Source organism: Oncorhynchus kisutch, linkage group LG2 (assembly GCF_002021735.2).
Source record: "Oncorhynchus kisutch isolate 150728-3 linkage group LG2, Okis_V2, whole genome shotgun sequence".
NCBI classification, from domain to species: Eukaryota; Metazoa; Chordata; class Actinopteri; order Salmoniformes; family Salmonidae; genus Oncorhynchus; species Oncorhynchus kisutch.
In genome coordinates this window covers 19,240,550-19,356,216 of record NC_034175.2, presented here as the reverse complement: position 1 = coordinate 19,356,216, position 115,667 = coordinate 19,240,550, and the positions used below count along the sequence as shown (strand labels likewise).

The 115,667-nt window shown below is 42.6% G+C and overlaps 4 protein-coding genes across 7 annotated transcripts; 3 read left to right on the top strand and 1 right to left on the bottom strand.

Annotated features, from left to right (window-relative positions):
* Window positions 1–22,587: 22,587 nt before the first annotated feature.
* LOC109908806 (type-4 ice-structuring protein LS-12-like) lies at window positions 22,588–26,358 on the bottom strand. 2 transcript variants are annotated; one of them, XM_020507518.2, is made up of 4 exons: window positions 26,241–26,358; window positions 23,741–23,809; window positions 23,322–23,439; window positions 22,588–23,000 (listed from the first exon to the last, which is right to left on the bottom strand). In XM_020507518.2, exons 1-4 carry the CDS (start codon window positions 26,251–26,253, stop codon window positions 22,727–22,729), a joined length of 474 nt encoding a protein of 157 aa, XP_020363107.1. In that variant the 5' UTR covers window positions 26,254–26,358; the 3' UTR covers window positions 22,588–22,726. The 2 variants fall into 2 exon arrangements, with proteins under 2 accessions (XP_020363107.1, XP_020363114.1); XM_020507525.2 differs by lacking the exon at window positions 26,241–26,358 and adding an exon at window positions 24,163–24,291.
* LOC109908795 (RNA-binding protein 8A-like) lies at window positions 26,337–29,945 on the top strand. 2 transcript variants are annotated; one of them, XM_020507506.2, is made up of 6 exons: window positions 26,337–26,465; window positions 27,229–27,288; window positions 27,424–27,501; window positions 27,731–27,867; window positions 29,041–29,177; window positions 29,436–29,945. In XM_020507506.2, exons 1-6 carry the CDS (start codon window positions 26,345–26,347, stop codon window positions 29,482–29,484), a joined length of 582 nt encoding a protein of 193 aa, XP_020363095.2. In that variant the 5' UTR covers window positions 26,337–26,344; the 3' UTR covers window positions 29,485–29,945. The 2 variants fall into 2 exon arrangements, with proteins under 2 accessions (XP_020363095.2, XP_020363086.2); XM_020507497.2 differs by having other exon boundaries at window positions 26,341–26,471.
* A 6,998-nt stretch (window positions 29,946–36,943) lies between these two features.
* Window positions 36,944–72,569, top strand: LOC109903705 (OTU domain-containing protein 7B-like). 2 transcript variants are annotated; one of them, XM_031789888.1, is made up of 12 exons: window positions 36,944–37,326; window positions 58,334–58,548; window positions 58,971–59,141; window positions 59,409–59,636; window positions 59,828–59,929; window positions 60,348–60,475; window positions 60,592–60,698; window positions 60,916–61,043; window positions 61,180–61,329; window positions 62,087–62,201; window positions 64,956–65,034; window positions 65,927–72,569. In XM_031789888.1, exons 2-12 carry the CDS (start codon window positions 58,464–58,466, stop codon window positions 67,373–67,375), a joined length of 2,742 nt encoding a protein of 913 aa, XP_031645748.1. In that variant the 5' UTR covers window positions 36,944–37,326; window positions 58,334–58,463; the 3' UTR covers window positions 67,376–72,569. The 2 variants fall into 2 exon arrangements, with proteins under 2 accessions (XP_031645748.1, XP_020356165.2); XM_020500576.2 differs by having other exon boundaries at window positions 36,949–37,326; window positions 58,971–59,153.
* Window positions 72,570–72,887: 318 nt separating this feature from the next.
* On the top strand, window positions 72,888–107,153 carry LOC109908787 (myotubularin-related protein 11-like). Its single transcript, XM_020507486.2, has 17 exons — window positions 72,888–73,366; window positions 80,711–80,780; window positions 88,022–88,158; window positions 88,396–88,465; window positions 88,705–88,844; window positions 95,867–95,951; window positions 97,016–97,163; window positions 97,391–97,478; window positions 98,253–98,341; window positions 98,687–98,811; window positions 100,449–100,527; window positions 101,005–101,075; window positions 102,751–102,923; window positions 103,092–103,262; window positions 103,565–103,783; window positions 104,116–104,442; window positions 104,784–107,153. The coding sequence occupies exons 1-17, from the start codon at window positions 73,310–73,312 to the stop codon at window positions 105,204–105,206; spliced, it is 2,472 nt and encodes an 823-aa protein (XP_020363075.1). The 5' UTR covers window positions 72,888–73,309; the 3' UTR covers window positions 105,207–107,153.
* The last annotated feature ends 8,514 nt before the right edge of the window (window positions 107,154–115,667 follow it).

The window sequence follows — 115,667 nt, the reverse complement described above, 5'->3', positions numbered from 1 at the left end:
GACACAGCTAGAACATCCGGGTTGGCAGAGTGTGCTAATGCAGTGAATAGAACAAACTTAGGGAGGAGGCTTCTAATGTTAACATGCATGAAACCAAGGCTATTACGGTTACAGAAGTCGTAAAAAGAGAGCGCCTGGGGAATAGGAGTGGAGCTAGGCACTGCAGGGCCTGGATTCACCTCTACATCGCCAGAGGAACATAGGAGGAGTAGAATAAGGGTACGGCTAAAAGCTATGAGAATTGGTCGTCTAGAACGTCTGGAACATAGAGTAAAAGGAGGTTTCTGGGGGCGATAAAATAGCATCAAGGTATAATGTACAGACAAATGTATGGTAGGATGTGAATACAGTGGAGGTAAACCTAGGTATTGAGTGATGAAGAGAGAGATATTGTCTCTAGAAACATCGTTGAAACCAGGAGATGTCATTGCATGTGTGGGTGGTGGAACTAATAGGTTGGATAAGGTATAGTGAGCAGGACTAGAGGCTCTACAGTGAAATAAGCCAATAAACACTAACCAGAACAGAAATGGACAAGACATATTGACATTTGTATTGACATTTGTAGCGAACTAGCTAACCTTAGGGTCTCTCTGTCGATCGGAAGCAAGGATGGTTCTGTGCTATGTACCGGATTGTAACCACTACTCCGATAAGCACATGTGCATTTTACCATTTTCCATCCTCTGTAAGCGAGAGGTGTCGCTGGAGCCGTGTGATAAGGTAAGCCTTGTTTGCTAGCTGCTAACAATCAATTTTGGTTAGGACAAAGATCTGTAGTTAGCTAGGTTCTTATGAAAATTAGCTAGATATACCCACCAGCTGTAGTTGTTCAATGCCCATTACCTTCCTTACAAGTAAAAAGAAAACTAGCATAGGCTAGGATAATGACTGTTTAAAAATGCACACAGACCAGCCTTATTTATTAAACTTACGTTAACTACATTACTTTAGTTGGCTGCTTTGAGCAAAACCTGTATGTAATATAACTTATTCTGGGAGCCTAGTGTGTGTGTGTATGAACTATGTGGAATATTCCCGTGAAAACTAGGTACTGACAGGAGGATCATTACGAGTCTGTCAGAGGTCGTCACACTGGATGGGGATAGTGATGGAGGCTTGGTGGTCCACGCAACGAAAGAAGCAGGTGTCCCTTCCAGTGATGTGGAGTTGACCTTGGACCTGTTGCAAGTAAGGATGGTCTTCACGGAGGATGTAAGACCCTCCATACTTGACTTCACTGTCTCTTCAATGGTAAGGTCCCTTGCACCTTGCACCATGCACTTGACCTCCACTACTGCTGTGATGCCCAGGAGACCATTCACTGAGGCACCCAGGATCCCAGAACCTGTGACCTAAAGACCTGACTCCTGCACATCCATCCCTGTAGCCATTTTGAATTCCTTGATGTCCTCCTCTTCGTTATCTGAGCCCCACTTTACAGACAACACCCCATCCAATGACTATGAACACCTTGAAATGCATTAGATGTAAGAAATGTGCTATATAAATCAAGTTTGATTTGATTGATGACATTACAGCTGTAGAAATTTTAATAAACTGTAATTTTGTGCATTTTTTCCATAAACTTTTAATTGATAACTTGGGATTTTATCACTTGACATGTCAATCATATAGTGGGATCCTATAAATCAAGACTGTGTGATGCATGTACCCCTCGAATTAATACAGTTGAAGTCAAATACATTTCAACTCAGTTTTTCACCATTTCTGACATTTAATCCCAGTAAAAATGCCCTGTCTTATGTCAGTTAGGATCACTGCTTTATTTTAAGAATGTGAAATGTCAGAATAATAGTAAAGAGCATGATTTAATTCAGCTTTTATCTCTTTCATCACATTCCCAGTGGGCCAGAAGTTTACATACACTCCATTTGTATTTGGTAGCATTGCCTTTAAATTGTTTAACCTGGGTCAAACGTTTCGGGTAGACTTCCACAACCTTCCCACAATATGTTGGGTGAATTTTGGCCCATTCCTCCTGACAGAGCTGGTGTAACTGAGTCAGGTTTGTAGGCCTCCTTGCTCGCACACGCCTTTTCAGTTCTGCCCACAGATTTTCAATAGGCTTGAGGTCAGGGCTTTGTGATGGCCACTCCAATACCTTGACTTTGTTGTCCTTAAGCCATTTTGACACAACTTTGGAAGTATGCTTGGTGTCATTGTCCATTTGGAAGACCCATTTGCGACCAAGCTTTAACTTCCTGACTGATGTAATGAGATGATGCTTCAATATATCCACATGATTTTCCTACCTCATGATGCCATCTATTTTGTGAAGTGCACCAGTCCCTCCTGCAGCAAAGCACCCCCACAACATGATGCTGCCACCCCCGTGCTTCACGGTTGGGATGGTGTTCTTCTGCTTGCAAGCCTCTCCCTTTTTCCTCCAAACATAATGATGGTCATTATGGCCAAACAGTTCTATTTTTGATTCATCAGACCAGAGGACATTTCTCCAAAAAGTACGATCTTTGTCCCCATGTGCAGTTGCAAACCGTAGTCTGGCTTTTTTTATGGCGGTTTTGGAGGAGTGGCTTCTTCCTTGCTGAGCAGCCTTTCAGGTTATGTCGATATAGGACTTTTAAAATTTATTTTGGATATAGATACTTTTGTACTTGTTTCCTCCAGCATCTTCACAAGATCCTTTGCTGTTGTTCTGGGATTGATTTGCACTTTTGGCACCATGGAACGTTCATCTCTAGGAGACAGAACATGTCTCCTTCCTGAGCGGTAATGACAGCTGCGTGGTCCCATGGTGTTAATACTTGCGTGCTGTTGGTTGTGCAGATGAACGTGGTACCTTCAAGCGTTTGGAAATTTCTCCAAAGAGTTTGAAGGTAGGCCTTGTAATACATCCACAGGTACACCTCCAATTGACTCAAATTATGTCAATTAGCCTATCAGAAGCTTCTAAAGCCATGACATCATTTTCTTGAATTTTCCAAGCTGTTTAAAGGCACAGTCAACTTAATGTATGTAAACTTCTGACCCACTGTAATTGTGATACAGTGAATTTTAAGGGATATAATCTGTATGTCAACAACTGTTGGAAAAGGACATGTGTCATGCACAAAGTAGATGTCCTAACCGACTTGCCAAAACTATAGTTTGTTAACAAGAAATTTGTGGAGTGGTTGAAAAACTAGTTTTAATGACTCCAACCTAAGTGTATGTAAACTTCCGACTTCAACTGTAAATACTGTGCCTTTGAAGATTTGTCTCTGGTTGTGAAACTATAATACAGGCTAGATGTCTAGACAAAGTCAATTTTGAATATCAATAGCTTTTTTTCCATCAATGACAACATTCTAGAACTGAGTTATCACTCATCGAAGTCTGGTACCGGGGTAACCTGGTTAATGATTTCATCACTGATTAGGTGGCTCTTTCGTTGTAGAATGTTGACAGGTGTATAGAACACATTGGATTGCTAAGATGCTCAAACTTAACTTCATAGCTAAACTCACAGACACAGGATAAACTTGAGCCCTCATGCTGGCCCTGACCAAACCGGTAAGTTGTCTCTCACAATAGCTGCACTTCTCCACATGGCCAGACTTATAGTGGTCTTCTCCCCTTTTAATGCTCTTATGCTCATCCTTGAAAAATGCCCTAAGGTCTGAAATAGACACATAAGTCGACATACTGTACAAACAATAATCTAGGCAAAGTAGAATTTATTTGATCTACTGCTCTGCTAACTAGCTAGCGAAAGTGTAGTCAGTGGCTAGCTAAGACAGAGAAAATGGGACTTCAGTTCATGGATTGGGCACATAAGGTCTTTGGGCAAAAAGGGCTCTGATTTTGCTGTTGAACGGTAGCTGACAGTGTCGGCTAGAGATGACGTGCAGGAGCTTTGGAGCTTCCTTCAGGAATCTGTAGTCTTGCTGAGGTCTTCTCTGTTTCTAATTAGCATTTCGAATTTTTTAGAGTAAATTGAGGGTAATATATTGAGAAAACTCACCTTGTCCGAGAGAGAATTTACATGGCTATCAAAATGTCACACCAGGGTAAGCCTACACGACACACAGACCTTATATGAAGTAGTTCCAAAATTCCCAGATGTAAAAATGAATGGGGAAAAAACGATTGGAACCATTACCGGGTTTTACCTCTAGGTTTTATGGGTATTATAATGAGTCCACTGTGCCGGACTATAGCCCATCCGTGACAAGGGCGGACGAGTTGTGCATTCCAAGATGCCGTTCTGCACACCACTGTTGTAGTGCGCATTGTTGTAGTGAGCCGTTATTTGCATGTTTGTGAGCCGAATTTTAGCTTGAAAGGTTTCTTGCCATTCTCTCTCATCAACTAGCTGTTTTTGCCCACAGGACTGCTGATGACTGGATGTGTTTTGTTTGTTGAGCCTGAAAAGCCCAGGAGCCCGGCCGTTTCTGAGATACTAGAACCGGCACGCCTGGCACCGACGATCATGCCACACTCAAAGTCTCTTAGGTCACTTGTTTTACCCATTCCAACGTTCAATTGAATAGTAACTGAATGCCTCGATGCCTGTCTGCCTGCTTTATATAGCAATTATTGTGAATGGGGTGCTGTACCTAATAAACTGGCCACTGAGTGTATATAAAACATGACGTTTACCTCAGGACCATAAGGGGACTTTTAATACAGGTCCCGGCTTGGTCACAAGAAAAGATTGACCTTGTCCCCATTTGGTCACTTCATAATGACATCTTCATAACCGTGCTCTCTGATTGGTCCCTTCATACTGTAGTAAACGAAGGAAAGACTTCCAGGGGACCATGATACAAGGTCCTGCGAACGTCCTAAAAACATCCCGGGGACGTCCACGAGACACGCCTGGAACGAGGGAAATACAGTGGTCCATGACACAACATCCTGACAACTTTTGGCGACCATTTCAGAACGTTCTGGGGACGTCCTAACAACAAATTTTTGTTCCTGGGTCTGTCATTGACCTGTTTGAACTTGTTTTATTCATCTCAGTAGTGTATATTAATTTCCATTTATAAAAAGTGGAAGAGGTTTCTTCCTCATTTTCTTATCAATTAGAAATAGGTGGTCACTTTTAGGTAAGAAAAGGTTATTAATAACCTACGTGTATTTTTTATAATAACCTACATATTTTTTTAATAATATACTATTAGATTAAATTACTATGTTCATGCATCATGAAGATCGATGGTCAAATATGTATTAATGGCTGCCTTCACTCCCATGAATCCATCTTCCTCCTGTCATGTCAAACATAACCACAGTGGTTTGGACATCACTCATTCAAAATGGACTTGGTCACTGTGGTGCATATTGTAGGTTTGGACCCAGGTCTAGACCAACCATCACCTTATCCATGAAACCATGTGTAGTTAGACCATCCCTGAACAGCCCCACTCTGTCTCTCTCACACACTCTTTCTCCCTCTAGCTTTTTACCATTATTCTACAAATTACTGTTCCATTAGATTCAATTACATTATGAAATGCTTGCTCCTTGAAAGCCTCACAGGCTCACACCTGCTAATTAAGTGCTCTCATGTAAATGAGAGTTTTACCAAAGCTTTTGCATATTCTTCGGGAAGCATTAGCTAATTGAGTGGAATGACACGTTCGTTGTCTTGAAACTCAAATGAATAGCCACGATCCAAGACATAACCATAAGCAACAATAATTAAAAGCAATGGAAGGTATGGCAATATACAGTATATTAACTATTAATATGCATCTGTAATCCATTATTATATCTTGATCTCTCCTGGGTTATTAAAGCAATCCCATACATCCTCTGAAACTTTACCGAAGCACAGATGAATTCACGGCTGTTGAAATGGAGGGCAGAGAGATAGAGAAAGGGAGAGCGAGAGAGAAAGAAAGAAAGAGAGAGAGAAAGGGAGAAACAGAGAAAGAGAGGGAGAAAGATCGAGAGCGGAGAGAGTAGGCTAAGAGAGGCTATACCTGTCAAACATTAAAACAACAGCCAATCCACTTCATTTTAATGTCCTATAGCCGGAGCGCGTGAGGAAGGGAGCTAGAGAGTGAGCGCAGAGTAAAGAGAGAGAGTGAGTAAAAGCTATTTTGGACCAGGTACAAGGAAAGGCTTTTACACAGAGAGTGGTTAATGCACACAGTGCCCATGTCCAGCCTGCATTGCTACACTACAGTTGCTGTACATTGACCCACTCACATACAGTCCACCAACAAAATGGCCAATAACAGTGTAGCATCGCACAGATGTCAGGCAAAGAAACCTGAGAGGCATAGCTTAGGCCTTTCCAGCCAAGACATTGACAGTAAATTGTCCATATGTTCCTTTTTTCCTCCTCAATTAGGGTTGCAAAACTTTAGAAATATACCAGTAAAGTACAGAATTTTGGGAAACTTTTAAGAAGTTTAGGTAATTACATGTAAACAACATGTGAATAACATGTAAAAGGTATAAAACAATAAAATAAGATAAATAAATATGCTGTAAAATAGTATCCTAAATCCAACCCATCAACTTAATGAATACGGTTTGTGTTCAATATGAGGGTTTCAGCGTTGGATATCCTTTATATTTTAACACACTTTCATTTATTTATGTCTATATGTCTTCGTTGTAAATCTTTTGGGGCCAAACTGTTGTCATTGTTGATTGGATGCTTTTTTCATTAATTACGCTATATTCTCTTGAAACATATAGACTAGAAACTCATGGACAATATGGACGCAAGATTTAGAACATTTTTATTTTTATATGATTTTTAAAAAGTTATTCAAGTTTAAATTACCAACATTTTCATAGGTTGCCAAAAAGTATGTTCATTACCAAAATGACAGACAATTCTGATAACTTTGGTAAATTACTGGTAGTTTTCCAACCCTATCTTTGATACGAGGAGCTTGAAATGCAGGATTCTGAAAAGGAAAATGGAGCATATGGATTTTTGATTGGCACTAATGAGTAATTACACTGAAGAAGCATATAGGGTAGGATTTTAAATAGCTTAATGCTACTGGTTGAGTGGAACAGAGAAAACTCAGAGAAAGGCAGCATAACTGCACTTAGGTCGTGAAAGTGCCCTTCATTACCTTCAGTACTAGACCACCCACTCTCAATTCCACTTGTATTCTCCTCTCCCTCCTCTGACTAGGTTTTATAGAATGCCCACAATCTGTCTCCCCTGTGTAGCTTGAGAAATGCGTCCTTGGTTTGATCAACAGGGGAAGGGATTGTTCTATTCTAAAACTTCCTTCAGGGACATCCTACCCAGATACTGTATGTCCTGTCCTTGCTCCTCCAAGAATCCAATTTAAATTTTCATTTAATTCCTCTTAAGAAATTATTGTTATTGATTTGTTTTTCCCCAGGTCAACCGGTTGTTATGTGAAGCCCCATTGCCAGTATCTTACTGTTAGATCAGAATGCACAGCCTGAGACATGGACTCTGAAAACATGGTTATATCTTTATCTCCAGATCTGAGGGTAGCGGGAACAACACCATCGACATCACTGCTCTGGTTGGACAAAGTCTCTCCTCCGATCGATGGGTGTAGCCGTCTCAAATTCATCACTCCTCTCCTCTTTTTTTCTTCCTCTCTCTATCCTAGCCGTATTATCTTATTTTCCATTTGCATCTCTCCATGGTAGCGGCCCAACATCAACACCCACCCAGCCAGACAGTAGTGCCCTGCACTCGCCAGTATGTGTATGAGTGAAACTCACATGGGTAAACCCAGGATCGATACCCAGGCTGGAGCAGGGCAATGTAAGGGTGGGGTGTAACCCAAATCCCCCTCTCCCTCTCATTAAGACCAGGGCTCTGGCCGACCAGGGACAGCAGAGGCCCTGGCTGTCTCATGCAGATGAGCTGAAACTCAAGGAGCTATATGAGAGAGGAGCAGTTAGCTCCAGGACTAATGAACACACGTCTCGCTATTCTCTCTTTCTTCCCTCTATTTGTCGCTCCCCCCTCTCTTTCCCTTTCGCTTTCTCTCTCTCTCTCTCCCTCTCTCCCTCTCTCACTCTATCTCTCTCTCGTTCTAGTTTTCTCTCTCATTCCATTGTCTCTCTCTCTCTCTCTCTCTGCTTCACACATTTGTTGCTCTGTATCATTCATTATTTGTCTCTGGCACCTCTTGGACATACAGCACAGGCCCAGGTTAATGTTTGGACTAAGGTACAATAGATGGAATATACAATTTATCAAAACTTTGAACAAAAATCCCTTACTGTTTCCTTTCTCACTTTCACTCTCTCCAGCCCCTTCTCCACCTCCTCTTTCTCTCTCTCTCTCTCTTACCTATGACATTATTCACAGCTAATATTCAAATGTTTACAGGGATAAACAAAAAGTTATAACTCCATTAGCAGATTGAAAAATTATAATAAATGGCCATTGTCTGTACAAGTCGTTGCTTTGACCCCTCTTATTCATTTTATATACATCAGTACAAGGATCAAGCGAGATAAGGGATCTGAGAATGCTATTCATTGACTACAGCTCAGCGTTCAACACCATAGTACCCTCAAAGCTCATCACTAAGCTAAGGATCCTGGGACTAAAAACCTCCCTCTGCAACTGGATCCTGAACTTCCTGACGGGCCGCCCCCAGGTGGTGAGGGTAGGTAGCAACACATCTACCACGCTGATCCTTCACACTGGAGCCCCCGAGGGGTGCGTGCTCAGTCCCCTCCTGTACTCTCTGTTCACCCACGAATGCATGGCCAGGCACTACTCCAACACTATCATTAAGTTTGTAGATGACACAACAGGGCTAGGCCTGATAACCGACAATGACGAGACAGCCAATAGGGAGGAGGTCAGAGACCTGGCCGAGTGGTGCCAGAATAACAACCTATCCCTCAACATAACCAAGACTAAGGAGATGATTGTAGACTACAGGAAAAGGAGGACCGAGCACGCCCCCATTCTCATCAACGGGGCTGTAGTAGAGCAGGTTGGGGGCTTCAAGTTCCTTGGTTGCCACATCACCAACAAACTAGAATGGTCCAAACACACCAAGACAGTCAGGAAGAGGGCACGACAAAGCCTATTCCCCCCCAAGGAAACTAAAAAGATTTAGTTTCGAGAGATCCTCAAAAGGTTCTACAGCTGTAACATCGAGAACATCCTGACCGGTTGCATCACTGCCTGGGATGGCAATTGCTCGGCCTCCGACCGCAAGGCACTACAGAGGGCAGTGTGTACAGCCCAGTACATCACTGGGGCTAAGCTGCCTGCCATCCAGGACCTCTACACCAGGCGGTGTCAGAGGAAGGCCCTAAAAATTGTCAAAGATCCCAGCCACCCCAGTCATAGGCTGTTCTCTCCGCTACCGCATGGCAAACGGTACCGGAGTGCCAAGTCTAGGACCAAAAGGCTTCTCAACAGTTTTTACCCTAATTTTTTATCAACAGTAAAGTGACTTTGCAGTGAAAAAAATGTATTGTGTACTGACACAAAGTTGGTAGCTGACACCAAATTAAATAAATGGAAGATAACATATTTGGGTGGGCTTTGAGTGTAGGTAGATGATCAGGTAATAATCCTAGTTATATGTACATATCTACCTCAATTACCTCTTACCCCTACATATCGACTCTGGTACTGGTACTGGTGTCATTACTCATTGTGTATTTATTATAACATTTATTATTACATGTTTTACTTTCCTATTATTTCTCTGTTTTCATTCTCTCTGGATTGTTGGTAAAGTAAGCATTTCACTGTTAGTCTACACCTGTTTTTTACAAAGCATGTGACAAATACAATTATATTTTATTTTATATAAACTCACATTTTTAGGCCCAAGGCCAATTGCTTCCCATCGACAGACAACATGTTCCTCTCACTGATGAACCTCGGTGCTGCTTTCAAATCAACACAGATGTTTTCAACCCATTCTAATCTATTCTGAAAATACATTTTTGCTAAGAACCAAATCATTTATCATTTATTCATACAGATGTTCCATTTCACATTGAAAATCTATTTTACAAGAGAGACCTGTTATGTCCCAAGAAAGAAGTAATCAAACACTGATAATCTTACCATCTAAAGTATTTCCATCTCAATCCAATATTGTGTTTTTGTCCTGCTATATATACTTTTAACCTATTCCCTAATATTTTTTAACCTAGCAAAATCACAACCCACCAGACCCCTCTGATAGTTACTGTATATATTCAATTAGACATAAGTGCTCTCCTTACAGTTTGTTATGCATTTTCCCCTCATTCTATTGATTCCTCGGCCCAGATCTCCAGCTCGATCTTTGGGAGCATCATTACTAATGTATTTTAGCTGGATAGTTGTGCCCTGGGGTGAGCAGCAGCACACTCTATAACTGAATTAGACACAAGGTGAGACCTACAGCACTCATGAATGCACATGCAGCTCATTCCAAGTTACGCACCAAGCATCCTTATGGAACTGGCAGGAACAGACTGGAGTCACCTGGGATGGCCGCCCACTGAGGCTTCACATTGCTTTCTCCTGGTCTTGACAAAAACACACATCCCATGCACTCGTGTAGTTCCATTAACCCTATCACGATACAATGAGGCTTCTGATCAACATAAGAACGGAGAATATTGATGAATCATTCAGCATGATGTATATTGTAAAGCACCTGTTCAAACTCTCTTTTGCCTTATCATTGATTCATTATGAATGGTTCTATCTATGGGATCACTCATACACTCTGATGGTGATGACACTATAATAGAGGAAGAAGCAGACAGCAGATAATCCACAGTAGACAAAATGAGTGGCAGACTGTGAATACTGTAAATTGGCTCTGGCAGTGAGGCGTTGAATGGAGTGCCAAACCCTGGGGCTCAATGCCTCAATCACATGTCAAATGTGTTTCATTGTTAGAGTCCCACTTTCACACAGGCCCCAGCCTATAAAGCTGCCAACTGGCCAGGATGGATAGACCGGGTCCATATGGGTGTGAGGGTTGGCCTACCGGAAGCCTGACAGTAATTACCGTTGATTGATGCTCTGATTCAGGAGCTAAGTCAACTCCAAACATCAGATAGAGATCTGCCACAGTGAAAAACAAAGACAATCATAGAAAGAAAGCAATACAGAAAAAAGGCACCTGGACTCGGCAATGGGAACAGCAAGTGTATGACTGTTGAGTGTGCTACTAACTGATCCTGAGACAGGAGATGTCAGAGATAAAGGCCCAATACCAAACCAATCTCCAGCCCCATACCCTTAGGGCCCCATGTTGATTTCCTGTCATGGATCTGACAGGAGGGAATTACCAAGGGTCTGGAATAGGGGCTAGGGTGTGGTTTGGAATTGGGCCAAAAAAGGGAAGCGCTACCCCTCATCTATGAGTACTTAGGACACTGCTACTGTGTAAAGCTGAGGACTGACTGCTCCACATAAATGAAATCAGATAAAGTCATATTTTGCACAATTTCTTATAAAATATAAAATGTGACGTATTATCACACAGTCTTGATGTTTTCTCAAAGCTCTTCAGTTTGTAGGTCAATGTAAAAGAAAATGATATCTCACCATCCGCTGAAGAAATCATGAAGAAACATATTGAATGAACATTGACATGACCCTTCCCTATTGTGTGTTGTTGTTCTGCCATGGTTATTAACCTCTCCTAGGATCTGTCCAAACAGTGGTCGCCACCCATGTGACCCACTTGGCCTGTGTGGGTCAGAACTAGAAAAGCTCTATCCCTCCATGCAGACAGATCGATAGAGGCTGAGCCCAGCATTGATCAGGGACAGAGATAGTATCATCGCTCATCAATGATCAGCTTCAACCTGTTTGTTGAGATAAGGGATATGACTATAAGAGAATAGTGTATGATGAGGGACAGAGCACAACCCCGACCCCTTCTTTCTACCTGCATGTGTACTACACAATACTACATTTCTTATGGTTGTCTTTGGTCCATTGTGTTATTCTCAGGCATGTAAGCAGCTGTGTAAGAGTGGAGAGGATAAAGAGAGAGTGAAGAAAGAGGAGGAGAATAAGATAGTAGAAGGGGCATGGGCTAGGAATGGGGTGAAGATTAATACAAACAAGAACTGAATAGAAACAAAAAAGGGATGAAAGAGGAGAGCGAGAGAAATGGAAAGTGAGAAAGCAAGAGACAGAGGGTAGAGTGAGAGAAAGACGAGAGAGAAGTAGAGAGAGAGAGAGATGATTTGTGGGCCTCTCTAGTGTGCAAGCGTTACAGGAATGGCCCTCCTGGGCAGCATGAAAAGGCTCTTGACTGTTAGTAGTGGTAACACGAGCCTCCAGCTCCTTGCCCTGATAGATTTATTTACATTTCAGCCCAACTCTGGAAAAAAAGAAGAAGAAGAAGCTGGACGGGCATCAATATTTGTAGTAGTAATTATGATTATGCTTTTTTAACCCACCCCTCCTCTTTGTTTGTGATGGCTTAATGCTATTCTTGGCTTTTGGGTACCGTTTTATTTCACAGTGTGTATTGTTGCACTGATCAGTCATTGGCTGTACTCAGAGGCCCGAGCAAAGTAATGTAGGCCTACTTCTATTTGTCAATGTCGTCAGAATAGGTACATTATCTGGATCTAAAAATTTGCTACCGATTATTTCCTGCTGTCTTCTTGTATTTGTCTTCAGCAAGTGGCACAGCGGTCTAAGATACTGCATCTCAGTGCTAGAGGCATCACTACATACCCTGGTTTGATTCCAGGCTGTATCACAACTGACCGTGATTGAGAGCACCATAGGGCGGAGCAGAATTGGCCCGCGGTAAGCTGTCATTGTAAATAGGAATTTGTTCTTAACTGACTTAAAAACTATTTTGGGGAGATGTTTTTCTGTCCACAGACTGTCTGCACATTGAGTTATTTGTGTATATTTTCTATGATGTTATGAAGTACACTTTTACATTGTCTGAGGATGGTCACGTTTATTCAACTGTCCTATCAGTAGTATAGAAGCAGTTACAACGGTCATTTTTCAGTTACAACGGTCATTTTTCAGTTACAACGGTCATTTTTCAGTTACAATGGTCATTTTTCAGTTACAACGGTCATTTTTCAGTTACAACGGTCATTTTTCAGTTACAACGGTCATTTTTCAGTTACAACGGTCATTTTTCAGTTACAACGGTCATTTTTCAGTTACAATGGTCATTTTTGCCATCCTCACTTCTCAGGCTGATCTACTCAGATGGCTGTTTTTAACAACCTAAGTAAGGGAACATGCTACAGAAAAAAAGGTTATATCTTGAACCTTAAAGGGTTTTTCAGCTGTCCCCACAGGAGAACCCTATGAAGAACCCTTTTTGGTTCCAGGTAGAACCATTTTTGTTCTACATGGAACACAAAAGAGTTCTACCTGGAACCGGAAAGGGTTTTACTTGGAACCAAAACGGGTTCTCCTATGGGGACAGCCGAAGAACCCTTTTGTAATCGTTTTTTCTGAGTGTACTACTCTGTTTCAACTAGAGAACAAGGATGGAAGAGAGAGCGCCACAAGGAGCAGCAAAGCAGACAACTATCAGTCCTAAGTGGAGGGGAGTGGCAGAGCAGCTCCCATTTAGGATAGTGGGCCCGCTATTTAGCCTGACAGCCATTAAATATGAATTAAAAACCACACAGGCCTCTTTGCCTCCGAAATGTCATTACATATATTTATGCGATTTTTGAATAAGCAGTTTGCAGGGCTTCCCAGGGGTGGGATGGAGGGATGGGGGGGGGGATGGGGCAGAATGTATATCCAATAGGCAGGTCTGGTAGATAGGGAGGATGCCTAATAGCTACTGAAATGGAATCTGCATTAGGAGCTCTAACTGAGTAGAACACTTCAGGGGTCGGCCCCAGGAGGAGCAAATAATAGTGTTGTTTTGGAGTGGGTGCTTCAGTTTCTCCACAACAGACTGCACAGAGCTGGGAGAGAGATGACATTTCATTTGAGAGGAGGAGGAGCATTTTCAGAGAAATAGGACATCATGGCTCTTAGAATCTTTGAGTTGAGTTTATGGTTTGGTCTTAGAAGGTCAGTGGGTTCCTTCATTTTAGTGTGTTTACCTTGCCTACAGACGTCTACAATTTATCACGTTAGGTGTCAAATGTGCAGTGCATATAATGCAGTCTGGTTGTGGACTAAAACACAATTTAGTCATCGGAACTTGAAATCTAATTTGAATTGTTTGACTTTTTTCACACTGGACAGGGATTTGTCTGCATAGAAAATGATTGGGTGAGCCACCTAGGTGTTTTTTTTCCGAGCCGTCTAGGTCCAAACACTGCTTTTAGAAGAAAAACATCTAGATGGAAAAACGCTTTCAGTGTAAACTTAAGCGACTAAAATCAGATATAATGTATGTAGAAACGATAACGGACCTATATATATTGCATTATATAGTCTTTGAGAGCTAACTCATCGAAATGAAAGCTAGACAGTCAGGGAGAATCCAAAATTCCCAAAACTATGAATTCAGGAGTATAGATTTTGTTATTATGTTTGAGCATAAGAACACAGCATTAGCCATGGCAAAATGCATAGAAATGCAGGAAATTTGATTTAAAACAGAAAAATACTTTCAGCTCCAAGGCAGAATATGTTAAAGCGCAGGAAATTTGCTTTAAAATTGCAACCACACCCATTGCCACGCCTCCTGCCTAGCTCACCACCTTTTGATCAAAGAAGAAACCCTGTCGGCTTTGTTGTGTGATAATAATTAATGTTTGATTGCAATTGAGGCATCTCGATACATTCATGACAATGGACATATAATGCGGTTATTCTGCAGTTGCATAAACCTTCATTAAATGAGAGAACTCCCCATATTTTCATTAGTCGGACTAGCTCCTCCTAGCTCTTAAAAATACATGCTAGGAATTCTCTTGTCAACCACTTGCAAAGTGCACCTGTTTCATCTAGCCACACAAAAGAACAATATTGTACAGCAGAAGCACTATTGTCAAGCCCAAGTGGACTGCTGCTGTTTTTAAGGCCGCTCTCTAATTTGCTTCCATTTTGTAGCCAAACCCAACATCTATATGTGTAAAGCCTGCTACAGTCTAGCCTCAGCCCCTTCGCATGTACACTTCATCAATGCCTGTCTAAAATACACAAGGATCATTAAATGTGTTGTATGTGGATCAATTGGTTCATCCAGTCCTCATCTTACACAGAATGTCCTGATCGTGTAAAGGTCTGATGTGATCTGATAGAGGAAGTAACCGATTACACAACAGCGACAACAAACTCCATATTTTGTGTTAACTTACACTGGTAGCCCCTATTTGTACTGTGATTGTTGTTATTACAGTAACCACATCTAGACTAAGAAATGTTAGTCAAACAAGAGACATCTTACATGAATCACAGACAAACAGAACACAAGAACAAGCCAGACATTTAATGATTATTAGATTGATTAGTATGTTTGATTGATTGATTGATTGATAAGTCTAGCCAACATGGAACCAAAGCCATAAGGCTCTGCGTGGAACTAGAATTCAAGTCCAACGTACGTTTCAGGGGTACCTACTATTTCCTGTCTCCCCATGTGCTACAACACAGCAATATGTTGTTCTATGTCTTCTCTAAGGTGCACAGCATCACTGTTTTCCTCATCAATATATTTTTTTGTGTGATTTCATTCCTTTTAGTCCACTTAAGGGCCTTTGGTTTCCAAGGAGGCCATTGTATTTCCTCCATTGCCTAGCAACCATCACCAAGGCCAGCACTCCATTGTTGCTGAGGCTATGCACATGAATTGCCAACCATAGAAATAGAATGAACAGAACGCACATCCCTATTCAAGTCAATTATGGAATAACCGGTGGACTGGCAGCACTTTTGAGTATACCCATGCCTAGGTTGAATATAACAGGTTAGGAGGACAAGTTATGACTTTATTTTATTATATATATTTTTTTTTTGTTGCCAAAGTAGTATGGCACACCTGTACCAAACTTGGGTTAAATACCTTGCTCAAGGGCACATTAACAGATTTTTCACCATGTCGGCTAAGAAAAGCAAACCAGCGACCATTCTGTTACTGGCCCAAAAGCTCTAACCGCTAGGCTACCAGACCGTTGTTTACTAGCATACAGTAGCTGGCCCCATTGTTGCAAATAGATATTAGAACCATCTTGTCTTAACCTTTGTCATCTTCAACCTAGACCCATGCCAGGAAGTAAAAACAGGAAGTGTACCTTTCAATCTATGCTGTCATTTGTTGAGTCAACTCAACTGACATTACAACAAATACATTCCATTGCATTAGCCTCATCAGTCAGCATAATTTAAATGAACATTCTAGATTACTATGGCAATCCAGCATCAGTTCATAGAACATTACAAATGACCATGGGAATTATTGCATCACAATACCAGGCAGCCATTGCGAGTCTACCCTTGAGTTGACCAGGTTTAGAGCTACCAACCTTGTTCTATTCATTCTATTTCTACCTTGCTGGCTGCCTGCTTCTACTTTTCAAAATGGTACTGTAATTTCACAAAGTGGTATTTCAGCATTGAAGAGACAGAAAATAACAGGAGGATCAGACAATTGGGAAAAATATGTTTCATTTGGTCATTTGTTTCTGAAGAAATTCACAGAAAATGGCAACTACTGTGAAAACAAATATTCTGCATTTTTGCATGGTGACTATATATGTGACTATATATGTGTGAAAATATATAATGCTGCTACATATGTACTGTATAGTATTGCATTACATTATTAAAGAAAGAAAGAAAGAAAGAAAGAAAGAAAGAAAGAAAGAAAGAAAGAAAGAAAGAAAGAAAGAAAGAAAGAAAGAAAGAAAGAAAGAAAGAAAGAAAGAAAGAAAGAAAGAAAGAAAATAATATACTGTAGAGCAACTCAAAGTGGAAGGAAGGACTTTTATGTTGAAAGGCTTTCAGAGCAGATTTTCAGTGATGTCATTTTTACACAATTCCCTTGAATAGGCTAGCACCTGTGTGCATGGGGGTTGTCTGTCTGTCAGCTTTGAGTAAAAAACATAACCCATGCCAGCAAAAACATATCCATCAGTATTCCCCACTGCCCATTGAGACAGCCTGTGTCCTTACTCCTTAGAGACCAAAGCATACAGCACTCTTCTTAAAGACAAGGCGTTTGGAACTGTAGATATTGGATTGGCCCCCACTTTTTACAGCCCCAAACCATCTTGAAGTGTGGCTTCCATGTAGTGATTTCTTATTTTCCTCTCTTTTCTAACATTTTTGTCCAATTCTTAAGTGCTTTTCAGGCTCCCATAATAGCCCACCGTTTCTTTTCTGTCAGGGTTCGCTGTTTTTCACATGCAGATCAAGCCCGTCTGGATGACCCTTCTAGGTGCCTAAATTGAAACATGGTGAGTACCTTCCATTTTGCTAATGGGCAGAATGTAGTCCTGTCATTATGTGGGTGCATACAGATATATGTATGATTTATGATCTTGACATGTCATGATTTTAAATTGTACATTTGATCATGTTAATCTGCTCTCTACCTGCATAATCAAAGTCAATTTTGGTTTGTCTCTGAGCCAGTGCATTATATCTCTATGCACTATATGCTTCTGGGTTATCTAGTATCCTTTAGCATAAACTCATTGGATTTGTTAGATAAAAATCTGCATGTCTAACTAGCTCTCCTTTGATTATTAAGGAAGAGTGCATGGACATCATGTGCATAACATTTTCCTAAAGACTATAGACACACAGAGCATGTTATCAAAGGCACACACACACACTCACACGCACACGCACACACACACATACACACACTCCTTGTGTAGTGAAATTATACCAATCTATCACACACACACACACACAACACTCCTTGTGTAGTGAAATTATACCAATCTATTTATTTGTTATACAGGCTCAAAGTGGACACAACATTGACTGTAATTGTGTTTCCTGTCATGTCCGTGACAATCGAGTTACTCAACTAACCATGCAGGACCTGTACATATGATGGAAACCCCTATAAATATAATGCACATGCAGTATAGCCTTTAATATGCAGAGGAGAATATGCATTAGATTAGAGCCTATGCCAGTATAGAATAGGCAATAACTTTGAAATATCTAAAATAGTTTTTAGGCATGAACTACATGTGTTTAATGTGTAAATATCAATACATGTGTTATTGGAGTCCAAACAGTAACATAACGGCCACATACCAGCTACAAATGTCACACAATATTTCATACCTCACAAACAGACTTCAGATGCCAAAAACATTTATCTTGGTTAACCCAGAACGTAAATATTGTGTAATTTGGTCAGCTGCGTGATTACAAATACCCTCGACATTCTGGAAATTAATTTTTCCAAATCACTCACCAGCCTACAGTAACAGAGATTTTTGGGGGGGAATAATACGATATGTACATACTACACAATACTTTGATGTTCCAAATATTCAGTGGGCAACAACAAGAGTTAAGGGAAGAAAATACATGTTGTTGTGATTCTAATAGTTATTAATAATTGACAGAACATAGTCAAATAAATGGATTAATCATCACATCATTGCACAAACATGACCATTTGCTTTTGTTATGCTATTCATGTCTATATTTCCAGTACAAAAAACTGAATTGGGGCTCAAAAATACAATTCAAATTCAACTTTGTGCACACGTTATTGAAACAGATCAGTTCAAAGGGAACCTCAAAGACACAGCTTATCTTTAGGGTTTCCCTCTATGCCTAACTACAGGGCAGTAACTGCATGTGCCAACCTTTGTGGCACACAGTGTGCCCTGATACCCAGTTATCGCTGGGGCTTATCACTGGCTCTCCATCCAGCTGGTGTGCCCATCTACATCACCCTGGCCTTGTCCTTCCACTACCACCCCAGGGTCTTAGAGGCTGTAGAGCAAGGTGGCACCACCACCAACTGTCTCTTTAACACTACGGAAATAACATCTGTTAAGCATCATGTCCCTCATACGCCTTCATAACCCTCTGATATGAAGCCTGTGTTACCAAATGTATTAAGCAGTTCTAAAATGTTCGGTGAGTTTATGAATAATTATGTGATGCACCACGATGAGACATGCAGTCATTAGTTAATGGTCTGATAAACATCTGTACTGCTGCTGCTGCTTCGTAACAGTGGTCGCTAGAACATTTGATATCTGATGTTGACTGATACGTTTATGTTATGAGTACAGAAGTCAGACAGACATATGGTGGACATATGTTATACAAACAGCTCAGAGGCAATCCCTGGTTACCCCATAGTCGAGATTTGAATTAGGTTTAATGTGGTTCATATATGTTATTTTATGTTCACTACAAGGAGGCAACGTTGCAGAACTGACAAGACATCTGGCCATATCAAAATGAGCAGAGGTATACAACTTAGAATGTCATTTTTATTTTTTACTTTCTGTCATGCGCTTCTTTGATTGCAAGTAAGGGCACTTGATAAGTTGTCTTCATTAAATCTTCTATTACAAGGAGAAGGTCACCTAGAACTGGCATTACCTCGTTCAAATGCCTTTAGCCTTCAGCCTGAAGGTTGTTGTGATGTATAGAGATTAGTTCAGCTGGAAGGAGGCTGAGGTTCCCTGAAAATATGCTTCAGTCCTTTAAACATTAGCTAAAGGAGGCCACCTTGAGTACATCTTGTAGCCTGGCAACTGAATAGGCAAGGGTACAGTAAAGTGAAGCTAGATGAGATCATGCTATCAAATTACTGAGCATAGTGTATTCAAGGGGGGCATAGGCCTACTTATTGTTTACACTTAGATGCACTGCCATCATGCTAATAATGAGACTATAAGGAGATAAAGTACACATATTATTCTTTCCAAAATCAGGCTCAACGTTGACTTGATGAATGTTTATTTGATTCTTTGGGTTGCTACAGCACACCCAATGTGTCTCTATGTGAGTTTTGTCTTCTAAAACCAATAAAGCATTCAGCCTTTCATCTTAAGGGTCCATAGCTGTGTGGAAGACTAGTGATTTTGTTGTTATGTGTCAAAATTGACAACAAGTCATGGTCTACCTCATTGCTTTGAGACAAAAAAACCTAATATACAGGTCCCATATCAACACTTATTTAATAGTTATTTTTAAAGGATGTACAACTTTCTCCAGATTGCAACCATCTCTCCATTATGATGTACTGTCGTTTTTTTTGTTGGCTATTTAAAATGGAGATATCTGTATGTAGGCAGGCCTAAATTCAAGTTACAATATCTGGGAAGCTGTAGCCTGGGCTGAACAAACACCACTGCCTCATTCCTTAACTCTTTGTCTCGTTCATTTTCAGACCCGTTCACCCTTTTCCATTGACTTTCCAAAGCAATGAGGGTATGGAAGGGACTGCAGAGATTTTTGAGAGTGATGTTTTCCATCTTCCCGCGCTGCCAGTTGAGAGGACAAAATTCGAAAGACAGGTAGGCCTACACCAAATTTAAATTAGGTAAACTTCAATAAACTTTCCGTCTAAAACTGCAACCGTTTTTATTTAGGCTATTGTATCAATGATGATGAATATGAAACCATAAACTTACATTACGGATGCACGGACAACACTCTAGTGTAGTCTACATGAAGTGGGAGGGATCAGGGTCCCAAATGTCCATTCCGGCACGCTGATTGGTTGAAAGGAGAGCATTTGTGTACGACGATGATGATGACGAAGAAGAAGGTGGTGGTGGTGATATAGAAAGCAACAGCGATGACGTCTTTTTGTAGGCATTAACTCTGCCATGGTTCGTTGAACAAAGCCTAAGGGAAAATGAATGGAGTTTTTGTAGGGTTTTTGGATAAACACCGAAAATAAGATCTGTGGTAAACACAGGCTGAGGAGATCTTATACAGTTTTGCTCTAGTCATCTTAATCAGCTTACATCACTTTTTGTGAATTTTTAAACATTTATGTAACTTCAAAAAACATAACGCACATAAAGGATTTGTAATTCATAAAGTTCATGATAACTGACTGATACCGCATAGAACAAAACGTATAAAATATCATAAACCTGTTTTAACCACATACCTTATTTTCGGTATGTATTCCAAAACCCTATACTTTCCCCATTAATTTTGCCCATAGTAATGGCTGAACGAACCAGATGTAAATAATTTCTGTTTTTTAGGACTACAAACTGTCGAGCTCTGTGGGATTAGAGTTTAAGAATGTAATGGTGATGTCGTGATGATGATTATTTTGACCCCCTTCAGTTACGTGGTAGGCTATTCCTCGGAAGTCACTCATGTCAGGCTTCTCGGATACACAACTATGCTGCGCGGCTGTCAGCGTTGCGGTCTCATTCAACACTGGAGACTTTGGCGCCATCCCTGCGGACACCACTTCTGCCGTGAGTGCATGGATCAGATCATAGATGATGGTTTCCGCGACATCGAGGGGCTTGGCTCAAGTCCCTGTCCACAGTGTAAATCAGTTATAGCCTATTAAATGTGTAATCGTGACTGTATGTTAGTGCCTTTTTCTGACTTTGTGTAACCTTTTCTTTTTCTATGCACTTTGTAGTCCCTGCATGTCTCTATTGCCCAGGCAATTCAACAGAACTATGACATCATCAAGACAAAGGACAAGCAATACTACTTCACCAGTTATCTAGTCAGTCAGATCAGATTTTCATTGTCATCTTTAAGACATCCTATTCTATGCATTAATGAGTGTGTGTAGTATGACAAGGTTACAATCAATGACATGAATATATCTTAATATAACAATCTAAATTTAGCTGACTCCATCCAATACAAATGACTATTTAAGAATATTAACAACTCGGGCTCCTAGGCAAGGTTGGGGAGAAACTGATTGCATGTAATCATGTACATTTAATCTGATTACAACAAAAAGTAGTTCCAGCTAAAATTGTGTAATCAGGTTACAGATACTTTGAAAAACTAGACGATTACTCCTTGGATTACTTGCTTGCGACAAAATACATTAACACTTTTCCTTTCCTCAATGACATTCAATTCAGCCTTGAAAAAAATTGCAAATTTAGTTTGTTCCACCTGAGCGAGTCTGAGCACAAATTAGAGACCACTATGATGACACACCAAATGCGTTTGATGGATCCTTTTTGGCTTCTAATGCCTCTTAAGGGGAAAGTAATCTAAAAGTAACTGAAATTAGTAAGATTACATTACTGAGTATGGGTAATCCAAAATTACTGATTACAATTTTGGACAGGTAACTAGTAACTGTAACGGATTATATTTAGTAAGTAAACTACCCAACTCTGCTTATAGGCTATATGATAGAGTGGCCCAAAGGTCAGTATATCAAAACAAATATTAATTTGCACTTCAATAAGCACTTCCCATCAAATTCCGCCCAGAAATGTATCTAATTTCAACCCCATAATTTGACCTTTAACCTTCATTAAATTACACAGCAGTACACAGTGTATTAATTTAATCTGCAATGTGCCCATGTTTTTTATATATTTTTTACCTTTATTTAACTAGGCAAATCAATTAAGAACAAATTCTTATCTTCAATGACGGCCTAGGAACGGTGGGTTAACTGTTCAGGGGCAGAACGACAGATTTGTACCTTGTCAGCTCGGGGGTTTGAACCCTAGTGGTAGCCTAGTGGGGAAAATAATCACAGACAAAATGGCCACCTTTCAAGCCCTTTATTGGTGAAATTTCAGCATCATTTCAAGATGATGTCAAGAGAAGGAGTGAGCTGGACTTGAACCAGGTGAAACAGACAGAGTGGAGATGGTTTTTCCTTTCTATGGGGATGTAACGTTAGCTTTACTGGGGGGGGAGGAGAGCCTTGGTTTGGTCAACCACGGTCTGGAAGAGCTGCTCCATCTGGGCCTGCAGGTCATCAGCCAGAGGCTTGAACTGGGCCTGCATCTTGTCGACCAGAGGCATGAACTGGGCCTGCAGGTTATCAGCCATGGGACGCACCTGCTTCTCGATGTCACTGACGAAGGGCTTCATCTGCTCCTGGATCTTCTCAGCATGCTCCTGGATCTTGTCGGTCAGAGGTGTGATCTGAGTCTTACCCTCCTCCAGGTAACCCCTATGGGTAGAGAGACACACTTAGAGAGACGTTTTCCAACAGCTGTAGGCTCAGGGAGCAAGCTAGCTTTAAAGCCGACTGTATGGTACTGATGTGAAAACAGACATGTTTAAGATGTAATATCCCTGTCAAGTACAATGTTACGAATAAATCAAATGAATAGTAACAATTTGAATGACTTCATATCTTAAACGTGAAGAGATTCAACTCCATACAGAGTTGATGGTACTTATTTTGTTGATCTGCAATAGAATCTCCCCTCAAGAGAATTATTCTATTATTTTATATTATATTGGAAGAGTGTGGTGGTCAGTGACGTACTGAGCCTGGCTGATCAGCTCATGAGACTTCACTGTCTCAATGGCGTCCTGGAAGTACTTTGTGAGAGTCTCGATCTCAGCAGGGATGTCACGCTTCACCAGGGAACCGGACTCACAGCCTGTCATACGCACACACAGAAAACACACTTAGTTACACACACAGTATTGTGTTTATAACGCACAGTATTAATTCAATCTGAAAACAAGGATGGATGTAGTTATGATTAAAGAGGTTATAGATTAGCAGAGGAGTAAAGGGCTTGATTTTCAAATAAATATTTATCCTCTGAATTACCTTGTTTATCAGTTATGTGTTACTCAATTACTATTCATGAGTAGTAATAAGTATATATGCAGATAAGATAGAAAGTCATAAAGATTTTTCTTTGTTGCGGAACAATTTATGTAATGGATTCTTACCAATGGCCAGCACAACAACAAGGGCAGCGATGAGAGAGAATTTCATGATTGCTGATGGGCAAGGTGGATCTACAGAAGAGGAGACGAGGATTAGGACGACAACAGGGAGTTTCAGATGCAACATCGTACACTACATGACGATTGACACTCAAAAGATATTCTGTTCACCTTCAGAAGTTGCACTTATCCTTGGTGAAACCAGGTAAATGTGATGAAACTCTGACCACATTAAGATCGCAGTAGAAATTGGCATCATATTTAACCATGTAGTCATAATGAAAACTTTACAGTACTTTGATGTATCTCTCTTGAGGTTACTACACTAACAAAAAGACACACAATACATATGAGGCTAATCTTTAAGTGTTAAACCAATATACTGAGGCATTGGGATCAGACAGAGAAAACCACGGAAGACTTACCTTTACTTCTGGGGGTTCTTGGACCTAACGGTACCTTGTGTCTGGGGCCAAGGGTTATTTATAGCTCCTGCTGGACAAAAGGGGCCTGGCCCAAATCTTACTGGCTACAACATGTGGAATGTGAGGTGGAATGTGCAAATGTGTAGCGTTGGCTGATGAACCTTGATGTGGTGCCTGTCCCAATAAAGACACAAAGTCCAAGTGTGGGTACTGATTGGGTTCGAGATAAGGTGCTTAAGTTGCATCATTTCATTTTCCCTCATTTGTTTCCAATGTTTTGGGGTTTTATTAACTTATTTTCTTAAGGATTGGCAGAGCTAGCATTTTTATAGAAATAATAATAATGTTGATTTGGGGGAAGTAACTCTCAGCAACACAAATTAGAAAAGCTTGGTAGTGTGCGTGTTAACCAGGGTTGGGGTCCATTCGAATTGAAGGCTATAAGTTCTAGTCTGGCTAATACCAGTAAACTGAAATTCCAATTCACAACAATTGAAAAAGGGCCTCTGTTGTCAATGAGTTCTCAATCAACTGAAAAGGGAATGCTGTTTATGTCAAAAGGTTTGGAGATTTTAAATTCAAATCACTTCCTGAATTGACTGACTTCAATTTGAATTGACCTCTTCTGAAGAGCTAGTCTTTATTACACAGCCATTAAACGCACATTAGAAAAAGACTGATGGTAACACGACTGACAACACCTTTTCTACTTTCCAGGTTGGATGTTCCATCAGCCATTGCCTCACTGCACATTACTAGTGTTACAGTATCAGCCAAAAACATAGAGGGCCTCAGATAAACCCATCACATCAGGGGAATGGTAGATACATTGCTTGTATATGAACCTGTTATTGCTGAGGACATCTATTTCAGTAATAATGTGAAACTAATGGTAATTGCATTGTTTTATGGTTTGGTTACAATCAGTTAGAGTCAGCAAAAGAGCTGACATTTCCTATTCAGTTTGTAGATTGAGAACATAGATACTGGCATGTGCTCCTATAGTCACATGCTTAATAGTTTAATGTGGTCAATGTCCAGTTTTTTCTGTACTGTTGGATTTGTTTTCTCTACTGGGTAATCTAAAGTAATGATGATACATATTATCATTCATACATACAGCAAGAATGATCCTCTGATATACTGTAAATAAATTGCACATTGCATGAATGAATATAGAAAGACCCTTCATTAAGAGAGAAAATATGTAATATGACTTCATTCATTATTTTGAATCTCTCCTAGGAATGTAATTATCTCAGCAAATTAGATTGGCTGGACCAGAGATCCCAATGTGACATGTGACATGTACCCTAGATGTTGATTGAGCAATTTCTCATAAATATCACCCTCTGGATAAAGTACTTTTTGTATTTCCAAGTTCTTTCATTATTTTTCCATCTCTGCATCTTTCTTTGTATGGAGTCTATGATTCACAACAGGGAATGGGAAAAGATTGTGCTGAGGTACTTTCAGCAACTTTTTTTTACAGAAAGGCATAGCCTATTTTGTTGAGGAAGATCTCTCTCTCTCTAGGCATCTGGCAGCTTGGTGGATCATGGACGCAGTCAGCATAACTCACCTCTAGCCAAGTAACCTAACATCACAAGGTTATGTGATGTATGAATTTTTATGATGACCTTTTCCCAAGGTGCTGTGCCTGCTCAAATCATTTACATTTAAGTCATTCAGCAGATGCTCTTACACAGTGCGACTTACAGGAGCAATTGGGGTTAAGTGCCTTGCTCAAGAGCACAACGAAATTTGTTCAGCCAGTCAGCTCATTTACTGGCCCAATACTCTTAAACGCTAGGCTAACTGCCATTTAAATCTTCAACTAATAAATTGAAACTAACTGACACAAATAATTCGATGTGAACAATACACGCCCATACCCATGTATTAATTTATTTCACATTTCTAGTTATAATATATTGGATTATATTTATACGCTTTCTATAGCGTCTCTGATAACAGGGGTCTGTCTATTCATTAGTCGGATTCCGTTAACAGAAACCGTTTACTGTTTACTCCAGAAACCAAAGGGAAACAAACATAACAAACAGAAAGGGACCAACCTGCATTTGTCATGTAGAAATTCTAATTTCCATTGCAAAACGTTTAGCAAAAGACGAAACGTTTTGAAATCGTAATCCAACTAATGAATACACACCAGGCAGGGATGCTTCCCGGATATCATCAACGTTCACGCGCATCAGCGCAAAAAACAGGAGCTAACAACATGGCGGACGTACTAGATCTTCATGAAGCGGGAGGCGAGGACTTTGCTATGGATGAGGATGGTGATGGTAAAATTTATGAAACAGTAGTTCTGTGTTTTTTGTGTGCTTGCTATGGACTCGCTAATATAGCGTATTTGGGGAGTTTTCGACTAACTGAGTGAATATTATCCGTAAATCGTGGATGCGTGTTGACTGTTGGGCCTAGTTGCAACCATTCAAACATGCTGGTTGGCTTATGTAGTGTAATACCTTTTTGAATTGTGCTTATGTCGTTTGAAAAATAGGTGTTAGCTAGTGAATGTGTACAGTTGCCACTCTTCCAGTTACTGAATGTTTGTTTGGCATTGTTAAAAGATGGCGAGTAGGTTGCGCTAACGCATTAGCAAGCTATCTGGCTAACACAAGTGGTAGCTAGGTAGGCAGTTCATTTGTTTGGAAACTGCGAGATCAGTGTTAATAACTCACTAACTACATAATCAGCATTTCTTCTGTCGACTATTGTAACCCGATGGCGATGAGCGTGTGAGCTACTGAACGTTAGCTAAACTAGCTTAGCTAATTTACTAGCTAACGTTACACCATTCTAAAATGAACGTATGATGGCTAACATTAACGTTAGCTAACACCCTTTCAACTTGTATGTGACCAAGCTAGCTAATTAATTTGTTTGTCAACTGTGAGGTCACGGTAATAACTTGTCAACTAACGTAGTTATTAGATATTTATTTCTGTCGAGTTAGCTACTGTAGCTAGCTGTCTTAAAAACGCGTGTGTCTGTACTTTCAGTTCACTAATGTGTGTCTGTAATGTCTTCATTCCCCAGACAGCATCCACAAGTTAAAAGAGAAGGCAAAGAGGAGAAAGGGACGAGGTTTTGGTTCAGGTGAGTTACCACACTGCATTTCTGACTCCTAACATGGCTGTATTCTGCTTCTCCGATTTTTCAATAGTGTATGACAGTGTACAATTGTATGTTTGGGGTGGGATGCATGATTCCCTTTGTTCTCTGCTGTGCTAGAGGAGGGAGCGAGGTCCAGAGTGAGAGAGGACTATGATACAGTGGAGCAGGATGGAGACGAGCCAGGTCCTCAGAGATGTAAGTGCCATAATGAATTTAGGGTGGACATTTTTTTTGTCAGTCACTTCTGAATGGGGGGGGGGGGGGGGGTTGATTTGAAACTGTGTTTTTGTACATCGTTCCAAGTTTTAAAATGCTCATAACAATTCGAGTTTAATTTAAGTATTGTGTTATAGCAGGTGGTAGCCAAAGTTAACCATAGAGGCAGTTATTTAATTAACACAGACATGTTTTTTGATTTTCTCAGCTGTGGAGGGTTGGATCCTTTTCGTGACTGGGGTACATGAAGAGGCAACTGAGGAGGACATCCACGACAAGTTTGCAGAGTTTGGAGAGATCAAGAACCTACATCTGAACCTGGACCGAAGAACAGGTTACCTCAAGGTTAGGCCGAATCCCCATGTCTACACAGCACATTTTAATTTGGGGTTTGTTGCTTGGCCAGTTTTGCCAGGGTTAATTTGCCTGGCTAATATTGAGTTTCATAATTGTGTAATTTGTTGTGCACTTCTCTTAAGCCTCAAGGTGGCAGCATTACACTGAACATGGACAAATGACAATGTGTGTTTTTGTTGAAATTGTTACTTTCTTTACTGCAAAGCAGACAAAATTATAGGGTGGTGTAAAGTACGTTTTTTGGGCAGTATCTTTATATTTTTGACCACTTTTACTCCACTACATTCCTAAATAATATATGTACATTTTCCTTGACACAAGTATTTGCTACATTTCGAATGCTCAAGCTGGACCGACTTATGGTCCAATTCACACAGCTTTCAATAATAACGCGTCACCACTACCGCCTCTCATCTGGCGAACTCACTAAACACACATACTGCATTTGTAAATTAAGTCTTGTTTGCCCCGAGAGAGAAAAAGTGCAGTCTTGATGTATAGCATTTACTTTTACTGAAGTATGATGATTAATTTTCCCACTAGTGTACATTTAAAACAAGATACGTTTAGACTTACTGAAGTAGTATTTCTGGGTGACTTTTACTTGTCATTTTCTATTAAGGTATCTTTACTTTTCCCCATGTATGACAATTTAGTACTTTTTCCATCACTGAAATTCTGTTATTGTTGTTAATCAATTGAAGCACTGTTTAATTTAGGATTTGACAAGCATTCTCCTCACCCATTTTTGCCATTCCAGTATCTGTACAGTCATTAACTGGTTATTAAGTATGGTGTGTTTGGAATATAGCAGGACATTGAATTCCACAACACTTCCTGCAGCTGCACATCTCAACCTTAGGCATCACACGTTCAGGGAATCCAATGGGCTGCATTAGTTACCTAGCATGGCGATGCAAAAGCCTGTTTAATTAAGAACTAGCTGCATTTCGATCACCTCGATCTGCTGTTTTACATTGTGGGATAATTAGGAATACAGCAACACCTGCCATTTCTGTATTGCAGTATGTTTTCCTGTCCTTTTTAGTCTGGGTTGACAGAGGTACTCGTGTTGACCTGCGAAGGGTAAGCCCTTCACGTCGTAATATTAAGACTAGAATTTGACTTTCTCGTGGATTTGCTCATTAATTCCTTTCACAGGGTTATGCGCTGGTGGAGTATGAGACATACAAAGAAGCCCAGGCAGCCATGGAAGGGTTGAATGGCCAGGACATGATGGGCCAGCCTATCAGTGTGGACTGGGGCTTTGTCAGAGGACCACCCAAGAGCAAGAGGAGGTGAGTGTCGTAGAGTGAGCGGTAGTCTACTGTGGAGGGTAACTGTAGGGGTTTGGAGCTGTGAGAACACTTGAAACATAAACCCATTTCACATTTTAAGTATAAGATGACTTGTTTGGGTCTAATATGAAGAGGGGAACAGAATGGGTGCAGAGGCATGACTTGAATGGGGGGAAAAGAGAAATGACTGATTTAAAGTGTAAATTTGACGTGTTGTAAATGATTTTGTTGAGTTAACCCTCCCTCTGTTCCCCACAGGAGTGGTGGACGGAGACGCAGCAGGAGTCCAGACAGGAGACGACGTTGATTCCCCACATCTGCTCTTTTTATTTTATTACATTTGCGTTCTGTAATAGCGTTAACGTTACTGATGTCTATTGTAATTAACTGTTTAATTGCAAATGGCCCTGACAAGTGTGCTTTAGAGCCAAAATTATTAGTTGTTCCAGCAAAATGACAGGGTTGGCAAAATTCTTTTTTACTGAAACAAGCACCAAATACACTGATCAGCGAAACTTTTTTTGCATCAACAACAAACTGTTTTAGTGGTATGTGTTTTCATATGGATCCCTCTATTCTGTTTCATGGTTTAATTTGGTTATGTTCTGGGCCATGTTTCCCAAAAGCATATTAAGGCTAAGTTCATTGTTAGAACCATCGGATCCATGGTTTTCACGATGAACTTAGCCTTAAGATGCTTTTGGAAATCTGGGCATTTGTGTGGCCTTTTTTTATGTATTACATGGGAATAAAACATTTTTAAGTGAATCATGTGTGCCATGGTCATTGTTTTGTTACAAATGTTTTAATTTCTCTATATTTGTGTATAAACTGAACAAAAGTATAAACGCAACATGTAAAGTGTTGGTTCCATGATCTGAATTTAAAGATCCCAGAAACTGTCCATTTGCACAAAATTTATTTCTCATGTTAAGCACAATATTTTTCTTGCCAAGCTAATCCATCCACCTGACAGGTGGGGTGTATCAAGAAACTGATTAAACAGTATGATCATTACACAGATGCACCTTGTGCTGGGGACAGAAGGTCACTCTAAATTATGCAATTATGTCACACAACACAATGCCATAGATGTCTCAAGTTGAGGTAGTGTGCAATTAGCATGCTGACTGCAAGAATGTTGCCAGACAATTTTTTTTTTTTTTTAAAGATATCTGTGACAAACATGTGTAGGCGTTACTACAGTCCCTTGTTCGAATCCAGGCTGTATCACATCTGGCTGTGATTGGGAGTCCCAGAGGGTGGCGCACAATTGGCCAGGGTAGGCAGTCATTGTAAATAAGAAATTGTTCTTAAACTGACTTGCCTCGTTAAAGGTTCAATAAAATCTGTATTCCCATGTGAAATTCATAGATTTGAGTCTAATTTATTTATTTTGACTGATGTCCTTATATGAACTGTAAGTCATTGAATGTTGCGTTTATTTTTGTTCAGTTTGTACACTGCTCAAAAAAATAAAGGGAACACTTAAACAACGCAATGTAACTCCAAGTCAATCACACTTGTGTGAAATCAAACTGAAGCAACATTGATTGACAAATTTCACATGCTGTTGTGCAAATGGAATAGACAACAGGTGGAAATTATAGGCAATTAGCAAGACACCCCCAATAAAGGAGTGGTTCTGCAGGTAGTGACCACAGACCACTTCTCAGTTCCTATGCTTCCTGGCTGATGTTTTGGTCACTTTTGAATGCTGGGGGTGCTTTCACTCTAGTGGTAGCATGAGACGGAGTCTACAACCCACACAAGTGGCTCAGGTAGTGCAGCTCATCCAGGATGGGACATCAATGTGAGCTGTGGCAAGAAGGTTTGCTGTGTCTGTCAGTGTAGTGTCCAGAGCATGGAGGCGCTATCAGGAGACAGGCCAGTACATCAGGAGATGTGGAGGAGGCCGTAGGAGGGCAACAACCTAGCAGCAGGACCGCTACCTCCGCCTTTGTGCAAGGAGGAGCACTGCCAGAGCCCTGCAAAATGACCTCCAGCAGGCCACAAATATGCATGTGTCTGCTCAAACGGTCAGAAACAGACTCCATGAGGGTGGCATGAGGGCCCGACGTCCACAGGTGGGGGTTGTGCTTACAGCCCAACACCGTGCACGACGTTTGGCATTTGCCAGAGAACACCAAGATTGGCAAATTCGCCACTGGCACCCTGTGATCTTCACAGATGAAAGCAGGTTCACACTGAGCACATGTGACAGACGTGACAGAGTCTGGAGACGCCGTGGAGAACGTTCTGCTGCCTGCAACATCCTCCAGCAAGACCGGTTTGGTGGTGGGTCAGTCATGGTGTGGGGTGGCATTTCTTTGGGGGGCTGCACAGCCCTCCATGTGCTCGCCAGAGGTAGCCTGACTGCCATTAGGTACCGAGATGAGATCCTCAGACCGCTTGTGAGACCATATGCTGGTGCGGTTGGCCCTGGGTTCCTCCTAATGCAAGACAATGCTAGACCTGTGGCTGGAGTGTGTCAGCAGTTCCTGCAAGAGGAAGGCATTGATGCTATGGACTGGCCCGCCCGTTCCCCAGACCTGAATCCAATTGAGCACATCTGGGACATCATGTCTCGCTCCATCCACCAACGCCACGTTGCACCACAGACTGTCCAGGAGTTGGCGGATGCTTTAGTCTAAGTCTGGGAGGAGATCCCTCAGGAGACCATCTGCCACCTCATCAGGAGCATGCCCAGGCGTTGTAGGGAGGTCATACAGGCACGTGGAGGCCACACACACTACTGAGCCTCATTTTGACTTGTTTTAAGAACATTACATCAAAGTTGGATCAACCTGTAGTGTGGTTTTCCACTTTAATTTTGAGTGTGACTCCAAATCCAGACCTCCATGGGTTGATCAATTTGATTTCCATTGATCATTTTTGTGTGATTTTGTTGTCAGCACATTCAACTATGTAAAGAAAAAAGTATTTAATAAGAATATTTCATTCATTCAGATCTAGGACGTGTTATTTTAGTGTTCCCTTAATTTTTTTGAGCAGTGTATGTATATTTAGAAACTGGGTGGTTCGAGCCCTGAATTCTGATTGGCTGACAGCTGTGGTATACCATGGGTATGACAAAACATTTATTTTTAACTGGTCTAATTACATTGGTAACCAGTTTATAATAGCAATGAGGCACCTCGGGGGTGTGTGGTATATTGGCCATATACCACACCCCCTCGTGCCTTATTGCTTAAGTTTTTCACAGGAGGTTGGTGGCACTTGTGATAATTACTGGAGCAGAATTAGTAGAATGGTATCAAACACATGGTTTCCAGGTGTTTGTCATTCAATTTGCTCCGTTCCGGCCATTATTATGAGCCATTCTCCCCCCAGCAGCCTCCTGTGGGGTATGTATGTACAGTATATGTATATAAACCTATCAACCTTTATGCAAGATAATGAAATGTACAGGTACAGTGCCTTCAGAAAGTATTCATACCCCTTTGAGTTATTCCATGTTTTGTTACAGCCTGAATTCAAAATAATACTTTTTTTCTCCTCACCCATCTATACACAATACACCATAATGACAAATTGGAGACGTGTTTTAGAAATCTTTGCTAATTTAAGTATTCACTCCCCTGGTCAATAGTTTGTTGAAGCACCTTTGGTGGCGATTGCATCTTTGAGTTGTCTTGGGTATGTCTATCAGATTTGCACATCTAGAATGGATTTTCTCCCACTCTTCCTTGCAGATTTTCTCCAGCTCTGTTAAGTTAAATGGGGAGTGGCGGTGAACAGCAGTCTTCAATACTTTCAATGGGATCCACGTTTAGGTTTTGGCTGGGCCACTCAAGAACTCACATTCTTGTTCTTTAGCCAATCCAGCATTGCTTTGGCTGTGTGGTTAGGGTCATTGTCCTGTTGAGATGCAAATCTTTGCCCCAGTCTAAGGTCATTTGCACTCTGAAGCAGGTTCTCATCAAGGATTTGCCTGTATTTGGCTTCATTCATTGTTCCCTCTACCCTAACCAGTCCCCTATTCCCTGGCATTCTCTGGATTTATGGTGCTTTCAAGACAACTGGGAACTCTGAAAAAAACAAGGTTGAAACATGATGTCAGAGCTCTAGAAAGAGGCCTGAGTTCCCGACTTGCAATTTCGAGTTGGATGACCGTTCAAAACGTATTTTTCCAGTCTGTACTCATTTTCTTCCGAGTTTCCAGTTGAGAGTTTGCAGTTGTTTTGCTGGATTGACAGCATGGCCAATGTTGAATGTTTATAATTTTAAGCTTGGAAAAGAGCCCCTTAAACCCAGACTTGGACCACACACCCACTCCCATGAATAGCAGGCTAGCGATTGCTTTGCAATGCTTGCAGTTAGCCACTGATTCCTTCCAAACCACTCATTGTTGAATTTGCGATTTCCAACTTGTTGTGTAGTGTTTATGTCCAATGGCCGATGAGCACCGATACGTTTTATCTATAGTTTCTCTTCATTATTTCTCTTCATATGACAAGGATTGAAAAGTATGTGCTAGTAGATTGTCGACTTGATTCATGATGATGACTGCTAGCTAAGATTTTGAAGTATGATGTTGACATGATCAGTCCAATCAAAGCTATAGTAGATATAACTTTATTTGACAATTTTATCTGTGGCCAGTGACCTTGAGCCTTCTTGGATGGGCACTTCTAATGTAACTCTATGGCAGCAACCAAGGGGCTTGAATTTTTTAGGTCCACCTGTAGATTTTGCAGCGACATGGTGTCCCCATGAGTGACAGAACACTGAGCCAAACACGGCGCAACTAGAGAACATTACCAACTCCTACACTTCGTATTTTCTGCTGGCTGCCCCACCACCACAGAAAGCACTGAGCTAGGCTGAAACACCTGTGTTTTGGAGCTGCCTTACTCAAGAAAGCAAAAAAGAGACCATGTTTGTATGCGGCTTTATTAACTCACCTGCCCTGAATGACGGGTCGCCACTGGCCTCATCACAATTCTATATTGGACATCTACAGACAGTTCCTTTAACTTTATGGTATAGTTACTGCTCTGACTTGCGCTTCTTCTTCGTCTTTGGGATTGGGTTGGCAGGTCGCATCCAACTTTTAGGTGCATACACCGCCACCTACTGTACTGGAGTGTGGGGCCAGTCACAGACTACCTACATGAACGTCCGGTAATACAGATTGGGAAAAAAGGAAAATTACCCTGCCAACTTTAACCCTCACTAAAAACAACACCACCCTATTCCACTACTTAACCCTATCTGATCCTGCTAGAGGCCAACAGCCTGAGAGAACAGTACATTACCACTCAATACCCCTTGCAAATCTTCAGCAGTAATACTTTGCAATCAAATCAAAGTTTATTTGTCACGTGCGCCAAATACAACAGGTGTAGATCTTACAGTGAAATGCTTACTTACAAGCCCTTACTTACAGGCGTTTTGGTCCTAGACTTGGCACTCCGGTACCGCTTGCCATGCGGTAGCACAGAGAACAGTGTATGACTGGGGTGGCTGAAGTCTTTGACAATTTTTAGGGCCTTCCTCTGACACCTCTTGGTATAGGAGGTCCTGGTTGCCAAGAATCTTAGCCCCAGTGATGTACTAGGCCGTACGCACTACCCTCTGTAGTGCCTTGCGGTCGGAGGCTGGGCAGTTGCCGTACCAGGCAGTGATGCAACCAGTGCGCTCGATGTTGCAGCTGTAGAACATTTTGAGGATCTGAGGACCCATGACAAATCTTTTTAGTTTCCTGAGGGGGGAATATGCTTTGTTGTGCCCTCTTCACGACTGTCTTGGTGTGTTTGGACCATTCTAGTTTGTTAGTGATGTGGACAGCAAGGAACTTGAAGCTCTCAACCTGCTCCACTGCAGCCCGCTCGGTCCTCCTTTTCCAGTAGTCCATAATCATCTCCTTTGTCTTGATCACGTTGAGGGAGAGGTTGTTATCCCAAGTACTTCTCTGCAGCTGCCACCACACAACTATTTTCTGTGACTTACGTTCCATTTATGCAGTACAGTTGACAACCATGGCTATGAATGCTAAAAAAAAACACCTTACTGAAGCACATATTATTCCCAGCCCTCTCTCGATTGGGTCCTTTCAGGATCCCTCACCCTGTACCCATCTTCCTCTACCACTGTTTTTGCTGCTTCAGCGTGCACACACACAGTCTGTACTACTCTGAATCTGGCAACCTCAACCTATCTTTCTCTCACCGGACACATCTGATCACCAGCCCCATGGGCACCCCCACAGCTTACACACATTACTTTCTCCACCGATATTTCACATTCCTTTATCTCATTACCTACTGTGCACTTCTTACATCTAGGAATCTCCCTCCTATACACTGCTGCAACATGACCATAAGCTTGTCACCTAAAACACTGTACTATTCTTGGAATAAAAGCTCTCATGAGACAACTAACACATCCTAACTTGACCTTGTCAGGCAAAGACTCTGCCTCAAAACTCAGCAGGTCAGACAACGTCTTCTATTTCCCCATGCTCTCCACCGGGTCTGCGTCGCACCAAACGACAGGTGTCACAGACACTAGGAATCTTCCATTAAATCTGATCTTCCTCAACACTTAATACTACCCACGTTATCACTCCTTTCAACGGTGCCCTGCTCTGAAGAGCAAAGCAAGTCACAGTTATTGTCCCTAGTACCGTAGTCCAGGGCGCCCGCTCCTTCTGGAAGTAAGAAACATAATAAAGTCCACTTCGAGTTACTTTCACCAACCTCTTCTCCACCCAACCTGACACCACATATGGATCATCTAGAATACAAGGATCCATTCTCTCCACAAATTTCACTCCCACTGGAACAGAACCATCCCTGTCATCATTGGGACAAGGAACGAATTTCGCCGCAGGTGCTTCACCCTCACTCTTGTCAGGTTCCATCTCTGAGCTACCAGAACACATACCCCTCTTTTTCCACTTGATGGCAACCTTCCTCACAACATTGTTTCCCTCTACACTCACTTCCTTTTCGGCGGTTACCACTGCACCTGCCACCACATTGAACTAATCCTCACTCTTGTCACGTTCAATTTCCTTCTGTAGCTCTTCCAAAAGTTCTGTGTGATCCTCAAAACATGTTACACCTTTCTCCTTTTTTTCTTCTTCACCCGCCATCTTCTCCATCATCATATCTTCCAGAAGGCTTGTGACATCCCCCACTCCATATTTACTCATAATATGTTCCACTTTCCTCCTTTCTTTCCTGTCCACCATCTTACAGGTCATCTCGACTCAGCGCCCGGTGGAAACCCTTGTCTTGTCTCAAAATCTTCTGACATTCACTGTCAACTGTGAGACCTTATACAGACAGGGGTGTTTCTTTCTAAATTATGTCCAAACAATTGAATTGGCTACAGGTAGACTCCAATCAGGTTGTAGTGATATCTCAAGGACAATCAAAGGAAATTAGATGCACCTGAGCTCAATTTGGAGTGTCATAGAAAAGGGGTGTGAATACTTATGTAAATTAGATATGAATGTATTTCATTTTCAATACATTTGAACACATTTCTAAAAACAGTTTTTAGAAATTGTCATTATTGGGTATTGTGTGTAGATGGGTGAGAAAAATTAAAATGTCATCCGTTTTGAGTTCAAGCTGTAACACAACAAAATGTGGAATAGGTCAAGGGGTATGAATACTTTCTGAAGGCACAAGTTTGCATATTAGCAACATCACCCAGATTACCTCATCGAAGGAACAGTTCCCGTCCCATCCATAGCCTTGAATCGATTGCCTGCCTCTCTTTTCTCTGCAGCCAATCGGGGTATGAAGGTTTCCCCCTCTCCCGTTTCCATTTGACGTTAGCTACACTGGGACAGTTCAGTCAAAAAGTATCGTGTGGTCATTGGTGTTTCAGATTGGCAGTCAACTTCTATCTGTTTTGCGATTGGCAGGCGACATAATTTGGCTACCTCAGCTGGCTCGACTCAGAAGCGCCTTGGTTGACAGTGTTGTTGTTGTAAGTAAGAAACTACTTTGTCGTTGAGTCCTGTTTTGGATTTACAGTAGACTGCAACCTCTGGATTAGTTTAAAGTCAGGAAAAACTGGTCTAATAAAGGTGGAGTTTTTCACAGTATTTGTCAAGAGGGAGGACCATTATGGGACGATGAAAGAAATGTCTGCGAGGCCGCACAAGGTAAGCAGACAAGGGACACTCAACTGCTAGCTAGCTAGCTAGCGACTTTAGCTTGTAACATTATAGCTAGCTGGAAACATTTTGGACAGGACGACCCGTAGCTGGCATTGTATGAACCTTTTTAATGAGTTGGAAGGAACTAGCTCGCTAACTCATTAAATGGGAAGTTTTAAGTGGGAGACTCCTAGACGGCTAAAACATGAAACAGAGCTGGTTCGATTGACCAACTAGCTAACTAAGTTACCTAGCTGATGTTAGCTAGTCAGCCCAGCTAGCTAACTAATTTAGCTACAATCTAGCTAGCAAGCTAGCTAGACTTGTTACCGTAACTTATTAACGGGATAGCTAGCTATAACGTTAGCTTCCAATTTAATTCGAGTCGCGTTAACAATGTCGCTTCGGTTACTATGCCTTGCTAGTTAACGTTAATTAACGACGTTCAGGATAACTTTGCTAACATTAACGCTAACTAACTGGCTAGTTCTCTCTATTGCTCATCTGCCTAGTTAGCCAGGAAAGGATAGGACGAAAATGTACTATGCTTAGTTAGCTAACTAACGCTAAGCCCATTCATAGACGATATACACACATCAGTCGGATCCTTTATTAACGTTACATTATTGGGCTAACTAAAGCTATGTTGAGTTAGCTGACTAGTTAGCCATTCTACTGTCTCCTGGTATCATCCTCTCCCCATCTAACGTTAGGCCTATGAATCCATTTGAGGAATGAACAACTTCAAACGGGAGGCCTCTGACAGTCAATTGTTGGTGAAATATTCAGCAAGTCGTTTAAAGTTAACGTTATATCAATGCAAAGGACTCCTGCTTTATAGTTATTTACCCCAGAGAGTTTAATACTTGCCCGTATTTAGGCTATTGCTTAGTTAATTGTAAAACATTGATAATACATTTCAATGACACTCTTAGGTCACTAATATTCTTCCCTGGATGATTGAAACCAGTGACATAGGCTTTGACAGCTCCACAGTGGGTTTATTTAAAGACCTCTCGTCATTATTTAAACTATGCGTTGCGCCATTGCCAACACCACTACAATGAAAGGGTATCATTACACTTGAATTATTCAGCTATTTATTTACAATTTATTTTGTTTGTTTGTAGTCTAGTATAGGCAGACAACCTGCAACATAAAAGTAGGACAGAGCGACAGGCTCTTCACTGCTTAGGCATACAGGGCCTTTTCTCTTTTTCATTATGTAAAGAAGGCACATTGTTAGAAGATGAGGAAGACTAACCCTTATCAACTCTACCTTCCCTGTAGCTTTCTGACTGCTGTTTGTATGCACTTGAACCTGAACCTATGCTTGTCTTGCTCCCACTATAAGTACACTATGCATTATAACATGATGCATGTAACAGATGAAGCATCATTTTGGGATTTGTTATATCTGTGATTTGGCAGGACATTTTCACTTAAGACCATGTGATTGTGGTGTCATTCAAGTTGTGACCATTTGCATTAAAACATTAGTCGATCGAGCCTACCACTTGAGGAGAGAGAGAGCAAAAGGGACAAATGCAGCAGATGCCTTTATATTAGTACAAGTAGAATTCAGAGGGAGCGCACAAGCACAGTGGAATTCTGAGGGATCTATTTTTGCAGTGGGAGGAAGAAATGCATCTATCCCTCCTACCTCTACACATTTCAATGGCAATGCAGGGGGATGCTGGAAAGGCAAACTGGAAGGGCTAACTGGCAGGAGGGTTCCTCAGTGAGCAGACTGCTAGGGTGTGAGTGCAAGTTTGCATTGTTACGCAAGCCTTCCCTTTTTCAAGGAACGCATTGATCCATGCAGCGTCACACAGAACACCTGAGGTCATCTTTTGGGGAGCCTGTAGTATAGTGTCCCTCTGTGATATTGAGATTCTCTAGTACAACTAAGACACTGTGAATGACTGTTTTTTTGTAAATTATCCAGCAGTTAATGTCAAATATGTTACTGTTGGGGGGTCCTTTGCATGGGGTGATGTCAGTTTCCTTAAACAATCAGTCTTCCAGATAGCTGACACAGGAACCTTCGTATAAAACTATTTAGTAATAAAATGCAATTGCAGACAGAGATTCACATACAGAGTACCTCAGTAGTCTATAGTAAAGATCTGTGTGGCGAAACAGGCGACCACAGACCCTATCGTCAATCATATCTTAATATTGTTGCATTGGATTAGATACAAAGTATCTAAGATGAGAAAAACATGTCTAGACTGTGGATTCTCACTTTACTATCTCGGCCTTGAGGCTGGGTGACTATCAGCAGGTGCAGACAATTCTCAGCCTGAGAACTAAAGCAGGACATCTCTATTTACCCAGTACTTTTCCATCATTGCACATTGCAGGCAGACAAAGGTTATCACATATATACAGTAATCATGGCACTGGTGTAGCCCCACACCGACCACCAGGGTAATCCCCAACATTACACAAAAATAAACCTATTAAAAACGACTATCACAGAACAAAATGGTGTTCGGATGGCATTTGTTTGACAGTGATCACTAATTGTTTTGCGTAGAGCCCTTTGACTCTTGACAATGAAACATGGCAAATCTGTGCTTCATAGCTTAATTTGCAACTTTTCATGCTTCTCCACCAACATTCAAATGGTTAGTTTTTTTTGCCTCTAAATAAGCCCTGCGATGTATAAACACTACACTATGTCAAACAGGATGGCTGGCTAAATCACAGGTGGGAGAAACATGACACTGATGGCAGAGAGCATTATCGCCATAATCCATCAAGGCAAGGGATTATCCTATTGACGTCATAATTCGCTTCGGTTTTATCACCACTTGAGCATTGTGGAAGTTTTCAGGGTGTGCTTGGCTAATTTATTGGTGTCCTTTAGCCTGTGTGAGACACACAGTGATGTCATCCACACATGACTGATCTGTGTGCAGTTCCTTTGTGAGCACTCAAGTCTTATTCGGACAGTTCTTTGGAGAAAAACCCCCAGAGTCCATCCATTTCTCCTTCAGGATCCTTTCCCTCTTTCCACTCTCTTCAGCTAGCACTCTCCAAGCTCTAGTCTAAATGGTGTGTCACTGTACAGTTTATAAATGATCAAGCCCTACCTACGTGAAGTTATGAGTTCAGCCTAAACCCTCTATCTCTCACACAGAGCCATTTAGCCTACCATTGTGTTGGTTGGCTTTAGCCATCTTGACTGTCTCTGTGTGGTAGTAGAGACTGAATATAATATTTCAGTGTGGAACCCTGCTTCCGCAGCAACGCCTAATCTAGAGATACAATTTTAGTGGTCTCTCGCTGGGCTCCCCCAAACAGCTGTTCAGTAAGAGTGTGTTTCAAGGATCCAGTGTCAGCTTCAGTGCCAGGCCCATGTAGATTAAAACTATCTCCATAGGATCCCTCTACCCCCGCAAACAAGGTCAGATTAATAAGTAAATAGTTGAGTGCTTCTCCTGGTTAGTGGGACAACTGCATGACCATGCGTGTCTTATTGCCTCTATCTAGTCTGTTCAAGGATTGTAATTTGTCCTACCACGACCATATGCTACAGGGAAGGGAATGCAATGCATATCTAGGCTTTTAGTAGGCCCATGCATGCAGGAATCACCCCTTCAACCCTAGTTGTTTCCAGCTTAATGTTCTAGCCAACAGAGGCATTTCATTGCTTTCATCAGGAAGGTCAGACCTTTGGTTACCAAAGTTAACCTGGACTCCAGAAAATAACAGGGTAGAGGTGGCCTACATGGGCATTTCATCATGTTGGGAGAACTTAATTGAGCAGCTGACCAATTCCGCAAGACTTTAGTTCTGGGTTAACCGAGATTGCTTGGGCCTTGTTGCTTACAATGACTGTGATACTGTATGTGGTTATCTCACCTAGCTTCCTTAAGATGAATGCACTAACTTTAAGTCGCTCTGGATAAGTGTCTTCTAAATTACTAAAATGTCAAATGCAATGTAAACGTTAACATGAATGGAAACATCCTGCTAGCCTCTGAATAAATTCTCTAACTAGGCAAAGATTTATTCTTCGGATTATCTCTGTTGGTCACAATTTACTGCTTTACACAGCACATATAGTCTATTCCATACATTTTCATAAGACTTTATCACCATGACATCTAGAATTCCACCACCATGCACCCCTGCATCCTTGTTTGCCAGCATACAGCATGGTCAAAACAAGAATGTACCAGATGTGCTTTGGAAGAAAAAAAACATCCCCATGATTCCTCAGCAGAGGGGCAATCAATAGGAAGCTTGTCTCTGAGAGCCTGTGCACACAGACAGCGACTCATAAAACCCTGTTCAGCCCCACCCTCCCCTGCATGCCTGGATGCCTGCCAGCCCTTTGACACAGCAGCCAGGGCCCAGGGCTGTTTGTGTCAGGGTGGCGAGGCCTTCAAAACCAAGCATCAGCAATTGCACCTCGGCCCTACCTAGTACCTACTTCCTTTGTGTTCAACCAGAGACTGGGTGAGTGTGCCCAATGCTTTGGGATACTCTGACTGGTTATTTTATAATTTTATGATGTGTTTTTGTACTCAACTTTGCTATGCCAACTCTTTTCACAGATGCATCACTGATTGTAGGATGTTGAATACATTGATTTCGACTGATATAAAACAATGGGACATGCTCCCGATTTTTCCATTCTGAAGCATCCCCAATATTATCTCAGCATCGCTCTACGGATGGGCCAACTGGGTCAAACGGTTGATGGGTAAAGCCTAATAGAGGGGTGAATGGAGACCAAGGCTATGCTTTTGCTCTCTCATGTAAAAAAAAAAAAAAAAAAAAGCTCCACAATCCCCCTTGACTGGGCCCTCTACCCGGAAGAAAGCCATGGTAAGATCACATGGCTGCTGGCTCCTCACCATGTTTTACTACACAACAGCAGTCCTTCCCACTCTCTCCACTCTAGATCCAGGACCGCAGTAATCCTGTCCCTGCAGGAGAGGAGCCTCTCGCCCTGGGCGTGTAAAGCCACCTCACTGCGTTGACTGCCAAGCCAGCACCACGTGGGGATTTGCATGAGCATTAGTGCCCAGGCCTGTTGCTGCTAATGCTCGTTTAACCACTGCCGTTAGCCTAGCCACGGACTGCATACAGGTTCGGTAGGCCTTGCACATACAGGATGGCCTACCTGATGTTGAAAATAAGTTATTTTGTGTGTTTTCGGAGTGCAAGGCTAATTCTATAACTGCAAAATAGACCATTTACAATTCAATTTGGGCTGACTGTATTCTGACTTGAGATCCACAAGCGCAACTCTGCATTAATCATAATTCATTTAGGCTAATTTCAATCAGTCTTAACATTCAAGATATCAAGTTCAATATTGCCCATTCTGATCATAATGGTAGGTCTTTAAACAATTGCAAATATAGACCTTTTTGTTTTCAGTGTTTTTCTACAAGAAGGCTATTGTTAACTCCTTAAAAAAATATATATATATATACCATACATCTTTCATAGGATTTTTACTTTAAGACTTCATTTACAAGTTTTGTAACATGGTCAGGATGTGTACTGTTATTGCTTAGTCTTGTGGTTGTTTCCACAGAGCAGTGCAGCCAAAGATGCAGGTTTTCTTCTAAGAAATGTCTGATATGCGTGAAGGAGTAATGCATAAATTACTGCAAAAGCGAACTCCCACCCTTCTTTTAAATGTGAGTTATGTAAGCCCAAGCTCATTGTTTTGTGAAGTCTCATTGGCATCCACAAGACATTGATGGCCTTTGCATATTGAGCTACTGGGGAAAGCAAATGTTGGTACAAATGTTTGAATTCAGGCTCATGCCTCTTACTGCCTCAGGTTTTACTGTCCATAGGGTTTTAGTTGTTTTTATAAACTGAGTGGTTAGAGGCCTGAATGCTGATTGGCTGACACCCGGGGTATATCAGACCGCATACCACGGGTATGACAGCGTTTAGTTTTACTGCTCTAAATGCGTTTATAACCGGTTAATAATAGCAATAAGGCACCTTGGGGGTTTGTGGTATATGGCCAATATACCACGCTAAGGGCTGTGTCCAGGCACTCTGAGATGCGTCGTGTCTGAGAACAGCCCATAGCTGTATATATTGGGCATATACCACACCCGCTCGTGTCTTACTGCTTAATTTCATATTGATTGCAAATTTCATCCAAATAGGCTAGCTGTGCAGATGATGCAGAAGCTGGCATTTCTGCACAAAGACAAGACATCAATAAAAATCTGCTTATGCCGTATGAGGAGTTCCCGCCCACGGTGTGCTGAGTTTAGGTTGGCAGTGCTCCGGGAATACTGAAACCAGGGCAGATTGTTCCCTGAGTCCAACGAAAACACTTCTGCTGCATATCTCTGTGCTGCAGTCCTTCATTGACATAGCAGCGCTCTGCTCGCACACTGCAGCTGACAGACTCAAGCTCTATTATTTAGATTATCTACAGCATTAAAGAGCATTGACATGTATGCAGATGGGCACAAAGTGTAGGCCTAGTCTCATTACAAAACACACACAAATGAAACATGCCCTCGTAAATTGTCCTGTTACTCCCTTTCTGCAACCATTCTCTGTGAACTACCCGTGTGTCCTCTTACGTTGCTACATGGCACAGCAAGGCACAATATGGCATGGGTCAGCACCACCGTTCACGGTGTGGCATGACACAGCATGGCACGGCACTGCATGGCACACAGCCACGGTCGGAGGATATGTCAGGGGTGTCAGTACTGTTGGCTGCTGCCTCGGCACCCCACATCCCCATCTGAATCCGTCTGCTATGAGTGGCTGTTAATTAGCACCGCTTGACTGTTGATGACTGGGTGTGACTACAACGACAGACCCTGGGCACAGGGCAGGGTTGCCTCTGAAGCCAGGTACTGGGCAGCACTAATAAAGTGCCCAATGGCGCATGGTGGCAGGAGAGGAGAGAACAGGCTGCTCAGAAATACTCCATGCACATGACCCACTCCACCAATTGTGAACCGAGACGTCCTTTTCCTCACTTGAGAAAGACAGTTTGTGGGTAAGTGAAACTTCGTTGAGACCTTGGCCACAAAATGCTTGGCTTAGCCATGACATCGGCTCTCAGACACTTGATAAACAGTTTCTCTGGAAAACTATTACTCTGCCCATTTTAACTGCTACCACGCCGCTGTGCATGTCAACAAGAGGAAATCGGGCCTCTGGCTGCCAAAAAGAGTGACTGACTACCAGGCCCCCTAACTTCTTACCCTACTGGAGTTAGCCTACACTGTCAGTTGCTAGTGAAAAGCCTGCAGTAGCTAGTCCTACACTGTCAGAGAACACTGCACACCTTATTGGTGGCATAACCATTATCACATTGAAGTTCAGCAGATATACCAGAGAGAAAGAGCAGCAGCCTATCAGGGATGCTTTGTGTTCCTTGTAGACAAGCTTCCCGAGCCGTGACACTTGCAGACATAGCTTAGCTGTCTTGTTTGCTCGCCAGAACGTTTTGTCTGTTTCCCGCCTGTTTTCTTTCAGTTGTCTGCTGTTTAAAAACTTTGCACTGAGGGGAGGTGCTATATTTGGTTCATGGAGTGGTATTTTTAGGCTGTGAAAAGTCTGTTGTAATTTTGACACCTTGCAGATGAGGGGCTGGCATTCTGTATGCATTTCTAGCTATGGTAACAAACTGTACAAATGTAAAGTCTCCTTTTTTCACCGTACAACTTACAGGGTTGACAGTTTGCTATCACATGGAATTAGAAGCTTGAGTATTTAAGGAGTGAGGGAAGACTGGGAACAAGCGTCACTGAATGCTTACAGCAGGCTTAGACAACACGTGGGATCCCCTTATGCCATTCAATGTTTGATGCCACTTTGTTTTATAGCCTCCTTCGGATGGGATGTTGTTAGGGGTTTCACATTTTGGGGAATATTCAGAGGTGGAAACTTTCTGTGGGAATTAACAGGAATATATGGAAATATATGCAAATGAATGTTAATACCATTTAAATGTAATGTTTTTTTGCATTGGATATATTTACCATATCATATAGAGACAAACATTTTACCTTATCATAATTGCAAATTATTAAATCCTTCCTATATATATTTTGTTGTTGTTGTTGTTTTGTTTGTTTGTTGTTGTTACAAATTGAACTCAAATTAAATTACTTGACTCTTCACATGGGATGATTTCACTGAAAAACAAGGGAATATTGAATGAGCCATCGCATCTCGTGTGTTCCCAAACAAGGACCAGTTGTGCTCTTGAGGCGGCTGATGTTGTTGGGTTTTGGAGGATGATGGAGGCAACAGGGCCTCAGATCCACAAAGTCCCTTCCACCAGGTGGCTGATGCGATATGTTGGCACGACTGCCATATTGCATTTCCACCCCAAAGCCCTTGCTTGGAAGTGTACTTTGCCAGAACCTTGCCTTCATCCAGGCCAAGGTGGTGAGACACGGTAGTGATGACACCATAGGCCTTGTTGATCTCTACACCAGACAGGATGCTCTTGCCAGCATACTTGGGGTCCAACATGTACACTGGGGCGTGTATGGGCTTCAAGCAGAAGTCTTAACGCTTTTTGATGTATTTCAGAACTGCAGTTTCCTCTGCTTGGACCAACAGTGAAGTGGGCAGGGCAGTACGGATTACTTCATTACATCTGCATGCGGAGTCTGAACATCAGACAGGATGGCATTGTCTGCCTCAATCCTTGTAATGGCTACTGCTATGAGTTTCAGGCTGCTTACCACTCTCTCCCAAAATACATCATCCAGGAGGATCCTCTTGATGAGGCTGTCCATATCCGCAGACTGTGATATGGCCATTTCCTGGAGAGACTCCTTCCCCTCCAGGAGACTGTCAAACATGACAACACCACCCCAACGGGTGTTGCTGGGAAGCTTCAATGTGGTGCTCTTATTCTTCTCACTTTGCTTGGTGAGGTAGATTGTTGCTTTAACTTGATGACCCGTCACATAACTAACCATTTCCTTGGCTCTTGTAGAGTGTATCCATTGTTTTCAGTGCAATGATGTCCTTGAGGAGCAGATTCAATGCATTGGCAGCACAGCAAATGGGTGTGATGTGAGGTTAAGACTCCTCCACTTTAGACCAAGCAGCTTTCATGTTCGCTGCATAGTCTGTCACCAGTGCAAATACCTTCTGTGGTCCAAGGTCATTGATGACTGCCTTCAATGTGCAAACCCGTGCAATGTAGAGACCGGTGTGTCTGTTGTCCCTTGTGTCTGTGCTCTTGTAGAATACTGGTTTAGGTGTGGAGATGATGTAGTTAATTATTCCTTGCCCAAGAACATTTAGACCACCCACCAGAGATGATTGCATTATAGACTGTGTTCTCTATGATTTGCTTGACCTTCACTTGAGCCGTTGAACTCTGCATCCAGCAAATTTGTAGATAAAGCATGTCTGGTTGTTCTTCGCCTAGCATACACCGCTCCATACAGAAATCTCTTCCAATACACATTGCCTGGGACCATCAGAGGTGCACCAGTTGCATACACAGCTTGAGCAAGACATCCATCAGCATTCCTCCATTGAGTCAAAAAACTTCTGATTCCAGGAGCTGTTGCTATCGATAAGGTATCTGATTGATAATTTTCACCTTGAATAGAAGTAGAGGGACTTTTGTCAGAGGTTGCTTTTTGTGAGCGCTGAGGGAACTTGATGCACTTGGCCAGATGATTCTGCATCTTTTGTTGCATTCTTCACATATGATTTGGCACAGTATTTGCAAATGTACACAGCTATTCCTTCTACATTAGCTGCAATGAAATGTTTCCACACATCAGATAGTGCCCGTGGCATTTTCCTGTAAATATTAGAAAAAAAAGACAAAAACCCCCATACAATTTCATGTAGAGATAAATAGTTAAGCAGTTAGATTAAATACCTCCTTTGTAAGATAAATGTTTTAAAATGAAACATGTATGGAAACAGGTGAATTAACACTCCTCAGTTAGCAGGCTCAAGCAAGCTAAAACCCACATGGTAGCAAAAACTAACTAGCAGAAATTGTTAACAAGTTAGAAATGATTTAAACACACTTTGCTGTAGGCTACTATTTACTAGTTAACAAAAAAATCATATGTCATATAAAATATATTCACCCCACCCAGTATTGTAATCAAAGTTTACCAGAAAGCACGTAGTCCTTGACTCGGACAGTGTAGAAGTGTGGGCTCAATAGCATCTCATTAGTGTGCAAGATCTTGAGAATCAGCTGTACATGTGATGGAAGAGTGCACTGCACATGTGATGGAAGAATGCACTGTGCAGGCAGAGGCTTGCAATTCTATTGAATTGGGGATAGTTTAACCAAAATATGCTACAAGACCTAGAATTGCCCTGTGTGTATCCCACAAAAAAGGTTCACTGTTATAAGGTAACTTTGTTTTGATGAATTTAAGTAAAATTCCCGGCCTCAACTTCCCATTCCTGGGAAGGGTGAAAGGGGCAGATTTTTGGGTGATGACTGGACATCTCTAAGCCCTGGCTTCAGCAACATGCCCCCTCGGAGGGTGGTCATCCCATGGAATCTCTGACATCAGCTCTTTCTTTCTCCCCCTTTCTCTTTTGGTTAGCGCATGAGCAGTGTATTTGTATTCAGTGACACTACTTACCTCAGCTGGTGTCCAAGCCTTGTTCAAGACTGGAATCTCCGAGTTCATGAATGAATAGAAGATGACCAAAAGACCAGGACTAATTCAAAGGGGAAACCAGTAACAATCCTTTGTTTCCCCAAACTCTTGCACCTGTGTTGCGTTACCGTATTTGGAGAAGGGAGAACAGAGAAGATGAAAAGTTTGGTAACAGAATGGCTGTTTGCCATTGACACCAAACTAAAGCTTGTTTTGCTATGGAAAACCAATTTTTCACTAATAAACTCAAGTCAGTGGTTTTCATGGTTCAATTGGCTGACATCTCAGAAAATGTTCCAGGCTTAAGTTGTGCATTTCATAGATTTCTCTCCAATAACCAGCTTAAACAAATGTTATTTGACCAGGGAAAATGGTCCAAATCCAATTAAATACACTGCTCAAAAAGATAAAGGGAACACTTAAACAACACAATGTAACTCCAAGTCAATCACACTTCTGTGAAATCAAACTGTCCACTTAGGAAGCAACACTGATTGACAAATTTCACATGCTGTTGTGCAAATGGAATAGACAACAGGAAATTATAGGCAATTAGCAAGACACCCCCAATAAAGGAGTGGTTCTGCAGGTGGTAACCCCAGACCACTTCTCAGTTCCTATGCTTCCTGGCTGATGTTTTGGTCACTTTTGAATGCTTTCACTCTAGTGGTAGCATGAGACGGAGTCTACAACCCACACAAGTGGCTCAGGTAGTGCAGCTCATCCAGGATGGCACATCAATGCGAGCTGTGGCAAGAAGGTTTGCTGTGTCTGTCAGTGTAGTGTCCAGAGCATGGAGGCGCTACCAGGAGACAGGCCAGTACATCAGGAGACGTGGAGGAGGCCGTAGGAGGGCAACAACCCAGCAGCAGGACCGCTACCTCCGCCTTTGTGCAAGGAGGAGCACTGCCAGAGCCCTGCAAAATGACCTCCAGCAGGCCACAAATGTGCATGTGTCTGCTCAAACGGTCAGAAACAGACTCCATGAGGGTGGTATGAGGGCCCGACGTCCACAGGTGGGGGTTGTGCTTACAGCCCAACACCGTGCAGGACGTTTGGCATTTGCCAGAGAACACCAAGATTGGCAAATTCGCCACTGGCAGTCTGTGCTCTTCACAGATGAAGCAGGTTCACACTGAGCATGTGACAGAGCCTGGAGATGCCGTGGAGAACGTTCTGCTGCCTGCAACATCCTCCAGCATGACCAGTTTGGCGGTTGGTCAGTCATGGTGTGGGGTGGCATTTCTTTGGGGGGCCGCACAGCCCTCCATGTGCTCGCCAGAGGTAGCCTGACTGCCATTAGGTACCGAGATCAGATCCTCAGACCCCCTATGATCCTCAGCTCTTCAGACCCCCTATGCTGGTGCGGTTGGCCCTGGGTTCCTCCTACTGCAAGACAATGCTAGACCTCATGTGGCTGGAGTGTGTCAGAAGTTCCTGCAAGAGGAAGGCATTGATGCTATGGACTGGCCCGCCCGTTCCCCAGACCTGAATCCAATTGAGCACATGTGGGACATCATGTCTCGCTCCATCCGCCAACTCCTGGACAGTCTGGTGCAACGTGGCGTTGGTGGATGGAGCGAGACATGATGTCCCACATGCTTTAGTCCAAGTCTGGGAGGAGATCCCTCAGGAGACCATCTGCCACCTCAGCAGGAGCATGCCCAGGCGTTGTAGGGAGGTCGTACAGGCACGTGGTGGCCACACACACCACTGAGCCTCATTTTGACTTGTTTTAAGGACATTACATCAAAGTTGTAGTGTGCCTGTAGTGTGTTTTTTTCCACTTTACTTTTGAGTGTCACTCCAAATCCAGACCTCCATGGGTTGATACATTTGATTTCCATTGATAATTTTTGTGTGATTTTGTTGTCAGCACATTCACCTAATCTAAAGAAAAAAGTATTTAATAAGAATATTTCATTCATTCAGATCTAGGATGTGTTATTTTAGTGTTCCATTTTTTTTTTGAGCAGTGTATATTGATTTGGCTAAGAGCTGGAAGGCATTGAAAACCGGAGACATTAGTCTCGCCACCTGAACTAAGCACATTTACTCAACCAAACGGACGAAACATTGACGGTACAATTAGCAACACACCAATTTGCTAGCAGAACAGGAGTTTTTTTATTTCTTTTTTTTCTCCTCTCCCCCCCCCCCCCCCCCCCCCCCCCCCCCCCCCCCCCCCCAGTAAAGGCAAGATGTGGAACAGAAGCGTATGGGCAGTAGTGTCTTCTCGGCTCACATTGCTGTGTTTCTGTGCCAGTGTTGAATGGGCACTCAATGATTTGCATTGTGTTGACTACCATGGTGTTACGTTGCGTAGCATTATGTTGGGCAGCTATGTCTCTTATGATGTCCTGCGATTCGTTGCCTTGCAGTGAGTAACCTGTAATCTTTGATTGGGCTTCTTTGTCCAGGGCTCCTGCCTTTTTACATTTCTGCAGCTATGCAAAGCAAGAAGTAGGCTACTTCAGTTGAGCTGCGTTATGCTGACTTGTATAACAAGACCGTTGCTGCTGTGCGGTATGCTTAGCTGTAGTTGCAGGGTTCTGAAGCTCAGGAGGAACTGGGTAAATGGGCTTGATTTTACTTCATTCCTCCGCCAGACAAACTCGGCCGCCTCAGACGTAGCGGTGCAGTTATGTAATGAGCAAGTGGGCTCAGCTTCAGTCAGTAATCACCACATTGTTTGACTTCCTCTAGTTGTGAAGTGTCTGTACTCTGTTTAGTCACTTTATGATCTCTTGATCCTGTTTCTGACTGATCCCTGGTACATTTGACTTGCTCAGAATGAGGGACTATTAGTACAAAACAAGGAAGGCTTGGGGCTATTGCACATAAAATATATATATATAAGCTGTGGTTAATCAGGATTATTCCAATGATTAGGCTAGCCTTAAATGCTCTAAAGGTTTTCCATGTATGGTAGTAGCTTATCTGATTTATAGTCAACGGTCTAGTATGCAACTTCATAAAGTTCATAAATCAGTCAAACCAAATAGCTTAAGCTGTTGTTCCAGCGTTTATGGCCATCTCTGAGCTGCTGTGCCTCGGACTACTGTGCCATTTCCTAACCCCTCTCCACCTTTCCTCCAGCCCAGTGGCATGGGCCTACCACTGGGCAACATTTATCATCGCTGGCGCAACTCACACAGCCTCAGTTGTCTTATCAGCCCTTCTATATCATCACTCATGTTTTAGCAGTTGTGTGAGGGTGTTACACACTCACTGAGATCACAGGGAAACTTTGATTAAACTAAAATAGAACTGATTCATTTAGAGGTGTGGTCATCCATCTTGAGCATGACAATTGGGTTGTTCAATTCCCATTTCAATCTTTGGAAAATACTGACTTTAGGCTATATGTTGATGATAATGGAACAATATAATTGTAAAGCCTGAGTATCTTCAGGTATAGTGGCTAGCCTTACCGTTTTCATATTGGGCCTCAGGATCTAGCTACTCTCCCTCTCGACTGGAAAGTGAGGCTCATGTTTCACATGATGAATGACTTAGTGGGCTAAACATGAAATGGCAAGTCCTTCTGCTGTGTACTAGTGACAGGCAACAACCCTGCTCCCCCTTCACTGGAAGTGCAGATCACTCATTTTGTAAGGATGCATAGAGGGCTCACTTTAAAAAGTGACTGCCCCTAAAAAGCCTATTTTAATTTGGTCATAAAGTCAATCTGGTCCAAAACTGAGATTTTAAAGGAAAAGATTGTATGTCACAGAATAAAGGGTACTGTAACAGTTTTCCTTGGGTTGAGTTTATTTCAATCCTGTACACAGCTGGCAGGACCCAAGCAATCATCAATTAGGTACGTGTAGCTGCTCGAGCCCCCTTCGTAATGCCCATGGTCAATTTGGTTTGACATTCGATAGTCCCCAACTAACACCATAGGGATATCAGTAAATTACATAACGTAGACAATTATTTTAAAATGTCAGTAGCTCCCAATTTTAATGACTTAACCTCAAATGAACTTTGTATAAAAATGCATATACAAATATTGAGGCATTAAATGAGACAACTAAAAGATGCGCAACAAGAAAATATTGTCCCATTTACATTGTGTAATCTATTGACGGTGCGTAACTAGCCCCAGATATGGGCTATCCAATGTCAAACCAACATTGCCACAGTTCACACCAGCCTGCTTATTGACTAAAGAAGTTGGCTAGCACTAACTAACCGAGGCAACTTCAAGACACGACCTGGTTAAACTGTTTTAAGTTCTGTACAAATGCCTGGCACGTGGGAAAACACCCACATTAAACCACCCACCAAGACAACTCTACTTTGGCTTCAGTCATGGCCGTTGCGTGTAATGACCAAGTCGCTAAACAAAGCCAAATCAGGAAGTTGAACCTTTAATAGTAGCCCCAAAATGGGGTCTGTTTGCTTAACGAGGTTCTGATTACATCTATGTAAAGGGTTGGCAGAGGTCACAAATTCTGAAATATCGGTCATTCCAGACCTGTGCATCCATCTTAGCAGTAGGCCTACCAGTTTATGACTGCCTTGTGGATACTTGATACTCCCTATGTGCACTACCACAGGCTATGCAGATTTATCATGAAAGAGTGCCTGGTACAGCTGGACCTAATTTATTGTCCAGGCTTGATGGAAGTTGGAGCAGGATGTCTTGTAGGCCTTGATAGGCAAGGTTTTCTAAGTGATGGAGTTATAGTGGAGCAAGTGCAAAAAACACATCTAGGGCTTGGTGTAAGCCTACTTAAGTAATGTAGGGCATATTGAGTAACCTTACATGAATGCACAATGTGACATGGCAAAGCATTTGGAGCAGTCCCGCCCTTAATAAGTAGACTATAGCCTAGTCTCTCGGTCTTGTTGTGCTAAACATTTATCTTAGGCTAGATTACTTCCTATCATATCTGACTCAGTTTAAAGCAGTGGTTCTATATACCTATTCCTGTTCAGAATGATATCACTAGTATTCTTCTGTGGCTCTCGGCTGCTGTGATGGCAGCTCTCTGGTTTTAGCTGGCTCACCACCCCAGGTTATGTAGCTATGTGTTAGACCAACATGGCCCCAAACTACATGCCAAGGAGGCCTCCGCTGTTTCAGTGACTAATAATTTAGTGTCATGATTTCAGGCCATGCCTCTTTTGGGTCCAATTTATCATTCAAATTGTGGTAGGCAGCACTATCCTTTTTTTCAAATTTCAATTGATTCAGTGTTTGATTTTTAGGTTTCTACTAGTCTCTTGTGACAATAAAAAAAAACATTAAAATGTCTGTCAGGAGACTGGGATATGAAGGATAGTGTGGAACAATTCTTCTGTTGCGCCTGTTTTGTGAAACGGTTTATTTGGAAGAATCACGATTTTTGAAAGGGTTCACCTACACCAGACCATACATTATTTTGAATTTCGGAACAGGAGGGTATATTTGGCCCATAGGCTTGCAAAGTGAGATAGTGAGGTTGGGGTGGGAAGCTACCAAACAGGATCTGTTTCTCGCACTAGTCCAACATCTCCCCGTCCTCCACCTAGAACCGAATGGAGTAGCTGGCCAGAGATTCTGGGTTGCTGACATTTAACTTTGTACTAACCTGTTAGCCCAAGTCAGATTAGCACCGCATTGACTGTGCTTACACTCAACTCTCGTTTCTCCTAAATCACTTGCAGTAGGCCTGTTCTTCACATGCTTAAATTAGACTTCTCAGTCTCGTGGAAGTCTCTGTTTTGGTTAGCCTGCAGTTGTTTCACTGCTGGAAGCCTATACTGTAATGGAGGTTGTCTCTCCATCCCTTGTTTACCTCCATGAATCTTCCAGGGGCCCACACAATGGCTGCAGCAGGCCGTGTTGACCATGTCTGCTTCAGTGATCCAGGCCTCTCCCAGGCTCAGCACCCATGTGCTAGCAGCAGCTCCCATTATGTAACCTTTCAGACAAAAGCATGGCCGGCCTGCACACACAACTGACTGCTCTGTGCTGGCAACACGGCCATTATGCTAGTCAGGCCATCGCTTAGGTGTGTCTCTCACAAAACCTAAACTTGAATGAAACTATTTTTGGGAAATTCTGACAGTTTCAACCCCGGAGCGCTTACGTTGCTGTCAATACTTGCAGACACAACATTGACATTAATTTGTTGTCTTTGTCGGTTTATCACCCAAGCAGCTGTCAACTAATAATTTAGTAGGACCCTTCCCTAGTTTTGTGGACCTCACCCCATTGTCAGGAGCTCCTGCTGGTTGATGCGTCAGAAGCTGAGTGCGTTCACAGGAATGGCTGATGTTAGAGGCTGGGAATAACAAAGTCCTTTCACTGGTCTGTCAGCGTACATTCTGTCCACAGAGCGACACATTACCAACAGGCATTGGCACTAGCTTGTCCGTTGATACATCATTATTTGCAGTACTTAGTTTGCTCAACTCCCAGCAGTAGGTGTAATAGTGTCTCACACCAATCAGGTCATAAAATGATCTTTATGAGATGCAGTAAAGTCAACACAACAAGAGGCTTTGTATGGCAGCCAGGCCCTAGGAAGATATTGTGTTGCTGGCTTCTGCTTCTCTCACTAGTGTAAACACTAACCTACCTCCAGGGCCAGAAGTACTTGTCCACTCAACTCAACACCTATCTCTTTTGAATTCTGAGTATACTCACACAGCCTCTTGTCAACAGTGCCTTCTGAAAGTATTCAGACCCCTTTTCCACGTTTTGTTACATTAAAGTCTTATTCTAAAATTGATTCCTAAAATCCTCAGCAATCTACTGAAAATACCCAATGATGACAAAGTGAAAACAGGTTTTTAGAATCCTTTATATATGTAAATATTCAGACCCTTTGCTATGAGACTCAAAATTGAGCTCAGGTGCATCCTGTTTCCATTGATCATCAGTCCACCTGTGATAAATTCTATTGATTTGGAAGGGCACACACCTGACTATATATATAAGGTCCCAAAGTTGACAGTGCATGTCTGAGCAAAAACCAAGCTATGATGCCGAAGAAATTGTCCATAGAGCTCCGAGCCAGGATTGTGTCGAAGCACAGATCTGGGGAAGGGTACCAAAAAATGTCTGCAGCATTGAAGATCCACAAGAACACAGTGGCCTCCATCATTCTTAAATGGAAGAACTTTGGAACCACCAAGACTCTTCCTAGATCTAGTCGCCCGGTCAAACTGAGCAGTCAAGGGAGAAGGGCCTTGGTCAGGGATTGTGACCAAGAATCCGATGGTCATTCTGACAGAGCTCCAGAGTTCCTCTGTGCAGATGGGAAAACCTTCCAGAAGGACAACCATCTCTGTAGCCCTCCACAAATCAGGCCTTTATGGTAGAGTGGCCAGACGGAAGCCATCCTGCTCTAAAAGGCACATGAAAACCTGCTTTGAGTTTGCCAAAAGGCACCTAAAGACTCTCAGACCATGAGAAACAACATTCTCTGGTTTGATGAAACCAAGATTGAATTCTTTGTCCTGAATGCCAAGCGTCACGTCTGGAGGAAACATGGCACCATCCCTACAGTGCATCATGGATATCCCCATGCTGTGGGGATATTTTTCAGTGGCATGGACTGGAAGATCGAGTTGGAAGGTTCACCTTCCAACAGGACAACAACCCTAAGCACACAGCCAAGACAATGCAGAAGTGGCTTGAGTAGCCAGAGCCTGGACTTGAACCCGATCAACATCTCTGGAGAGAGCTGAAAATAGCTGTGCAGCAACTCTCCCCAATTCAACCTGAACGCTTGAGAGGATCTGCAGAGAAGAGTGTTAGATACTCCCAAAATACATATGTGCCAAGCTTGTAGCGTCATACCAAGAAGACTCAGTGCTGTAATCACTGCCAAAAGTGCTGAGTAAAGGGTCTGAATACTTGTTAATGTGTTATTTCAGTTTAATATATTTTATGCATTAGCAAACATTTCTAAAAACCTGGTTTTGGTTTGTCATTATTGGGTATTGTGTGTAGATTGAGTAAAATGTAAAAAATGTTTAATCGATTTTAGAATAAGGCTGTAATGTAGCAAAATGTGGAAAAGTCAAGGGGTCTGAATATTTTCCAAATGCACTGTATAGTTTTGTTGAAGGGTAGGCTGGCCCCTATCCACAGCGGCTTTGGGAAAAGACACGAGATGTGAACGTCAGTGAATTGCTACACCGCAAGTGTGTTGGAGACCCTGCAGAGAAGTCTTTTTCTCTCTTTTTTTGTGGCTGAAATTGGAACGAGGGCACTGGAAATTCACTGGTTTAGAAAGACCTTTTGTCCTGTTGCCTTTCTTATCTTGCCTGCCAGTGTGCCTTTGTTGTAAGGAGGGGAGAGCGAGTGAGGCTGGGTCAAGAGAGCGAGAGAGGGATGGGTGTAAAAAAGAAAGAAAGAACTCATGATTCATCAGGTGCCGTGGTGAGGAGTTCACTGAGGCATGGGTGGGGCTAGATGACTGCAGGTAACAAGGACAGTAGTCCAGTCACAGCTTGAAGCTTGAACTTCACTATCTCAAATTCATAACATAACATGAGAGGTGGAACATTTGACCATTTAGGAGGATAGAAGGGAAATGGGGTTTTAGACTCTAAGATGTACACTAGGGTACCAAAGGAATTTGAATTACTGCTTTAGGCAGTGTATGCTCAAAGAGAGCATAATCTCAATTCAGATATCTATACTGAACGAAAAATATAAACGCAACATGCAAACATTTCGAAGGTTTTACAGAGTTACAGTTCATATAAGGAAATCAGTCAATTGAAAAAAAATACATTTGGCCCCAGTCTATGGATTTCACATGACTGGGCAGGGGTGTAGCCACGGGGGGAGCCAGGCCCAGTCAATCAGAATTTGTTTCCCCCCACAAAATGGCATTATTACAGCCAGAAATACTCTTCAGCACCTCCGTCAGGCGATCCCGCAGGTGAAGAAGCCAAATGTGGAGGTCCTGCGGTTGCTAAGCTGGCTGGAAATACTACCAAATTTTCTAAAATGACATGCTTATGGTAGAGAAATTAACATTAAATTGTCAGGCAACAGCTCTTGTGGACATTCCTGCAGTCAGCATGCTAATTGCACGCTTCCTCAATTTGAGTGTGTGGCATTATGTTCTTGATATGCCACACCTGCTGGGTGGATGGATTATCTTGGCTAAGAAGAAATGCTCACAAACAGTGAAGTAAACACATTTGTGCATAAAATCTTAGAGAAATAAGGTTTTTGTATGGAACTTTTCTGGGATTTTTTATTTCAGCCCATGAAACATGGGACCAACAGTTTGCATGTTGTGTTTTATATATTTGCTAAATGTATTATAGGTCACATTGGCACAGTGCTTAAAGCCAAACACTAGGCTACCTTATGGACTGAGATGTTGACACTAGAAGCCCATCTTATTTCTGTCAGGGACATTTCCAGTCATCCTTGCACTTGTATTGATTGCCCTCTGCATCTCTCCTTTCAATAGCCCATCTGCAGAAAATGTATTGTTCCCCAGTCTCGATTGGGGGTCATCATTGCTATTTTCTACACTGAAAACCTATCACACTTACCATAGTAAAATGACATTTTGCCTGATCCAGCAATGCCTCTTTTCAGCAATGTGATTTCTATTACCCATGGAATGCTGCAGTTTTGGACTTTTTCTAAACCCTGGTCATCGTTTGAGACTTCTTTGTGCCCTGTAGTTTGGAGGTTCACTGACTGAGCCATGGTTTCTTAAAGGGAAGGCTCGCCTCCAACTGAAGGCGAGTTCAATAGTGTCCTTGTGTAGAGCTTTTCTATCTTATGTCTGGCCTTAAATGTTTGCCAACTTTATAATTGAGCTGTCAAGGTTCCCTAATTCAATGCTAGTACTTTTTGCAATTAGCATTTTTCTGTGGAGCTTTTTGTAAAGCATTCTTTATTGCCCATCGTGATAGGAGTGACGGCCAGTTAACTGAATCTGTGGCTGTGCACAATAGCACAAGTAAAGATTTGCTATTAGGAGTGTGGTGTATAGGTAGAAAACAGAGACCCATCTGCGTCATCCCAACATGTTATCTTGTTGCCATGATTCAATGCAAATGTGATCACCTTTGTGTAACGGCTCGGTGAGCAGCCTACCACAACAGTGGTCATGGGTGAGTGAGACATGGCCAGGCAGAAGGGTCAACTGGAAAATAATTTTCCACAGAGGTGTTGCCCTTTACAAAAACAGGCTTCCACATGGGCACTATGAAAGGGTCAGTGGGGTTATGGTCCATCTTTTTTTTTGTGTGTTAGCTGTTAAGATTACATTTAACACACTTGAATCATTTTTCCTGGCCCTATAACGTTACATTTCACAATACCTGCCTGCTGTACAAATGGATCATAGTTTGATGCCAGTTCAGGTTTACATTTTCATCCGTTTTTGCTTCTTTTTGATTCTATTTAGGTTTGGCTGGACGTGTAAGGCAAGTTGAAGAGTCCCCCTTCCCCCTGGTCCAGTGGTCTTGTTGGGGAGGGCGGATCCCCTGTTTGTTTTTTTTCCCGACCCTGATGCCGCCCTGTAAATTCATGATCACATGACCTTGGATATGGACGCAGTCCTGTCCGACTTTGTACGTTCCACTGGAGCCGAACCAGGACTAGCCAGAGACCTGCTAGAGGGTGAGTTGCAAGGCATTCTGGGGTAAAATAGAAGGTTTTATGGACAACTGCTAGTGAGGGGTATACATTGAGCAGTGCACCTCCCAGTTAGAGCTGTTGGTTAGGTAAGCTATCATGTAAAAGGAGGAAGTTAAATCCAGAAGAGACTCAACTCTTGTTGCCTAGCAGCAGCACAAGTTGCAGGTAAGAATATGGGTTCAAAATGTAATGCACTGCAGTAGCTATACGGTGGTGAGAGACAAGATGTGCTCAAAATTCAAGTATTTACTCAAGCAATGGAATGTGTCAGTGGCCTTTACATAACAGTCGCTATGGTTTTGACATATGGTAAATATTTATACTAATGACTGTTGAGTGGATCTGACTTTTATAGAATGCGTTGGCTTTTTCGGTCAGGTTTGACTTGTCCTTTCCATTTGCAGGGAAGAACTGGGATCTCACCGCTGCCCTCAGTGACTTTGAACAGCTGCGACAAGTGCATGCTGGGAACCTGTCGTATTCTTTTGCTGAGGAGAGGACGTACCCAGGCCCGGAGAAGGAGATGGCCAGAGTGGGGCGCCCCCTTCTTCACCGTCAAGAGGAGGTGCTGCAAGGTGAAAACAGTGGTAATTTAAAAAATATATATATATTTTGGGCATAATGTCACTTATTTACAACCACTTATCTGTTGTCCTCTTGTTCTCCTCATTGTGATAAACTAGATCCCTCTCCTTTTGTTTTGTTAGTTCACTTTTTATTTTTGTCAATTTTCTCAAGTCAGCCTTCCTTGTATACTTCCCCCTTGTCCAATTTCTCTTTCCTACCCCTTCCCACAACTAACCTAAACTCCTCTTTCTCTCTTGTGGTACCTCCCTCCGCAGCCACAGAGAAGCGTCTATCGAGAGGCATCTCCCATGCCAGCTCTACCATCGTGTCCCTGGCACGGTCACACGTCTCCAGTACGGGCAACTGTAGTAGTGAGCCCCTTCTGGACACGCCTCTGTGCACATTCCAGCTGCCCGACCTCACCGTGTACCGGGACGACTTTCGTGGCTTCATCGAGAGGGACCTCATCGAGCAATCTATGATGGTGGCCCTAGAGCACGCCGGTGAGTTTAACTGCACGGGTCCCACTGCTGCCACCAATTACAAATAAATGACTTTATTCACTTCTGAGGCAATCTTGTTAATTGTGTCATGCTGGTGTCCGTCTACACCATAGCTTCTCAGTACTAGACGTGCATGCTGAATTGTTTTTAGTGTGAATGAAACCGCGAGTGCCTGTTCTGTTTACATTAAGGCCGACTCAATTGGTGGACACGGGTGGGACCTAACTGTCAGAGTCTATTGCCATTGGCGACGAGTGGGGACGGAAACTGCCTGTTACATGCAGCGTCATTGGGTGAGTGTCATAGCCTTTCAAACAAGATCCAAATCTAACGTGTTAGGTCATACTCTGCTAAGTCAATCAATGATGAGAGCTTCATTGTTAGCTGAAGTAAGCCCTTGAATAATTGTGGTACACATTATAGCTAAGCGTCAGTGTCCTACTGGAGAGGATTAGCCCAGAGCAGTTAATTAGGATCCAATTGAGGTGTAAGCATTGTAGCTAAAATGCCTTGTAATCCATCCTTAGAATTTGGGCTTTATTTGTGATATTCCTGAAGCTACAGCCCATAATGGCACACTAGGCTAATTAAGAACACAACTCTCACATCAAACAACTTGCCTTTTGCCTTGAGTAAGGTTTGGATGTAACCACTGGTTTTCCTTTCTTTGAGATGGTGTTGTTTATACTATGTGCCTGTACGGCCTTGCAGGTATGTGGGGCTTTCATGACCGTGACCTGATGCTGCGGAAGTCTCTGTATGCACTGATGGACCACGGCCAGGAGAGGGAGTCGCTGAGACGCAGGTGGAGGTGGCAGCAGACCCTGCAGAACAAAGAGGTGGGGGATTCACTAGGTTGGATCCATGTGAAACTTAGTCCAAGGGATTGTTTACAGTCCAAACTTCCATTTCAGTGTATTGAAGTGTGTGTGTGTGTGTGTGTGTGTGTCCACAGTCTGGTCTGGTGTACACAGAGGAGGAGTGGCAGAAGGAGTGGAATGAGCTGCTAAAACTGGCCTCCAGTGAACCTAGGATACACTACAGCACCAATGGCAGCAATGGGTAAGACCGGTCTCTGACACCTCTCGCACGCATTATTTATGTTAAGTATGTATACTATTATATTAAGTTTGAGGCATGCCAAATGGAGTTATGGCCCATCAGGAGCCTCTGTTTTGGAACAAAGACTAAGATAGTAAGAGGAAAATGTTAGATAGTGGCTACCTATGTCACATCCTGCGTGTTTCCTGATCTGACCCCGTTCGTTTCCTATGTGCAGGACGGAGTCATCAGAGGAGCCTGTGTACGAGAGTCTGGAGGAGTTCCATGTGTTTGTCCTGGCCCATGTCTTGAGGAGGCCCATAGTAGTGGTGGCAGACACCATGCTCAGGGACTCTGGAGGAGAGGGTAAGGTGACATATTTTGATATTACCAATTTGTCCGCCTTACATCCATAAGCTGTACTTTATGAACTTTAGTGTTGTAACTGATTGTGATGTTTTATGCTGAATGTTGTTCTCCTCCTCCTTCCTTCCCTCGCCAGCTTTTGCCCCAATCCCATTCGGAGGGATCTATCTGCCCCTGGAGGTGCCAGCTGCCAAGTGCCATCGTTCGCCCTTAGTGCTGGCGTACGACCAGGCCCACTTCTCTGCCCTCGTCTCCATGGAGCAGAAGGACGGCTCGAAAGAGCAAGGTAATGTTACGTGTTCATCATCCTCTTAGCTACCTATTACAACAAAACCACGTTTCATAGTGAAGTGGACCACATGAATGTATACCTCACCAAGGTCGAAATTAGAGGAACTGCACATCAATCATAGTCCCAAAATGGACTAACAGGGGTATCTGTGACATCTGATTTCTTTGTAATATTTGAAGTTTTGGTTTCAAGTAATTCCCTTGACTGACAGTGTTTAGTTTGTAAAGTATCACTCACTTGACACTCCGACTGAAGAGTAGCATTCTGATCTCACAACATCAGTCAAACACTCACGCAGAAGTTGGCTAGCTTGTTAGTTACTTCCAGACACAAATGAGAGAACACCTCCCTCTGACCATTTTACTCACCCTAGAAAAGCTGGTTAGACTTCTCTTATCAAGAAGGGTTAATGACTGTAACAATAAAACATTTTTAGCCAGTCTTTACTGAAACATGTCAACTGGGTGTATGTCATTTGTAAATTCCTCAATTATTCTGCACTCTGGGTCTCTCAAACCAGAGTACTAATTGGAGTAGATTGCCAGTGTTTACGAACTCACCCCATGACCAACATCAAAGTACGCCTCCAAGACACGAATCTAGTCTTTTCAGTTGCATTCTTAATGAGGCATAGAAATTGGCCATTACGTTCCCTCTTTAATTAGTACTTTGCATCAGTTGAATGCCAATTGCTGGATTGAAGAATGCTTTTAATTTTACTTTGAACATTTTTGCTCCCTCTCCCCCACAGTTGTGATCCCTCTCACTGACTCAGAACACAAAATGCTGCCTGTACACTTTGCAGTGGACCCTGGGAAGGACTGGGAATGGGGCAAGGATGACACGGACAATGTCATGTTGGCAAGGTATGATCTGACTCATTGCACTTCAAATTGGGTCTGCATTACCCCCTCCAAAAACACACACGCAGTCACTATGTCCTCGTAGGACCTAATATCCTGTATTGGCCCCTGCTCCAGATTAGAGAAATGCTCGTCAGTCAGAGTGAGATTAGCTCTAAATGCCTTCTATGATTGGAACAAGGGGGAATACAGAAATAGCCTGAAATAAAAATAACTGGATATTTATTCCACAGGATTAAGATTTGCGGTTGTTTCAATTGGAATGGTGTACAAAAATAACTTAAATGGAATTAACACAGTACCTTCAGAAAGCATTCAAACTCCTTGACTTTTTACACATTTTGTAGCGGAATTATGTTTTTATACATTTTTACTAATTAATAAAAAAATGAAACGTTAAAATGTCTTTGGCCAGTAAGTATTCAACCCCTTTGTTATGGCAACCCTAAATAAGTTCAGGAGGAAACAACATGTTGCAATAATAGTGTTTAACATGATTTTTGAATGACTACCTCATCTCTGTACCCCACACATACAATTATCTCTTAGGTCTCTTAGTCGAGCAGTGAATTTCAAACACAGATTCAACCACAAAGACCAGGGACATTTTTCAATGCCTTGCGAAGAAGAACGCCTTATGGTAGATACATTTTTTTTTTTTTGATAAAAAAAGAGGCAGACATTGAATACCCCTTTGAGCATGGTGAAGTTATTAATTACACTTCGGATGGTTTGTCAATACACCCAGTGACTTCTCCGTTGCCAGAGAAGAAGGAAACCGCTCAGGGATTTCACTAGGAGGCCAATGGTGACTTTAAGACCGTTAAAGTTTAATGGCTGTGACAGAACTGAGGACGGATCAACAACATTGTAGTTATTCCACAATAGTGCTGAGCGATTGGTCCTTTTTTAGGTCGTTTTGGTTTGATTATATAAAAATAATAATGTCTTGATTATTTGGGTTGAATAAAACAATGAATAAAAGTCCCATGATGGTAGTGCACTGTCCATTACTGCTTATCATTTATTCACATGACTTTAATAATATTTCAGTTGTGTATATTACATTTATTTTATGGCTTTATTTCATTCGAAGTCCTCATCTCTGTAGAGCTGCTGTCTGACAAAATCCCAATTTGTTTTAGTTCTTCAAAGGCATACTTTTATGACTCCTGTATTTTCAGGTAGAGATAGAAAGCAGCTGTTGCTTCGTTAGTTATGTCCCATCACAATCAAATATTCGTGTTTCTTCTGTAGCAGGCATAAAAGAAAGACAGGAAAAGTAGATGTGCAATGGATTATGGTCATTGTAGTTAATTACCACATTTAAGGTTCCAAAATATGTAAAATATTTGTCTGCTGGAAACTACAACTCACTACATCGCACAGTTCAGGATGGATCAGATTTATCTCTAGAGAAACTGCAATGTGCTCATTGAGCTCACGGGGGAAAAATGGATTTCAAATAATTGAACCAACAACACAATTAGTTATTAAAAATAAAAAAAAATAAAACTTGTATTTAATTTCTCAGCACTACTCCCTTATACTAAACTAAATTGCAGAGTGAAAAGAAGGATGACTATATAGAATACAAATATTCTAAAACATGCATCCTGTTTACAAAAAGGCACTAAAGTAAAACTGCAAAGAAATGAACTTTATGTCCTGAATTCGAAGCATTATGTTTGGGGCAAATCCAACAACACATCACTGAGTACCGCTCTTCATATTTTCAAGCATGGTGGTGGCTGCATCCTATTATGGGTATGCTGGTATTCAGCAAGAACAATTTAGTTATTTAGGATAAAAAGAAACAGAATAGAGCTAAGCACAGGCAAAATCCTAGAGGAAAACCTGCTTCAGTTTGCTTTCCAACAGACACTGGTAGAGAAATTCACCTTTTAGCATTCACCTTTTAGCAGGACAATAACCTAAAACAAGGCCAAATATACACTGGAGCTGCTTACCAAGATAACATTGAATGTCAGTTACAGTTTTGACTTAAATCAGCTTGAATATCTATGGCAATACTTGAAAAAGGCTGTCTATCAATGATCAACAACCAACTTGACAGATCTTGAAGAATAAACGAATAAAATGTGCAAATATTGTACAATCCAGGTGTGCAAGGCTCTTAGAGACTTCCCCAGAAAGACTCACGGATGTAATCGCTGCCTAAGGTGATTCTAACATGTATTGACTCGGGTGTGAATACTTTACGGAAATAAATTAGCAAACATTTCTAAAAACATGGGGTATACCATTGAGGTATTGTGTGTGGATGGGTGTGATTATTTAATCCATTTTGAATTCAGGCTGAAACACAACAAAATGTAGAATAAGTCAAGGTGTATGAATACTTTCTGAAGGCACTGTACATAGTTTGTCAAATGAATTATAGAACAATTTGTATGGGGAATTAGAATTTCAGCTCTACACAATTATGCATTCATGTTGGCTACATTTCTGACACAGTATTTATCCATTATCAAAGGTTACATAGTTTCAAGTGAGCCGTTTGGGCCTCAAGACTTGAACAGATGCCACGCCATTAGCCTAGTTTGAATAACTGTCATGTTTCCAGACATCACTTATGTAGCCTAGTTCTTATTTCCCTTTCTCTAAATGATGCATGTAATATTCTGGGAAGCAGCCCTTTCTCTAAATGTTTCACCCAACATGGTGTTACTGTTAGGGGCACGACAAGGTGATTTCACACTCCGTTTTGAACTTTGACCTGTCTTCCTCCCTCAGTGTGACCCTGTCCCTGGAGGCAAAGCTCCAGCTGCTACACAGCTACATGACTGTCACCTGGCTGCCCCTGCCCTGTGAGGTATCTTTCCTGTTCTCATTCGCTAAGGGGGAATCCTAACTCTTAACACACTTCCCTCAGTCATGCATTGATGTCAATGGGAGACTGTGACCATTTGAGTTGTCGGTTTGGATTCAGCCCTGGTTGCAGATAATTTTGTAACAATAGCATACCTGAACACCCCCTCTAAACTGTTTGTGAATGTGAAGCTTAGATCATATGTTACCTACCTGGTTACGTTTTTAGCATGTTGTAATGAATGGTTAAATTGAAATGAAGAGATATATAAAATGTAGATAGGCTATTTACTGTGTTACATAACTGTGTGGGTTTCTGTTATTATGTGGGTTGTAATTTTCTGTTTTGTTCTAGTCGGCAGTCATTCCCTCTGCTTCACAAACCCCATGTTGAAAACAAACCACCCATAAAATGACCTCACACTAAATGGTTTGAGGGGCCTTTTCGTGCATTCCAATCTAATGCTGGGAGGTAGAAAGAATATCAACCTCATGGCAATTTCACCGTTAACCTCTAGTGAGAAGTAGCAATAGACGGATCGCTGTTGAAGAGCTGAGGTATTCTGACTTTCCAATAAAAACGAGGACGTTGGTGTTACAACTCTTCGGTTGTCACGGTTACGGGGCTTGGCAGAGAGGACCGTTTTGATAACTGTCCATTGTGTGAACTAGTGTCATCATTATCTTCATTGTAGGTCCCACCCTCTCCAATTATAGCATGTATATTTTCCAATAGAATCTATAGAAATGGCAAAGAAGCTTTCTGAACCGAGTCATCTGCACCTCTCACTCCTGCTCTTAATCTCTCTGTTGCTCTCTGCATCACACACTCACACCCGCTCCCTGTTTCTTTTTTATTTCTCTATAATTCATCATCGGTGTGTCTGTTCTTTCAGCAGGCACCTTTGGCTCAGCCCGAGTCCCCCACCGCCTCTGCAGGAGAGGACGCCCGCACCCCTCCCGACTCAGGAGAATCCGACAAGGAGTCGGTCAGCAGCAGCTCCAACGGTGATGCAATGACGACAGCAGGGGCTGCCAGCGCAGGTGGAGGTGTGTCAGCCAAGAACAGCTCCTCCTCCTCCAGCTCGTCCAGTAACAGCTCGGCAACATTGACGACGGGTACGGGGGGAAAGGAAAAGCCCAAGAAGGAGAAAGACAAAGACAAGAAAAGGGCTGACTCTGTGGCCAACAAGCTGGGCAGCTTTGGCAAGAGCCTGGGCAGCAAGCTTAAAAAGAACGTGGGCGGGCTGATGACGGGGAAGAATGCAGGAGGCGGCGGGGCCAAGCAGGAGGGCACAGAGAAGAAGAAAAGTTCGCTGAGGGGGCGGAAGGGCAGCAAAGACAGCTCGCCTTCGGCCCACGCCTCTGAGGACTCTGGGAAGGGCTCGCCGTCGTCGGGCAGTGAGCGTCAGAATGGCACGGGCGGTGGCAGCAGCGAGAGTGACCCGTATAAGTACAGTGCCGACGTGAAGGCGAGCCTGAGCATCCTGCGGGCGGCCATGCAGGGCGAGAGGAAGTTCATCTTCGCTGGCCTGCTCATCACCAGCAACCGCCAGCCCTTCCAGGAGGAGATGATCCAGCGCTACCTGTCTGACGCTGAGGATCGCTTCCGGGTAGAGCAGGAGCAGCAGCGGAAAGGAAGCACCAACGGCATCCAGCAGCCCAAGAAGGAGGCAACGGCAGGCACAGAGGTGGGCTACCGCACCTATGAACCGAAAGAGGAGCCGGCTGAGAGCTCACCGCCCAACTTCAGCCACCTCAAGTCGTCCTCATTCAACCCCTCACTCTACTCCGGCGTGGTGCCCATCCCCCGGCCAACCTTCATGGACCAGCCGCCCTCCCCGGCCCCACTCACTCAGCACCCACACATGCACGGCTACATGGAGACGAGGCGCCAGCTTGCAGGTGGCTCCCCATCCTCGTCTTATCCCGGGCTGCCTTCCTATGCCACCCTCCCCCGCCACTGCCCCATGGCGCAGGGCCCCCCTCACCCCCAGTACCACCCCCCGCAGGCACCGGTACCCCTCAGCCCCTTTCGCCTCATTCCCTCTTTCACACCCTCATACCTCCCCGAGCACGACCCTCCAGACTACCCCACCTCAGAGCCTGTAGGCGGGGGCTACACTAACGGATTCCGGGACTTGCGCGCTGCCCTGGATGTTCCTCGCAGCGGGCCTCTCCCGGTCAGACACTACTCCCTGGGCAGCGCCGGAGGCCTGTCCAGCCGCTGCCGGACGCCCAGCTGCAACTACTACGGACACCCCGAGACGGGCAACTACTGCTCCTGCTGCTACCGAGAGGAGCTGAAGAGGAGGGAGACTGAGCCAGCCATCCACAGGTTCTGAACAGATGGACTGACCAGAACTGGCTTTGTGGCCACCAACCACAAGGAAACTGATGGATGAGGTTTCTTGCTATAGGACGATACAGAGCCTGGCCCTCTTATCGCATCACTTCCTTCTCTAAAGGCAACACTGTGTGTGGAGAGCGTCCTGGGCAGGATCAGTGCAGTGACTTCAGAGACTGGAGAGAAAGGGGCTGTGGCTGCGGCGAGCGTTAGACAATAGGACTGTGCACATCTCTTACATTTGTTGTGGCTCTTATGCAGGCTGTATGTGTGTGTGTGAGAACTGCAGGCTCTCCTCCACTTTGTCCCCTTGTCGCCTTGCAGCTGTCTCCTCCTGGTGGAGAGAATGTATACGGCAGGCGATACACGCACACTGACATTCACATTACACACACAAACTAACACTGCACAAGCACAACCAGAAACTAATTGATAATCACTCTTCTCCATATGTGGAGACGACCTATATTTGGCCCTGTAAATTGGTGGTATTTTAACATACGAATCAACCCTTCAATGTCTTGTTAGTCTTTTCAACCAGTGGGTTAGAGATGTATGCAGACGGACTAGCCTAGGGCATTACTGTTACCGGGTGCATGTATGACTTGGGAATGAACAGTGCTCTTTCCTGATGAGTAGTTGGGTTTCTTTTGCGTTGGTCCTCGCTCTTGTAATGCAAATTGAAACTACAGTATTATGTTAGTGGTTGCTGTTCTGGCTTCAATGGTGCTGCTAATGTTCCAGAATGCAACAGACCTCTATTCAAGTTCATCTCAAATATAACAAGCAAAACAGATAGTCCTATCCACCCTTAAGATGCCTTTTATGGCAAAGTAGCCATCCAATCTAAATTCACCACTGTGTCCAGATGTTAGTCAAGTCCATTTTTATACATCTACCATTTTTAGATGTCTCCCAGTATCAATTATAGAACATACATGGCGGAGCACTGTGGTAGATATTCCCGAATGGCTAATATACAGTTTTTAATAAGGTTGCTAGAATCTTACTGTTCCTGGCTTGTTTTTGTCATTTTATATCCATCATGAAAATGAGGCATTTCAATAATATGCTGGCAACATTTAGGGTCATCAAACACTACTAAACCGGCATTCAAAACCAACTCCCCTCGCATTTTCAGCTCAAGACCTCAAGGTAATCAGTACATGCTAAACTGATGAACGGTCACATTTTGGTTGAAAAAGACACTGTCCATTGTAACATTGTAACTCTGCTTCTCTTGTGGCTGAGAAAGGTAACAGGTATTTTATGGAATCTTGTCCATAGGGCTTTTTGTGAATACCTACTTATGGCAAACTCCAAATTCCTGACATGGACACCCCATTGATATGGTTAAAAACAAGTTGGATTATTTAACCCAACTCCCTTCAAGTCCTAATTAAGGGCATTGTGTTGATTCCAAACAAGTGACTGACCCCTGTCGCTTAACCTCTCTGCACAAATTCAAGCACTTTCCTAATGTCCGTAGACATTTTGTTACTGTTTTGAAGGTATCTGACTGTTATGTTGTCCTTAGGTCATGTCAGAACTGTAGACACTGCACCTTTACTTGCGGGAGGGCAGATGCATGGGCTAGAACCCCTTGGCTAAGGATTCAGTTACCATGGGAACAGCGTTTTGGTGCCAGTGTTGTGGTTTAACTCTATTTCCTAGTTGCCTTTTTCAGTCTCTTGTCCTTGTGGCATTACAATCTTGTTTGTATGTTTTACAAAATGTGCATCAGGTGTACAATACTCGTTTTTGCTGCAGTTTCTCTTCTGGTATTTTTGTACCCTACTCAGTGTAAAGCCCCTGTTTTTAAATATTTTCATTTTGCACCCAGACATGGAGTCATTTTCGAAGATCATAACAAAGTGATTTAGAGATCAAATGTAAAATATATATATATATATATATATATATATATATATAATTCAATAATTCTGGAGTTTGGAACATATCACATTTTTTAGATACCGTTTTGGTCTCGTGTTACACTCAATGATTTGCAGATTAGGAATGGATTTGTTTTTTTCATCACCAATGTATTAACACTTTCTCATCCAAGCCGTGTTATTACCAATGAGCCATGTAAAATTATGAGGAAGACTAATCTTCCTGACTCTATAAACGTCTTTTCACTTGAAGCACAATAGCGAGAGAATATCTGTATGCAATTCACTGCCTTGCCCAATGGATGGCGCTCTTGTATTTGTATTCAATGTACCTGGAAGTTTCCATGCTCGACTTAACCAAAAATACAAAAGAGAACAATTTATGGGTACTAAGATTTGAGTTTATTTAAAAATATAAAAAAATTGCCAAGGGTATGAGGGACTCTTCTCTCTTTTTAAGTAACATTTGTCTTTTGAGAGACAGTTCAAACATGCGGCTCAAAATAGTCACCCTTCAAGGGAATGCTCCATGACTTCGAGGTGGCATGTGCATCTTGAATTGGAACCAACCATTCCCCACAATACCATTAAGCTATATCCCAAACAATATTTCTGTGTGACGTGTGTGTGTGGGGGGGAGGGGGGGGGGGGGGGGGGGGTGCGTGTGTTTGTGCGCTTACGCTGTATGAAACCATTTTGCAACAAAAAATTGCAGCTCATAAGGCACAAACAGGTCATCTTTAATGAAAAGATGATGGCTAATTAAGAAATGGGTGTATGCGTGCTTTCTCCTCTCCTTCCAATGTAATAATATTTGCTTAACAACATCAACAACATTTTTTTTTTAAAGAATTGGATGGCTTACAGACAACATCTTGAACATTTGACTTAGACTGCAAACATTTTTGTATAAAAAACAAATGACTGAGGTTGTATATGTTCAAGTTATTTTTGTAAACCCAAAGTTTTACAATGTTTTTAAAGATAATCTATATTGACGGATGCTAAAATTAGTGGAAGATAAGCTTATAACCTGGGTTTATGGAGGAGTCAGTATTCACCAAAATGGACAGTTTGGCTGTCAAGGTTGATCACAAAAGAGCCTCCTAAACTCAAAGGTTTCTCATTAGCAAACTAGTTTTCTTCTTGCTGACCTGACGATATGATTTGGGAATATATATTTATAGTGAGAATCTTTTTTTTTTCTTTTTTTCCAGAAGCTTCCTTTTGGAATGTTTAGTTGAGAAACTTTTAGTATGTTCTTTCTTACGTGTCAAGCAGACTGGCTTTTATTTGTTTGTTTTTATTTGAATTGTAAGTTTATTTTTATTTCTCACCACCAATCCATGCAATGCTAACACATTACAGCAATGATTCAATACTTGATTGTTGGTGTTTTCAACCTATACTCAATCCCTCTCTCGGAATAAGATGGCTTTGAATTTGTTTTACTAAGTAACTGACCCATTATTTTTCTATTGTACATTTTCTCTCATTTCTATGGGACAGAATAGTCATCAGCAACAGGAACATGGGATACTTTAGTTGCATGGGACTGGAATTGTTGCATGTAAATGACTATCCATTTAACCAAATTTGTGTATTATTTTGAGCTGATTTGGGCAGTCCTGGTTTTGTGACCAGTTTTTTTTTTCTGTTTTTTTTCTCCATCTTTTCATATTTGGAGAGGAGAGGCTGTGACAGTGCAATCTGGATGGAAAGAACATCTGATTTAATTTTTACATTTTTTTTGTTGCACTGTTTGAATAAATTCTCATTGTATTTCAACAACATGGTGGCAATCCCAAAAGTTTTACTCTGTTTCTGACATTTTTTGGGGGGGGGGGGTTTACAAATGTATGGTAGGTATTTCAGAGATGTACAGAAAAGGGATTCTGTTTTTCAATGTGCTCATTGGATGTACAATAATGTTGAATGAAAGGTGAGAATTGGTATTATCTTGATGTAAGGATGATGTAATTGTGATACCGTTGATTTATAATCTTTCGTGGCCAGACGATGTAAACATATAGTACCGTAGTCCAGTACATTTATCGATCATCTGACCAAATGACAACAGATTTTTAGTTCTGGGTTAACTGAGATTACATTGTAGATGAATCTATGTACAAATTGACTCTAACATCTAATGCCAGCCAGTGGATATAAATGTAAAACTATTGGATTATATTGTCACAATTATCAATTGTGTTGAAAGACTCAAATCAACCATGCAAGAGAGACTTAACAGCAAAAGCTGTTTTTACATATTAGAAACAACTTATCACAGCGTTACACATTAGAAGTAACTTTCTCCCAGATGATGCAGCCGACACTGTCTGAAGCTGTTCTATGTATTCGAGAAATTGGAGACCCTTATTTAATATTGAATAGGGTCCCATGTGGTCGAACGAGGTTTGGATTTATAGCTCGATCACAAGGACACTGTCTCCCCACCTGGCTGTTAGGAGGGACAGACTGTACTTCATCCATTTGGAATTTCTATTTGCTCATCGAAAGGAATTTATGCAGTACATTCCCACTGGAATATTCTTCCAATAGCATCTGTCTGCATTACTGCAGTACTACCTTTCTACATTGTCAGTTCCGATGACAGAGCAGCCATTTATCAAAGGATCAACTGCAGGTACTGTATCACTCATCCATCACTTGCCTTTGTTAAGACTAATAAGACTAACGCCTACAAATGGGTACATAATTTTTTGGGGGGGGCTTTTATTTTGTATGTAGTTGTATGCTGGTTGAAACTTCTGGTAATTTATGTAGATTTTGATGTATTGTTTTTATTGCTTCTGTGCTCTTTAAGCTTAATCATCCTCTTGGCTTTTTCTTATGTTTACATCGTTGCTTCCATTCTTGTTTGAAATTCTCAAGGTAGGCGAAGTTGAACACTTTGTGACAATGCCATTTTACAGAATACTACAAATGCAGCATCCAACTCATTCTGCATTAGTAACATGGGTATAATGATTTACAACTATTTTACAAGCATGTATGATCCTGTAAAATGTTATAATGCAGCTGCTGTGAAGTATCTATATGAGTTAATGGGACTAGACTGATTGTCTATGATATCACGTTTTTATTTCAGGTGGTTTTCGACAGTTCTAATTTCAGCGAATCAGTTTGTCAAATACAAATGACAATATAGCATTGGAGGCAAAACACTATTTAGAAATATATGTGCATCTGTGTATAGGCCAGTATTCAACAACCTATTAATTGGCCCATTTGAACCATCACCATTTCAATAAAACTAGGCTTACTTCAAAAGCTCTACATATGGTCACCTTTCCTAAACCCCAAATTCAAAATGTCACCACTGCGTTCTTCATAGTCCTGAAGAACTGAACTGCTTTAGTCCCAGTGCTCTTGACACCTCATTCAACTAACCAAGACCTTAATTACCTGAATAAGGTGTGGTAGTGCAGGAAGGAACTGAACATGCACACCTTGTGGCTTAATTTGCAGGACCATTAGTGAAGAACAAACTACTGGTAAAACAAAAAAATGGATTCTTATTAGATGCTTTTTACACTGCTGGCCCTTTAAGAGGCTCTACTGCACTTGCTTTTTTCACTGGTGTGTGTCGTTTTAACTATGGTGAGGGGGAAACAACAAATGGAACGCAAAAGGGACAAGCAGATTATATATACATTTCATCCCCTTACCAGTGACTGACAACCTATAAGCAAATATTCCTGACAGGCTCTACATTTATGCGGGGCGTGCTCTACACAGTAGCGTACAGACATGGATGCTTTCGCCAATGATAAACGTGAAAGAAACTAAATTAGTTTGTAATTCAGAGACCACCTCTGTTCTCGAAACCGATGATGCATGGACTCGCTGACATTCGAAGAAAGTGGACCGTTTCTTATGTTTTCCTGGAAAAGACATGGAGCGATTAAAGGCATTTTTTCTTCTCGCCATCGGAAAAAAAACGTAAATTAACTCAAGTCTGATAGCTTACTTTCTGTAGTTCGTGCCGAGAGAGTTGGATATTGGACGTCAAAATGTTAACGGGATCCAAAACCACGTTCAAAGTGAGACAAATGGTTCCAGATATAAAGGTAGGCTTTCGACGCAATGTTTTCATATTCTGTTTCATTTTCTTCATATCCTGAAATGTAGCTTGCCCTGGCTTAACTTTTTAGGTACCAATGAGAATAATAAACTGAAATACTTTTTTCGATCATTGGTGGACTATATACACAGAGGTAGAGTGTAGATTCCACCTAGATATTTTGCTGTGTTCAGAATGGTTAGTTACATTGTCGAATTAGTTGGACACATTGTATCGAATTCTAGGAAACATTTTAAGACTGTATTACTTGTGGAAACAGTTTCATGGTTTGATAACCTACATTCCACACACAGAAGGCCTTTTATTCTTACTGTCTGGGACTGAGGGAGTTGTTTTCCTTTTATGTAGCAACAAATACAAGCTGTTCATCGTAGCATTCTTTGTTTTATGTACAATGTTTCTATATGGTAGAGGCAGGCAGCACGTGTGCACTGAGTTTTGCCTGCTTGGATTGTATGAATTATCCATACCAAATGATGGCATGTGCTATGAATGTCCATATGGTTTATGTATTTAGAGAAATATATATATTTTTTGGAGCTGATGGACTAAACCAAAACTTAAACACTACAGGCACATAGTGTACAGTTGCATACTGTACAGTATTATATGAGATGTGGGAATATGAATTGACTTCAGCAAGTGCGATTAGGCTATATATTTAAGACCCTGGATCATCATGCATAGAGCGATGCCTGTTTTCTTAAACCACTCATAACTACTCTTCAGCAGCACCTCATGTGATTCTAAGCTTGGGTGGCCAGGTAGCAATCATCCAGGAAGCTGCTATCATCACACAGTGTATCACTAAAGGTGTATGTGTGTGTTATGTATGTATGTATATATATATATATATATATATATATATGAACCGCAGAGAGCCCTGTGGTTTCTTAACATTCATTTCTGAGATCTTTCATGTGTTGTGGCCTTGAATTTTTTGTTGTTGCACACTACACATTGTGGTGTAGCTCTGGATGGGTCTGTCTACACTGTTGATGCCTTCAACTCTGTTATACCACCACAGAGGGATCAACCTTACTTACAGTATGTCAGTCAACGTGCTTTGTCACGCCCGTCTTTGGAGAAGTCTTGGTAAATCTGCATTGCTGCCTCCTTTACAAGAGAGACAACAGTTTTGGACGTCATTACATGGAAGACTGTGTCTATGTGAGCACATTCGGGGCGAGGGACATGTCTATAAGCCCAATACAATTAAAACCAATTTAAATCGAAGAACCTTGGGGAAAATTGGTGGACTGATTATTACAGTGATGGTTTATGTCATAGCCTAGATATTCTTTCGAATTGTAAATGTTATGCTCGTGCGCCCTGTGCTGCTTAGCTCTTCCTCCATGGTTATTTAGAGAAACCGCAGGGGGAAACAATAAAAGATGCCTCAACTCCACCCTCAGGCATTTCTGCTCACGTGGAGTGGTGGTGATTAGTGCAACATCTGACCGTTGCCATGGAAACGACAGCCTGAGGAGCAGGATGTTTTGAATTTGATTATGAATATAAGTGCCTAACAGAGACGGCAGTTTATTTTAGCCATCTTAAATAGAAGTTTGCAATGTGGCTGTAGAGAAACACATGGTGATGTCCTGAAAATTATACACCTCCACATTCTGGTTTCACTTCCACTAACGTGTTGAGGTTTAGAAACGCACTGAATAGAAATTAGGAATGAGTTGTCTATGGACCTGAAACCTTTGTCGCTCTCATTTTGTATTTAGTAAGTAGGCTACAGCACCCCAATACTGAACTAAATTACATTTGTGGAATAGTGTTGTAACTCTTGTGTATGTAGGCTATTTACAGTAATACCAAATTAGTTACCATTGAGAAATTACATAAGGTTAAGAAAAGTTCTGCCATTCATTTCACGTCACATGCAGACTGATTGGGTTATGAGGAGGTTTGCATGTTACTTTTCATAATTACACTGAAGGCTGGTTGTTTTCCCACACTCTGTCTTTCCCCTCCCCTGAATTGTTCACATGCTGGCTCCTCAGCTAGCTAGAACATACATCTATGGGCTGGAATCTGGAAGCAGTCAGTCAGCCACACAACACAATGCAAGTGCCACAGTAGTGAAAATGTAAGAGGCGGGCTCAGCTCTATGAGATCCAGGAGGGTTCATAAAAGAGAGCCAAAATGGTATTCACACACACCCAGTCCCATAGGGCCAAGACCTCAGATCCTGAAACAAGCTATGGAACTGGCGGTGCTTCCCATGCAGAAACTGAACAAAAACAATGCCGCCTCTCAGTAAACAAGATGTAGGCTTGTTTTCAAGGGTTTATTGATCGTCCATTGGGTGATTATTAACCAATACTGCTATCCCCCAGGGAAAGCGTGAAACAAGGATAGTAGCCTATTTCTGTCCATTTCAAGTGTCTAGATTGTTTTGGGCAACACCCAATGTGGGAGTTGTATTTTATGAGTTGCTAGAGTCACACATTTTTGTTAAACAAGAAGCACATTTAAAACATGAGTTATTGAAACCTGTCCTGTTTTTACAGTCTACAAATAGAGATACTTAAGCAACGTACTGACACATGCACAGTGACAAATAGAAGCTTGAAATATGTATCGCCAGATACACCCTCTGACACACACGTGCCACACACACACCCTCTGATTTAACTTTGAACCTTACTTTCACAGCGAGTGCATCACTGAGTATACAAACCGTTTACTTCGGACTAGATTATACACAGTTGAATGGAGAGGGATATAGAAGAGGATTTGAATACAAAATGTCCCACCATGAACAACTCATTTCGACTATCGTTAAGCAGTTAATGAGTGATTGTTGCAGACCAAGTCTATACGGAGGTAGGTTATAATGATATAAGGCCAAGACACCATAGGCATTACAGTGAGGGGATAAAAGTATTTGATCCCCTGCTGATTTTGTACGTTTGCCCACTGACAAAGAAATGATCAGTCTATAATTTCAATGGTAGGTTTATTTGAACAGTGAGAGACACAATAACAACAACATTCAGAAAAATGCATGTCAAAAATGTTATAAATTGATTTGCATTTTAATGAGGGAAATAGGTATTTGACCCCTTTGCAAAACATGACTTAGTACTTGGTGGCAAAACCTTTGTTGGCAATCACAGAGGTCTGGCATTTCTTGTAGTTGGCCACCAGGTTTGCACACATCTCAGGAGGGATTTTGTCTTGGGGTCATAGGCAGCATTCCTCCTCCTCCAAACACGGTGAGTTGAGTTGATGCCAAAGAGCTCCATTTTGGTCTCATCTGACCACAACACTTTCAACCAGTTGTCCTCTGGCAAACTTCAGACGGGCATGTATATGTGGTTTCTTGAGCAGGGGGACCTTGCGGGCGCTGCAGGATTTCAGTCCTTCACGGCGTAGTGTGTTACCAATTGTTTTCTTGGTGACTGGTCCCAGCTGCCTTGAGATCATTGACAAGATCCTCCCATGTAGTTCTGGGCTGATTCCTCTCCGTTCTCATGATCATTGCAACTCCACGAGGTGAGATCTTGCATGGAGCCCCAGGCCGAGGGAGATTGACAGTTATTTTGTGTTTCTTCCATTTGCCTATAATCGCACCAACTGTTGTCACCTACTCACCAAGATGCTTGGCGATGGTCTTATAGCCCATTCCAGCCTTGTGTAGGTCTACAATCTTGTCCCTGACATCCTTGGAGAGCTCTTTGGTCTTGGCCATGGTGGAGAGTTTGTAATCTGATTGATTGATTGCTTCTGTGGACAGGTGTCTTTTATACAGGTAACAAACGGAGATTAGGAGCACTCCCTTTAAGAGTGTGCTCCTAATCTCAGCTCGTTACCTGTATAAAAGACACCTGGGAGCCACAGATTCTTCTGGTTGAGAGGGGGTCAAATACTTATTTCCCTCATTAAAATGCAAATCAATTTATAACATTTTTGACATGCGTTTTTCTGGATTTTTTTTGTTATCCTGTCTCTCAATGTTCAAAATAACCTACCATTAAAATTATTGACGGATCATTTCTTTGTCAGTGGGCAAAAGTACAAAATCAGCAGGGGATCAAATACTTTTTTCCCTCACTGTACTACAAATAGTCCCTCTACCTTAATTTATATGGAGGGTAGTGGGCACATTAGATTCCACAGGGAGAGTTATAGTACTGCTTCTGCAGGCTGAAGAGTAAGCTAGTGGTTCAAAGCTGCATTTTAAGCAGGGCAAGTGGATAATGGCATATGAATTCACGATTCATTAAAAACATTCATAATATTTTCTCCTATATGTTTAAATCACTTTCCTTCCTTGTTTTTTGTACATTCCGAGGTGGAATTCTCAGTAGTCTATTCCATTGTGGGTTCTTTTTCGTTGTTTTGTCTTTAGGGTTTTATTCTCTCTGTATAATAAAGTGTGTGATGTGACTATGTTGTAGGAAATGTATTGCACTGTCGTAGATGCTCCTTGAAAGCAAAAGAAAGAGGCGGCATTAAAGCAAAGCCACGACTCACGGCTAGACAGAAACGGTTTTGGGTTTTAGGACGACTTTTGTCTGGTTTATGTTTCAGGGGTTGCTCCAAATGGGGCAAGAGGTAAAAACACTTCAAAGTGAGTCCATGATTAGAGAAAAGACCCCACATCCTTGTTTATATTTTTAGAGCCCCTACGACAATGCCATAAACCTACTTATTGATGTGAGGAAATTGACAATACCACATGAACCGACAGACTAAACTCCCTCTACAGCAGCACCACATGTTAAAACAATGTGTTGTAATGATCTAACTAGTAAAAATGTAACTACCAGAGCTACACACAGGCCCCTTGTTGTGCTTGTTGGCGAGGGACGTTGTTCAACCCTACAGTGTGAGGTTTATGTGGTGTTGGACTGCCACTTTCCTCCCTCCGGTAAAGTTTGGTCTATTTCAGGGCAGAGGAGGTATGTTCTCCTCTGTAGAAGAAGTCTGGTCGCAGTGGCAAGGGGAAGCCATGAGCAATGGAAACTGCAATGGGCCTTGGCTGCACTCCCTGGGGAGAAAGGGAGGGAGGGAAAGAGTTGATTGAGTAGTACACACACAGAAGCCAGATACTTAAGGCAGAGTCAAGGAGTGAAACATCAGCAGAAACAGAGCCTGGACATGTGGTTATTCATTTTGGGGGTGAATTGGATTTGGGACTCTAATTTGGGATTTTTCCTCTCCTTCACTGATTTAGAGTTCCAGTCATTTTAATCTAGACAACTTCACCTCACCCTTCTCTCCTATTGGGGCGGCAAGGTAGCCTAGTGGTTAGAGTATGGAACGGAAAGGTTGCAAGTTCAAATCCCCGAGCTGACAAAGTACAAATCTGTTGTTCTGCCCCTGAACAAGGCAGTTAACCCACTGTTTCTAGACCCTCGTTGAAAATAAGAATTTGTTCTTAACTGACTTGCCTAGTGCAGTTCCTCTTCCTGTTATGACACATTTTGTTGTAGTTTATTTGATGGGCTCTATTCTTCCTCAGCCTCCAATGTAGTTTTAGCTGGTGGAGCAGTTTGGAGAATTTCTGCTGTTGGAATCCAAATATGTTTACTGAACTTTCGGAATATAATATAACAACCCCAAGGCACAGACACAGCGTTTGTTAATATTGGTTGATACAAGGAACTGAGTTTCAGATAAAAAATAAAAATAAAACAAGATCTAAATATCTAAATAAGTTCTGAAAAAGAGCAAGGAATGCAGAATGTTTTAGTTATACATGGGGAATTGGTGCTAGAACAATGGATAAACATATGACTTGAAAAGCCAGATGAAAACAAAAATGAACAATGATCTGCTGGCAAGCAGAAACCAAGAACCTTGTAAAGTTTTAGTGTTCTCCCTTGTAATTTAAAAACAGGCTTGTTTTTCCACCATTCCCTTCTGCTAACTCAGGTCTTGGGAGGAGGATTGAGTCAATAAAATTGGTGGAACAATAACCCTGTCCAGGATGTCTTGGTATGACCCAGGACTTCATATTCTGTTTTGAGAAAGTAAGGATTGTTAGCCTGTTTCTGAGGTATTTGTTAGGGGGGTTTGGCAGTTTGGGGTTGGGGTTTCTCTCACACTAACTGCAGCCAATGAATTTGGAAAATTGATTAACCACATGACTTCACTTGAGAATTGGCACTTGCTTTCTGAGGCAAGAATTTAAAAGCTGTGAGATTTGATGATGGGAAAGAAGCTGAAAACCAAATGATGCTAGCATCATGCTAATGTTAGTGGAGTGCTCGTGAGTTTAGGCCTCTGTTGATATGGTCGGTTGGACATATGCGTTTCACAGACAAGGCAAACAGCTACGCTATGAATGAGTGGGACTTACAACCTTTTGATGGAGCAACGGTTATCTTTGTTTTAACGCTCTCGTGAGGTTTTAGCCACTGTCAATCTAAAGTTAACCAGAAGAGTGCCATATGTTTTCATTAGCATGTTAGCACGCAGTTCACTTCACCACTACATTGTGTGTGTCACGAGTTATAGTAGCCTAAGATTATTTGTCACACATTAAGTTGTTTTTAGTTCGTTCTACCAAGAAATATGTGACTAAACTGGTGCAAAAATTTAACATGATTGTGAATAGCGGCCTTGTAGGCAGTGAAGAATTGCTGAGTGAGTAGTCCGTACCATAAAGATTCATTGTATACTTTGACCTCAGTGCAAAGCAATCTCCATGTTTCTATACTGGACCGCCTGAGTGGTCATTACCAGAACAAACAGTTCCTTTTTCAATGCCTAGGCCTATGTCTTGTGCATTGTGTGATTTCTACCCTGTGTAAATGGTCTTCTGTGGGGGGGTGGGAGCTCAGGCTAAATGGGCCCATATGTGCTAGCAGCTAGCCAGTAGTCCAGTAATAGCAACCTGTATTTTTTTTTTTTTACCTTTATTTAACTAGGCAAGATCAGTTAAGAACAAATTCTTATTTTCAATGACGGCCTAGGAACAGTGGGTTAACTGCCTGTTCAGGGGCAGAACGACATATTTGTACCTTGTCAGCTCGGGGGTTTGAACTTGCAACCTTCCGGTTACTAGTCCAACGCTCTAACCACTAGGCTACCACCCTGCTACCCTGGTTCTATGGGATTGGATTATGGCGCTAGCAGAACAGCCTGGAGAGACTGCATCAAATCATACAGTACAGAGCAAAACAACTAATAAAACATGGAAACTGAGAGTCAACATGGAGCATTGTGGGATTGGCTATGGTTTTGGGGAATGTGGTCAATAAGAAGATCTTGAGTTGAAGCAAAATCACATGAGTGTTTGTTCTCTAATTCTTTTTTGAAAGGTTGCAGTAATAACACCAGGTCTGTTTTCTGTCCCCCCCAGGAGAGGATGCTGAGTCACAGTGGTGTCAACGCACGGGGGAGAGATGTGTTTGGACTGCGCTGCTTACCAGGTAAATCCCAGACTGCAGAGCGCTGATGAATATGATGCTATTTCCATGTCAGAAATACAGTAGCCATACGCATATCATAACATGTGGGTCTGAAAACACAGTGTCAGCCACATCTCTTTAGGCAAGTCCATCTTTTGAAACTGCACCCATCTATATCTCTTGTTTTCTTACTAAATCCTAGTGCTAAGCTACTGTAATGTAGCCTCTGTGAGAACAGTGTGTCTGTGTGCTGTGGAGAGCAGTGCTGTAGGCCTCTGCCCCTGGTCATAATCTCAGTTTCAGCAGCACGCCGCGTGGCATGAGCTTTCCAAGAGGAATGTTGGCAGGCCAGGGCCCCTCCAGAACCATGCTAATCTCTACCGTTTCATATCAGCAGTTATTCACAGCACCTCTGTGGGAGCAGTGTGTGTGTGTTTCCTTGTCCCTTTCAATTTCAGCTCTCACTTACACCTTGTACCGCTAACCTAGACACAGCTCTCCCCGTCCCTCCTCTCTCACTTTCCACTTCATTCACTTTTTCTGTCTGATTCAGAAACTGTTTTTATCTCATTCTTTCCAGACTCTCCCAGTCTGTCTGAGGATCACTATGGTCCCATTCAGTTTTTTTTATTTTATCGTGTGACTGTGACATTCTGTCTGTCTGTCTGTCTGTCTGTCTTTCTTTCTCTCCGGCTCTCACATCCCTCTTCTTCCCTTTCTCTGACCAATTTTCTATGTCATGGAAGATTTGAAACACAGCTGGTCATGGAAACCTGCCTCACATTAAGGCAGAAAGGGTTCATCCGAATGGGAAACACTGTCATAGTTTCTGCAAAGGAGTTCTCTCATGTTGGAAACTGACTTTCGGCTCTGAAAAATGTGCTACACACACTTTCAGAGGCACCACGCAAGGGAATGGGAAATCTGTGGAAGCAAACTGGGTGAAAGGGCTCACGTTGCAGCATCCCACAGACGGTCAGAACAGTCCCAGGCCTCAGTGTACTGTATACTATACAACCCTGCTTGCCATTCATCACATTCTCAGATAACACTCAGACACAGGACAGGGGAAACCAGAACAGGCTCCAGGGGGTGAATGGGTCAGGGCAGCGCAAACAGCTATGGGTGGATAGATAGATAGATAGATAGATCAAGTACAGTGCCTTGCAAAAGTATTCGGCCCCCTTGAACTTTGCGACCTTTTGCCACATTTCAGGCTTCAAACATAAAGATATAAAACTGTATTTTTTTGTGAAGAATCAACAACAAGTGGGACACAATCATGACGTGGAACGACATTTATTGCATATTTCAAACTTTTTTAACAAATCAAAAACTGAAAAATTGGGCGTGCAAAATTATTCAGCCCCTTTACTTTCAGTGCAGCAAACTCTCTCCAGAAGTTCAGTGAGGATCTCTGAATGATCCAATGTTGACCTAAATGACTAATGATGATAAATACAATCCACCTGTGTGTAATCAAGTCTCCGTATAAATGTACCTGCACTGTGATAGTCTCAGAGGTCCGTTAAAAGCGCAGAGAGCATCATGAAGAACAAGGAACACACCAGGCAGGTCCGAGATACTGTTGTGAAGAAGTTTAAAGCCGGATTTGGATACAAAAAGATTTCCCAAGCTTTAAACATCCCAAGGAGCACTGTGCAAGCGATAATATTGAAATGGAAGGAGTATCAGACCACTGCAAATCTACCAAGACCTGGCCGTCCCTCTAAACGTTCAGCTCATACAAGGAGAAGACTGATCAGAGATGCAGCCAAGAGGCCCATGATCACTCTGGATGAACTGCAGAGATCTACAGCTGAGGTGGGAGACTCTGTCCATAGGACAACAATCAGTCGTATATTGCACAAATCTGGCCTTTATGGAAGAGTGGCAAGAAGAAAGCCATTTCTTAAAGATATCCATAAAAAGTGTCGTTTAAAGTTTGCCACAAGCCAACTGGGAGACACACCAAACATGTGGAAGAAGGTGCTCTGGTCAGATGAAACCAAAATTGAACTTTTTGGCAACAATGCAAAACGTTATGTTTGGCGTAAAAGCAACACAGCTCATCACCCTGAACACACCATCCCCACTGTCAAACATGGTGGTGGCAGCATCATGGTTTGGGCCTGCTTTTCTTCAGCAGGGACAGGGAAGATGGTTAAAATTGATGGGAAGATGAATGGAGCCAAATACAGGACCATTCTGGAAGAAAACCTGATGGAGATTTGTCTTCCAACAAGACAATGATCCAAAACATAAAGCAAAATCTACAATGGAATGGTTCAAAAATAAACATATCCAGGTGTTAGAATGGCCAAGTCAAAGTCCAGACCTGAATCTAATCGAGAATCTGTGGAAAGAACTGAAAACTGCTGTTCACAAATGCTCTCCATCCAACCTCACTGAGCTCGAGCTCGTTCCACTTCATGATTGTGTCCCACTTGTTGTTGATTCTTCACAAAAAAATACAGTTTTATATCTTTATGTTTGAAGCCTGAAATGTGGCAAAAGGTCGCAAAGTTCAAGGGGGCCGAATACTTTCGCAAGGCACTGTACCTTTTGAATGTGAGGGGCCTGAGGACCCTCCTCTGAGGACCCTCCTCAGAGCATAACCACAATCCCCTGATCCATGCGCTTATGTTACACAGGATTTGGGTTGGTGTCAAGCATTGGACTGTCACTGCTGGCCTTGCTGAGTGACAAGAGAAGAGCAGGTCAATATCTCTGAAGAATATACAATTGTATGCTTTATGAGCTCAGTTTGGATAGCACACTACCTAAAGAAGTAGCGAAGAGCTCTGTGCATTCTGTGTGTGTATACATGTTTTCCTACATTATCACGACCACAAGGAAAACAAGAAACATTTTGAAAAGTCAGAACTTTTTTCATGTCCTGAATTTAGTTAAAATGCTATTTTAGGCTTAAGTGCTAGGTTTTGGGGTTGAAGCTAGGGTTATATTGAGGGTTAGGATAGAATAGGATTTTTGAATGGGAATACGTTTCTATTCCCCAAACTTTGTAGCTTTTGCCAGGCTTTGGTGTTAATCTTGCGCAATGGGCGAAGTATTGGAGTGTTAGCTGTGATGACCGTGATTACAACCACACTTCCCTTTCTTATAGGATAAACAAGCATTTGATGTGTTAAATGAAGATTTCCTGTTATTCTCTTTTTATGCAATTCGGTATCCTGTAAGTTCAGGAAAACAAAGCTGTGTGTTGTTTCATCAGACGTCTCATGACACTGCTCTGGTACAACCGATTTGTCTTATTCTCTCCCATCGGTTAGCAGAGGGCCAGAAACGTCTGCTCTGCACACACATAGGAACAAAATGGAGAACAAATGTTGTTGGACACAAATTAAATTGAAAATGGAGCATTTGGTTCATATCACATGCAGCTGTGTTCTCTCTGGCCGATTTCTCAGATTTTTCAATCCACTGGCAGAACACCAATGGACAAAGAGAAAGATGGCCACAGTGGGGATTTTCCAGTGTTTATGTGTGTTTGCATGAAAGTGTCTGTGCATGTGTATGTGTTTGTATGCATGCATATGTGAGTCTGTGTGTACATGTGTTTTTGTGTGCGAGAGAGGGTTAGAAAGAGAGAGCGACAAAGGCACTTGAGCGTTGTGTGTGTGGTGGGGGTGGGGTCTGCACTCTGTAGGACGACAGTAAAACTGTTTAAAATGTTAAATTACCAGTGTCGTCTCATAAACAGCTTCACTGTATACAGAGTATTGAGTCACTCAATCCTCAGCTTCCCATGCTGTGGGAATGTAAACTACCTGCAGACTCTCCAGTCCAGATCTCAAACCAGAAACTTCCTGTCCCCTCTCTCACATCTGTGAGCCACAATGCCTGAGAAATGTCTTCAACACTGTTGCACCCGGGGAGCCATTAAAAGGAGCACACGAATCCCACTGAGCCTGATTGGCCACAGAGTAACAGGCAATCCTAGAAACAAGGGCCCATTTGTGTTTACAACCTAAATTGTCCATAGGGCGCCTGGTTCAAGAGTTTAATTTGTAGCTATATGTCCGAGACTTTAGAAAGGGAATACTTGTGCTGAGGGTTTGTGACTTTGATCCGGCGTCGTGAGACCGAAATCGGCGTAAACGTAGCCTAATCACAGTGCCTTGCTTGATTCCAGTCTTCAGCTCACACACCCCAAAGATCTTGTGGCTTCGCTGAGGGACCCTTTGAAGATTTCTTTGTAGCTTTTGCCAGGCTTTGGTGTTAATCTTGCGCAATGGTCGAAGTATTGGAGTGTTAGCTGTGATGACCGTGATTACAACCACACTTCCCTTTCTTATAGGATAAACAAGCATTTGATGTGTTAAATGAAGATTTCCTGTTATTCTCTTTTTATGCAATTCGGTATCCCTGAAAATCTTCTCTTAACCGAGGTTGAGGTCTAATCTGAGGAGGTTGAGCTGTACCAAAAATGGCATGCTTTGTGCAGTTATGTTTTTGACTTATTACTTTTTTGTTTTCCTTAAATGTTATTTTGAAGGAATTCAGTTGTTCCTTAAAATTAGTTTTGAAGGAATTCAGCCCTCTTAACAACCCACCAAATCCTTTTTATTGTTCTAAAAACTGAAAACTAAAACATTCTCTCCACTATGATGGTGTCTGGCCCAACACTTCCCTTGCAAGAGACAAAAAGGCCATGTTACCCCTCTACTCTCTCCTGGACTCTGTTGCCATGGAAACCCAAGTCTAGCTGGTAAAGGCTTTGTTTTGCTGCCAGGGAGCATTACAAATGTGCTGTCTCACTGCTGTGTGAAAGAAGGTGTGTCTGTGTGTTTAGATGTGAGAAAGCTGTATGGGTGAATGTGCTTGTTTTTGGAAGCTTTGTTCTAGAGTTCTGGAATCTAATTTTTATTTTCAAGCATGAACAAAATATTACAAACATATTTCAAAATATGTTGCATAAATTCATCATTCCCAACAAAGCATTTAAACACATTTATGGCGTAATAACATGGTAATAGACTAATATTGATAGCTGTAGAGCCCGAGCTGTATCAATCTGGAAAATATATTGGCCCTGTATCCCATGAGACTAGACAAGAGCAGGTTAAGTTGCAAGTTTTATTGACATAAAAAAAGGCTCTGTAAATATGCACCAATGCATCCCTGCACAGAAGGGAAGTCATGCATTTGGATTGGAAAATGCATCTGAAGTGTAATGAGGATACATAAGTACAGTATATTGATGCGATAAAGTTGGAGACTGAGATGGAAGTAGTATATAAGTAGTATATATAGTATATGACTGGCGTTGATACATGCAGCTTCATTTAAGGCCAAAACACTACAGTGAGAAAAGGACTGTCCATTAATCTAAATAGGAAAATTAATTAATTGACACAGACATGCCTCTTATCATGCTGCTTTTTGTATTTGCGACAATGTTTGCACTGATATCAACAATTGTGATGACGGAATGATTCCTCACTTGCTTTAAATATGTTTGAGTAGCACTAGCATTTGGACAGACACTGCCATGGTATTATCGCCACCCCTCCCTTCTAGTAGCTCTTCAACTTTTTCTTGAGTTAAGTTTCTGATTTCCTCACCGCCCCAAAATCATAGCAAATCTTCAGAGACAGGGTTACAATGTTCCTTATACATCTGAAGGAAATAGATTTTATATTTTGTGAGAGTTGTTCCAGCTCAGCTTCTCTTATCCAGAGCTTACCCACCTCCTGCCCCAGTCTCTTCAGGAGCAGTTCAACCCGATTCACTTCAGCCTCCTCCTGGGCTCTGATCGACTCCTTCACCTCAGAGCACCTTCTCTCAATGGAGTGGATCGGCTCAGTAAACATCCTCTCACTGTCCTCTGCTGCTGCCTGTGCAGAGCTCTCGAGGGACGCCGTAGCTCCTCTGAGCTGTTCTATATCCCATGTCTTCTCTTTTCTCTTCAGTTGAAATGTTTCCACCGTATTTTCACCTGAATTTCTTTCACACTCCTTTCTGCTTCAGCTGAGACTCTATCGTGGTCTTTATGTTCATCTACGCAGATAACAGAAACATTGCTGTTCTTCAAAGTACTCGTCCAGCAGTTTGTTATGACGAGAGCAGACCTTCTCCTGCAGTTTTGGCAAGGCTTTGACTAGCGTGTACATCTTAGATGCAGAAGATTCATAGTGATGCTGGAGGGCAGTCCTACAGTAGCTGGCCATACACACCAGGCAGGAAATATCCGCTTTGTGGTTTCTCCCCGAGCAGACGTCACACTGCATATCTCCTGGTCTAGCATAAAAGGAAACACTTTGGAATTCTCTGTTCAGTTTCTCCACCATATCAGCCAGGATGGTATTTCTGTTTAGAAAATGCCTTGGGATAAAGGTCTGTCTGCACTGGGGGCTGCTGTAGACCACCTTCTCATCATCCTGATCCCAGTAGCTCTCAATACGGTCCTTACAGTAGCTGTGTCCCTAGGCAGTCACTGGATCTTTCAGTAGATCCAGACCTGATCGGACAGGAGAATTGGTCCTTCTCTACTGAGACATTAGCAGCTGCCATTTTGATACAGACTGATAGATACGTAGACAGACTGATCTAAACTATTTGTATGAAGGTAAAGAAATAGATACTAATTCAGACAGTTGAATGTTGCGTGCCGTTTAAGAGAGAAAATTAGTGTCTGAGTACCTTTTCAGTGATTTTGATTTTATCACAAGCTGATGTATTGTGATTGCGGATCAAAGTACACGAGAGAGGTCTTCTATGTAAGGTCTGTTATTTACAACATAGCTAAATATGTACAGTAGAACTGTCATCACATTCGTTGCACACACAGTATTTTATCATGTGTATGTGAAATGTCAATTTGATCGGAAATATGAGGCAAATGCCAAGCTGGACCCGGATGCCAGGCAACTACATCTGTTTGACTCAATCGTTCAGTGGCTGACATAGCTGAGAAAATAGCACCTCCCAGACCCTTGATAAACTTCATGCAGAAGTTTACTTTCATTCACATTTCTGTTATACGTAATATTCAAAGTTACCATCTCCCTTCCCTCAAACACACAATCATTCTGGTATTTTGCACAATTTATCACTTTACCTTGGAATGCTCAGTCTTGACGATGAAACTCTCATGATGTTCTAAAATACAAAATAGCTATTTGGATTTTTAAAATTGTTTTCAATATTTTTGCACATTTAAAACACTCTGTGGACAATAAAATTGTTGTATTCTATTCAGTAAGCTCCAGCCTAAACCCCCTGTCTGTGTTCCCCAGGAGAGTGTGTGCTGCAGAGGGCTGTGTTGGTGAGGAAGAAGCTAACTGCCAAGGAGGGGGGTGGATGGCTGTCTGGCACTCTCTTCTGTACCCACTTCAGAGTGGCCTTTGTGCCTCAGGACAGCCCCAAACCTGATGTGAGTGCTGGACTAGCTCTGAGTATGGACTGTTCAAGGACAGCACACCTGGTATCATAGTAGGAAAGTAGTAATTATGCCCTAGTATTGCTAGAAGAAGGCTTGTGGGCATAATCATCATCATCACAATCAACATCATATAGAATGTTTTCAGACCATCCATTCATTGGTGTAAAAAAATCCTGATCAGACAAACTGACCTATATTTGAACCATCCCTCTAACCCTCATTATGTAGGACAACGCAGACCCTGTGCTCCTGGGGGATCATGACGTGGCCCTGGCCTCCATTGAGAAGGTTGTAGCTGGTAAGGCTTCTTCTACAACTCTACTAGGCTGTAGTGCTCCCAAAGTCCTTTGTGCTATGAGAGCCACGAGATGTACTTGTAAAAATATATGATGAAATAATAAACAATCGTAATATCCTAAACCCAATTCAAGTCTGGGCTTGACACAGGAAGCTTTAGCTGTGAACCATCAGTGGTGTACTGTGTTCTGTGTACCTGGGTTTTGACTGTAAGATGGTTGTGTAACCTCTGTGCTGCAGTGGGCCCATCCCGGACCAAGCTGGTGACGGCTAGCTCCTCTCTGAAGTTCACTCCTGAGGAGCTGGTGTTGTACTGCCGGGACCTGCGTGTTCTCTGCTTCCTCTTTGACCGCCTCACCCCCGACACACAGGCTGTGGAGGTAGTGCGTGTGTCTGTGTGTGTCTGTGTGTGTCTGCGTGTGTGCGTGTGTGTGTGTGCGTGTGTGTGTGCGTGTGTGCATGCGTGTGTGAGTGAGTGCTGGCGTGTATACAGTGCATTCAGAAAGTATTCAGACCCCTTGATTTTTTCCACATTTTATTACGTTACAGCCTTATTCTAAAACTCCTCATCAATCTACACACAATACCCCGAATTGACGAAGCAAAACCAGGTTTTTAAAATGGAAATATCACATTTACATAAGTATTCAGACCCTTTACTCAATACTTTGTTGAAGCAGCTTTGGCAGCGATTACAGACTCAGGTCTTCTTGGGTATGACACTACAAGCTTGGCACCTGTATTTGGGGAGTTTCTCCCATTCTTGTCTGCAGATCCTCTCAAGCTTTGTCAGGTTGGATGGGGAGCATCGCTGCAGAGCTATTTTCAGGTCTCTCAAGAGCTGTTTGATTGGGTTCAAGTCCGGGCTCTGGCTGGGCCACTCAAGGACATTCAGAGACTTGTCCCGAAGATACTCCTGTGTTGTCTTGGCTATGTGCTTAGGGTCGTTGTCCTGTTGGAAGGTGAACCTTCACCCTAGTCTGAAGTCCTGAGCGCTCTGCAGTAGGGCAGAGGAGGTCACGAAGTTGAGTCATCCAGTGATTGTCAAGCAAATAACTGCCGTTTCACGGTAATTTACTGTTAATTAACATAAACACATTTAGCAACTCCGGGCTTTCACACAGCCTACAAGCCACTGATACATCTACATTTTATGAAGTCTAATAAATCCATGTAATATAGCCTACTCCTTCACAATAAATCCATGTATGTCCTTATGTTAGGTTCTGATCTGGCTATGCCATATGGCTGTGGGCTACGCTAGTTCATTTAGCAGACAAGAGTTGCTTAGAATTCCGTGCCATTAATTTATATTAATTTATAGTATGAAGAATACAATTGAACAAAGCTGAATAAAATAGAAAGGATATTTTCTCCAAACTTTTTGAGGAACTGCGCACATGCAGCTATTCTGTGTTGAGCGGTTAACAAAGAAATTGGTACTCCTTTATGCCTAATTTAGAGTTATTCATTTAACTTCAGTTGTTCTACAAATGTTGGGCTATATATTTCGAATTTGTATTAATTGTAAGGCTACCTGACTCGTCTCTAATGATGATTTGAAAAAAGTTGCTTGAAAGGCATGAGCTCTGCTTTGTTATTTGCTCAGGCTGTACACACTTCATCAGTCTGACAATTTGACAAGCACTAGAATTTCCCAGCGGCATCCCCTTTGTGTGGCCGTAATGCCCCAGTGGTCGTTGTACTCTTGGGCTAAATATAATAATTAGAATCCCTTCTCCCTGAGTGCTGCAAGCTCCGTAGCGCCTCTCACTCACATTTCTCTCATCACATGATCGGGTCTTCCTCACAGGCTACAAGTGAAGACAGACACAACGGGGACGCAACTGAGGGCGGCCTTATCCAATTCCGAGTTCCATATTGAAGATATTGAAAGAACTGTCCACATTTACGTTTCATCAGCCAACAAGATGAGGAGGCCTAACGAACAGCAAAAGCATTAGCCTATGTCAATCTACTATCCCCCCATAGTACAAAAGTTGACCTATTCTGTGAGAGAAATAAATATTCCAAACATAGTCTTGGACAGTTGCGGGATGCGATAGATCCCGAATTAATACAACCACTAGCATAAAAAAATGCTTTTTTATGCAATGAGGCTGACGCAACAGATCAGAACGTTTAGCCTAAACTATTATTTATATGCGCAGAAATGTGCACATGGCAGTATGCTATAAGCTTGAATGTTCCATTAGCGGGAAAACACCATTATCAAAAGTCACCGCAAATGTGATTATGCATGTAATGCTTTTATTATAAAGGTACATTTTTATGGTGGAAATTATCTTCCTCAAACGTGAAACTCACGCACTGCTTATGTATGCCAGTTAGGTTCCACACCCTTTGTAAAGCGGATTAATGTGCTTAATTTTAAGATGTTATTTGGCACAAACCTTTTCAAAACATATAGGCCTATGGGCTAAGCTACATGAGGTGTGTGACTATGATTTGAAAAAGTTGAAAATAAAGGCTTTGTTTCTTGCTGTCACCTGCTCCCTCTCCGTCCTCTAGGTCACCAGGCTGCTCATTATGGCGCAAACCTGTCACCATCATTACGTGCACCTGTGTGTCATCAGACTCACCTGGACTCAGGCTCCCCTGCTTCCACCGGCTCGTCAGGCTCTCATGCCTCAGCCGGATCACCAGTTTGTCAGGTTCCCGCGTCCCAGCCTGTAACAAGTTCCCGCGCATCAGCAGGGGTGACCGGTCCGCTCCTAATCCCCGGGATCGTCCCTTTGGTTGGTGTCCTGCGGCTGGCGCTGAACATGCCGGGGAGGGGTACCGTCACATTTGCTCTCTCTCCGGCACTCTAGGTCGCCATGCTCTTGCATCTCAGCCAGACTAACAGGTTTCCCGCACCTCAGCAGAGGTGATTGGTCCGCTCCTGATCCCTGGGATCGTCATTTAGGTCAACGTCCTGCGGCTGGAGGTGCGCGTTAGGAAGGGGGTACTGTCATGTGCTCCCTCTCCGGCCTCTAGGTCACTAGGCTGCTCATTATGGCGCACACCTGCGTGTCATCAGACTCAGCTGGACTCCATCACCTCCCTGATTACCTTCCCTATGGTTTCTTCCCCGGGCGTCAAGTTTTCTGTTTCAGTTTCATGTCTGTGCATTGTTTGTGTTTTGGAGTATGTTATGTTTATTTATTTAAACACTCATTCCCTGAACTTGCTTCCCGACTCTCAGTACACACGTTAAACTTGCCTTAAGCTGGGCATCATTCACAAGTGATAATATATAATTCACAAGTGATATTATTGGCTAATATTGTCACCCATCAGACAATTCTTGATTTTAATCCTGTCTTTACATATATGTGTGAAATTTGTTTTGATTTCGAATGGACCATTATCTCGAAACAGTGGCAAGGGAAAAAATACATGTAATCTATGCACTTAAATAGCGAAGGGAGCAGCTTTTCCCACAGTTAATTTTCATGCCAATTAGGTAGGCTATACTCCTGTTGTAAAGAGAAGCAATGTGCTTCATATTAGGAATGTTGAGTAAAAAATATAGGCCTAGCCTATAGAAAGCTGATGGGATCCTCCTATTTTTAATAGAGGCCATCACCCTGTTTTCTCATGCAATTGCATAAACATAAGCTCATGGGCCCTCATGAAGTGTTTGATTAGATTTTCAATTACATTTACATTGATGTCAGAGTAATTAGAGGGACAATCGAGTGCTGAGTACCAGGCAGTTTGTAGCATCAGAGCTTGGAGAAACCCAATTCCCGTGACTAAACGGTCACATGGAATTTGACTGCCTTCATAACTCTTGACTGCCGGTGTGGCAGAGTAGGGCTGTCACTGTAACAGCCCTACTCTGGAGCAGGTTTTCATCAAGAATCTCTCTCTATACTTTGCTACATTCACCTTTCCCTCAATCCTGACAAGTCTCCCAGTTCCTGCCGCTGAAAAACATCTCCACAGCACGATGCTGCCACCACCATGCTTCACCGTAGGGATGGTGCCAGGTTTCCTCCAGATGTGACGCTTGGAATTTAGACCAGGACACCTACACCACCCGATGTCACAGGAAGGCCAAAAAGATCATCAAGGCCATCAGACTGTTAAACAGCCATCACTGCCATCACATTGAGTGGCTGCTGCCAACATACTGACTCAAACCTCTAGCCACTTTAATTAAAAATTGGATGTAATAAATATATCACTAGTCACTTTAAACAATGACACTTTATATAATGTTTACATACCCTACATTACTCATCTCATATGTATATACTGTACTCTATACCATCTACTGCATTTTGCCTATGCCGTTCGGCCATCACTCATCCATATATTTATATGTACATATTCTTATTAATTCCTTTACACTTGTGTGTAAAAGGTAGTTGTTGTGAAATTGTTAGATTACTTGTTAGGTATTACTGCATGGTCGGAACTAGAAGCACAAGCATTTCGCTACACACACATTAACATCTGCTAACCATGTGTATGTGACCAATAAAAATTGATTTGATTTGATTTATATGTCTAGTCTGTGTACAGTGCTATAAAAGTCTACAATCCCCTTGGATGTCTTCACATTTTATTGTGTTACAAAGTAGGATTAAAATAGATTTAGACTAATTGTCCTTTTTGGCAACTATCTACATGAAATACTATAATATCCGAGTGGAAGAAAAATGCGATATATTTTTTAAGATGAATGAAAAATAAAACACTACTATACCTTGATTAGATAAGTATTCACCCCCTGAGTCAATACATGTTAGACTCACCTTTGGCAGCGATTACAGCTGTGAGTCTTCTTGGGTAAGTCTCATAAGAGCTTTGCACACCTGTATTGTGCCATATATGCCCATTGTTCTTTTCACAATTCCTCCAGCTTTGTCAAGGTTTTGGGTATCATAGCTAGACAGCAATTCTCAAGTCTTGCCAAGCAGATTTAAGTCAAAACTGTAACTTGGCCACTCAGAAACATCCACTGTCTTCTTGGTAAGCATCTCTAGTGTAGATTTTGCTTTGTGTAGTAGGTTATTGTCCTGTTGAAAGGTGAATTCCTTTCCCAGTCTAGTGTAAAGCAGACTGAAGCAGGTTTTTCTCCAGGAGTTTGCCTGTGTTTAGCTCCATCCCATTTATTTTCATACTGAAAAACTCTCCAGTCTTTGTCATTGTCAAGCATACACATACCATGATGCAGCCACCACCATGCTTGAAAATAAGGAGGCAGTTACTGAGTGATGTGTTGCGTTGGATTTGCCTTAAACATAAGGCTTTGCATTTAGGCCAAAATGTTTATTCCTTTAGAGCGTTTTTTTTCAGTATTACTTTAGTGTCTTGTTGCGTACATATGCATGTTTTGGAATATTTTTGTCTATATATTTCTATTTTTTTTTCACTCTGTCAATTAGGTTAATACAATGCTGTTGATCCATCCTTTTTTTTTTTTTTACCATCACAGCCATTGAACTCTGCAGCTGTTTTAAAATCACCAACGGCCTCATAGCGACATCCCTAAGCAGTTTATTTCCTGTCCTGCAGCTCAGTTCAGGAGGAAGACTGCATCTTTGATGTGTCTAAGTAGTTTAATGCATCATCCACAGCATAATTATTAACTGGACCGTGCTTAAAGATATATTTCATGTCTGATTTGTTATTGTTACACATCTACCAATCACTGCTCTTCTTTATGAGGCTTTCGAAAAGTCCCCTGATCATTTTAGTTGAATATGTGCTTGAAATTCAATACTTGACTAAGGGACCTTATAGATGTTGTATGTATGGGGGACAGAGGAAGGGGTAGTTATTCACAAATCATGTCAACCCCTATTATTTCACACAGAGTGAGTCCATATAACTTATTAATATGTGATTTGTTACATTTGACTTATTTTTCTCCCCAATTTCGTCATATCCAATTACGATCTTATCTCATCGCTGCAACTCCCCAACGGGCTCGGGAGAGGCAAAGGTCAAGTCACACGTCCTCTGAAACATGACCCGCCAAACCACACTCCTTAACACCCGCCTGCTTAACCCAGAAGAATGTGTCGGAGGAAACACTGTTCAACTGAAGACCGAAGTCAGCCTGCAGGCGCACGGCCCGGTACAAGGAGTCGCTAGAGTGCGATGAGCCAAGTAAAGCCCCCCCCAGCCAAACCCTCCCCTAACCCGGACAATCCAATTATGATCTTGTCTCATTGCTGCAACTCCCCAACGGGCTCGGGAGAGGCGAAGGTCAAGTCAGGCGTCAAGTGTTCAATCTTAGGTTAATCAGAACAGAGAATCTCTGTCTCATGGTCTGAGAGCCCTTTAGGTGCCTTTTGGCAAACTCCAAGAGGCTGTCATGTGCCTTTTACTGAGGAGTGGCTTCCGTCTGGCCACTCTACCATAAAGGCCTAATTGGTTGAGTGCTGCAGAGATGATTTTCCTTTCGGAAGGTTCTCCCATCTCCACAGAGGAACTCTGGAGCTCTGTCAGAGTGACCAATGGGTTCTTGGGCACATCTCTAACCAAGGCCCTTCTCTCCCGATTGCTCAGTTTGGCTGAGCGGCCAGCTCTATGAAGAGTCTTGGTGGTTCCAAACTTTTTCCATTGAAGAATGATGGAGGCCACTGTGTTCTTGGGGACCTTCAATGCTGCAGAAATATTTTGGTACCCTTCCCCAGATCTGTGCCTCGACACAATCCTGTCTCGGAGCTCCTTGGGCAATTCCTTTGACCTCATGGCTTGGTTTTTGCTCTGACATGCACTGTCAACTGTGGGACCTTGTATAGACAGGTGTATGCCTTTCCAAATCATGTCCAATCAATTGAATTTACCACAGGTGGGCTCCAATCAAGTGGTAGAAACACCTCAAGGATGATCAATAGAAACAAGATGCACCTGAGCTCAACTTCGAGTCTCATAGCAAAGGCTCTGAATACTTATGTAAATACGTTTTTATTTCGTTTTTTATATATATATACATTTGACTTTGTTATTATGGGGTAGTGTGTGTAGATTGATGAGGAAAACATTTAATTTAATCAATTTTAGAATAAAGCTGTAACATAACAAAATGTGGGAAAAGTCAAGGGGTCTGAATACTTTCCAAATTCACTGTCAGCAAGTGTGTGTATGTTTTAGTTTACTGAGTCCTTGTGATTAAATACAAAATGACCTTCAAAGCATATTCAGCACCTATATAATAATTACCATGTAGCATGCCCAGCGTCTCCTGATTTGAAGGTTGACTTCAGACGGTTGTGATTTGAGTTTCAAATGGCTATTATGCAGCATGTACCCTGTGAGTAGAGAAACTGATGTGTCTGCTAGGTCGTGATCATTCATACAGGGTCTCCCTCCATGTTGAAAGCTGATGCACTTTGTCATGCTGATCAGCAGAATGAGTCCTGTTCCTCCTCCTCAGATAACATACACCATTGCCAAGACCTACCAGCCTCTGAAGCCAGGGACTGTCCTCGCCTTCCAGAATGCAGCCCTGGGGAGCGTTGGTGAGTCACACACACGCTGGAATACTTTATTCAAAAAGTCACATTGACGAGAGTACATTCTGAGTACAAAGAACTGAAGTATTTTAAAGGTCATAGGGATAATTGGAATCGTTTCATTATGAGTCATTCATACATCCACACACAAACAAATACACACAGGCACACAACTATTTTTGTCTGAAGGATTATGGGGCTGGAAATAATTGCTATTGTATGCAGGCCCTTGATAAGATCTCAAGCTTACAGGTATTCTCTCTGGCTCTCAAAGACCCCCCCCCCCCCCAAAATAAAGAACATACTGTTTTGAATACAGTGCACTGAAGCTCTTCACATATTGAAAGCATTAGAGGGGTTTGTTAAACAGACAAGTTCGAAACTGTATTACTGTATTTGTTTGGTATTAAATGGTAAAAAGGTTGGACCTTTATGTCATCAAATATTTTTAAAAATATATATATATAAACGTGGTCCCTACACTAAAAGAAAAAGCCATATATCAGACTGGCCAATAAAAATAAAAGATTAAGATGGACAAAAGAACACAGACACTGGACAAAGGAACTCTGCCTAGAAGGCCAGCATCCCTGAGTCGCCTCTTCACTGTTGACGTTGAGACTGGTGTTTTGCGGGTAGTATTTCATGAAGCTGCCAGTACTGCCAAAACAAGCAAGTATAGTGTAGAAAATATTGTACCATGTAAACCGATGTGAAATATATTCCCCATAAGCAAAAACATAGTATTTTCAGCTGTTTGAAGCTGGTGTACAAAACCGAAAGTAAAAGACACAAAAACTAAACTTAAGAACGGGAACCATAGAAATAGCATACATAAAACAGATATACCGTTTGTTAGACTTTTTTTAATGAGAATGACAGATCTATAACTCACATTTCTATGTGAATTTGGTCAGGTTGCCTAAAAAGTTACATAATGCAGCTTTAAGTGTGATATAAAAAAGAATATTAATGGTGATCCACATTAAATCAGCATAACCAATATTTCAGTGTGGCTTTTCTCAGGGAAAGCTAAATCTCTCCACCACCCCCTCTCTCTTCCCCCCCAGAGATGAAGCAGTTTCTAAGCAACCGTAGGCGTGACTCCCAAATGAACTGGTTTGATAGTTCTTCGGACTGGGAGCAGGAACTGGAGAGGACCGGGGCCTGCGGCTGGAGGGTCAGCTCTGTCAATGACCGCTTTGAGATGTCCACCAGGTAGCCTATACACCCACCACCTGAAACTTTCCTGGTGGTTCACCTGTTTGGAACTTTATTAGTGGAAAATATAAAATATATTATATAGTTGCCCACTCTGGTCCTGTTAGTGTTGGGCTGGAACAGAAGCCTGCGCACACTGTGCCCCTAGTGTAAAGTCAGTGTCCTATCCCAAATGCCCATTAAACTTGCAATGGTTAATGTCATTTTATCCTACTTCATGTCAGTCTGCCCAAGTTCAACGTGGTCCCTCAGAAAGTTCTAGACACTGAGCTGAAGAAGACCTTTGCCCACTTCAACGAGGGACGCATTCCTGTAAGTAGAACTCTACCACTCATCAATATCAGTCATTCCTGTAAGTAGAACTTTACCACTCATCAATATCAGTCATTCCTGTAAGTAGAACTTTACCACTCATCAATATCAGTCATTCCTGTAAGTAGAACTCTACCACTCAATATCAGACATTCCTGTAAGTAGAACTCTACCACTCATCAATATCAACATTCCTGTAAGTAGAACTCTACCACTCATCAATATCAGTCATTCCTGTAAGTAGAACTCTACCACTCATCAATATCAGTCATTCCTGTGAAGTAGAACTTTACCACTCATCAATATCAGTCATTCCTGTAAGTAGAACTTTACCACTCATCAATATCAGTCATTCCTGTAAGTAGAACTCTACCACTCATCAATATCAGTCATTCCTGTAAGTAGAACTTTACCACTCATCAATATCAGTCATTCCTGTAAGTAGAACTTTACCACTCATCAATATCAGTCATTCCTGTAAGTAGAACTTTACCACTCATCAATATCAGTCATTCCTGTAAGTAGAACTTTACCACTCATCAATATCAGTTATTCCTGTAAGTAGAACTTTACCACTCATCAATATCAGTCATTCCTATAAGTAGAACTTTACCACTCATCATATGACCCCTAAATATCAGTCAGGTCAGAAAACCCAGTTAAAATCTCATGCCCTGGTCACTAAGAACTCATACAGGGATTTTAGAACATATCCAAAAACCATTAATATTGAGACCACGTTGTGTCTAAATCTGTGTGACTGTTGTCCTCCAGCGCTGGTGTTGGCGTCATCCTCGGGGCAGTGACCTGCTACGGATGGCCAGCTTCCAGAACAACATCTATCATGAGAAGGATGACATCAGGTGTGTTTGTGTGTGTGTGTGAGAGAGAGACAGAGGAAGATGGAGATAAACATAGTCATAGTGTTGTTGATTGCTTTTATGGTAAAGGCTATTGCTTCTCAACAGAATGTTTAAGTCAAAACTAACCTGTAATCATGTACATGTTACCCGGCCATTCTTGAGATGGGACAGGTTAGCAGGCTTTTGTGAAATGCTATTCCTTGTGCATGTCTGAGACAGCGCTTAGCCTGGGGGCAAGACAGTTTACTAGCCCTGGGCTATGGTTACAAAGTAATGGAATATGACATGTCTAATCACAGAGAATAATGCTAAGGGCTCCCTGTGTGTCTGTCCTGTGGGGTGTAGGAACCTGGAGTTGATCCTGTTTGGGGGCCAGTCTCTATGTGTGGTGGTGGAGCTGGGAGACGAGATGCCTTCACCCACAGACATACAGCTGGCACACACCCGCCTACGTGCTCTGTGTCTGGGAGGTCAGTACAAACCTTCTGCATCTTTTGGAAAGTCAAGTGTATTAGTCTGTGTTTTAATGTATCTGACAAAGGCCCACATTGGATAAAGTGTTGGTCAAAATGTTGCTACAGTGCATTTAAACATAGGAGTGTATTCTGTTTCCGTTTCACATGATAGCCTGTAACCAGTGACATTTGAGTGGGGTGGCCAGTTTCATTGGCAAGCCCTCCCCTTGCCTCTCCCTTGCTGTCTTTTTTATTTGTTGACAAATGAATTCGCTGTAGCACAGGTTTTACACCGCATCTATGGAGGAGCACTCTAGCCCTGAGGGACAGTGGGCATGCAAATTTTATAGAGGACATAAAGTGGTGTTAATCTGTTTCCATGTGCTTCCCATTACAATGCTACTGAGACAGAGATGGTGGGCTAGTAGAGATCACATCCAGATGACAAGACCCCAGACACCAATTTACCTCCTGAAATTACGGATTTGGATTCAAGACAAAATCCCCAATAAGTGAATGTATACCCCCTCATATAAGTGTACACCAGTGGTGTAAAGTACTTAAGTAAAAATACTTTAAAGGACTACTTAAGTAGTTGCTATTTATATTTTTGACAACTTTTACTTTTACTCCACTGCATTCCTAAATAGAATAATGTACTTTTTACTCCTTACATTTTCCCTGACCCCTGCATTTTGAACGCTTAGGAGGACAGGAAATTTGTCTAATTCTTGCACTTATCAAGAGAACATCCCTGGTCATCTCTACTGCCTCTAATCTGGCAGACTCACTAAACCCAAATGCTTCATTTGTAAACTATGTTTGAGTGTTGAACTGTGCCCCTAGCTATCCGTAAATAAAACATTTAATTATGTCGTCTGGTTTGCTTAATATAAGACATGTTTAATGATTTATACTTTTACCTTTTATACTTAAGTACATTTCAAACCAAATGCTTTTAGACTTTTACTCAAGTAGTATTTTACTGGGGGACTTTCACTTTTACTGGGGCCATTTCCATTGAAGGTATCATTACTTTACAAGTATGAAAATGAGGTACTTTTCCCATCACTGGCGTACACTACTCTTATTTTACGATATGTGAGCACCATGTGATGGTGGCGTGTTTTTCCTGACGCTTCTTCCTCTAATGCTGTGAGATGTGAAACATCTTTGAGAGACTGTTTCCTAGACTAGGAGACAACTAGTTTCCTAGACAACACCCTCTCTGTTGTGCTGATGTGGAGTTCACAGGGACAGGGCAGGGCACACCACAGGTCACTGACTCCCATGGCTCACACATTGCCAACACAATGCTCACATTGTTTGGTTTATTGTGTGATACCTCTACACAAGGCCAAGGGATTTGGATAGACAACAACCCCACACATCTATGGGCCTCACTCATCATGTCATGCTTCAACTACCTTAACAATTGTGAAATATTTTTTTAAGACTTAAACAATATGTTTTCAGAAGATATTTATTTACAACCAAACTCATTTGATATGTAGAGCTATGGATCTTATTTAAAGATTTCAGGTGTAATAGTATATCTTAAAACTTAGCAAATCCCCACTAATTTATGTACAATAAAGCTCCTTCGACAAAAACATGAACAAGGTTTCTTTGTCCTCTGTGTTGGTCCACAGACATCTCCACATCTGTGTCAGTGCCAGATGACAAATGGCTGTCTACGCTGGAGAGCACCCATTGGCTGGACTACACCAGGTGAGCGGTCCTGATTGGCTTCTCATCAAAGCAATAAATCATCTGTAATAAATGTGTCGGGTCTACATTGTTTTGGTAGATTTTTTTTTATGTCTACCTAGTAATGATAGTGAATAGCGCAATGTTGATGTAGTATGAATGTACCATTATAGCACATTAGCCTAGCCCTGGTTGAATATGTGGCTTTATTGTGTTACATTAGCTGTAAGCAGATTTAGAATGCTCTAACATACTGTTACAGAACATACCTTTAGCATGAGGCTATAATAGGCCTACACACATGGATGTTGAATGTAGCTCTCATATATTCAACACGTGAGCCTGCTATATCTACACAGTAGACCAAGACCTAGTGTATAGCTGTTTTTACAGGCTTACACACATGGATGTTGAAGCGTCTATGTGCTGAAACAAGCTAGAACTGTGATAGTAGCATAGCATTAGCCTGATTTGCATGCTGCTCTGCTCCCTCCCCAGGTGCTGTCTGAGGAAAGCTGCTGAGGTGGCCTGCCTGCTCCGCGGAGGTCACCTGACCGTGGTGCTGCAAGGTGAGTCACATGACGAGGGCCAAGCAGCACCGAATATTCAATCCGTTCATTTATTATTCACGCTGCGTCCCTCATTAAATCGGCGTTAGGGCTTACCCTGAAGGAGACTCCTACTGTAGATGCACTACTCTACTAGGACACCAATACACAGTGATGGAAAAAGTACCCAATTTTCCAACTTGAGTAAAAGTAAAGACACCTTAAAAGGAAATTACTCAAGTAAAAGTAAAAGTCACCCAGGAAAATACTACTTGAGTAAAAGTTTTAAAGTATTTGGTTTTAAATGTACTTAAGTATCAAAAGTAAAAGTATAAATGATTTAAAATGTCTTATATTAAGCAAACCAGGCGACATGATTTTCTTGTTTTTTTAAATTACGGATAGCCAGGGTCACAGTTCAACACTCAGACATAATTAACAAACGAAGCATTTGTGTTTAGTGAGTCTGCCAAGTCAGAGGCAGTAGGGATGACCAGGGATGTTCTCTTGATAAGTGCGTGAATTAGACAATTTTCCTGTCCTGCTAAGCATTCAAAATGTAATGAGTACTTTTGGGTGTCAGGGAAAATGTAGGGAGTAGAAAGTGCATTATTTTCTTTAAGAATGTATTGGAGTAAAAGTAAAAGTTGTCAAAAATATAAATAGTAAAGTAGAGTACAGATTCCCCCGAAAACGACTTAAGTACTTTACACCACAGCTAATACAGCAGGCGGTAGTCTATTGTGTCTGTTGAGATTGTGTTAGGATAGTGTACTATATTGTCATGCTGACTGGCTCACTTAGTTGTGGAAGTTTACAGTAGTGTGTTGGAAGTTCAAGGTGGATGCCAGTCTGTCTGTTTCTGTTTTATCCAGCTTGTGGTTGTCTTGCCACACAAGGCAAGGACGCAGCGAACTAGCAATGTTGAACATAAATAGTCTGGCACCCAGGCTGGAGACCACGGCCTTGGAGAGATAAGTGTAATATTACGGTCTATTATAGGGAGAACAGTCTTATGGCAAACATACAGACGTTCTTGACTAAATACAACTATGTTCATACATTATTATTACATGACTCCATGTACTGACACATATAATTGGGCTGTGAGAGTCCGTCCTAGTCGGTTGATACCTAAGGTAGCTACCACAGACTGAAAAGTCAACAGGAATCTGTGTCACATGAACAATGGCTGCTACTGCCCTGTGATTTTCCCTTCCCCCGTATGAGTTGTGTTGCCTGGCCAGTTTCAAGTGGGCCTTTTGGAGAAGAGGGTTGTATATCACCCCCATAAAACCACAGAGCTGACTGTGTCCTAAACACAAGTAAATGACTGGAGAAATGACCCAATGGCCTTTTCAGACAGGCCCAGACAACACTCCCTACTGCCTGTGTGGTTAGAAAAAACCTGCCAACCAGATGTGGGGATTCGGGAGAAGTTCTATTCAAGTCCACAGAGGGGGGCACTTTTTGTGAGAATGAAAGGGCTGATGTGAGACTAGCATTTGGATTGTCATGTTGTGTTGTTTTTTTATACAAGGCATTACCCTTCTCAAATCTTTTATTTTGTGTGTGTTTGGGGTAGATGATAAACTCAAGGACACGTCTCTTATCCTCTGAGCCTTGAATATGCATACTGTTACTGTATTCAATTACAATTGATTATTGATGGTCTATTTCCTCCTGTTGTGTGCAGAGGCGGAAGACCGAGACATGACCTGTGTGGTGTCCAGTCTGGTCCAGGTGATGTGTGACCCCCACTGCAGGACCAGGGTGGGCTTCCAGGGTCTGGTGCAGAAGGAGTGGGTGATGGCTGGACACCGCTTCCTCAGCCGCATCAACTACCACAGGGACAGCGATAAGGAAGAGGTGAGAGGATAAGCTGCAACCTATCAGTAAACTCACCTATCAGTGGTCATGGGGGGGGGGGGGGCAAGGAAAGGAAACTATTTGCATTAGGACACAGTGTTTAATGCCAGTCATATGTCTTTGGGGATCTTTCTCTCTTTCTTATGCCTGTGTTTTTCTCCCCACTAGGCGCCAGTGTTCCTGCTCTTCCTGGACTGTGTGTGGCAGCTGTGGGTCCAGTACCCATGCCGCTTCCAGCTGACAGGGGACTTCCTGCTGGCCCTCCATGACAGTTTCCACCTGCCCCTCTTCAGCAGCTTCCTGGCCAACTGCCACAGGGAGAGGTGCAAACGTTCACAGGTACGCCAATGTTCAGCAACACCACCGCTAATGCTGAAGCTGTAGTACTAGAGAAGATACACTGTAGGTATGCTACTGTAGGCTAACATGGAAAATGTTGGAAATACCTGTATTAAAGTTTGAAAGTCGTAAATTCTGTAAACTATCTCAGATTAAAGCGGTTTATTTGCGAGGCGAGTCCACGTCATTTTTAATCCAACACATGCATCAGCTCATATTGTCTTCAACGATAACTCTTGAATGAGCTCAGATTGAATCAGACGAATCACTGTTCTCTCACCTCTTCTTCCTCTCTCTCCCAGAACCTATCCCAGAGTTACACTCCAGTGAATGGCTGGAGAGACCTGGTACCCAGGGGCTCCTTCCCGGACCCCTCAGACCCCCCTCTGCCCCCTGTGTGGGACTGGGCTCTGCAGTACAGCAGTCAGAGACGGGAACGTTTCACCCAGCCAGTGCCTCCGCTCACCCTGCCACAGCCCCTACTCAACGGCAACCTCAACACCAACCCCGAGGCACACAGGGTAGGAGTGAGAGGATGATATTATGGGGGATACAGTCAGGCGCAAGGAGTGTAAAAAGCACTATATAAATGCAAATCGTGCATTTGATCATTCATGTTAGGGTACTTAGTAATTTAAATGCTATTTCAATGAGCTCCTGTCTTACAAAAGCCACCCCGCTCACACACACACATAAATACACTTACTAAATATTAACGACCATGATGAGGGATGAACACAGGCCCACTGCACCTCTGTGTGGTAGGTCTCAGTATTGCAACATGCTTAAGGCACAAAAGGGATATTCAAACGTATTACTCTCTCTTCCTCTCTTCTCTCCATCCCTCTTTCAGCTGAGTGACAGCGCACCAGGCTCTGTGTTCCTGCTCTCCAGGGGCTCCTTCTCCTGCTCTGCTAACCTCCTGCCCTGGCGCAGTGGAGGGGGCTCAGGCGTCTACCGGAAGAGCCACCGGAGAGGGGGGTCCACCTCAGAGAACCTGCCGGGCCTGGAGAGGCTTCTGAAGGCCTGGGCCCTCACAGAGCTCCCTCAGGGCCACACCACCACCACATCCGGTCTCCAGGGGCCCCTGGACTCCTACGAGCCTCTGCTGCCCCTGCTCCTGGGGCCCTGCGTAGGTGTGTGGAGGGACTGCTACCTCCGTGGGGCTCTTCATGCTCAGGTATATAGGGAAGGATTATCATTCTCACTACTATACAGAGCCTAAAACACTGTTGCCATGGGGATGTTTATAATAGCCTACTCTACTGGTATGTGGGTGGGTGATCAAAATTAACTTTGAACTCGGTAACTGAAAAAGGATTTCAACTAGAGGTATTGCATAAAAAATGTAGTAAGAAGTTGAAATTCATATTTTTATTCAACTGAATAGTGCAATGTTGTACTGGACAAGCTCCTAATTTTTGCTGGTCACATTAGAAACTACATTTAGTTGCTCATGGATGACTGTAGTCATGATGGTGTTATAAACTAACAGAAACCCTGGCCATGTTGTGTCCTCAGGCATTCTCCCACCCCATCTCCTCATCCACTCAGCACCCAGTAGAACAGCTAGCCTGGGAGGTCCAGCAGCTCAGAGACAAGCTGACGTTGGCCTCCAGCCCCACTAACACAGTCCCAGCCAAGACACAGGAGCCCTGTCGGACAGACTCCAACCTCAACCAGAACACCAACAATAGCACCTTCCTCTTCCCAGCCTCCAGACCCCCTGGGCCGGTTGCCTCCAGAACCATGCCCCCTATCTCGAACCTCCAACCCAGGGTTCCTCCAGCTCGTTCTAGAGCTGGTCACAGAGACAGCAGCAAGCACACATTCCTATTTGGCCACCCATCCTCTTCAGAGTCCCGTCCAGACCAGCGTTACTTGCCCGCGCCCAATAATAATGCCAAGCTGCCCAAGAGCAACGGTCCTTCACTGGATTCCTGAGCTCGGTGTCCCCTGTCAGTTAGCACAAATGGTACAAACTGTTCCCCCGGCTCTGAACTCTAGAATGAGATCACCTATACACACCCTCCAAGACTCTATTTCCATCCCTGACACCTGATCTCTGGGTGGAACCAGATGTGATTTTCCTGTCAAGGCCTGTTTGAGTGGCTTTGAGGCAATAACAAGACGAGGAGGGTCATGTACTGAGCAGGGAGGAGAGTCTAAACTGCAGTAATAATGCATTGAGCAGTGCAAAGCACAAATAGTATTTGAAAGATTGTTTAACTTGTAACAAATTGTCTGTTTTACTGAATATGACACCCAAACTGAAGGTTCTGGTCAGCATTCCCTGAGAACGTATTGGTGTTTTTAAAAGCAGCAAGCTAATACCCAAAATGAATAAGGGCTGATGATGATTGATAAGCTAATGACATAAGGGCACAAATAATGAGCTGTTGGCTGAAATATGGAATCAAATAACTCTATTGATCAGACTTCAGCTGTTTTTAGAATCATGATTTCAACGGAGTGACAACCTTCATTCTTGACCAGACGGCTATAATAGGACTGTTGTCCTGACTCGGTCTCTTAGTCATTTTGAGTGACTATAACCTCCAGTTCCAAAACCAACTCAGCCTTGAGAGGAAAAATACATAGAGCTGCTCACCAAGTAAACACTAGGGAGAGACATTGGCGTCACAAAAAAACATGCAGTTTTAACTCCAGGCATTTTGTCCAGCAAATTTAACCTGGAATTTAGGGCACTGGAGCTATTTTGGTGCTGTTCCCATATCTTTATACTTGCATGCATTCTAGTAGTGAACAATGAGAGGCATAAGCTGAGTTGTATGACTCTGTATCATAACCCTGTTTTTCAGAATATGGCCATGGTCAGTTAATATTGCTGTGCATGATTGAGGTAAAAGTGCTATTATTTTTATGGTCTGTGCATCTCTATTGAGAGTTCTCAGTATTATTGACCAACTTTGGTTGCGTATGAATTTCAGAAATTGTAACGATACATTTTTAAGTGATCGTGACCAAGATGAGTATTACTCTTTTTTTCCCCCTTATGTTGTCATTGTGCAAACCATAAGTTCTGATGGTTCATATTTATAATTTCCTTTTATTTGGTACTTCTAGATGTAGCTTTAAGGTAAGCAACTTTTTTTTTCAATAGTGTATTTCTTCATTACTTGTCCTGACTGCTAGTTTCGTATTCAGCTTGCATTCAGGTCAAGGACTTCTAAATGCGTCATTTCATTCGAAGCCCAGTGAGCTATTGGGACTGGGCTACTCAGTCCAGCCAGATTGTTGTTTGCATGATGTGGATATTAAGCAGCAAATACACTGGCATGATTTCCATATACTGTAACACTCAAGAGTACAGGGATGTACTGTGTGTTTATACCAAACTAGCATTTCCATGCAGAGAAGTACTTGCATTGTGTAACATAGGATGAAAGGGTTTCTGTCTGGCATACAATGTATTTCTCACTGAAATGTCTCATTATGTTTATGAACTATAACGGCTGAAGGTGGTTATATATGTGACTTACATTGGTCTGTATTACCTACAGTCATTCCTATGCCTCAGTACGAGAGCATTTTGAATTATTCAATGGCTGTAAATATTCATTGTTGAATATCACAGCACACTGATATCAGTTACTGAATATCAGGTTGTTTGAGTTTTTGGATTTGATGCCAGTACTTTTGCTCTCGTCTTCCATGGAAAAAACAAGGTCATCACATTCCCTAATGGCATTGGCTCTACAGAGAGAAAATGAAATGTCCCTTTCAGCATGCAACCCCACGTCCTATGTCTCTACACCATTATATATTTAAATGTTTTGGTACGAATGACACAATGATTTGCCAGATGTACATATTTTTTGTATCAGCATGTTAGGATCCTGAATAATAAACTATTATAAGTTCATAAAATCGTTGCTTTCAAGTTTCAAAGTTTATTCGCCACGTGCACAGGATCCAACAGGTGTAAAACAGTACAGTTCAATTCTTACCTTGAGAGCTCTTTCCAACACTGCAATGAAAGTAATATACAGTAGATAATGGAATTTAGTATAAAAACCTCGAACTATGACGAGAGCTGAAGAACAGGAGAATGCAAGTATTTACAGTATTTACCTTATTCAATGTGCAGGGGTACTGGAGTGGTTTGAGGTGGGTTTAAACATGAAAAGTGACTGGTAGTAGGATATACATGTAAACAGGAGTAATAGTGACCAGTAGCAGTATAAATAGATAAATACTAATGGTAATAGCAATCAATAGTCAATGGACAGCAGCGTAATGGAGTAATACATCAAATCAATACTCATTCTAGCATAGGTTGTGTCAGTGGGTAGAGTAGAGACCTGTGAATAGGCATAGAGTCAGTGTGGATAGTCTGTGGGAGAGCAGTTAGTTAGCCATTAAGCCTTATGGCCAGGGGATAGAAGCTGTCTGAGCCTTGATGCACCTGTACCGTCTGCCAGATGGGAGCATGGAGAACAGTCCATGTCTCGGGTGGCTGGAGACTGGCAATTTTTCGGGCCTTTCTCAGATTCCGCCTGGCATGTGCTTCCTGGATGGCATGGAGCTCGCCCCCAGTGATGCGCTGGGTTGTCCGTACCACTCTCTGGAGGGCCTTCCGGTCGCAGGCTGTGCAGTTACCATACTAGACGGTGATACAGTGCAGCTGTAAAAGTTTGAGGGGCCATGCCAAATCATTTCAGCCTCCTGAGGGAGAAAAGGTGTTGCTGACCATGTTAAGTCCTCAGTGATGTGGATACAGAGGGAATTTAAGCTCTTTACCCTCTCCACTGTGGCCACGTTGATGTGGATGGGTGTGTGCACCCGCGTTTCCTGTAGTCCACAATCAGCTCCTTGGTCTTGCTGACGTTTAGGGAGGGCTTGTTGTCCTGGCACCACACTGCCAGTTCTCTGACCTCCTCCCTGTCTGTTGTCTCATCGCCGTTGGTGATCAGGCCTACCATCTTTGTGTCGTCAGCAAACTTGGAGTTGGTTGTGCGTGGCCACATAGTCGTGGGTAAACAGGGAGTACAGGAAGGGGGCTAAGCACACACGTGGGGGTCCCATTCAATTAGACTTTATTACAAAGTAACAGAGCCGAGCAATTCCATGGAACAACTGCCTTTCTTGCCACAGAGCTCAGGCTTGATAGTTTTCCTTCTTTTCATAACACAGTCACTCCCCTCTATGTAGATGAATAACTCCCCTTGGCCTTGCACCACCATTATCTTCCAGTCTCAGTTCTTGCTTGTTAACGCCCACATCGGTTTAGGTTATAATGGTGGCGGGGCCCTAGTTGTAACACAAAAAATACATTTATTGCATATATACAGTGGGGCAAAAAGTATTTAGTCAGCCACCAATTGTGCAAGTTCTCCCACTTAAAAAGATGACAGACAAAATGAGAAAAAAAAATCTGAAAATCACATTGTTGGATTTTTAATGAATTTATTGAAGTGTACCTATGATGAAAATTACAGGCCTCTCATCTTTTTAAGTGAGAGAACTTGCACAATTGGTGGCTGACTAAATACTTTTTTTGCCCCACTGTATGTTCCAGGGATGTGCTTTTCTAATGATCCTTAATTAGTACAACCATGGGTTCCTTGTTACATTTTCTGCTTCCGTTCTGTTTTACATGTCTGGTGATTAACTTCATGTTGACCCAGTCTGTACATTCTTATGGTTTCTGCCTAAATTGTGTTTTTAGTGCAGTTCAATGTTTAACTCTGTTTATCCAGCTCTTTCCATTTAACTGAGCTCAGCCTATATTCTGCTTACACATGTCTTATTTGTTAGCCCTATGTTTTCTGTCTCAATACTTCAAGGTGGTCAGTCTGGATACTGGAAAATCAAGCATGGTCATGAATTTTTCACCTACAAGTGCAATTGAGATTGCATTGTCTGTAGATCTGTCTGGGTGGTATGCAAATTAGAGTGGGTCTAGGGTGTCTGTGATGATGGAGGTGATGTGTGCCATGACCAGCCTTTCAAAGCACTTCATGATTACAGATGTTAGTGCTACAAAGCAGTAGTCATTGTGGAAGTTAACCTCAGAGTTCTTGGAAACAGGAATGATATTGTTCAGCTTGAGACGTGGGGATTACAGACCGGAGAGGTTGAACATGAAGATGCCTGCCAGCTGGTCTGTGCATGCTCAGAGCACACCCGTCTGGTAGAGAGGCACCATTGGATAGATCACGGCTAGGTCTACCTTTGTAATGGACTGTAGCCCCTGCCACATGCATTGGGCGGCGGAGTCGGTGTAATAGGATTCCACCTTGTTCCTACATTGTACTTTTGCCTGTTTGATGACTCTGCAGAGGTCGTAGTGGGACTTCTTGTACACGTTTGTGTCCTTAGTCATCGCCTCTGGGTTGACTGCGATAGCTCTGTGTGGGGTAGCTCTGTCCTTTACTTGAGCGCATACCTCTTGTGTTAAATCCAGGGCTTTTGATTGGGGAAGCAGTCTTGCTTTTGCTGTGTCTGTCTGTTCGTGTCGGCCATGTCTACAGGCAGAAGGACACCCCTGCTAGTGAACTGATCCTCTGGCAACCAAATTATACAACAGGTGTAGACATTACCGTGAAATGCTTACTTTACAAACCCTTAACCAACAATTTAGAGTTATGCTAAATAAACTAAAAGAAAAAAACAAAATAACAATAATTAGGATATATACAAGGTGTACCGGTACCGAGTCAATGTGCAGGGGTACGGGTTAGTCAAGGGAATATGTACATGCAGGTAGGGGTAAAGTGACTATGCAAAAATAAATAAACAGAGTAGCAGCAGCGTATGTGAAGAGTGTGAATGTATGTGTGTGGCGTCAATACGCATGTGTGTGTCTATGTTGGAATGTCAGTGTAGTATGTGTGAGTGTGTAGTTAGAGTCCAGTGGGTGTACAATGAGCCTGTGCAAGAGTGAGTGCAAAAAATTATAATAAATAAGAATAAAACAAGGGGGTCAATGCAAATAATCAAATGGCTATGCAGACTAACTGTTCAGCAGTCATATGGCTTGGGGGTAGAAGCTGTTAACGAGCTTTTTGGTCCCAGACTTGGCGCTCCGGTACCACTTGCTGTGCGGTAGCAGGGAGAACAGTCTATGACTTGGGTGGCTGGAGTTTGACCATTTTTAGGGCCTTCCTCTGACCGCCTGGTATAGAGGTCCTGGATGGCAGCAAGCTTGGACCTGAGTGATGTACTGGGCCATACGCAGCACCCTCTGAATCGCCTTGCGGTCAGATGCCATGCAGTTGCCATACCAAGTGGTGATGCAACTTGGTGGTGCAGCTGTCGAACATTTTGAGGATCTGAGGTTCCATGCCAAATCTTCTGTCTCCTGCGGGGGAATAGGTGTTGTCGTGCCCTCTTCAGGACAGTGTTGGTGTGTTTGGACCATGATAGGTTCTTAGTGATGTCGACACCAAGGAACATGAAGCACTCAATCCGCTCCACCCAGCCCAGTCGATGTGAATGGGGGCGTGCTTTGCCCTCCTTTTCCTGTAGTCTATGATCAGCTACTTTGTCTTGCTGACATTGAGGGAGAGGTTGTTGTCCCGGCACCACACTGCCAGTTCTCTGACCTCCTCCCAGTTAACTGGTTGTCTTGAAATTCCAGGCTCTCCGGCAGGGGATCTCAGAGCAGCAGTGGGCCCCAGAGATGCATCTGTACAGGCCCACCTCTGTGTGGACACATCCTGGCAGCCATCAACCACTGCCCTGCTGCCTTGTGGGTTAGTCTGGTACGACAAAGGCAAGGGGAGCACACCCTGAGAGAAAAGCAGCGTGCTGGCGGCAGGCAGACACCGACAGTTTGGGTATCCGGCAGCCTCCTGCTGCTGTGGAAGATACCGGTCATCCTGGCCACAGGAATTCACTGTCCTACAGTGAAGTAGTTCTGTTGGGGATTGTGCACCCTCAGTGGCACTTTAAGTAACTTCCTTTGCACAGGTATCCACTTCTGTCCTCAGTGAAGCCATCGACCGGAAAGCGGACTAATGTCTGGTGGTGTTGGGGTGTCTGGTGACGGGGGCAGGAGTGAATGCACCCTTAAAAATCAGACCACTGCACGCCAGCGGCACAGGACTATTATGGTCGCCAGCAGTTGGGGCTTGAGTGGAGGCTGCTCTTGTCAGACCCTTGTGTGACTGAGCAGCTCTATTTAGGAGCCACACTGCTCACCCCAGCTGAGGCCTAGAAAAGGTGGCCAAAAAAATTGCCCACTCACTCTATCCTGGATAGGCTACCGCACCTATCAGAGTTCCACTCAGCGGTCGAAAAATGCTAACAATAATAAATCCCCTGAAACTGGCGACATGGAACATCAGAACTCTTTTGGACACTGTTGATAATGTTGATAGACCCATCGGAGAAGAGCTTTGATTGCTGCAGAACTAAGGCGCTACACCATTGACATTGCTGCCCTGAGTGAGACCAGGTTCCTGGATGAAGGGTCCCTGAAAGAGGAGGGAGAAGGTTAAACCTTCTTCTGGAAAGGTTACCCTCTGGGGTAACATCAACACGGTGTAGGAATGGCCTTTAAGAACAGCCTTTTACCCAGCCTCACCAAAAACACCTGTCTGCCTAAGTGAAAGTCTCCTGTCTCTCCATATCCCCCATAGCTACTCCTCTCAGTGCATACACACCAACTTTACCATCAGAAAATGAGGCAAAGGACTGCTTCTACCAATCACTACATGAGGCCTTTCACCACATCCCCAGGAATGACAAGATCTTTCTGCTGTGTGACTTCAATGCTAGGGTGGGACAGAACAACAGGATATGGAGTGGAGTACTGGGTAGGCATAGTGTTGGCCAGGTCAATGAGAACTGCATGAGACTGCTAACTATGTGCCGAGCACAATCAAATTTTTCACTGACACCTTGTTCCGGCAGAAGAACAAATATAAAACATCATGGATGCTCCCACGCTCCAAACACTGGCACCTGTTCAACTACGCCATAGTGAGACGTTCTGACACTAATGACGTCCTGCTGACACATGCCATGAGGGGTGCTGAATGCTGGACAGATCACTATACAGTGCCTTGCGAAAGTATTCGGCCCCCTTGAACTTTGCAACCTTTTGCCACATTTCAGGCTTCAAACATAAAGATATAAAACTAAATTTTTTTGTGAAGAATCAACAACAAGTGGGACACAATCTTGAAGTGGAACGACATTTATGGGATATTTCAAACTTTTTTAACAAATCAGAAACTGAAAAATTGGGCGTGCAAAATTATTCAGCCCCCTTAAGTTAATACTTTGTAGCGCCACCTTTTGCTGCGATTACAGCTGTAAGTCGCTTGGGGTATGTCTCTATCAGTTTTGCACATCGAGAGACTGAAATTTTTTCCCATTCCTCCTTGCAAAACAGCTTGAGCTCAGTGAGGTTGGATGGAGAGCATTTGTGAACAGCAGTTTTCAGTTCTTTCCACAGATTCTCGATTGGATTCAGGTCTGGACTTTGACTTGGCCATTCTAACACCTGGATATGTTTATTTTTGAACCATTCCATTGTAGATTTTGCTTTATGTTTTGGATCATTGTCTTGTTGGAAGACAAATCTCCGTCCCAGTCTCAGGTCTTTTGCAGACTCCATCAGGTTTTCTTCCAGAATGGTCCTGTATTTGGCTCCATCCATCTTCCCATCAATTTTAACCATCTTCCCTGTCCCTGCTGAAGAAAAGCAGGCCCAAACCATGATGCTGCCACCACCATGTTTGACAGTGGGGATGGTGTGGTCAGGGTGATGAGCTGTGTTGCTTTTACGCCAAACAAAACGTTTTGCATTGTTGCCAAAAAGTTCAATTTTGGTTTCATCTGACCAGAGCACCTTCTTCCACATGTTTGGTGTGTCTCCCAGGTGGCTTGTGGCAAACTTTAAACAACAATTTTTATGGATATCTTTAAGAAATGGCTTTCTTCTTGCCACTCTTCCATAAAGGCCAGATTTGTGCAATATACGACTGATTGTTGTCCTATGGACAGAGTCTCCCACCTCAGCTGTAGATCTCTGCAGTTCATCCAGAGTGATCATGGGCCTCTTGGCTGCATCTCTGATCAGTCTTCTCCTTGTATGAGCTGAAAGTTTAGAGGGACGGCCAGGTCTTGGTAGATTTGCAGTGGTCTGATACTCCTTCCATTTCAATATTATCGCTTGCACAGTGCTCCTTGGGATGTTTAAAGCTTGGGAAATCTTTTTGTATCCAAATCCGGCTTTAAACTTCTTCACAACAGTATCTCGGACCTGCCTGGTGTGTTCCTTGTTCTTCATGATGCTCTCTGCACTTTTAACGGACCTCTGAGACTATCACAGTGCAGGTGCATTTATACGGAGACTTGATTACACACAGGTGGATTGTATTTATCATCATTAGTCATTTAGGTCAACATTGGATCATTCAGAGATCCTCACTGAACTTCTGGAGAGAGTTTGCTGCACTGAAAGTAAGGGGGCTGAATAATTTTGCACGCACAATTTTTCAGTTTTTGATTTGTTAAAAAAGTTTGAAATATCCAATAAATGTCGTTCCACTTCATGATTGTGTCCCACTTGTTGTTGATTCTTCACAAAAAAATACAGTTTTATATCTTTATGTTTGAAGCCTGAAATGTGGCAAAAGGTCGCAAAGTTCAAGGGGGCCGAATACTTTCGCAAGGCACTGTATGATACTGGATAACCTCCAGGTGAGAATAAATCCCCCAACGCCTGCAGAAGTCCAGTAAGAAGCCTCTGCACTGTACCCAGCTTGAGAAAGCTGCAGTAAGGGACGAGTTCCGTCGCCCTCTCACTAAAAGGCTGAGGGAAATGTAGCCTTTTCTGAGCACAGAGGACCCCATGGACCAAAAGTGGGCATCTATCAGCTCAGTGCTCTATCGGGAAGTGGCCCACTTCACTGGCTACAGAGGTAGGAAAAATAAGGACTGGTTTGATGAGAACTATGACACCATCACAACCATACTAGACAATATCCACAAAGCACACAGGGTTACTCTCAACAGCCACACATCTACTCCCTCCACCATCAATGGTATGCTAGAGGCGTCACTACAGACCCTGGTTCGATCTGGGCTGTATCACAACCGGCCGCGATCGGGAGTCCCATAAGGCAGCGCACAATTGTCCCAGCATGGTTAGGGGAGGGTTTGGCCGGCGTAGGCCGTCATTGTAAATAAGAATTGGTTCTTAACTGACTTGCCTAGTTAAATAAAGGTTCAAATGCATCACGCAAGGAAGAGCAAACATTGTGTGCACTGCAGAATGAATGATGGATGAATAAGGCAGAGGAAATCCAAATTTATGCTGACAAAAACGACATGCACAATTTTTATCTATGGCCCTAGAAATCGCTCCATCACCCCCCTGAAAACAGCTGATGGTCTGAATCTCTTGAAGGACCAAAACCAGATCCTGATGAGGTGGGCTGACCACTTTGAAGCACTACTCAATCAGCGCTCTCCTACTACCACTCCATCCTGGAAGAACTGCCAATCCGTCCACCCATTCAAGACCTCAACCATTCGCCAACCTTCTAAGAGGTGTTATCAGCTATCCGTTCCCTCAAGAACAACACGGCTCCTGGTGCTGATAGCATCCTAGCAGAGCTACTTAAGGGAGGTTACTTCTGCACCAGAACACTCCACCAGTACATCACTGAGGTTTGGGACCGGGAGATCGTCCCCAAACAGTGGTGGGATGCAAACATTGCACCATCTATAAGAACAAGGGTGACAAGTCCATCTGCAGTAACAGCTGGGGAATATCCCTTCTGGTTGTTGCCAGCAAGGTCCTGGCCATGGTGATGTTACACAGGCTGGTAAACAACAGCGGTGACTCTGGCAGAAGTTCAATGCAGCTTCAGAAAGAACAGGAGTACAGTCGACATGATATTCACCGCACGGCATCTCCAGGAGAAGTGGTGTGAACAACATCAGGACCTTTTCATAGCCTTTGTCAACCTCTCCAAGGCCTTCGACACAAAACAGGGAACTACTATGGGGCATTCTACTCAAATTTGGCTGTCCAGACAAATTTGTCAACATCCTTTGCCAGTTCCATGATGGGATGATGGCTTGGGTGGCCATAGGAGGGCAGGAGTCAGTGCCCTTTGGAGTAATCGTCGCTGGTAGGCAGGGGCGTGTGCTGGCACCTGTACTCTAACATCTTCCACCTAGGTGTCACCCAGCCTCTCCATAATAAGCTTGAGGACAGCAGCAGGTTTGCAGTGGACTTCAGGCTGGATGGAAAGCTATTCAACATCAGGAGGCTCCAAGCAACCACCAAGGTTTTGACGGCACGGGTTCTTGAACTGCAGTATGCTGATGACTGTGCTCGTGGCCACACTCTGGAAGACCTTCAGTCCATCCTTGTAGCGGCTGTGAGGGTCTATAGCAGGATGGGACCGTCTATCA

Coding starts and splice junctions, on each gene's coding strand:
- LOC109903705 (XM_020500576.2), top strand. CDS start 58,464: ATGACCTTGGATATGGACGCAGTCCTGTCCGACTTTGTACGTTCCACT. Junction 59,930..60,347: donor GTTACATGCAGCGTCATTGG/GTGAGTGTCATA, acceptor ACGGCCTTGCAG/GTATGTGGGGCTTTCATGAC. Junction 60,699..60,915: donor AGCACCAATGGCAGCAATGG/GTAAGACCGGTC, acceptor TCCTATGTGCAG/GACGGAGTCATCAGAGGAGC.
- LOC109908806 (XM_020507518.2), bottom strand. Junction 23,440..23,740: donor TGTTGTTGTGCTGGCCATTG/GTAAGAATCCAT, acceptor TGCGTATGACAG/GCTGTGAGTCCGGTTCCCTG. Junction 23,001..23,321: donor GAGCTGATCAGCCAGGCTCA/GTACGTCACTGA, acceptor CTCTACCCATAG/GGGTTACCTGGAGGAGGGTA.
- LOC109908795 (XM_020507497.2), top strand. CDS start 26,345: ATGCTTCCCGGATATCATCAACGTTCACGCGCATCAGCGCAAAAAACA. Junction 27,289..27,423: donor GGGACGAGGTTTTGGTTCAG/GTGAGTTACCAC, acceptor CTGCTGTGCTAG/AGGAGGGAGCGAGGTCCAGA. Junction 27,868..29,040: donor GAAGAACAGGTTACCTCAAG/GTTAGGCCGAAT, acceptor TTCCTTTCACAG/GGTTATGCGCTGGTGGAGTA.
- LOC109908787 (XM_020507486.2), top strand. CDS start 73,310: ATGTTAACGGGATCCAAAACCACGTTCAAAGTGAGACAAATGGTTCCA. Junction 80,781..88,021: donor TGGACTGCGCTGCTTACCAG/GTAAATCCCAGA, acceptor TGTGTTCCCCAG/GAGAGTGTGTGCTGCAGAGG. Junction 102,924..103,091: donor GGGACAGCGATAAGGAAGAG/GTGAGAGGATAA, acceptor TCTCCCCACTAG/GCGCCAGTGTTCCTGCTCTT.